The 144,179-nt window shown below is 41.2% G+C and overlaps 2 protein-coding genes across 5 annotated transcripts; one reads left to right on the forward strand and one right to left on the reverse strand.

The window, feature by feature from the left end:
• The first annotated feature begins 21,739 nt into the window (after positions 1-21,739).
• On the forward strand, positions 21,740-74,676 carry LOC140724947 (uncharacterized). 4 transcript variants are annotated; one of them, XM_073039799.1, is made up of 6 exons: positions 21,740-21,853; positions 30,960-31,982; positions 48,998-49,149; positions 52,913-53,039; positions 63,929-64,051; positions 73,053-74,676. In XM_073039799.1, exons 2-6 carry the CDS (start codon positions 31,140-31,142, stop codon positions 73,188-73,190), a joined length of 1,383 nt encoding a protein of 460 aa, XP_072895900.1. In that variant the 5' UTR covers positions 21,740-21,853; positions 30,960-31,139; the 3' UTR covers positions 73,191-74,676. The 4 variants fall into 4 exon arrangements, with proteins under 4 accessions (XP_072895900.1, XP_072895903.1, XP_072895902.1 ...); XM_073039802.1 differs by lacking the exon at positions 21,740-21,853 and adding an exon at positions 21,958-21,979; XM_073039801.1 differs by lacking the exon at positions 21,740-21,853 and adding an exon at positions 21,971-21,993.
• Positions 74,677-82,286: 7,610 nt separating this feature from the next.
• On the reverse strand, positions 82,287-141,902 carry LOC140724537 (uncharacterized). Its single transcript, XM_073038979.1, has 4 exons — positions 141,784-141,902; positions 136,737-137,567; positions 124,912-125,099; positions 82,287-86,819 (listed from the first exon to the last, which is right to left on the reverse strand). Exons 2-4 carry the CDS (start codon positions 137,559-137,561, stop codon positions 85,979-85,981), a joined length of 1,854 nt encoding a protein of 617 aa, XP_072895080.1. The 5' UTR covers positions 137,562-137,567; positions 141,784-141,902; the 3' UTR covers positions 82,287-85,978.
• Between the last annotated feature and the right edge of the window lie 2,277 nt (positions 141,903-144,179).

Here is a 144,179-nt window from a genome sequence, read left to right on the forward strand (position 1 = left end):
ACTCAAAGAGTTGAACTGCATGTGCATGTAACGAGAGCTGTATAACTCATCGCCTACCTTAGGCCACAAACTTATCAATCACCACTTGTAATTCTCTAATTCAGAGAAGGATTTCCCAATCTTGGAGTTAAGGCAACTCGAAGTACAGCACAATGATGCAATTAAAGTCAAGTTGGTAGAACTTGATCGGTATGCAAATTTTTGTAGAGGTTGCAGAACTAAGGCAGGGGCAAAGCTTCGGAGAGATTTGAAAACAAGGATGAGTGTTTAATAGTTACTGAACTAGCTCAGTAAATGGAAAGTTTGATGAGTAATATGTGATGTAAATCAGGTGTAATTGCATGAACTTGTGAGACAGCAGTAAAAAACAGGAGACAGTCAAAGATGTAGCAACGGTCAAGGCTAGAGATAAGGACTTTGATAAAGGCTAATAAAATGAGGTAAAATTGAAATCAGCAGCCTTATGGAGACATGTGTTAACAACATGGTGCAGAAATAGGATTAAAGTTCATCATTGGAACAGTATCTCCAAAACTGTGAACAAAATGGGTCAGCATTTGACAGTGACTGGAGCAAAGGGAACTACGGAGGTTTGAGGAAGGACTTGGCCAAAATTGATTGGAAGAGGACACGAGCAGGGATGACGGCAGAACGGCAGTGACAGGGAGTTTTGGGGGAGCAGTTTAGAAAGTGCAGGTTAGATTTTGTCGTGGTTTCTTGTGCCCCACAAACGACCAGGAGACGCAGAAGATTCTTCAAGAAGTGTTAAACTTTAATTTGCAAATCAAAGCTGAGACAGTCATTGAGCTAGTCGCCGATTGCCCACCGATCTTTGTACATAGCATTTTTTATAGCAATCTCCTGGTTTAGTTGCATTAGCATATCCAATCGGTCTACAGTTCCATATCACAAGCACATCCGCCACTATTGTTTCTACCTATTGACTTAATCATGTTCTAATCTACATCTTAGCTACCTCTCATTAACACACCATTATCTTCTACATTCTTAAGATTCTCCTACTAAATTGGATACATGCATAGCAAATAGTAAGCTCAAAGCTGACTACATAGTTTTGGTTACGCAGCAAACAATGCAACTTTTATACTCCAATATATCCCCCCTTTAGGGTCTCACACAGAGAAGGAAGACTAAGAGTCCACGCACAAAAGCCCCAATAAACTCAAGCACTTATTCCCAAATCTCGGGTTAAACTATAATTTTCTACGCCAAGACCTCAAAGTATTCTCTCCCTGTTACCCTGGGCCGCTGAGCCAAAAACCTGTCCCTTTGTACCTGAGACAGGGAAAAAAACTCAGAAGCCCTTACAATCTACTCCCACACTGTCTTCTGTTCTTGTTCATCCTGCAGGTGTTGTAGGCTGTAACAATACATTTTCGGTGTTTCTTTCTCCACTAAGCTTGCTTCAGTAATTGCCACGAGCATCGGAAATTGTTTGGTTGCAGTACGCACTACAAGAGACTTGAGACAAGGAAGAAAACAGCACAGCACAAGCGCACAGCTCAGCAATACAATACTGACAGTTATTGCCATTTTAGTCAGCCATGCTCCCCATCCTCCAAGTCTACTTTCTAACCAGTCAAATAACTGATGTCCGGACCCTGCATTCTGTGTGCATACCTCACACTGTGACAAGACAAAGTCCACTGAAGCCTGTAAATATGGTGACCAAAAACCATCCTTCTTTATTTTCTTTATCACTTCCCCCCTTGCACAGTGGTCAATCCCATGCGCTTCTGAAATCAGAATCGTCAGTAGAGGGGTGGGCGCTACCAACAAACCGTCTTCCATGCTCCACAAGCCTTCCGGGGTTCTGCTTGGCCCCCCTTCGCCTCCACATTGTCTGTTCTGCCAAAGTTGCCTTACCTTGTATTTCAATTAGGTCCTCTGCCACAGGTTCTGGAGCTAGGCTTACCTGGGGGGCAATGACAGCTGATGTACATCCAGACGCTTCTCTGGCTGCCTCGTCCGCAGCTTGATTTCCCTTTGTTATTACATCATTTCCCTTTTTATGTGCCTGGCATTTTACTATAGCCAATGATTTAGGTTTCATGATGGCTTTTATTAAGTCTAGAATTTGCTGACTATGTTGTATGGGATCTCCACTGCTTTTTTTAAAACCTCTCTGCTTCCACACTGCTCCGAACAAATGGCATACTCCATGAGCATATGCTGAATCAGTATAGATGTCTACTTACTCATCTTCCATCATTTCACACGCAGCTGTCAGGGCTTTGATTTCCGCTAGTTGGGCGGAACACGGTTGGGGACAGGACTCCATCCTAATAATCTTATTGCTCGACTGATCCTGCTGCACTACTGAGAACCCTGCGTGATTTCCATCATGATCCCTATAACAAGAGCCATCAACGAACAGAACCTTTTTATCTGCATCCTCTAGTGGTTCTGACCATAAATCTGCTCTCAATTTGGCAAATGCCATCGTCTTCCCTACACAATCATGGGGTTCTCCTTCATAGTCTAAAGGGACAAAATCGGCTATATTACTGGTAGTGCATCTCTGTATAGTTATGTCAGGAAATGTCAATAGCATCTGATACGCTGCTATCCTGGCTGGCGTCAGCACAAATTTCCCTCTTTCCAGCAATTCTGCTACTTTGTGATGTGTGTACAGAGTCACAGGATAGCCCAGGGTTGGGGGACATCACGTGATGACGTAGGATCGAGACGCAGGGACCCAGCTCTCCCGTAAAAAGTTAATAAATTAATGTTTAAATGAAGAAAAGTTAGTCAATACTTTCTAAAAGTTACTTATAAACTACTCCGGATTGTGTCAAGCTATGCCTCAAGGAAGGAAGATGAAGAAAACTAATACCGGGAAGACTACGCAAGTTGGAACAAGAACAAGGCCCACGTTTACCGAGGAACTGCGGTCTCAGGTACATTATATCACCGGCGATACGGAACAGGAGACTGTGGCAACATTGGCCACAGGAAAAGACCATTGTGAGCTGCGCAAACGCGAAGGATGGAGCATGCGCAAACGGGAGCAACAAGAACTACAAAGCCCAGCTACCACTGCAACTGAAAGTGATAGCGAATCGGAGGGAGAGTCAAATCTCTCGGAAGGATCAGCTGAAGAAGGAGATAAAAGTCCTTCTAGAAATATAGAAAAGACTTTGAGGCAAATAATGCGTAAATTAGACACATTAAAAGTAATTAAAAATAATCAAAAAACACAGGATAGCCCAGGGTTACAGATGATGCCTTTTCATATGCATAGTACAGCGCCGCCAATCCCTGATAACAGGGTGGGTACCCCTGAGCCACCTCATCTAGTCTCGTACTGTAGTCTGCTATCGGCTGCTTTGCTTTTCCTGTGCCTGTCTCTTGTGTTAGAACCGCTGTGACATAACCCTCCTGTTGGTTGGATACATACAAACGAAAAACCTTCTCGTAGTCAGGCAAAGCTAATGCTGGTGCTGACTGCAATTCCTGCTTAATAGTATTGAAAGCTATCTCCGCCTCTCCATTCCACTGTAAGCCGTTCTTCAAATTTGTATGTCCTGCTTCTTTCATTATCTTTCTCAAAGGTGCCACAATCTCAGCATATTCTCCTATCCAATCTGAGCTGTACCCTGAAAATTCCCAAAAACGTCATCATCTGCCCTACAGTCTGGGGTTTTGGGGCCTTAGTTATTGCCTCAATCTGATCTGGTGCTATCGCCTACACTCCCTTGGATATTACCCTGCCTAAGTACTCCACTTGCTGCGTGCAAAATTGCAGTTTCTTTTTGGATACTTTATGTCCTCCGTGCGCTAGCTTCTCTAACAGAGTTATAGTGTGCTGCTCACGCTGTTCCTCGCTGTGGGAGCAAATCAACAGGTCATCCACATACTGTAACAATGTACTTTCCAATGGCATGCCCTCTAGGTCTGCCTTCAATACCTGATTAAAAATGTGTGGTGAATGTTTAAACCCTTGCAGCATTCTGGTATAGGTATACTGAGCACCTCTGTAAGTAAATGCAAACAAATACTGACACTGATCGGCTAGAGGAACGCTGAAGAAAGCCGAACACAAATCGATCACTGAAAAGTAACTTGCTTCTGGTGGAACATTAGTCAAAAGCGTGTGTGGGTTAGGGACTACTGCTGGCCAGTCCTCTACCACATCATTTACCGCTCGCAAATCATGCACCAATCTCCACTTAGATTTATCTGCTTTTGAGACCGGCAGCAACGGGGTATGCATGGACTGTTTGTTCTTTTAAGCACTCCTATTTCAAGCAACCCCTGCACTGTTGATGCTATTCCCTCTTCTGCTTCTGATCTTAAAGGGTATTGTGGTCTCCTGGGTGGAATTGCTCCTTTTTTCAGCCTTATTTCCACCGAACTAGCTGTTTTTATTTTCCCTACGTCCGTGTCATGCTGTGACCACAGAATAGATGGCAACTCATCTAACCCTCTATCTTTCTGCTGGCCTCTTTCCTTTCCCAGCAATGGCATGTGTGGTTGGGGAGTTATTTCGATCTCTCTCACTGTCCCTACCATATCTACACTTACCATTATTTTAATGCAATTGTAGTCTTCTGATATCCACACCTCTGGCGTGATTTTCCTCCACACTGTTACGGTTTCAGCACTCTTAACTAAGGGTCCTAAGTCTTTAGACTGATATCCCTTGTTTACCAACAACGTTACGTGGGGCGCAGCCTCCGGTATCCTGTACCATTTTTCTAAAAAGGTGTTCCACTTAACTTGTAAAGCTGCCCCTTGCTTTCCAATTATCACAGCCTCCCCTTCCAGGTGCTGTTGGGTACATGCCTCCAGGTGCCATCTCTCCTCTAACTCCCTGTTCTGAGTCTCGTCAAAAATCACTGTACAATGTAGCTCAGATTTGGGCATTACAGCCCTGGGTAATATAGCCTGCACGCCCTTTTTCCATTTTTCCCAGGTTTCCTGAATCTGATCTGCGATGTCTCCTATCCAAAAGACATTAGCCTTCTTGTCTTCTCACACTATCAATTGAGCCCCTGCTCTTTCCACACTCAGCCCATCTCTGGTGCATTCTAATTTTAATTCCAGTTTCAATAAGGCATCTCTGCCTAACAAATTAAACGGAGTTCCTTTAGATACTAGCACCGGCAAAACAATTCCTTTATATCCCATTCTCAACCGCACTAGAGCCGTGCACTGTGTCAACTGTGTTTTCCCCGAGAACCCTACCGTCTTAATAAACTTTCCTGACATGGGAAGGTGAAGGGCATACTGTGGCTGTACAGAAGTGTACGTGGCTCCAGTATCTCTCATCATTGGTGTCAGTTGCCCTTCTAACTTGTCCTGATCCTTTAACTAACAATGGCATCATTCTTCCTCCTTCTTCCCACCTGCCCTGGCTCTCCTCCTCACCTGACTCCCCATCTGTCTCAGGGTATGTCTTTACTTCCTCCCACACAAATATCTCTGGGGTCCTCTTCTTCCCTTGGTCTCCCTGTGGAGTCCTTCCTTTCTGTCCTGATTCAATACTTGGTTGGCCCCTGGAGTATTTTTCGCATCTCCTCTGGCAATCCCCTCTCAGTAACTTATCTAGCTCTCTCTCTACTTCCGAAAGTCGCTTCCCTACTGCCTCCTTCTGCTCTTCTAGGCTTCTGCCTCCTACCTCTTCCCCACAAATTCTCGCATCCTCTCTCTCTCCACTTAACTCTTGCTCCTCCAATGAGTCACCTTCTCTTTCTTCCTGTCCGTGTCTGTACACCTGTGGCAGGGACTCCTCATGATCCTTACTCGTGCTTGATTCCCTTCTCTCTTGTGTTTCTCCAAGACTCTCATCTCCTATCTTTTTTCCACTTCCTCTTGAATGCCTCATCTCTTCCTGCCCTGATGAGCCACTTTCTTTTCTAGTCTGTTTATTTCTATGGTATAACTGATACTCCTCATACTCATTTTCCTCTCTCAAGTATTTCATCCGTTCAATCTCTTCTTTCATTTCTCTCTTTGCCTGTTCCACCTTTATCCTTTCTGCCTGTATCTCCTTCCATATCGCCACTTTTTCCTTCTCGTATTGTCTTTTTTCCTCCTCATTATCCCAAACTTGTACTTCTCCCTGCATGTTTACTGTTCCCGTCAGCAAGGGGCACTGCTTAGGGGTTCCTTCCTCATTATAGGGAGGGAGCTTTTCTGTTTCTTTTGCATCCGGGTACGGAGCCGAAGCCAGCTTCTCACTGTACCTTTCTTTCTCTCTAACAGGCTGTTTCTCCAGCACCTTAGTGTCTTTCTCGCTTGTAATCAATATTCTACCTGTCCTCCTCAGCCTTTCACCCTCCGTTCTGAAGAGTTTTAGCACTTCCATTTCTCATTCTCTTTTTTGCCCTCTTTTCTTAGATTTATCTTTTGGTTTGTAATTTTTAATTAGTGCCTCCATTTCTTCGCACAAGCTTACATCAAACATTCCTTCTCTTGGCCATTTTGTGACCAGGTTTTTTGTTCTCTTTTCCCATTTTTCTGAAGTTTTTGTAATCTCATATTTATTTACCGGGATTTTTTGCTCAGAATCTCTACTGCTGTTCCTTTACCTGTCATGCTGTTCTCTCTTTTTAAGGTATTTCAGAGATTCACAGTTCGTTTACTGGATAATATTATTTACTCTAATTCTATGCCTAGTCTATCGTCTATCTACCAGTGCTTTAAACTATATATTGAACTGTCCTTGTTTCCTATTCTGTTCTGCCCGTACAGACCTCTATTCAGACGGTATCCACAGAACTTTCTCTTTGCACCTCGTCTATTCAGACCCTTATCTCTTAAGGCGGTATCCATGAGGATTTTCTCTATTTTCCTTTCCCTGCCTGTTCAGACCTTTGTTTTATACGAAGCGGTATCCATAGGCACTTACCAACACCATGTGGAATTTTTCTTCACTTAACTTCTTACTAGCTTATTTGTACTTACCCTCACTGCAGTGTTCTTGATCAATCCTCTGAGCCTCCTGTTAACCCCCAATTCTGCCAGATTCTTTGGACCGGAGAGACCCTTCGACAGTGGTTCCACACTTATGAGACTCCAAGGCCTCCCCAAAACCAACAGAATTCTTAGTCCAAATTGTCGCAAAAAGCACTTACCTTTTGTTTGGGTGCACCCTTAATTCTGTTAGCCTTGTGGGGGTCCCTAGAGGACTGGGAAGCGTCCCCAATCTGCCATTTCCTTTCCGCGGGTCTCTTCCCGGTCCTGTCACGGTCGCCAATTTTGTCATAGTTTCTCGTGCCCCACAAACGACCAGGAGACGCAGAAGATTCTTCAAGAAGGGTTAAACTTTAATTTGCAAATCAAAGCTGAGACAGTCATTGAGCTAGTCACTGATTGCCCACCGATCCTTGTACATATAATTTTTTATAGCAATCTCCTGGTTTAGTTGCATTAGCATATCCAATCGGTCTACAGTTGCGTATCACAAGTACATCCGCCACTATTGTTTCTACCCATTGACTTAATCATGTTCTAATCTACATCTCTTAGCTACCTCTTATTAACACACCATTATAATCTACATCTTTTAGCTAGCCTCTCATTAACACACCATTATCTTCTACATTCTTAAGATTTCATTCTCCTACTAAATTGGATACATGCATAGCAAATAGCAAGCTCAAAGCTGACTACATAGTTTTGGTTACACAGCAAACAATGCAACTTTTATACTCCAATACTCCTTGAAGATATCCGGTGTACTTTATAGGCTAGTACCCAAGATGGAGCTGACTAAATTTACAACCCTTTGCAGCTTCTTTCGGTCCTGTGCAGTAGCCTTCCCCGCTATACCAGTCAAAGATGCAGCCTGTCAGAATGCTCTTCAGTGTGCATTTATAGAAGTTTTTGAGTGTATTTGTTGTCATATCAAATCTCTTCAAACTCCTAATGAAGTGTAGCTGCTGTCTTGCCTTCTTTATAACTGCATTGATATGTTGGGACCAGGTTAGATCCTCAGAGATCTTGACACCCAAGAACTAGAAACTGCTCACTCTCTCCACTTCTGATCCCTCTATGAGGATTGGTTTGTGTTCCTTTGCCTTACCCTTCCTGAAGTCCACAATCAGCTCTTTCGTCTTACTGACGTTGAGTGCCAGGTTGTTGCTGTGACTAATTGGCATATTTCGATCCTGTACGCCCTCTCGTCTCCATCTGAGATTCTACCAACAATGGCTGTATCATCAGCAAATTTATAGATGGTATTTGAGATAGGAAATTATAAGCCAGTTTGCTTAACTTCAGTGTCTGGGTAGATGTTGAAGTCCATTATTAAGGATGAGGTTTTGGGGGTACATGGAGACACATCATGAAACAGGCCAAAGTCAGCATGGTTTCCTTAAGGGGAAACCTTGCATTTCAAATCTGTTGGAATTCTTTGAAGAAATCACAGCCAAAGGAGAGTCAATTGATACTGTTTACTTGGATTTTCAGAAGACCTCCAACAAGATGCCAGTCATGAGGCTGCTTAATAAGATAAGAGCCCATGGTATAATGAGAAAGATATCAGCATGGATAGAAAATTGGCTGACTGGCAGGAGACAAAAAGTGGAAATAAAGGGGGCCTTTTCTGGTTGGCTGCCAGTAACTAGTGGTGTTCAACAGGGAACAGTGAGTTGGGACAGCTTCTTTTTCACATTATATGATGGAATTAATGGCTTTCTGGCAAAGTTTGTGAACACTGCAAAGAGAGGTAGAGGGGCAGGTAGTGTTGATGAAGCAGGGAGTCTGCAGAAGGTTTTAGAAATGGTGGGAGAATTGGCAAATAAGTGGCAGATGGAATATAGTGTAGGGTAATGTGTGGTCATGCAAATAGTAGAATGAATAAAGGCATAGAATATTTCTTTCAGAATGGGTGCAAATTCAAAATCACAGGAGCAAAGAGACTTGGGAGTCCTATTGCAGAATACCTTGAAGGTTAACTTGCAGTTTGAGCTGGTGGTGAGGAAGGTAAATGCAATGATAGCATTTATTTTGAAAGGATTAGAATATAAAAGCAAATATGTAATGCTGAGGCTTTATATTGCATTGGTCAAACAATACTAGGATTATTGTGAGCAATTTTGGGTCCAGAGGAGGCTTACAAGAACTACTCCAGGGGTGAAAGGGTTAACATATGAGGAGCATTTGATGGCTCTGGGCTTGTACTCACTGATGTTTTAGAATTTAGAAGAATGAGGAGGATCTCATTGAAACCTACCAAATACTGAAAGGCCCAGATAGAGTGATCATAGAGAGAACGTTTGCTATAGTGGGTGAGTCTAGGACCAGAGAGAACAACCTCAGAATACAAGGACGTGACGAACAGAGACGAGGAGGGATTTCTTTGGTCAGAGGGTAGTGAGTTTGTGGAATTCATTGCCTCAGATGGCTAAGGAGGCAAAGTCATTGGGTATATTTAACGTTGAGGTTGATTGGTTCTTGATTAGTCGGGGTGTCAAAAGTTATTGGAGAAGGCAGGAGAATGGGGTTGAGAGGGATAAAAAAAATCAGCCATGATAGTATGACAGAGCAGACTTGATGGGCCAAATGGCTAATTCTGTTCCTATGTCTTTTGATCCTATGGTCCTATGAACTGGTTCGGGGGGAAGTGTTAGATTGCTGCTTTATGTTAGCAAGCAGTAGATTTTTTAAAATTAAATTGATTTAGCAATAATTTATTGTTTATTTTATGTGTGGATATTGCCCTCTGCAGTTCATCAGTTGTAAAAACAAATTTATATATACTATTAATAAATGTTACCCTGAAATCCAGATCTTTTTGTAAGAGATTATTTTTCACCCTTAATGGGTCTTGGCAACTTCTTTAGTGTTGAATAAATTTTATAAATCTGTTGATGTTACAGTTTAATTGTATCTTCAAGGATAATCTTTGTGCAGTTCGATATACAGAACTGCTGTCTGGCTTTTCTCACTTATAATCAATCATATCCATAAACTTTGAATCAAGTGTGTTTTCAATGGGAAAAGAAAACAAACTACTCTCATTTGGATAATTCAAGTGTACTGTGATTTGACTCTCCATTACTGACGAGACCATCAATTAACAGCCATGCTGAACCCTCTGTAAAAACAAAGAATAAATGTTTACAATCGTAAATGTGAGGTTCACTCCAGGGATTTTTTTAACATTGATTCTACAAATGCTGCATGATTTTCAACATTACATTGGATTAGCAATTTTACTCCAAGATGTAAATTAAATGCAAACACCTTGTAGTGTTTACCAATGGTGTTAAATTATGGAAAAAAATTGCAATCCCGTCTGCAGACATGTTTTTCAACTCATGAAAGTCTTGCGAGTTGCATTCAGGTTCAATGTAACTGGCTGAACACTGCAAAATATTAAATTTATTCAACATTTATGAGTAATAACATCTATTACCATATAAAGCAACACGTCTTGCTTTGATATTTGCTGCTGCCAGTTTCAAATGTGGTTGGAAAGAGTATTTTTAAAGAATTCAAAAATAAGAAGTGATAAAAACATCTGAAACAATTTTCACTTTTTCTCACAAAACTGAACAAAGTGTTCTTCTAACAAAGCACTCTTAGTTACATATTAAGTAGTGTCAACTTCCAGCTTCCAAATTTTTATTAGTTTGCTCAAAGAACACTTAATTTCTTTGTTCAAAAACCCTGTTATTGAAGTCACTTATGACAGCAAACACATATGTATACTGTATATTACTAAGGTAAATATATCCAGAATCATTCTTTTATATGTTTTCGCAGACGTCTCTCTTCAATGTCTCGCCAGCACTGCCTGGCTGAGTGGGATCCCACACGACTGGTTCCATTCTAATCGATCTGGTAATGTCCAGAGAAAAGTGTGCAGTGAATTCTCTTCCTATTCCCACATACTATAGTTACCACTCGTTGTTATCCAAAAATCTATCATTGACCCTTCCTATTCTCCATACCGTTGTAAAAAAAGAATTAATTTCCATCTGTATGCTGATTGCCCACAGTTGTATAATCACCACAGCCACCCCAAACTTTCCATGGTTTCCAATTTGCATTCAGTTTGTCCAACATCCAGCACTGTAGAAATCTGCTACAATTAAGTACTGGAAATGCTAAAACCATTGAGCTGGATTGTGCTGCGCTTGGCCTGTGCCCGCCTCATGGTCACGCTGATCACATCGTCCTCTCAGCCCCCTGTCCCGACAGCCGCACTAGCCCGCTAAGCTCCTGAGATCCCTCAGTCATTCTGCAGGGGAAACTGGAGCCGATACTTTGGCCTTGCCCACAAAACCATGCTGCCTGAAGGCATCATTACCCTTTCCAAATATCTCTGATCGGGGCAATTAGAAATAGTTGAAAAAACACAATAATGCCTACTTCCTTATCATTTACATCAGGCAGTTCCATGCATCCTCCAGCTTATCTACCATAAAAAATATTCATATACTTCCATTATCTCTCAAATTAGTTATTCCAGTCCTGGATGGCTTCACACTGTTTAGCTTCTATAAAGTTAAGATAATGCTAAACTCAATGTCCTTAGTCTTAACTTGCTTCCAGCTCCATCAACCTTGCAAGTCTAAGTAATACTGGGTCTCACTTAGTCAATGCTGCATCCTCAGATTTCTGTCCTTGCTTTAAAATCTCTGGATCACCGCTCCCTGTTCTCTTTTTAGTTTCCATCCCTAAGCTGCCAAGACCTAAGCTTTGGAATTCCTTCTCAGTACTTTACCTCTCCATCTCGCTTTTAGACAATAGACAATAGACAGTAGGTGCAGGAGTAGGCCATTCGGCCCTTCTAGCCAGCACTGCCATTCACTGTGATCATGGCTGATCATACCCAATCAGTACCCCGTTCCTGCCCTCTCCCCATATCCCTTGACCCCGCTACCTATAAGAGCTCTATCTAACTCTCTCTTGAAAGCATCCAGAGACTTGGCTTCCACTACCTTCTGGGGCAGAGCATTCCACATATCAACCGCTCTCTGGGTGAAAAAGTTTTTCCGCATCTCTGTTCTAAATGTCCTACCCCTTTTCTTCTTTTCTCCATGACACTTAAAGCTCCAGGCTATTGCTCCTTTGACTGAATGATTTATTTCATAACTCGGTGCTAAAATTCTCCTGTTAATACTCCTGTGAATTGCATTCGAATAATTTACCATTTTATAGATCTATATATAGAAGTTGTTGAAAAGAGCTTCAGTGCGAGATATCAATTCATACTTGTTCTATTCCTCATCGTGACCTTAAAGAGAATCATAACTGCAGTGTTATTTTCTAAACGTGTTTTTGAGTTGGTATTTCTTGTCTGTCCCAAACTCCCCCTAGGAATGTGAATTCTCAGGTGAGGTAGAAGAAGGGAGTGGCGTGTGACATGCTTGAAACCTTAAAGTGACGTAGGTTTCTAAGTGCTTTTCAGTTCAGCTGCTTATTACTGTGTCCTTATCAGATTTCCCAGTGATTGCCAAGAATGGGAGTGGTGGCAACCTGTTCAAGACATTTCAGACTCTGGAATGTTTAAGTCAGAAGGCATACTTGGTTTGAGATGATGGCATTTAAAATGCCATAGCCCTTATCTTCCATAATTCCTTCAAACTGGGAAGGATTCACTTAGATGGGAAGAAAGCGCATGTCACTCTACTTGTTAAAAATAATTGCTTGCCAAAGAAAGCTAGAGATCTGCAGAAAGGTGTTCATTACGTTATTGCTAACAGAGAAATATTAATTTTATTTATTTATTGAGATACAGTGTGGAGTAGGCCCTTCCAGCCCCTCAGGCTGGAGTGCCCAGAAATCCCCCAATTTAATCCCAGCCTAATCATGGACAATTTACAATGACCAATTTACCTACCAACTGACCAGTAGGTCTTTGGGAGGAAACCGGAGCACCTGGAGGAAACCCACATGGCCACAGGGAGAATGTACAAACCCCTTACAGGCAGTGGTGGGAATTGAACCTGGGTCACTGGTAACGTAATGCGTTGTGCCTTATAGTACCATGCTGCCCAACATGGGTGTGTCAGCAGATGATGGCTAAAGGGGAAATGGAAGAAGGAGCTACAGTCCATTTCTCACCATTTTTCCAAAGCACAGCCCTTACACAGCACTCCATATCTCATGGCCAGCTCTCTCCTTGCACAGGTGAAGTTGGGATCCATTACAATGGGAATTTAAATTCCATAACTGTCTTGGTAAGGTTTGTACTCAGAGCTCCGGATTGTTACTTCATAGATACTCATCTAGCAGCTTAATGTTTGTGCACCACAGTTGAATATAATATATGATTGTCAATATCGTGCAAGTATCTGCTTTCAGAGACAAAGAGGCTGAAATGGTGACTTTCATAACTATTAGTAAAAACATGGCAATTGGGCCTTGTTCCAGTTTTCTGTGAATCTCAGCATCACTTGACCAAAATCCTTATTTGGAAGAATCTGAATTCCATTTGATCGTGTTGAAGAAGCATAGATTTTTTTTACTCTCAAGGGTAGTGAATCTCTGGAAATCTCTGTCTCAGAGAATGGCGGAGGTTAGATATATGGTTGACTCTCTGGGTCCAAGGAAGACTACGTTGTGCAGAGTGACAGTGTTTTTTATGAGGCCAAGTTGTGAGCCCGATATCAACCCGTCACGGATGGAGAGCGCGCCTGGGGGCAGCCTGTCACTGGATTGAACTCGGGAACCTCTGTTCTCGAGCCCGGCGCTGATCTCGCTGCGCCACCAGCCGACCCTCACAATGTAACCAGTGCGTGAAAGGTATTAAAGTGGAAAAGCCTTGCACCGAGACGATCCCACTCTCTCGGCCTCAGAAGTCAGGATCCAGTGGCACGAAGAATCGCTAAGTCTGGCAACTTCCTTGGCTGCATTGGATGGCCGCGTCTTCTTAAGAGCTCGGCCGCGCCCTATGCACTCCACAATGCGCTGCTGCAACACCTTCTGAGGCGTTTAACCCCCAAAGTTTCCTCCGCCTGATGCAACGAAGCAGTTTTCACATGCTGGGATGAGCAAATTCCTATCTCACTGAGGGTTTCAGACCCATCGGCTACCTTCACCTGGTTTAGCCGGTCTGTCGAAGCCGTTGCCCGGGGTGCGGCCGCTGTCGCATGCAAACAGCTACGAGGAGCCACAGGTGAAAGCTGGGCATTGGTGGGGACCAATAGATGACGAGCCACTCCAAGGAGTGCAACAAGCCCCCCATCTAAAGGTGCTACTCCTCCCAAGCACCCCAGAGGTCAGATAAATATAAATAAAAGTAAAGATTGAGGAATGTTGATCATATTGAATGGCAGGGCAGACCTGTTTCTACTTTATGTTCTTGTGTTCATAAAATACTATTTGCCTCTTCATCCTCCACTGGTTCACTCCTTCCCATGGAGCTGAGGATGTGTGAAATTAGTAGCCTGACATTATTGTTGTGGTTTCTCTTTCTACCACTGCTACTTCCATTGTTTTTCGTCTTGCTTTTCATCTGAGGCCCACAGTAAAGCAGTATATGCAACAACTGTGCAGCTTTGTTAGATGACGAGACTAAACAGGAGTCAGATCTGCAACCTTGTGAAACTGTCAAAGTAACCTCCAAAGTTGCCAAATTAGTTTCCCCTCTTTCACCATTCCCCATCCCCTTTTCCCTCGCTAACCTTATCTCATTGCCTGCCCATTGCCTCCCTCTGGCGCCCTCTTTTTCTTTCTTCCATGGCCTTCTGTTCTCTCCTATCAGACTCCCCACTTCTCCAGCCACATATCTCTTTCACCAATCAACTTCCCAGCTCCTTATTTCATCCCTCCCCCTCCCAGTTTCACCTTTCACCTGGTGTTCCTACCTTTCCTTCCCCCCAGCACCTTTTAAATCTCCTCCCCATCTTTTTTTCTCCAGTCCTGTGGAAGAGTCTTGGCCTGAAACATTGTGGGTTTTTTCCATAGATGCTGCCTGGCCTGCTGAGTTCCTCCAGTATTTTGTGTGTGTTGCTTGGATTTCCAGCATCTGCAGATTTTCAAAGGAATTTCTCAGCAAAAGTATTGTGCACAAATCAAGAAAACTACTTTACGTGTTTGACTACTTGTTGGTTTATTTCCCTATCATATCTTAAGTTGCTACAGTATCCTCGCTTTGCTTTTCTTGGCAAGCTCCGGAAAAACGGAGAAATCCAAAGACCTTGAGAATTTGCAAAACTGTTGTTAATGTAGTTCTGATGTATTGGAATTTGAAACAAGATTCCCTGAACAGGTTCACCCTCCAAGTCATTCGAGTTTTAATTAAATGGTTTGGTTCCCAAGTCTCCATTTCAACATTATGAACCCATCTCTCTCTCTTGGATTTCTCTCTGTATTTCACACTAACTGCTGATGGAAGATGCCCCTCCCTGAAGGATATTAGTGAGTCAGTTTGTTTTTTTTGACAACCCAGCTGTTTCAATGACTATTTTATCTGGTGAAAGCCAGAACATTACCAGCTTTAGTTAGTTCAGCTCCTAAAGTTGCCATGATGCAATTTGAGTTGAAACCTTGGACAGAGTCCTCATATATTCCTATATATTACACTGAAAAATCTATAAAAAAATTATTAAGGTGGATGCGTAGTTTAATATTGTCTGTTAAACAAAACCAGGAAGCATGAAAGCAGAAGCATTTAAAAGATAGGAGTTACTCTCCTCCTATTGAAACAGCATCACACCCTGTCTATCGTCAATGTTCCACCTGGGTATTGGAAAAAGAAGAGATTTACTCAAAATAGCAGCTGGCAACCACAGGGGTAAAGAGCCTGTTTTGACATTGACCTCCAGTCTCGCAGCCTACTTGCTTTTCATTCCTGGAGTACGCTCTAAGGCCATGTGAACATACAGCAGTACAGCACAGGAACAGGCCCTTCAGCTGATTACGTATGCCAAACTAATTAAGCTAATGACACCCAATCCCTTCTGCCTACACTTGGTCCATATTCCTCCATTCTCTGCATATTCATGTGCCTAGCTAAGCGCCCTTCAATGCCTCTATCTATTTGCCTGCAGCACATTCTAGTAGCCAGCACTCTGTGTTTAAAAAAAAACTTGCCCCACACATCTCCATTTAAATTTCTCCCTCTCACCTAAATGAATATCGATCCTGGGGAAAAGATACTGGCTGTCTGCTCTATCTATGCCTCTCATAATTTAATAAACTTTTAGCAAGTCTCCTTTTGACCCTAGTTTGTGCCATCTCTCCTTATAGTTTCTCTCCATATCTCCTTGTGCCATCTGTGCTTATAGAGTGCACAGGCTCTCTAATCCAGACAGCATCCTTGTAAACCATTTCTGAGCACTCAACAGAGCATCCACATCCTTCCTACAATGGGGTGACCAGACATACAAAAATCCAGAGTTTTATAAAGCTGTAACATAATTTACTACTTTTGAACTCAGCTAATAAATACAAACATGCATGTACCTTCTTTACCCCCTATCGACACACGCAGCCTCTTCAGGGAGCTCTGACTTGGATACCCCCATCTCTCTGTAAGGTGAGGGTGTGACTGTGAGGTGAAGAAATTTTTCTGTGCTAGAACTTTAGAATAGAAAATTGAATGCTATGATTATAATTGTAGAAACCTTTTTAATAATTGGCTAATCACAGATATCTTTTATTAATGTAGAGTTTCCAGAAGTAAAATCAAGACTCTTGGACTTGTACTTTCATTTGATTTTGGTTTCTATGACTCAGGTTCTTGGACATCCTCTTGAAGAAATGTGTATCCCACGTCGTTTATATCTTTCTGGGTAAATGTTGCGTTTAACCGTTTCATGTTAGATGTTTTCCTATCACAACTGGTTCAACTGATTTTTAAAAATTGCCGTAAGCCAGGATAGCTGGAAGAGAGAATAGTAAATTATAGGTCAGGTAGTCTGACCTCAGTGGTTAGGAAGATGTTGGAGTCGATTGTTAAGGAAGTGCTTTTGGCATACATGGAGGCACTTGATAGAATAGGCCATAGTCAGCATGGTTTCCTCAAGGGAAAATATTACCTGACAAATCTGTTGGAATTCTTTTGAAGAAATAACAAGCAGGATAGACAAAGGAGAATCAGTGGATGTTGTGTGCTTGGATTTTCAGAAGGCCTTTGACAAGGTGCTACACATGAGGCTGCTTAACAAGTTATGAGCCCATGGTATTACAGGAAAGATTCTACCATGGATAAAGCAGTGGCTGATTGGCAGGAGGCAAAGACTGGGAATAAAGGGAGCCTTTTCTGGCTGACTACCAGTGACTAGTGGTGTCCCACTGGGATCACTGTTGGGACTGCTTGTTTTAATGTGACATGTCAATGATTTGGATGACAGAATTGATGGCTTTGTAGCCATGTTTGTGGATGATATGAAGAGAGGTGGAAAGGCAGGTAGTTTTGAGGAAGCAGAAAAGCTACAGAAGTGTAGGAGATTAGAAGAATGAGTAAAGAAGTGGCAGTTGGCATAGAGTGTTGGGAAATGTATGGCCATGTACTTTGTTAGAAGAAATAAAAGGGTAGACTATTTTATAAATGGAGAGAAAATTCAAAACTCTGAGGTGCAAAGGGACTTAGGAGTCCTTGTGCAGGATTCCATAAAGGTTCATTTGCAGGTTGAGTCTGTGGTGAGGAAGGCAAATGCAATGTTAGCATTCATTTCAAGAGGACTAGAATATAAAAGCAAGGATGTAATGTTCAATCACAAACAAGAGAAAATCTGTAGATGCTGGAAATCCAGGCAACACACACAAAATGCTGGAGGAACGCAGCAGGCCAGGCAGCATCGATGGAAAAGAGTACAGTCAACGTTTCAGACCAAGACCCTTCAGCAGGACTGGAGAAAATAAGATGTGGAGGCAGAGTTAGAAGGTGGGGGAGGGGAGGAAGAAACACAAGGTGATTGGTGAAACTGGGAGGGGTAAAGTAATAAGCTGGGAAGTTGATTGGTGAAAGAGAAACAGGGCTAGAGAAGGGAGAGTCTGATAGGACAGAAGGCCATGGAAGGAAGAAGCAGGGAAGGGGCACCAGAGGGAGGTGATGGGCAGTTAAGGTTAGAGAGGGAAATTGAAATGGAGAATGGTCGGGGAAGAGGGCATTACCAGAAATTCAAGAAATCAATGTTAATGCCACCAGGTTGGAGGCTACCCAGATGGAATATAAGGAGTTGAGCGTGGCCTTATCACGACTGTAGAGGAGGCCATGGACTGACATGTCAGAATATGAATGGGAAGTGGAATTAGAATGGGTGGCCACTGAGAGATCCTGCTCTTCCTGGCGGACAGAGCGTAGGTGCTCGGCGCAGCAGTCTCCCAATCTAATTCCATTTTAATTCCACTTCCCATTCCCATTCCGACGTGTCAGTCCAGGCCTCCTGTAGTGTCGCAAAGAGGCCACACTCAGGTTGGAGGAGCAACACTTTATATTTCCAGTCATGTCCTTCCCCCCACCTCCTTAACAATTCCCCTTTCCCTTTTCCCTCTCTCACTTATCACCTTGTGGTTCCCCCTCTCTTTCCCCCACCTTCTAACTCTGATTCTTCACCTTCTTTTCTCCAGTCCTGATGAAGCGTCTCGACCCGAAATGTCAACAATACTCTTTTCCATAGATGCTGCCTGGCCTTGCTGAGTTCCTCCAGCATGTTGAGAATGTAATGCTAAGGCTTTATAAAGCTCTGGTGAAGCCTCACTTGGAGGATTGTGATTGGTTTTCAGGCCGTTATCTAAGAAAGGATGAGCTGACGTTGGAGAAGGTTCAAAGGAGGTTCACGAAGATGATTCCGGGTTTGAAAGGTTTGTCGTAAAGTGAGTATTTAATGGCTCTGGGTCTGAACTTACTGGAATTCAGAAGAATGATGGGCAGGCCTCATTGAAACATCAAATTTTGAAAGGCCCTGACAGAGTGGATGTGGAGAGGATGTTTCCTATGTTGAGGAAGTCTAATACCAGAGGACACAACCTCAGAATAGAAGGATGTCCATTTAGAACAGAGATGAGGAGGAATTTCTTTAGACAGAGAATAGTGAATCTGTGGAATTCATTGCCAGAGATGGCTGTAAGGTCAATTAATTGGGTATATTTAAGACAGGCTGATAGATTCTTGATTAGTCAGGATTCTTGATTAGAAGGGATATGAGAAGAAGGCAGGAGTTTGGGGCTGAGAGGGAAATTGGATCAGCCATGATGAAATGGCGGAGGAGACTCAATGGACCAAATGGCCTAATTCCGCTTCTATCTCTTATGGTCTTACAAACCTGCAGGGGTTGCATGGGATATTTCATTTGAAGGAATATAACCTATTGGCTAAATTGCCTTTTTCCCCGTTGTAATTTGAATGAAAGATCATTTAATATCAAGGTTGTTGTACCTTTTTCACCACACAGCCGGTATGTACAGATCCTCGGTGATGTGTATGCTAAGGAATTTAAAGCTGTTCACGCTCTCATCCCCAGATCCATTGTTGTCAATAGGGGTTAGCCTGTCTTCATTCCTCCTGTAGTCTACAACTAGCTCCTTTGTTTTTGCGACATTGAGGGAGAGATTGTTTTCGTGACACCGCTGTCTCAGGGTGGTGACTTCTTCTCTGTAGGCTGCCTCAATATTTTTTGAGATTAGGCTGATCAATGTAGTATCATCAGCAAATTTAATTGGCAAATTGGAGCTGTGGGTGGCAACACAGTCATGGGTGTACACAGAGTAAAGGAGGAGGCTTAGGACACAGCCCTGAGGGGCACCTGTGTTGAGGGTCAGAGGGGCAGAGGTGAGGGAACCCACTCTTACCACCTGCTGGCGATCTGACAAAAAATCCAGGATATTGTTAATAAAGGAATAGCTTAGTGTGCTGGCTATGCTGCTTAGTTTTTACTCTATTTGAGAAGAAATTGAGAAATAAATCATTTTGTGTTGACTAAGTTACTTTCTTGAACAAGGCAGAGATCAAACATATCAGACCTTTTTTATGGGTGATATTGTTATTGTTAATGGTGGGATCTCTTTCGCTGGTTATTCAACTTACTTGGCACAGATTAGTTAAGCTTGTTACCCTAATTAATTGCAAAACTTGATGGGTAATTGATATCCTGATGATAACTTGGAATTAGACGTGTGATGAAGAGACATGCAGGGTCAATGGTTCGCTGCAGTCTTTTTGACAGGCATATTGCAAAATTTGGACCTTATTCATCTGTGTACCAGAGAGCATACTAAATTGTGATGTGACAATAATATATTAACATATAAACACTTCTAAGCTTTAACATGTGTTGGAGAGGCACTAAAGGAGCTGAAAATGCATCGTTAATATCTGGATGATAATCATTTGGAGCCTTGGCCTTGTGGAAACAGACTTTCAGCAAGGTGGTCAAATGGTGGATATCGGGATTAGAGCAGCAGCCGTGCAGATAACGGATCGTTTTCAGCTGGTGATTTCCTACCCACGTACACTCAGTGGCCATTTCATTAGGTACACCGATACGCCTGCTTGATAATGCAAATCAGCCCATCGTGTGGCAGCAACTCAATGCATAAAAGCACACAGACATGGTGAAAAAGTTCAGTTGTTGTTCAGACCAAATATCAGAATGGGAAAGAAGTGTGATCTAAGTGACCTTGACCATGGTGTCAGACAGGATGGTCTGAGTACCTTGGGAACTGCTGATCTCCTGGGATTTTCATGCACAACACTCACTAGAGTTTACAGAAAGTGGTGCAAGAAAACAAAACAAGGAAGATTCCATGAGCATCAGTTCTGGAAGTGAAATGCCTTGTTAATGAGAGAGGTCAGACTGGTTGAAACTGGCAGGAAGGCGATAATGACTCAAATAACCACAGGTTACAACATTGGTATACAGAAGGGCATCTCTGAATGCACAACCCATTGAGCCTTGATATGGAGCAGCAACAGCAGCAGATCAACACTGAACAGTCTGTGGCCACTTTGTTAGGTACATTTTCAAAGCTTTTAGTTCCCAGATGGAGTTGAAAGTATGATGCTATCTGCAGTTTTCATGCAATATAGTAGATGCTTCAGATTGCAGTCAGGTGCTGATGTAGTGCATCACTGTCAGGTATATAATGCCAGGGACAGATTGGAAAATTTAGAACTTAATCGTTCATCTTTTCTTTTTGCACCTGCTGATAAACTTGTATCTAGCCTGTGCATGGGAGTGTGGTATTGCTTTGCTACATGTTTGTTGAATGTAAATACACATCAGGAGCCACTCGCAAAGCCTCAGAATGTGCCACAAATCTGATAGTAATGAGGTAGTAAATCCGTGTAATTAGAAGAAGAAATGCTGGAAATAATTCAGTTATTCAAATAGCACGCTTGTTGACTGGGAAATTATGTTAATGTTTTAGACTAATGCCTTTTCAATAGTACTTGCGAATCACTTTGCTATCTATAAGCAATCTGTTCTAACAGAATAAGTGGTGTTCTTGCTAAATCATCAAGTTGAACAGTCAACCCACTCCCCTCTCCCTCCCCTCCCTCTCCCCTTCCTTCTTCCCCTCCTCCCTGGATACTGTCTAATCTGCTGTGTATTTCCATTGTCTGGCGTAATCTCATATTTCAAACTTCCACATTATTTGATTCGATTGTTCTGATTAGACTCGCGCAGAAAGATAAATGTGATACAACGAGATTGGACACATTTCTGAACGTGGCTAGAATCATTCACCACGATTCGTTGGGCGTTTCAAATGCTGGGACCTTGGACAGGATCACCCAGTGGAATTGTAACAATTGCGGCGCTCCGCTAGGCGGGGCTGGGCAGAGGCCACCCCAGGCTCAGCCGTGGAACGGAGGGCAGAGGCGGAGGAGGGGCATAACAGCAGCGAGGAGTCAGTGGTGGAGGCAGCTGAGAGGGCAGAAGCGGCGGCGGCGACCGACGGATCGCTTGGTCAGCCTCGGGTACGGTAGCACTGTCTGGTTGTGATGGGGCACTTGCTTCCCCGCCGTCGCGGCGCCAGGTCACTGATGATGACGATTTTTTTTTCCAGGTTAAATTGTTACCTCACCGCACGTTCCATACTGGAGGTAACTCGGAGTCGGTGAGGATTACAGTGAGAGTTGTGCGGGTTTAGGATGAATGTAACACCACCCCCCCCCCCCCCCCCCGACGGTTCGCAAACAGTAGGTTTTAAAATGGACATTGGAAAAGTTTAATTACAGAGCCCCCACAGCCTTGACTTCAATCAAAAAGGTTACAAATCCATTCAGTGTTTCGGGAGTGATATGTATCTGCATGTCTTATTTTATCTGAAATACCTTATTTTCTTCCTACTCTGTAAAAGCTGCCGGGCAAGTGGCAAATAGTGGTTGGAAAAGAAACATTATAGATCTCGACATGGGTTAGCCGAGTTGAGCGAACAAGTGTAAAGGGGATCTGCTTGGCCAGGGCAGTTCCTAGCGGAATGATGTCTGTTTTCGACCATCATCATTTTAATTTCACATTCGTGCAATTGCATGAAATTGCATCGTCAGCCGTCTCACTTCCGGGTGTTAAGTAATTCCATACCGCGATCGATCGCGTTTGCCGTGCGTACGCTTGTTCACAGCTTTAAACGATTGGTAACAATCCTTTAGTAGATCAAGATCTAAGGATTTCTGTTTACTGTAGAATACGCGGTTGAAGAGTATGTCACTACGCTGACTTTATTTAGCAACTGGTCAGGTTTTTTGGTGCATGCAGGTAAGTGGGTAAATGTAATTATTTTTGTAACAAATTCGGGTTTAGGTTTAAGGCAAAATAATGGTCCGTTTAATTGAGCATTTTGTGTGTCTGGCTGGGCATAAATAATCTCAACGCTCAAGCCCAGTGATCGAAGGTCTTTATTTTTGAAAAGAGCTGCAGATGGAGGAATGGACAAATATTTTAAAATCACTTTAAGATCAGTTTTCTTTTGCCGAGAGAGCGAGCTGAACTAAAACCAAGAAAACGTTGTATGGTAGCCTTACGAAGGTAGGCCGTTCGGCCCTGTTGGTCCATGCTAACCCAGATGCTCCATCCAGGGTAATTCCATTTCCTGGCTCCTGGCCCATGACCTTCTGAACTTTTCCTATCCATGTACCTGCCCAATTGTCTTTTAAAATTTGTTATTGTACCTGTTTCAACCACTTAACTCTAGCACCTCATTCAACATACAAATTGCCCTTTCCCTGCTCACCTATAGTTCGTTGGGAAATGCTTATTGAATGTGTTTGGGTTCTAAGTTAGAAATCTGGTGCCAGGTTAACTGGAATGCTCTTTGTAAATATTGTGTATGAGCCAGCCAATGTGTGATGTAAAGCATAACGTGCAGATGGTGGTGGTGTTTCTGTATATAGGTGGTAGGACAAGCACTGGATCGCAACAAATCCACTTCTAAGCACATTTACTGGCTATGGATTGTTTAACTGTTGGATAGTGGTTAAATAAGCCAATCAAAGTTAATTTCTTTGCTGGAGGATTGTGAGTGGCTGTTCTTGTCTCGCCTGGACAAGTAAGGAGAATACCATTATACCTCAGTTTGTGCTTTTTACAGATAGGAATGTAGTCGAGGTGTGTCACTTACTGTAGGATATTTATTAACTAACCTGCTTCTGTCCAAGCAGTTAAATTTCTGGTTAAAGGCAGTGAATGGTGTTGATGCTGTAGGTCTGGCTTTGAAGTACAAAGTGCCAAAAAAGTATGAGTAGATCCTCTTAGAAATATGGCTTTTAAGATACATAGAAATTGACCAATAATAGAAAATATTTTGGGTTATTGAAGAGGATTAAGAATTTTAACCAAAATAAAGTCTTGCGCAAATTCTGCATGGGAGATCCTGTCTCGTGAATTTGAGTATTTTGAAGAAGTAACGATAAAGGTCATCGAGGGAAAGGTAGCAGATGTGGTCTGTAACAGATTTCAGCAGGGCCTTTGGTAGGGCTCTATATTGTAGGTTACTCTGGGAGGTTAGATTGCAGGGAGAACCAGCTAACTGGGTACAAGATTGGCTTGATGGTAGGAAGCAAAAGAAGATGGTAAGTTCCAATTTTTGGACCGGAGGCCTGTGATTAGTGGTGTTCCTCGGGGATTCATGCTGAGCACATTATTGTTTGTCGTATCACCAACTCGATTGAGAATATAAAGGTGCGGTTAGTAAATTTGTCGATGACAATAAAACAGGTGGTATTGTAGGTATTGAAGAAGGTTTTCAGGACTTACAAAGAAAGTCAGCCAGGGAACCGGCAAATTGAGTTTAATAAATGGTGTTGCATTTTGGGAAGTCAAACAAGTGGGGCCCTAGGGAGTGATGTAGAAAAGAGAGACCTCGGAGAACGAGTACATAATTCCATGGAAATTGTGTCATAGGTGGACAGGGAGGTGTAGAAGGCTTTTGGCACAATGATTTTCAACAGTCAGAACACTGAGTAGAGGAGCGAGGCTGTTATGTTGTAGAACAAGACATTTTTGATGCCGGACTTCGGGTCGTGTGTTCAGTTCTGCTCACCCTACTATAGGAAAGATGCCATTACGAAGGAAAGAATGCAGAAAGATTTGAGGATGTTGCCAAGACTGGGTTATAGTGATAGTTTGAGCGGGCTAGGGCTTTACTTTTTAAAAACATGGGAGAATGAGATGGTGCATAGGTAAGGTGAATGGTCAGTCTTTTTCTTAGGATGGAGGAACCCGAGACTAGAGGGCCTGGATATAAGGTGAACCTAAGGGGCGGGTTTTGCCATACAGAGGGTGTGGAATGAGCTGCTCGATGCAGACAAGTTGTTGACAGAGGTAAAATAACGTTTAGAAGACATTTGAGCAGGTACAGTACATGGATAGGAATGGTTTGGGTCAAACCAAACCATATTTGCCTATATGGGTCAAATATAGGCAAATTGGACTAGAACAGTTGCACATCTTGATCAACATTGTAAGTTTTCTATCCTGTTCAACTCCGTAAATATTGGTGCGTCTGTCTCAAAATTGCATATATTCGAATAGTCTCCACATCCCTCTAGAGCAGAGAACTGCAAATATTCACAACCTTTGAAAGAAGAAATTCCTCCTTGCTCTAGCTAAAACAGATGAATTTCCAGGTTATCCTATGAGGAGAAATGTCTTTCTCTTTTAAGCCTCTTTGGGATTTCTGACTCCACATTACATCGGGGGCACTGCTAGCGGAGACCGCTCCAGTAGCCAATGTTCAGCCCTGACCCCTGCATATGTGTGGAGTTTACATATTCTCCCTGTGTCCACATGGACTTCCTCCAAGTGCTCTGGTTTCTACCAACTTTGCAAATCTACGTTATTATGAGGGTTTCTAGATTAGTTAGCACTGTAAATTTCTGTGTGTGTAATTATAAGAATGCGGTGAAGGTAAAATAGGTTAGTGTAGGATTAGTGTACAACTGGGTGCCCAATGGTCCTTGTAATGCAAAGGGCAGTTTCCATGCTTTCTTTCTGCTCAACTCTCCCTAAATCCAGTTTCTGTTTGACTCTTATGGCTAAGTTCATGTGGTCAATTTATTTGGGGCACAATCTGTCTTTATAGTTGAACAGCTGGAAAGGTTTGACCAATTTTGGTTTGCATTACACTCAGACCTGAGATCTAGCATTCGATTTCACCAAAAGCAAATTATTGCTGGCATTCCTAATCTCACTAGTTACAGTGGTTCTAAAATTGATCTTGAACAGCTCAAAGGTGTCATGAGTATAAACATGAGCACAAGAGATTCTTTGGATGTTGGAAATCCCGATAAACAGGCACATACAATGCTGGAGGAACTCAGCAGGTCAGACAGCATCTGGAAATGAATGAACAGTCGACGTTTCAGGCTGTGAGCTGTGGTCAGGATTGGAAAGAAAGGGGGAAGAAGCCAGAAAAATGGGGAGGGGGCAGGGGGAGGAGTTCAAGCTGGAAGGGGATAGGTGGAAATGTTAAGGGCTGGAGAAAGAAGAGAGGAGAGTTATCATGGCAGAAAGGGAAGGAGGAGGGATACCAGGGAAAGATGAGGAGAAGAGGTGAGAGAAAGGCCAGAGAGGGGAATTGAAGGGAAGGGGGGTGAAATTACCGGACGCTGGAGAAATTAATGCCCATGCCATCAAGTTGGAGGCTACCCAGACGGAATGTTGCTCATCCATCCTTGTGGAAGAAGATGAGGCCACGGACCAATGTGTTGGAATGAGGATAGGAATTAAAATGACTGGCTGCCAGAAAATTCCGCTCCGTCCACAAAGAGCAAAGGTGCTCCCAGGTTTGCAGGTGAAGTGTTGTCTTATAAGACCATAAGATATAGGAGCTGAAGTGGGCCACTTGGCCCATCGAGTCTGCTCCGTCATTCAGTCCAGTCATCCCCATTCCCCTGCCTTCACCCCATACCTTTTGATACCCTGGCTAATCAAGAACCTGTCTATCTCTGTCTTAAATGCACCCAATAACTTGGCCTCCACAGCCGCTCGTGGCAAGAAATTCGACAGATTTACCACCCTCTGACTAAAGTAATTTCTCTGCATCTCTGTTCTAAATGGACATCCTCCAATCCTGAAGTCGTGCCCTCTTGACCTAGAGTCCCTACCATGGGAAATAACTTTGCCATATCTAATCTGTTCAGGCCTTTTAACATTCGGAATGTTTCTGCAAGATCCCCTCCTCATTCTCCTGAACTCCAGGGAATACAGCCCAAGAGCTGCCAGACATTCCCCGTATGGTAACCCTTTCATTCCTGCAATCATTCTCGAGAATCTTCTCTGAACCCTCTCCATCTGGAAGGTCTGTTTGGTGCCCTGAATGGAGGAGTGGGAGGTGGTGAATGGGCAATTGTAGCACTTCTTCCGTTTGCTGAGGTAAGTGGCGGGAGGGAGATTAGTGGTTAGGGCTGAATGGATAAGGGGATCACGAAGGGAGCGATCCCTGCAGAAGGTGAGGAGAGTGGGGGCTGAGAAAGATAAAGATGTGTTTGGTGGCAGGGTGCTTTTGAACATAGTGGAAGTTACAGAGAATGTGTTGGGTGCAGAGACTCATGGGGTGGTAGGTGAGGACAAGAGGAACTCTATCCCTGTTAAAGCGGCAGGATAATGGGATAAACACGGATTTCCAGGAAATGGGGGGAGATGGAGGTGAGGGCAGCAACAATAGCAGAGGAAGGTAAGCTCTCTCTCTGAAAAAGGAGGACATTTCTGATGTCCTGTAAAGGAAATCCCCATCCTGGGAACAAATATGGCAGAAATGAAGAGTGGGGAGGGGGGTAAGAGAAAAGGGAATGGCAGTTTTACTGGAGACAAGATAGGAAGAGGTCCAGTCATGATTCCCTTGTACATTTGCCCCTCCCCCAATCTCCCTCCTGACATTTATCCCTGAAAGTGGAAGAAGTGCTACATCTTCTCATGTGCCTCTTCCCTCGCCTCCACTCATGGCCCGAAATATTCCTTCCAGGTGAGGCAAAACTTCACCTGCAAATCTTTTTGGGTTGTCTACTCTATCCAGTGCTCCTAATGTAGCCTCCTCCGCACTGGTGAGTCCTGATGGAGGTTGGGGGGCTGCTTTATGGGGCACCTTTAATCCATCCACAAAAAGCAGGATTTCCCGGTGGCTAACCATTTTAATTCCATTCCCCATTCCCATTCCATTATGTGAGTCCATAGCCCTCTCTTCTGCCACTCTCAGATTTGAGGAGCAACACCTCATATTCTGTCCAGGTAGCCTCCAACCTCATAGCATGACCACTGATTTCTCCTGGTAAAATTTCCCCCCTCCCCCTTCTTCAATTCCCCACTCTGTCGTCCCCCCCCCCCCCACTGCTCCTCACCCACCTATCACTTCCCCCTGGTGCCGCTCCACCATCTCTTTCTCCCATACGCCACTCCCTTCTTGTATCAAATTCCTTCTTCTCCAGCCCTTTCCTTTTCCACCTGTCACCTCCCAGTTTCTTGCCTCATCGCTCCTCCACTCACCTATCACCTACTAGCTTGTGCTCCTTCTCCTCTCCCCAGTTACCCCTCAAAACTAAACAATAAGCTTCAAGACCCCGGCCTCAGTGCCTTCTTGAGCCACTGGATCTTCAACTTCCTCTCTTGCAGACCCCATTCAGTTTGGATTGGCAGCTTCACTTCCACAGTCAACATCAGCACTGGTGCAGCACAAGACTGTGCTTAGTTCCTGCTCTATTCAATATTGACTATGAGGCTAAGCACAACTCCAATGCCATATTTAAGTTTTCAAATGACACCACTGTCATTGTCCTTATCAATGGTGGTGATGAATCAGCATATAGGAGGGGGATTGAAAATATGGCTGAGTGGTGCTACAACAACAACCTCTCCTGCAAAGCTGATTATTGACTACAGGAGGTCTATTTGGGGGATCAGAGGTGGAGAGGGTCATCAACTTTAAATTCCTCGGTGTTGTCATTTTCAATGATCTGTCCTGGGTCCCTCACACAAGTACCATCACGAAGAAAGTACAGCAGTGCCTCTACTTTCTCAAAAGTTGATGAAGGTTCCAGGTGTCATCCAAAACTTTGACAGACTTCTATAGATTTGTGGTGGAGAGTATCCTAGCCTGGTATGAAAACACCAATGCCCTTGAATAGAAAACCCTACAGAACGTAGTGGCTATGGCCCAGTCCATCATGGGTAAAGCCCTTCCCACCACTGAGTACATCTGTGTGGAGCACTGTTGAAAGAAAACATCATCCATTATCACGGACCTCCACCATCCAGGCCATGCTCTTTTCTCACTGCTTCCATCAGGAAGGAGGTACAGGAGCCTCAGGATCAGCACCACCAGGTTCAGGAATACTTATTACCCCTCAATCATTAGCTCATGAACCAGAGAGGGTAACTTCACACACCCCATCACTGAACAGTTCCCACAAATACTTCACTGACTTTCAAGGACTCTTTATCTAGTGTTCTCGATTTTTTTTTTTGCTTTTTGTATTGGCACAGTTTGTTCTCTTTTACTTGTTGGTTGTTTGTCTTTCTAGTTGGGTATGATCTTTCATTAATTTGATTTCTCTAACTTCCATTAATGCCCTCCTCCCCTTTGTACCCCATCCCTTATCTATCTATCTATTTATTTATTTATTATCTATCTATCTAGTTATTCCCTTTTTTCTCTCTCTCCCCCTCTCACAATCACTCCTTGCCTGTTCTCCATCTCCCTCTGGTGCTCCCCTCCCCCTTTCTTTCTCCCTGGGCCTCCCGTCCCATGATCCGCTCCCTCTCCAGCTGTGTATCTCTTTTGCCAATCAACTTTACAGCTCTTAGCTTCATCCCTCCCCTTCCTGTCTTCTCCTATCATTTTGGATCTCCCCTTCCCCCTCCCACTTTCAAATCTCTTACTATCTCTTCTTTCAGTTAGTCCTGACGAAAGGTCTCAACCCGAAACGACGACTGTACTTCTTCCTATAGATGCTGCCTGGTCTGCTGTGATCCACCAGCATTTTGTGTTTGTCGCTTTCATTAATTCTATTGTTTCTTGCTATTTACTGTCCATGCCCATAAGAAAGTGAATCTCTGGGTTGTGGTGACAAATATGTACATTGATAATGAATTTACTTTGAATTTTGAAGTTTATTCTGGCATCTTTCCCCTTCCTTTCCAGTCCCGATCAAGGGTCTCAGCCTGAATCCTTGACTGTTTATTCATTTCCATAGATGCTGCCCATGTATAGCCTGAATTTCTTACTCATATTTTTCCAAAGATAAATAATACTTTTCTTTTGAATTCAATTCCATTCATTTGTAATTCCCTTGGTCTTTAAAGCAGAAAATCATATGTTAAAACTTTTTGTTGTCTTACTAAGAGTTGCTGCATTGTCAGAGGTGTTGTCTATTAAATGAAATAGCAAACAAGGCTTTATTTTTATGCAAATATGGGGAAATGGTGCAATGGCCGCATTATGAATACTAAATGTACAATATTTTTATTGTGCTGATTAACATTCTTCCTTTCAAAAGCACCATCAATAACAGATTATTCACTTATAAGTCTACTTATTTTGGTATCAGTGTAAGAAAAATCACACTAAACAGTTCAATGCTAAAATAGAGTAGAAATTATTGATCTGAGGTACTCTGGGGATCTTGCTGGTACAGCTTATCTCTGGCAAGGGTTTCGACTCCCTCCGGCTTTATCAGTGGCTGCCATTGAGAATGTTGAGCTTGATTGTGCTGTTGTGTAAAGCATAGGCAGTATCTTGCCCATCCTGAGTCCTTAAAGGTGGTGGAAAGCTTTTCAAATAGACCATTGGAAGATAGCTATTGTGCTCACTGGAATTTAGAAACTCACTGGAATTTAGAAGATTGAGGGGAGATCTTAATGAAACGTATAAAATTCTAAAGGGATTAGACAGGCTAGATGCAGGAAGATTGTTTCTGATGTTGGGGAAGTCTAGAATGAGGGGTCACAGTTTAAGGATAAAGGGGAAGCCTTTTAGGACCGAGATGAGGAAAAACTTCTTCACACAGAGAGTTGTGAATCTGTGGAATTCTCTGCCACAGGGAACAGTTGAGGCCGGTTCATTGGCTATATTTAAGAGGAAGTTAGATATGGCCCTTGTGGCTAAAGGGATCAGGGGGTATGGAGAGAAAGCAGGTACAGGGTTCTGAGTTGGATGATCAGCCATGATCATACTGAATGGTGGTGCAGGCTCGAAGGGCCGAATGGCCTACTCCTGCACCTATTTTCTATGTTTCTATGTGCCAGAATTGATATTAGCCTGGTTAGAATAGCCCTTTGCTTGCTTTTTAAATTCAGTATCTGATATTACAACAACCTTTCACTTCCTAATGTTTATATTTTTAACAGATGAAGCTAACTACAGTATTAGCATAAATCCTGAAGGTCATGCGAAAGCAATACAATTAGAGACTATTCTATTTAATAATTTAATGTGACTAATCTATAATTGCGAAGTAATATCTATGTTGTGCAAATCCTGTTTTCAAATCATTAATTTTCATAAAGTTACATTATTTTTTACCTCTAAACTAATCTTAGCTGTAAACTTAAAAATAAAATACTGAAAATCATTTTCCATTTTTTCTTCAGAGCAGTTAAGTCCTTCGTGAACCACTTTCAATTTCTGAATGTGTTAAAACTCCAAACTATTATTTTTGAAGACAATGTCCCACCAACATAACTGCTTTTATACTGTGTCGAGAAAGATTACCAGCAGCAATTTTCCAACAAGATGAAGAAAATTAGAATGCAGATATTCTTTCCTGGATCATGGCAGGACACTCCATGAAACTAAAAGAAATAAATGGAAATGTGGAAATTTCTGTTCCATTGGATGACTGTGGATTAGATGTCAGAAATCCATTAGCAAATCACAATTATCTTAAGCCTAAGGGAGCCTTCAAAGGAGAGACAATAAAATTAGATACTAATATATCTTTTGATTCTGAAGCATTGGATTCTCAGGAGTCAAATGTTGCTGGTCATGTAATCTTCATGGAGGATGCTGTTTCAGACGAGAAGCACATCTTAACCGGGGCTGATTCGGTGGAGGACAAACAGAAAAATGTTTTGCCAGAGGAATTACCGAGTGCATTGATGGAGGAAGGAAGTAATGATATATGGAGTGACTTTGCAAGTTATTGTAAACCGTCTCTTGTTCTACATCAGGGTGTTGGTACTTGTGGGTTTCCCGTGATAGAAGAGAATAATTCTGGGGAAGAGCATTCCCTGCAACAGAGCAGCAATGTTTTTAATGACAACTTCAGGAGCCATCATCCTTTTCCCAGCCAGGACCATAAATCTCATACGAGGGATGAATTTGACAATGAATCCAAACTCTCTGTATCAGCAGCCAATGCTTATGCACAATCGGTCAGCACTTCAAAGTTAAACATTTCTAGGGATGCTAACGACAATCCAGGCCAATGCGTTGGTTTTGCAGACTCCACTCTAAAGTGGGCACCATTTGAGAGTAATGGCTGGTTAGTGGAAAGCACCTTTCAGAGTGACTGCAGAGAAACTTCAACTTCGGACTTCGGTGGTGTTCTGTGCCCTACTACCTCGTCACTTTTGCAAATCCAGGAGATTCTCTCTGCAAATTCTGCTTTGAAGGTCAGAATGGCAACTTCTTTTATAAATACTGATTGTCATTGAAATTGGTAAAATGTAATCACAAAAATACTGAAAATGCAATATATCAGGGTAAATGTGTATAAGTTGGAAAACACTCCGATTTTTGAGTGTACCAGCATTTTCTGTATTTTTACCTTATTTCAGGCATCTGCAAAAGGTGTATTTTTGCTGGTAATCCCTGCACTGACTAGGCATCTTCTTTCTCCAAAATTCTTTTAACAGTTTTTAAAATCTTCAGAACTTGTTCTTTCATTATAAGTAAATTAATGATAGCAACAAGGTGTTTCAGTGGAAGTTAAAAATGGAAAATTGCTAATTGAGATTTTGTGACCTACTAGGTGGGAAGTATTAGGAACTGAGTTACAAGGCTGTAAATTCTGGATTACTGGGAATGTCAGGTTAAATTACAAAGCTTATTTGTTAATAACTTGTACTGATGGATTTGCTGTAATCATGCAAAAATGCCCCCAGTAGTCAGGAACAAATTAAATCGTTGCTAGTTTTCAATCTAGTAACTCTTTTCTGTGGATATTAAATCTAGTATCATCACTGAGCAAGAGTGTTATGCCCTTTGGGTATCTAAGTTGTGGATCACAGAATAACCAAATTAAAATTGGCAAATAGTAAGAAATTGGCTGGATGAATAGAAGAGAAACTACTGCCAGATGTCATTGGATAGCATCTGTCTGAAAATGTATTTATAAGACTAATAAGTCCTGTCCATTGAGCCAAGTTCAAGGAGCTAAAAGGAGAATAGAAATTAAACAATGGAATCTATTGAACAAGTTATAGCATTCAAGATTGCAATGGAGAGGAAACCAAGTCTACATCAAAGTGGGAAGTTATACCAAAGTCACTTAAGAGAGAGATTCTGCCTTGAACTACAACCTACATTTCAACACTGACCACCACCAGACCACCCTTCTTCCCCAGACATTGCAGCTAGGAGAGAGCATTCTCTAACCCGGCTACCTTTTTGATTTAATCACTTTAGAGGCTTTTTCCTATCAAATTTGTTTTACTATTGGTCATACTTGTGATTGGCCATGGTTGGTTCAAAACTACTATGGGGTCATAATTGCATGTCGGAGTTTAATAGACGTCCTCTCAGTTCCTCCCATTCACTCCATGACAACCCACAATTAGAAACTGTTTCTGTCTGCTGACTGTGAATATTAATATCCCTTCCATTCACTCTTATCTCAAAATGGTTTTATCATTAGTTTCCAGAACCACCATTGTTCCTCTTTTCAGTTATAGCTTGTTTTGTAATTGGCACCATTTAAAACCAATGTTCCCTCCACAGGGAAGTGGAACTCTGATGGACAGGTGGTGAAGGGGTTGGACTTGAAATCCAGTAGGCATTCCCCGTGCTGGCTTGAACCCTGCTCACAGCGCTAATGCTTTAGGCATCTACTGATGATTTCTGTAAGACGTGCTGCGACACCCCTGCGTACATGGGCTTGTGTCTCCCCCCCCGGGGCCCCGCGCACGTGGGCTTGCGTCTATCCCCTCCTGGCCCCACCCACAAGGGTTTGCGTCTCCCCCCCCCACACCCCCGCCCACGTGGGCTTGCGTCTATCCCTCCCCCCCGGCCCCACGCATGTGGGCTTGCGTCTCTCCCCAACACCCCCGCGCACGTGGGCTTGCATATATGATGTTAAACTGGTCGGCTTAGCCAATGATGGTGATGATGTGCTGTTTTTTGGGGAATGGAAGGAAGGTATTGATAAAAGATTGTATTTACCATGTCAGAGATACCAAGGGTTATATGGGTTATAGAGCAGTTATAGAAACCATCTGTGATTTCTGGTTGGAGTTATTTCGGTGTCTGATTTGAAAGATCCGGAGGTAATGGAATGGAAATGGGTGATAGTTTAGGACAGAGTGGTTCTCTTTAAGTGGAGGGTACCAATGTCGCAAGAGACCCATCTCCTGACTAAGTTGAACTGCATTTGAGTGTGAAAGAAGATGGATAAGAAATTGCAATGAACTGAAGGTTAACTTGGCTTGTTAGCAAGGGGAAGAGCCAACTGACTGGTGTGTCAAATATTCATAGGAGTTATCTGAAGTGTGTGTAATTGACAGAGGAAAGCAAGGTCTAAAATGGTGCTAAATGTGAACACTGGCGCAGTGAAGTCTGCATTGTGGTCTTTAAGCACTGAAGTAAAACCTGTGAGGGCTAGGTATGGGAGAAATAATTCATTTTATGAATTATTTGTGGGGAGCAAAGGGCAAAAACATTAAAGATGCAAGTGATATCAAATAAAAACAAACAATTCTTAACACTCAACAGGTCAGACAGCATCTCAAATTCAAGTTCTAGTTGCTTTTATTGTCATTTCGACCATAAGCTGCTGGTACAGTACACAGTAAAAATGAAACAACGTTCCTCCAGGACCATGGTGCTACATGAAACAACACAAAAACTACACTAGACTATGTGAGACAGCACAAGGCTACACTAGACTATGTAAAACAACATTAAAAACTGCACTGGATTACAGACCTGCACAGGACTACATAAAGTGCACAAAATAGTGCAGGGCAGTACAATAATTAATAAACAAGATAATAGGCACAGTAGAGGGCAAATTACAATGTTAGTCTAGACTCTGAGTATTGAGGAGTCTGATGGCTTGGGGGAAGAAACTATTGCACAGTCTGGTCATGAGAGCCCGAATGCTTCGGTACCTTTTGCCAGACAGCAGGAAGGAGAAGAGTTTGTGTGAGGGGCGCATGGGGTCCTTCACAATGCTGTTAGCTTTGCGGGTGCAGCGTGTGGTGTAAATGTCTGTAATAGTGGGAAGAGAGACCCTGATGATCTTCTCAGCTGACCTCACTATCCGCTGCAGGGTCTTGAGATCTGAGACTGTGCAGTTCTTGAACCAGGCAGTGATGCAGCTGCTCAGGATGCTCTCGATACATCCTCTGTAGAAGGTGGTGACGATGGGGAGTGGGGGACGGACTTTCCTCAGCCTTCACAGTAGAGATGCTGCTGGGCTTTCTTTGCTATGGAGCTGGTGTTGAGGGACCAGGTGAGATTCTCTACCAGGTGAACACCAAGAAATCTGGTGCTCTTAACAATCTCAACGGAGGAGCCGTCAATGTTCAGTGGAGAGTGGTCGCTCCGTGCTCTCCTGAAGTCAACAACCATCTCTTTTATTTTGTTCACGTTTAGAGACAGGGTGTTGGCTCTGCACCAGTCTGTTAGCCGCTGCGCCTCCTCTCTGTAAGCTGACTTGTCGTTCTTGCTGATGAGACCCACCATGGTCGTGTCATCTGTAGCTAGAGAAGTAATTAATGTTTCAGGTCAAATGGGTTTTCAGTCTGAAACATTTCGGTTTCTTTTTCTGCAGATGCAGCTCACCATTATCTTTGCAACATTTTGTTTTTATTTCAGATTTCCAGCATGTGTAGTTTAATTCACTGGATAACTTGCAGTGCCTTGTAAAAGTATTCTACCCCAATCCTTTGTTCACATAAATGAGTGTTAAAACCAAGGATTTTGATCAATGTAACTGAGAATTTTTATTTGTGAATCGCATGCTCCTTTCTCATAATAGAGCCCCAAAATAAGCAGGAAAAATTGTAAAGCATGAAAAATTCAAAATTCAAAAACTAAAATGCCAACAGTTCAAAAGTATTCATTCCGTTGAACCACACCTCATAGCTATTAAAGTCTTTTTGGATAAATCTCTAGTAGCTTTCCACAATGCGATGGAGCAAGATTTGCCCATTACTCCTTACAAATTTGCTCAAGCTGTGCCAGGTTATTCAGGAGCAGCAGTGGACAATAATCTTGTGGTCTTGACAAACGTTCGATTGTGTTAGGGTCGGGACTCTGACTGGGCCAGTCAGGACATCAATTTTCTTCAATTGAGCCACTCAGTGGTTGCTCTGGCAGTGTGGGGACCAACTTCCTCCCCAATTTTAGCTTTCTGGCAGAGGCTAGCAGGTTTTCATCCAGGATTTGAAAGGGGCAGTCTGACCTAGGCAGCATAGCTGTGGTTTCATATTTTTTCCCACATTTTCACAATGGACTGCACTGAACTATGAGGTATGTTCAGTGCCTTTGAGATGGTCTTTGAGAAGCACCCAGATTTGTGCTTCTCTGTCACTTCCCTGACCTGCTTTGAATGCTCGCTCTTTTGTCTTCATTTTGGTTTGGTCTCTTGAAAATCTACCATAATGTTGGACCTTACAGAGGAAAAGGGTATTTATTCAGGTGGAAAATAGCGATTTTCAACATCAACAAATTGGGAGAGTTGTTGAGGTAATATACAGTACTGCACCTGAATAAAGTTAATGTAGTGATTACAGAGGGGAAGAATACTTCTCCAGCCTCCCAATTTTGTCTTTTTTCTTTTTAATAGATTGACAGGTGTTGGAATTTTTCTTTTGATTTGACATGATAAACAATATTTTGTAGATCAGCTCAAAAATCCTAGTTCAATACATTTTAAATTTAGAAAAAGAGATCCTAAATTGTGAAAATAGTTGTGGGGGCTGAATACTTTTTCAAGGCAGTGCGGATCGTCCAGTCAATGCAACTGGACACCATTAGTTCAGTCCATTTTGGGTGTCACTGGCAAAGCCAGTGTTTGTTGCCTGTCTCTGCTCTTGAGAAGGTGGTGATGGGCATCTTCCTTGAACTGAAGGTACTCTCTCTGACCCATTGGGTTGGAAGTACTAGGATTTTCACCCACTGATATTTGAGTAGGGGCAGTGTGTGACTTGGGGGAGCAATGCAATGATGCTTTGAGACACCTCCAAACGCTGTCGTTCATGATTGAAGAGGTTGCAGGGGAAGTGTTGTGAAAGTAGCCAAGCTGAGCGATAGCTTGAGGCTGGTGCACACTGCGGCTACTATAGGTTAATGGTGGAGAGAATTGATGGGTAGTGACTGGGGTTCTAATCATCAGGACTGCTCTGTCCTGAATGGTGCTGAGTTTCTTGGAAGGTGTTGGCCATATGTTCATGAAGAATATTTCACTATACTTCTGACTTGTGTCAAATGCAGTAAAATTCCAGTAATCTAGTTCAGTAGTGCTGGATGACTGGGTGTTACTCCTATTAATGCACAGGCTTCATTTTCATTCTTTTACCTTAATCAGTGAATTTAAAGGGGACAGAGAATCTAGAAATACTCTGGACCCTGCTTCAGCTGAAAACCCACCCGTGTTTCAGAGCTATGAGTCCGAGTTGATAACAGATGACCTGTATGCTTTTATGTTTTCTCTGTTTGAAAATGGCAATGATGGCATTTGCTAAACCATTTGAAGGCACTTAACAGCGAAACACAAGGCACCAGACTGGGTGCAGATGGCAGATTTGTATTCCAGAAGGGTGCCGCTGAACCAGATGTAGCAGTCCTATAACAGTCATTATTACCGGAGTTCTTGTCTTCCCAAGTTCCAGATTATTGACAGTTGGAATTTGAAGTTGGGTCTGTGAATTAACGTCTGGTCACTTTACCACTGTATCCATGTCACTCCTACAACTGTACTATACCGCGGAGAGCATTCTGACTGGCTGCATCACCGCCTGGTATGCGGGGGGGGGGGGGGGCTACTGCACAAGATCGAAATAAGTTGCAGAAAGTTGTAAAATTAGTCATCTCTAGCATGGGCATCAGCCTCTGTAGTATCCAAGACATCTTCAAGGAGCGGTGCCTTAGGAAGGTGACATCCATCATTAAGGATCCCCCCCCCCCAGGACAGAAACCTGAAGGCACACGCTCGGTGATTCAGGGACAGCTTCTTCCCCTCTGCCATCTGATTCCTAAATGGGCATGATCACTACCTCACTACTTTTAATTTTTTTGCACTACTTATTTTGACTTAACTATTAATAGACATATATATATATATATACATACATACACACACACACACCTAAGGTAACTCAGTTTTTCTCTATTTATTATGTATTTCATTGTACTGCTGCCGTAAAGTTAACAAATTTCACGAAATTTGCTGGTGATATTAAATCCGATTCTGATCTTCGTCTGATTGTGAGCTGAAGGAGCTTCATGTTTTCGCTTTGCTTTGCCCAGTTGAACCGTGCCGTATCTATGTAAACTGTGCCTTTCTAATCTGCTCCATTGCATTAACGTTGTATCAAGATCTACATCTCTCCCGATCACAGGAAACACTGTTACACACCTCTGAAAAATGAAACTGTTTTTAGATTGGATCTGACGTGCTTATCCCAAGATTGCACCCATCACTTTGTGAAAATTGGTGCAGGATTAGATCACTCAGCTCATCAATCCATCTCTGCCATTCAGTAAGATCATGATTACAAATTTAAAAACTACACAGCAAACTTGCACAAACTTATTTATAATTATCTATCTACCTCTGCCTTAGAAGCTGTGCTCCCACCCCCTTTGAGGAATCAATCGTCACAGACTTGAAATTCTCTGAATGGGAAAAACAAAACTGCCTCATTCTACCATAATTGAGCAACCCTTTTTTAAATGGAGACCTTTTAGGATCTAGTACGCTTCATAAGAAGATATTTTCACTCTTCAAGCCTAACCTAACCATCTTTTACTCATAAAAGTGGCCAAAAGTTAAGAACAGCACCCTCTGTTATGTTTGGCCAGAATAGTCTTCAGAGATCAACATAGAATTCTATGACTTGGGATGACGTGTTTTCCTCGGTCTACATCAGAACTGGCCAAACTATGTGTGATATATTCAACCGTCTTGGATTTTGAAACTTTAACATTCCTGTAATTGTAAACAATTCTCCTTTTTATTGACTTTATATTTGTTCATGATCTGTCTTGTAACTGTCCGCATTGGCCAGATGAACTCACTTGGTTCACTAACGAATGTATAAACTAGTCTAGTCAGAAATACTCCCTGCATCATATCTATGCCTCTCCCATCCTCCCCAACTTTAACGTGTTTTCTCTTTCACTTTCTGACAAAGGGTCTGTGACCTAAAACATTAATTTTGTTTCCATAAATGCTGTCAGTCTCTGAGTAACCAATTCTTACATATTTCCATTCCAGAAGAAGCCCCTATTTGGCAGTTAGCCAGTCAGTCTTCTATCCACAACAAAATTCTACCTCCTACACTGAGTTACTCTTTCATCCAAAAACTTTACTTTAAATGTCATTGTGCATTTCTCCTCTTCAGCGTCAAGTGAAACTTTAGTCCCTGCAAGTTGAAGTTTGATATTAAATGCTTGGCTGTTAAATATTGAATAGCCACCCTAATTATATTTTCTGTCTCACTGGCTATGTTAGGTTCTTGACGTTGACTGGACTTTTGATAATGGAAGGGTAAACATTCTGGTTGGGTGTTTAGAAAGTGCATAGCTCACTGCTCTGCTCTACACAGCCAAATGCCAGCTATGAATTTGTCAATGACACCACTTGATGGTAGAATCTGATTTTGACGAGAAGGTGTACAGGAGTGAGACATCTTTACTGGCTGAGTACTGTCACAACAGCAGCCTCACACTCAACGGCAGCAAGGCCAATGAATTGATTGGGCATTTCAGGAAGGGGAAGTTGGGAGAACAGTCCTCATTGGGTCAGTGGTGGAAAGGAAAAGTCTGTTTCAAGTTCCTGAGCATCAGTGTCTCAGAGGATCTGTCTTGGGCTGAACATACCAATGCAGTCATGAAGAAGGCACACCAGCTGCTTAACTTTATTAGGAGTTTGAGGAGATTTGATATGACACCAAAAACTCTTTCAAATTTCTTCAGATGTATGGCAAAGAGCTGACTGGTTGTATCACTGCCTGATATGGAGCTTCCAATGCAAAAGATTGCAAGAGGCTGCAGAGAGCTATAGGTGCATTCAGCTTCATCACAAGCACAACCCTCCCTACCAGCAAAGGCATCTTCAAGAGGCAGCGTCCATCATTTAAAACCCTCACCTTCTGGCGCATGTCCTCTTTGTATTACTACTATCAGAGAGGAGGTACAGGAGCCTGAAGACCCACGCTCAAAGTCTTAAGAACAGCTTCTTCCCCTCCACCATCAGATTCCTGAAGAGTCCATGAACACTACCTTGTTATTTGTCTTTTGAGCTATTTATTTATTTTGTAATTTATAGTAATTATTGTTTTGCATTGCACTGCTTCCAGAGAACAACATATTTCATGACATGCGTCACTGGAAAATTTCTAAAAGCTCCGTCTCAAATTGTCTGCTTAGTCCTCAAAATGTAAATGTTGCTGTTTACACCTAATCTGATAAATTCCGGCATGCAGGCTAGATGACTCATTCTTCCTGCTTGAAGAACTGAGTTAAGATGCTCAAAATACACCAATATTTCACTGGTCCGTTCACAGAATTCCCTCAGTCTGTCTTCCAGCGGGGTCATTAACTTAGTTAACATGTACATGCCCCAAACATGGGAATCAAAATGTTTGCACAGTTCATATTTATCCGACTTCCAGACCCTTAAGATACTTGGACAGATAACAGTACAAGTTGTAATCAGGAAATGCTTCTGCTGGGATTAACCCTGATGGCCTTAATGGTCACGGAAGTCTTCTGGACTTTAAATGCAAGAACAAAGCAGCCACTATCTCATAAATCTGTCAGCAATTTTATTGTGGAGATGTACTTGACTCCCTATAGTTATGAGTTTGTCTTGACGTATCTATGCTGTAGATAAAAGTATATATTTTTTAAAATTGCTAGCACACCTTGCCTCTTTTTGGCTTCTGGTTCATCTTTTCAGTAGGTACAGGATAAAGTACAACTGCCTCAGTAATCGCAGATCAGTTCTGCCCTCTTGTTCTGTGTCTGTCTGGGTTTTCCCCTCAGAGTACTTCGTTCCCCTCCCATGTCACAAAGTCCTGCTAGTTTATAGCTGGTTATTGTAAATTACTCATGGTGTAAACCAGCAGCAGGGGAATTCAGAATCAAGTTTATTATCACCGGCATATGTCGTGAAATTTGCTAACTTAGCGGCAGCAGTACAGTACAATGCAATATACGATGATATAGAAAAATAGATTCGTAGGACAATTACAGTATGTGTGTGTGTGTATAGTATATAGTGCAAAAACAAATAATAAGAAAGTGAGGTAGCATTTACGGGTTCAATGTCCGTTTAGGAATCGGATGGCAGAGGGGAAGAAACTGTTCCTGAATCTGAGGGTGTACCTTCCGGCTTCTGTACCTCCTTCCTGATGGTAATACTGAGAAGAGGGCATGTACTGGGTGATGAGGGTCATTAATGATGGGCACCGCCTTTCCGGGAAACCACGCCTTGCAGATGTCTTGGATACCACGGAGACTGGTACCCAAGATGGAGCAGACTAATTTTGCAACTTTCTATAGCTTCTTTCGATCCTGTGAAGTTGCCCCCCACCCCCCACCCACCCTCAAGACAGTGTTGCAGCCTGTCAGAATGCTCTCCACTGTACATCTGTGGAAGCTTTTGAGTGTTTTACATAACAAACCAAATCTCCTCAAACTCCTAATGAAATATAGCTGCTGTCTTGACTTCTTTATAGCAGCATCAATATATTGGGTCCAGGTTAGACCCTCAGATCTTGACATCTAAGAACTTGTAATTGCTCACTCTCTCCAGTCTGAAGATTGGTTAAAGTTCACTTGTCCTACCCTTTTTGAAATCCACAATCAGCTCTTTGGGCTTACTTACGTTGAGTGCAAGGTTGTTGCTGCGACACCACGCAACTAGCTGGGATATCTCCGCTCCCTGGCCTTTAACATTATCGTGGAAAAGGATAGAATCAGAGAGGACAGGAAAATTTTTAATTGGGGAAGGGCAAATTATGAGGTTATAAGGCTAGAATTTGCGGGTGTGAATTGGAATGATGTTTTTGCAGGGAAATGTACTATGGACATGTGGTCGATATTTAGGGATCTCTTGCAGGATGTTAGGAATAAATTTGTCCTGGTAAGGAAGATAAAGAATGGTAGGGTGAAGGAACCATCGGTGACAAGTGAGGTGGAGAATCTAGTCAGATGGAAGAAGGCAGCATACATGAGGTTTAGGAAGCAAGGATCAGATGAGTCTATTGAGGAATATAGGGTAGCAAGAAAGGAGCTTAAGACAGGGCTGAGGAGAGCAAGAAGGGGGCATGAGAAGGCCTTGGTGAGTAGGGTGAAGGAAAACCCCAAGGTGTTCTTCAATTACGTGAAGAACAGAAGGTTGACAGGACCGATTAGAGATAAAGGTGGGAAGATGTGCCTGGAGGCTGTAAAAGTGAGTGAGGTCCTCAATGAATACTTCTCTTCGGTATTCACCAATGAGAGGGAACTTGATGACAGTGAGGACAATATGAGTGAGGTTGATGTTCTGGAGCACGTTGATATTAAGGGAGAAGAATGTTGGAGTTGTTAAAATACATTAGGACGGATATGACCTTGAGGCCTGACGGAATATTCCCCAGGCTGCTCCACGAGGCGAGGGAAAAGATTGCTGAGCCTCTGACTAGGATCTTTATGTCCTCATTGTCCATGGGAATGGTACCAGAGGATTGGAGGGAGGTGAATGTTGTCCCCTTGTTCAAAAAAGGTAGTAGGGATAGTCTGGGTAATATAGACCAGTGAGCCTTATGTCTGTAGTGGGAAAGCTGTTGGAAAAGATTCTTAGAGGTAGAATCTATGGGCATTTAGAGAATCATGGTCTGATCAGGGACAGTCAGCATGGCTTTGTGAAGGGAAGATCATGTCTAACAAGCCTGATAGAGTTCTTTGAGGAGGTGACCAGGCATATAGATGAGGGTAGTGCAGTGGATGCGATCTACATGGATTTTTGTAAGGCATTTGACAAGGTACCACATGGTAGGCTTATTCAGAAAGTCAGAAGGCATGGGATCCAGGGAAGTTTGGCCAGGTGGATTCAGAATTGGCTTGCCTGCAGAAAGCAGAGGGTCGTGGTGAAGGGAGTACATTCAGATTGGAGGGTTGTGACTAGTGGTGTCCCACAAGGATCGGTTCTGGGACCTCTGCTTTTCATGATTTTAATTAATGACCTGGATGTGGGGATAGAAGGGTGGGTTGGCAAGTTTGCAGACGACACAAAGGTTGGTGGTGTTGTGGATAGTGTAGAAGATTGTCAAAGATTGCAGAGAGACATTGATAAGATGCAGAAGTGGGCTGACAAGTGGCAGATGGAGTTCAATCCGGAGAAGCGTGAGGTGATGCATTTTGGAAGGACAAACTCCAAGGCAGAGTACAAAGTAAATGGCAGGATACTTGGGAGTGTGGAGGAGCAGAGAGATCTGGGGGTACATGTCCACTGATCCCTGAAAGTTGCCTCACAGGTAGATAGGGTAGTTAAGAAAGCTTATGGAGTATTAGCTTTCATAAGTCAAGGGATAGAGTTTAAGAGTCACGGGGTAATGATGCAGCTCTATAAAACTCTAATTAGGCCACACTTGGAGTACTGTGTCCAGTTCTAGTCGCCTCACTATAGGAAGGATGTGGAAGCATTGGAAAGGGTACAGAGGAGATTTACCAGGAATGCTGCCTGGTTTAGAGAGTATGCATTATGGTTAGAGATTAAGGGAGCTAGGGCTTTACTCTCTGGAGAGGAGAATGAGAGGAGACATGATAGAGGTGTACAAGATAATAAGAGGAATAGACAGAGTGGACAGCCAGCGCCTCTTCCCCAGGGCACCACTGCTCAGTACAAGAGGACATGGCTTTAAGGTAAGGGGAGGGAAGTTCAAGGGGGATATTAGAGGAAGGTTCCTGACTCAGTGGTGGAAGCAGATACACTAGTGAAATTTAAGAGACTACTAGATAGGTATATGGAGGAATTTAAGGTGGAGGGTTATATGGGAGGCAGGGTTTAAGGGTCGGCACAACATTGTTGGCCGAAGGGCCTGTACTGTGCTGTATTGTTCTGTGTTTTATATCTTGCTCCTGTATGCCTCTTCCTCTTCAAATGCGATTCTGTCAGTGAGGAGGAGATGATATTACCAGCCCACACAGTGTGTGTCCTTCTGTTTAGGAAGTCGAGGATCCAGTTGCAGAGGGAGGTAGAGAGACCCAGGTTCTGTAGCTTGTTGATCAGGACTGTGGGAATGATGGGGTTAAACACTGAGCTGTAGTAAACAAACAGCATCCTGAGATAGGTGTTTGTGTTGTCCAGGTGATCTAAGGCCATATGAAGAGCCATTGAGATTGCATCTGCCGTAGACCTATTGTGATAGTCATACTGCAGTGGGTCCAAGTCCTTGCTGAGACAGGAGTTGATTCTAGTCATGACCAATCTCTCAAAGCATTTCATCACTGTCGATGTGAGTGCTTCTGGGTGATGGTCATTAAGGCAGCTCACACTACTCTTCTTGGGCACTGGTGTAATTGTTGCCCTTTTGAAGTAGGTGGGAACTTCCAACTGTAGCAGTGAGAGGCTGAAAATGTTCTTGAATCCACTAGTTGGTTGGCATAAGTTTTCAGAGCCTTATCAGGTACTCCGTTAGGGCCTGTCACCTTGCGAGGATTCACCCTCCTGAAAGACGGCCTGGCATCGGCCTCTGAGACAGAGATCACAGGGTCACTGGGTGCAGCAGGGATCTTCACAGCTGTAGTTGTGTTCTCCCCTTCAAAGCGGGCATAGAAGGCATTGAGCTCATCTGGTAGTGAAGCATCACTCCCATTCATGCTATTGGGTTTTGTTTTGTAGAAAGTAATGTCTTGTAAACCTTGCCAGAGTTGACACGTATCCGACGTCACCTCCAATCTCACTTAAATTGTTTCTTCACTCTCGAAATAGCCCTCCGCAAGTCTTACCTTGTTTTCCTGTACAGACCTGGGTCACCAGACATAAATGCCACAGATCTAGCCCTCAGCAGATGATGAACCTCCTGGTTTTTGTGGGCACACACTCATCCACACAGGTTCTAATGAAGTCAGTAACAACTGTGGCATACTCATCACGATTTGAATCCCTGAATATAGTCCACTGATTCCAGGCAGTCCTATAAGTGCTCCTGTGCTTCCCTTGTCCGTACCTTCTTGGTCCTCACTACTGGTGCTGCAGTCTTCAGGCTGTGCCTATATTCGGTGTAGAAGTACAGCCAGGTGATCAGACTTCCTGAAGTGAGGGTGTGGGATAGCACGGTAGGCATTCTTGATGGTGGTGTAACAATGGTGCGGTGTGTTATTTCCACTGGTACTACAAATGATTTGTTGATGGTAATTATATTGTGACTTTTTCAAGATGGCCTGGTTAAAATCCACCCCCCCCCCCCCCAAAATGATGGAGAAGGCATTAGGGTGCGCTGTTTCGTACATGTTGACCCATTGCTCAGATCATCTAAAACCTGTTTGACTCTGGCCTGAGGTGGAATGTTTACCACGACCAAAATGATCACAGAAATCTCCCACAGCAGGTAAAATGGACGCACTTAACTGTTAGATATTCTTGGTCTGGTCAGCAGAATTAGGACAACACTGATACACTTGTGCACCAAGAGGAGTTGATCATGAGGCATACACCTCCAGCTCTGCTTTTGAGAGACTCGACAGTCCTATCCTGACGGTGTATAGTGAACCAGTCAATCTAAATTGCTGTGTCTGGTGTGGAAGGGGTTAAACAGGATTTTTAACCTTCAAGCAGTTCTTAACGTCCCTCTGATACAGCGCCTTAGCTCTGAAATTGTCAATTTTATTTACCAGAGACTGCACATTTGCCAGCAATACAGTTGGTATCAGGAGTCAAAAACCTTTTTTTTAATGCACTTGTAGCCCCAAGCAACAGCCACATTTCTTACGAGAAGTGTGACAAGTACGGCCACAATCGGCAATATTTCTGTCAGTTTTGAGCAGTGATAGATAATTCAATTCCGTTGAAACACCTTTACTAACTGCAGATCTTGGATGGAGTTGCAATTCTCAGCTGAGGCAAGCTGAAATGGGAATATTTAGTCGTATCCATTGAGCTGCCCCACATCATGTTTGCCCAGATGATAGACCAAAAAGTGAATTGATGGGTATATGAAAGGGAATCAAAAGAATTACTGGGAATAGAAACATAGAAAACCTACAGCACAATACAGGCCCTTCGGCCCACAAAGCTGTGCCGAACATGTCCTTACCTGAGAAATTACCTAGGGTTACCCATAGCCCTCTATTTTTATGAACTCCATATACCTGTCCAGGAGTCTCTTAAAAGACCCTATTGTATCCGCCTCCATCACTGCCGCTGGCAGCCCATTCAACCCACTCACCACTCTCTGCGTAAAAAAGAAAAACAACTTACCCCTGATATCTCCTCTGTACCTACTTCCAAGCACCTTAAAACTATGCCCTCTAGTGCTAGCCATTTCAGCCCTGGGAAAAAGCATCTGAGTGTCCACATGATCAATGCCTCTCATCATCTAATATACCTCTTATCAGGTCACCTCTCATCCTCCATCACTTCAAGGAGAAAAGGCTAAGTTCACTCAACCTATTCTCATAAGGCGTGCTCCCCAATCCAGGCAACATCCTTGTAAATGTCCTCTGCACCCTTTCAATGGCTTCCACATCCTTCCTGTAGTGAGGCAACCAGAACTGAGCACAGTACTCCAAGTGGGGTCTGATCAGGGTCCTATATAGCTGCAACATTACCCCTCAGCTCCTAAACTCAATCTCACAGTTGATGAAGGCCAATGCACTGTATGCTTTCTTAAGCACAGAGTCAGCCTGTGTAGCAGCTTTGAGTGTCCTATGGACTTGGATCCCAAGACCCTCTGATCCTACACACTGCCAAAAGTCTTACCATTAATACTATATTCTGTCATCATATTTGACCTACCAAAATGAACCACCTCACACTTATCTGGGTTGAACTCCATCTGCCACTTCTCAGCCTAGTTTTGCATCCTATCAGTGTCCCGCTGTAACCTCTGACAGCCCTCCACACTATCCACAACACCCCCAACCTTTGTGTCATCAGCAAATTTATTAACCCATCCCTCCACTTCCTCATCTAAGTCATCGTCATCACGGGCATGAATGTGTGGAAAGAATGAAATCCTGCTCATTTCCATTCCAATTAGCCCTTAACATATAACAAGTCTTGGATAAGAGTGCTGGAAATATGGAGGAACTTGACCAGGCAGGGATATCTGGGTTTAATTCTAAAGGGCTTGGATCAAATATATCTGGAATATCATGTCATCCTCTGAGCACAGAAAGCTATACTTGTGAGAGGAGGAATGCAGTGATTCTTGTGATGGTAGGTTTGAGCGAGAGTTTGCACCTCTGGGCCTGATCCGTGCTCTCTAGGGGGAATATGAGAGGTTATCTCTTAATGGATACAATTCCTAAATGCCGTGACAGAGTAGATGCAGGAATGATGTTTTCCTTGATTGGACCGTCTCAGACTAGGTGTCAGTCTCCAAGTAAGAGCTGACCATTTAGAACTGAGAAAAAAGAGAATTTCTTCACCTGCAGTGAAGAATGTGAGTCTACCCTAAGAAGGCACCTCAGTCTGTAAGTGAATTTAGCAGGACAGACGTTGATCTTGTTTTTGAATATTAAGGTAGTCAAGGAATTTGGGAACAGTGCAGGAAAGTGGCACTGAAAGAAAAGATTAACTTTGATCTTATTATGGTAAGACAAGTACAAGGGCTCAAAGTCCTATTCCTTCAATTTCTCAAGTTCTGAGATATAATTAGTGCAAAAACCTGCATTCATCTTTCTAAGTATGATCTGGCCATGCTCTTTAGATGCGCATTGAGATTGACTGCTTTGAAGGGGGGAGTTGAGAGGAATATAGGGCCAAAAAGATTTTGAGAGGGATCACAGTAATTTTTTTTTCTCAAGGTGTTTGAAAGGGAAGAAGGAAACTAAAGCACTTATGAAGTGAATTAAGTGAAAAATCTGAACATTGTCTTTCTGAGGTTGCATCTTCAGTAAGATGCAATAATAACGGTGGTCCTGGGATGACAGTGTGTAGACTTGCATGCAGAATAGCATGTGGGCAGCAGAGTTTTGGATGAGCTAACGTTCCTACAGGATGCTTGATGACTGAGTGAGTGGAGGTCGTCAGAGGACAGCTAAAGGCAAGATAGGAATAATGACTCCAGCAGTACTCGGGCTCAGTTCGAGATGCAGGTGGACGTTTATAGGCAGGTTTTATGGCCAAGAGGGTCTGAATCCTGACATTGCACTGGGTTGATCAAGGTACTGAAGTTAGAAGTTCATTCAGATCGCAGCATGATCATATATTTTCCATCCTTCATGTAAAAGGCATTGGTCTGAAATTGGAAGTTGTGGTGGTTGTATCGTATTAAATATTCAGTGTCATAATCAAATAAAATTGACAACAGCTTCAATCATCTGAATAAGCCCAGGTAAACCTACTCAGTAATACTTGCATTAGCTCAGGGTGTGCATTGCCTTTTCCAACTGCCGCATGCAACGTGATTTGGCAAATTTTACTTGCATACTATTCTTGCTTTAAGTTGCTGAATGAAGATAGTACCTTTAACCCCAAATGTATAATCCACTCTTTGTAAAATGGTTAAAATATTAATTTAGAAAAAGAATTTCTTCTATCCCAAGCCGATAGAAATGGAGTAATTTCAGGTTGATCTTTGATCAGAAAAGACTCGAAAAATTAACTTTTTTTCCCTCTCTGCTCAGATGTTGCCTGACTTACTAAACATTACGAGTGGTTCATTTTTTTTACTTCAAATTTCCTGAACCTGTTTTTATTTTTTCTCTCTGGTTTGGTATCCTGTGATTCTGCAATCTAATTTGATCTTGGTGCACTGCCTTACTTGAGATTAATGGTTATTATGCATATTTGTTCATGGCTTAAAATCGGGGCCACTGCAGCTTTTCATAGACCATATCTCAGATAAGCAGAATGATACCATAAAGGGTTGAAAGGCTCTTTTGATAGAATACTTGAAGTGAAATCCTTGAAGTGATTCGAATTTTGCAAACTAGTGACTTCAGGATCCTCAAATGAATTAACATGGCACCCTTGGTAATGATGATATTTTAAGTGAATACAGAGTGCCCAATATTGTTATTCCCTTAGGTTGATACAAGGAATCTCATCGAAAACATTTTCCAAAACTCTTTTCCTTCTCAACCTATAAAACATGCATTTGAAGATTTTCCTGCGCTGGAGAAGTCTCTTGAGATGAACGGGGAAGGAAGTGATCCAATTAAAGCAATGGAATCAACAAGGTAATTTCTAATTTTAATGAGCTCTCTCACACCTAACACGTGTGTTCGAAGTAGAAGTTAATACTACTGCATTGATTTTTTTTTCATTAAAGGCCAAACAAATTTTTGTGAGCTGAACTACAAAACTCGGGCACATTTTCGGGCAGGGATTAGCTGCCTGCTATTGCATTTCAAACACAAAATAGATAATAGACATAGGAACAGAATTAGGCCATTCAGCCTATCAAGTCTGTTCCAACATCCGATTATGCCACATTTATTTTCTCTCTCAACTTCATTCTCCTGCCTCCTCCCTGTAACCTTTGACCTCCAAACCTATCAACCTCCACAGCCGTCTGTGGTAATGAATTCCACAGGTTCACCAACTTCTAACAATATTTCTCCTTTTTTCTGTTCTAAAGGATTGTGTTTTTATTCTGAATCTGTGCTCTCTGGTCCTAGACTCACCAACTATTGAAAACATACTTTCCAAATCTGCTCTATCTTAGGCCTTTCAATATTTGGTAGGTTTCAGTGAAACCCTCTCATTCTTCTGAACTCATTTGAACACAGAGCCGTCAAATGCTCACCTTCCAGTCCTGGGATCACTGGATCAAAATGGTGATCATCAAGTCACTGCACTAGTGTAGCTAACAAAGGCCAAGATAACAATTATTACCCAACCTCCTTCAAACCAAAGTCTTAACGGACTGAATGAAGTGTTCAACAGGCCGAGTGGTGCTCTTTGGTCACTCCAAAATCCCTTTCCAACAATTGGAGATTTTGAAGGTTGAAGTTTCTTCTTCACAATCCAAAAGCAAAGTGTAGCTAACCCAGATTAACTCACTGGTTAAGGAAAGTATAGTGCAGTATCATAATGTAGCTCCTGTCAGAGCTTTCATCGGTCAAACTGACAATTAATGCAGAACTGCTTGAGGACACGATAAAATAGAGCATGTTAAGCCCTCTGTTTAATTGTATTAGGTAACTGCATGGCTCACTCAATCCAGGACAGCTTGTCACCCAAAGCTACAAATGCAAACCTACTCTAGTTAAGAGAAAAATTCCTCCATAATCTTTCTGTTTTAATTTTCTAAATTCTAAATGTCGTTAGTATTACTATTTATGAAAAATCTGGTTCAGCTGATTTTGAAACGTGTAAAATCCAGCCCCTCAGTGTTCTAAAAGCGGAACTTACTCAGAATAGGCAATAGAATGTCTTTGAGCTCTTGATGGTTTTTTTTAACATTATATTTCTCTGCTATGATGTGTCAACTTCAAACCATTCATGAAGTGAGCAGGGTGGGAGTGATGGACTAAGAAATGGGGGGGGGGGGAGAAAGCAAGTTTATGTTGATTCGGATAAGGGAATGGTGAAGTGAATTCTGAGACAACAGCAACGTCACAGTCCTCGTCAGAAGTTCCAGCACTTTCGGGCAGCACAAAGAAAAGGCTGTGTGCAGTTCTTGGACTTTGTATCTTCCAAGAGATTGTCTGTCTTTCCTGTGTGCAAAATTGGGGATCATGTTGCAGAAATGCATAAAGTAGGTTCATGTAATGGATATAAATGAATTGGCTGTTGTTTCCTAGTCATTTTTTCCACACGCTTGCATCTAAACTGCTCCTAGTTTATTTTTAGGCATATTTTGGAAAATAGCTCTCTGTAGAAAGCCTTGCAAACAAAGCTGGAATGTGATTTGTATCCAAAGGGTAGGTAGTCTGGATGTAACAGTGATTATGTACGTATGTATTTAGTTCAATCGGTAACCTCCCTGACGAGCCAGGGCCTGAAAGAGGGTGGAGAAATACCTTGGAGAAGAGAAGACAAACCAGAATGGGGAGATAGTGCCTCATGTCTAAATCCCTTAAAATCTTGGCAGAGAGAAGAGCGCAGTAGCAAAGTTCTTTCAGTTTCATTGTCCCTCACATAAGTTTGACAAAAATAAAGAGCCTAGGGAGTGTCCTGAATGTCAGGCACCAGTGTAGCTGCTGTGATCCCAGGGAAGCAGTTATGACCTTAAAGTACAAAATGCAATGTGAAAAAGAAAAATAGAGAAAATGAGGGATGCAAACACAAAGTTAAGGGAGAAGCAGTGAGGATGGATGGGGTTAGTGCAGGTAGGAAATGCAAAATTTTACTGACCTGTTTGGCCAAAGGGAAGTTGAGGGAGGGGCTGGCAGCTTTTCTTTGTTGGGATCCTGCTCGCTAAAGCTTGAAAATTACCAATTTTATTTTGGAAAAACTGTTCAAACAGCATTTGGTTGGAGTGAATTGGAAACCAGGACACTTGTTGCCCGTGTCACATCTTCCCTATGACATACCGGTAGTTGTGATTGTAACTTGCACTAAAGGCTAAGGTTTTGCTATTGTTGTTTAAAATTGCATCGCTATTCTTGTGTCAGAAAGATCCTGAAGTTATTCTGTGACACCTCCCCACCCCTGATCTGTGTGGTAAAATTCAAATCATCTTGGCCCCTGAGTGAAAGTATTTCCTTCTGCTCTCTAACATTCTAACCTTTAACAAAATCCTCAGCTACTGGCGTTAAGTAATATATTTATGCTCTATGTAAATTTTCTGAAATGCTAGCTCCGTTGGTATCAGTGGAAAGAAAAACAGGATCCGAGTGCAATGCCCTGCAATTTATACATGGATAGTCGAAGAGGCGACAGATGAAATCGTACCTCTCGATTTCTTTTTCCTTGTAATTATAGAAGGGCTCTTCCTGTTCCATACATGAAAAGCACTTTCAGTGAAACAAAATAGGATTGATAGTTATACTTAATCTACCCGAGTGCTGAAATGTGCACTGAAATCACACTGTGTTGATCTAAGCTGTGCATATTATAGAATAGCATTGCCAATCCAAATGTGACATGTATACATTGGCCAGTTCGGAACACCACATGGTGCAGCCCATCAGCAGTCCAGTCTGTTGTCATAACTATAAGGACAATAGCCTGTTGTTTTTTTTAAAGGGTTGGGGGTTGTGGAACGTTTTTCACAATTACACTTAAGTTTGATTTTCAGTCCATTTTTTTAGTCTGGCTGTCAATGCTGCTAATGCCCTTTCATTGCCATTCCAAGAAGCTGGTTTTGGGCTGCTTTGAGTTGTTGCATCTTGGGAAATCCAGAATTTTGACCTTTCTGACAGGATGTTGGCAAAACTTTGAGCTGTGAAAAGGAAGCTTGTGTTGTTAAGGTTAAAGAAGCAATGCTGTCATCAGTTGGATGTGAAATTATTTGCCTACAGATTTCTCACATCTTTGGAATGTATCCATGCTCTGCTTGTGTCTGGTTTCTACTAATTTCTAGCCCTGTTTCAGCCTTGGCCTTTTTCCTTGATCCTGCTGTGTTGTTAATAATTCATTTCTCAATAGGTATTCCTAACCTGTGGAGATTTTTATAATAGCACATTGCGACATCTAACACCAAAGACTGACGATCCCATTTGCTCTACAGTAGGCCACTACTCACAGTTAGATACTATACAATGCTTCTTCCACAGGCTCTTTGTGGACATGCTGTCTCCAGATCGCTGGTATACTTGGGAAATATGCAGCATCATGTTTCATCTCTCATGATTTTTGTACAGCAAATTTAATTGAGGAGGATTTTTAAAACAGCCAGCCTTGGATCTAAATCATTAGCTGCACAAACTGAGTATTAAACATTCACATCTGTTATTCATTAATGGAAGTTTTAATTATGCCATTGCTGTACAATAGATTTTGTGTGCAAGCTATTTGTGTACCTCTTGTTTTTAATTTCTTGTTTTCCTTCAGTTATGAATTTGCCAATGCATTGGAAGAACTTCAAGATCTAAACAAAGTCTGCTTAAAATCATCCTGGAAAGTATCACATTCTCGGAAGAAGCTGTTATCTGCACTGGGAATTGATCAAAATCAAAAGGCAAGGCATATTGTACATGCTATTTATACAGTATATTGTACCATTACTTTCGGTTGACAACTTAATTATCAGATCACCTTTGGATGGATGTAAATGTGGAGTGAAATCTGAAAAGAACTCATTACACATTTAAAATCATGGTACAATATGGTGATCCAAAATGATTGGTGATGTTTAATTTCAAAATGGCTGCAAGAATTATTACATCAGAGGTTTTCAAAGTGACAACCAGAGGGAAAGGTTGATTTGTGTCTGTTTATAATATAAGCTCTATTTGTGTAAGAAGGTTCATTGAAATCAGTACGGTACTTTTATTCGATGTAACATGCACTTTTATCATCATGACTTTGCAAAGTAATCAATAGGAATGTCATTGCAATAGCAATGTGGGAAAATATACAATTTAGCTTTTACATTAAATATTGAGATAAATGGCCAGATAATCAACAACATTAACTTTGATTAAGAGGCGCATTATTGGCTACCAAACCAGGAGATGCCCCACGCTAACTGAGATCTTTTGTCTCCACAAGAACTTCTATTTAATGTAATTTAATCTAAAAACAGTGAGTCTTAATACAGAGTGTATACTGGTGCCTCTGGAGTACTTGAAAGCACAACATTGAATTTGAGTAAGGCTTCTACTATTGAAAACAAGTTCTGGTTATTGAAAAGCAATGTGTTCCCACTTTTTCATTCCATGTACTTGGCTTTTATAATGGATTTCAAACCTTGTCACTTGCAAAGCTACATGTACTTCTCAACAGCTAATTATTAAATACATTGTTGGCGCTATATACTGCCAATCTGAAAGGTGAAAAATCAGTTACGTAAGAAATTAAAAGGGCATGCTGTTGTACACAGCCAGAAGACTGGATATCAAAGTAAATGGGAGATACAATCTTACTGATTCTTAAAGGTATATACACTAGAGCGGAACATGAAAGTTGATGTTGGGTGTATCAGTGTGAGAGCTTATTGAGATTTAACTATCATTATTACTTTTGCAAGAACAACTTTATTTTACAAAATGGCACAATGTTTTTTTTTTCTTTTGGGTCATTTGCAGTGTCCTGGAGCAGGTAGGACACTCCTGAAGCTGCAAGTTAAAGAAACCTTAAACATCTGGAGGCTTACACACGGGGAGTTGTGTAGCTATTCCATTGTCTTTTCCTGTTTTGGAATAAGATTTATTACACTTAACCAATTTGAGCAATAAAGACAAAGCATAGAAAGGCTGGACAGGATAGGAGCAGTTTTTCTGTTCAGCCATTTGCATATATGAACTTGAATTATTTGTATTTGTTTCCCTCAGTATGCTAGCTTTGCAAACAAACTTGGTCATTTGAAGATGCCTTTGAACTAAGGTAAAAATAATATAATTCTGAACAAGGTTTAAATATTTAAATTAAAGATTGGTAGGAAGAATAAAGGTGTAGACAGTTTTCTAGATGCAGGAGAAGAATGAGAAATTGGAGGTGCCAGGGGACTTGATGAAGGGTCTTGGTCCAAAACAACTGGTCTTTATTCTCCTTGTGCTGCTTGACCTGCCGAGTTCTTCCAGCATTGTGCGGGGCCTATCGGCAGCTCGACGAAGGACTGCTTTTCGTAGGTCAGAGGCGGTTATTTAAAACAAGAGCTTCACGAGTGTTAGTCCATTGTGCGGGGCCTATCAACGGCGGCAACTCAGCTCGATGAACTAAGTAAAACTACAGAAGGGATAAGCGGAACGGCCATTGCTGGGAGTAGGCCGGTGGCGAGAGTTGAAACGACAGGCTTTGGCTAAAGTGGGCTTCGGCGAGGTAAGTGGGTAGGTGGACATTGTTTTTGGTTTTTCTTTGCATTTTTTTTGAGGAATAGAGAGCATGTTGGTAGGGTTAGTATTTTGCTCTGGGTGTCAGATATGGGAATCCTGGGAATCTTCCCGTCTCCCAGATGGCCATTTCTGCACTGAGATGCAGCTCCTGAGAGAGCATGTTAGGGAGCTGGAGCTGCAGCTCGATGACCTACAGCTTATTAACGGGACTGAACAGGAGGTAGAGAGGAGCTACAGGGAGTTAATCACCCCGAGGCTGCAGGAGTTAAATAAGTGGGTGATGGTCAGGGAAGTGAGGGAAAGATCTCAGAGAGCACCTCTGTGGCCATCCCCCTCAATAATCGTTATTTCATTTTGGTTGCAGTTAACCTCCAGGTTGAGTCAGTTGTGAAGAAGGTGACTGTAATGTTGGCATTCATTTCTAGAGGTATCAAATATAAGAGCAGGGATGTGATGTTGAGGCTCTATAAGGCACTCGTGAGACCACACGGAGTATTGTGTGCAGCTTTGGGCTCCTTATTTTAGAAAGGATATACTGATATTGGAGAGGGTTCAGAGAAGATTCATGAGAATGATTCCAGGAATGAAAGGGTTTCCGTATGAGGACCGTCTGACAGCTCTTGGCTGTATTCCCTGGAGTCCAGGAGAGTGAGGGAGGATCTCATAGAATCATTCCAAATGTTAAAAGGCCTGAACAGATTAGATATCAAAATGTTGTTTCCCATGGTTGGGGATTCTAGGACAAGAGGGCACGACTTCAGGATTGAAGGGTGTCCTTTTAGAACAGGGATGCAGAGAAATTACTTTAGTCAGAGGCTGGTAAATCTGTGGAATTTGTTGCTACGAGTGCTGTGGGAGTCCTGTACGAGGACTCCCAAGTCCCGTTGCATCTCAGAACTTTGAATTCTCTCCCCATTTAAATAATAGTCTGACCGTTTATTTCTTCTACTAAAGTGCATGACCATATACTTTCCAACATTTTATTTCATTTGCCACTTCTTTGCCCATTCTCCCAATCTGTCCAAGTCTCTCTGCAGACTCTCTGTTTCCTCAGCACTACCGGCCCCTCCACCTATCTTTGTATCATCAGCAAACTTAGCCACAAAGACATCTATTCCATAATCCAAATCATTGATATACAACGTAAAAAGAAGCTGCCCCAACACGGAACCCTGTGGAACACCACTGGTAACCGGCAGCCAACCAGAATGGGATCCCTTTATTCTCACTCTCTGTTTCCTGCCAATCAGCCAACGCTCTGTCCATGTATGTAATTTTCCCGTAATTCCATGGGCTTTTGTTTAGCAGCCTCATGTGTGGCACCTTGTCAAAGGCCTTCTGAAAATCCAAATACACAACATCCACTGCATCTCCCTTGTCTAGCCTACTTGTAATTACCACAAAAAATTGCAATAGGTTTGTCAGGCAGGATTTTCCTTTAAGGAAACCATGTTGAGTTCTGCCTATCCTGTCATATGCCTCCGGGTACTCCGTAACCTCATCCTTGACAATCGACTCCCAACAACTTCCCAACCACCGATGTCGAGCTAACAGGTTTATAATTTCCTTTTTGCTTCCTTGCCCCTTTCTTAAATAGCAGAGTGACGTTTGCAATCTTCCACTCCTCTGGAGCCATGTCAGAATATATTGACTTTTGAAAGATCATTGCTAATGCCTCTGCAATCTCCATAGCTACTTCCTTCAGAACATGAGGGTGCATTCCATCTGGTCCGGGAGATTTATCTACCCTTAGACTATTCAGCTTCCTGAGTGTTTTCTCTGTCATAATTGTGACTGTGCACACTTCTCTTCCCTGACACCCTTGAGTGTCCGGTATACTGCTGATGTCTTCCTCAGTGAAGACTGATGTAAAATACTCGTTCAGTTCCTCCACCATCTCCTTATCTCCCATTACAATTTCTCCAGCATCATTTTCTATCAGTCCTATATCTACTCTCAACTGTCTTTTACTCTTTATATACTTGAAAAAGCTTTTAGTATCCTCTGATATTATTTGCTAGCTTCCTTTCATAGTTCACCTTTTCTCTCTTAATGACCTTCTTAGTTTCCTTTTGTAAGCTTTTAAAAACTTCCCAATCCTCTGACTTTCCACTAATTTTTGCTTCCCTGTATGCCCTCTGCTTTGCTTTTACTTTGGCTTTGACTTCTCTTGTCAGCCACAGTTGCATCCTTTTTCCATTTGAAAATTTTTTCTTCTTTGGAATATATCTGTCTTGCACCTTCCTCACTTCTCGCATAAACTCCAGCCACTGCTGCTCTGCCGTCCTTCCCGCTAGTGTCCCTTTCCAGTCAAATTTGGCCAGTTCCTCTCTCGTGCCACTGTAATTTCTTTTACTCCACTGAAACACCGACACATCGGATTTCAGCTTCTCTTTCTCAAGTTTCACAGTGAACTCAATCATGTTGTGATCACTGCCTCCTAAGGGCTCCTTCACTTCCATCTCTCTAATCACCTCTGGGTCATTACACAATACCCAATCCAGTACAGCCGATCCCCTCGTGGGCTCAACAACAAGCTGTTCTAAAAAGCCATCTCGTAGACGTTCTACAAATTCTCTCTCTTGAGATCCAGTGCCGACCTGATTTTTCCAATCCACTCGCATGTTAAAATCCCCCATAATTATCACAACACTGCCCTTCTGGCAAGCCTTTTCTATTTCCTGTTGTAATTTGTAGTCCACATCACTGCAGCTGTTAGGAGGCCTGTATATAACTGTCATCAGGGTCCTTTTACCCATGCAATTTCTTAGCTCAACCCATAAAGATTCTGCACCTTCTGATCCTATGTCACCTCTTTCTAATGATTTAATATCATTTCTTACCAATAAAGCCACGCCACCCCCTCAGCCTACATGCCTATCCTTCCGATACACCATGTATCCTTGGATGTTCAGCTCCCAGAGACATCCATCCTTTAGTCACGTCTCAGTGATGGCCACAGTATCATACCTGCCAATCTGTAACTGTACAACAAGATCATCCACATTATTCCTTATGCTGCGTGCATTTAAGTATAACACCTTAAGTCCAGTATTTGGTACTTTTTGCTTTGATTGCACTGCAACTCATCCCAATGACTGCAAATTCACCCCATCACCTGCCTGTCCTTCCTGACATCTTTACTGCTCACTACCTTAGATTTATTTCTGTTTTCCCCCTCCTCCGCTCTAACATTCCGGTTCTCATCCCCTACCAAATTAGTTTAAACCCTCCCTAACAGCTCTATTAAACTTTTCTGCCAGGATTCTGGTCCCCTTCAGGTTTAGGTGTAACCCGTCCTTTCTGAACAGGTCATACTTCCCCCAGAAGAGATCCCAATGATCCAAGAATCTGAAGCCCTGCCCCCTGCACCAGTCTTTCAGCCACCCATTCATCTTCCTGATCCTACTATTCTTGCCCTTGCTAGCACGTGGCACAGGTAGCAATCCTGAGATTACTACCCTGGAGGTCCTGCTTCTCAGCTTCATTCCTAACTCCCGGAAATCTCTCTTCAGGACTTCCTCCCTTTTCCTATCTATGTCATTGGTGCCATCATGTACCAAGACAGCTGGCTGCTCGCCCTCTCCCTTCAGAATATTCTGGACCCGATCCGAGACATCCTGTACCCTGGCACCTGGGAGACAACACACCATGTGGGTATCTCTATCAAGCTCACAGAATCTCCTGTCTGTTCCCCTGACTATGGAATCCCCTATGACTACTGCATTTCTCTTCTCCCTCCTTCCCTCCTGCACAACAGCGCCAGGCTCAGTGCCAGAGACCCGGTCACCATGGCCGTCCCCTGTCAGGTCATCCCCCTCAACAGCATCCAAAACGATATACTTGTTGCCGAGGGGGCAGCCACAGAGATGCTCTCCACTATCTGGGCATTTCCCTTCCCTCTCCTGACGGTCACCCAGTTTTCTGACCCCTGTAGCCTAGGGATGACTACCTCCCTGTAGCTCCTGTCTATCACCTCTTCACTTTCCCTAACAAGCAGTAGGTCATCAAACTGCAGCTCCAGAACCCTAACACGGTCTCTGAGGAGCTCCATCTCGGTGCACCAGGCGCAGATGTGGCCATCAGGGAGACTGGAGTCTCCCAGGATTCCCACATCTGACACCCTGAACAAAGCACTAACCCTGCAGACATGCTACCTAATTCTACAGGACTGAAACAAGGAAAAATAAGTCTGCTCACCCACTTACCTCACCAAACACATGAACTTTTTAAACCATTAGCTCATACGGTTAGCTGTGTGAGCCCTGCTGTTCCTCCGTCTGTCCGGGCCGATTCGCCAAGGGAAAAAAAGAGTTGGTGCCTCGCTCTCACCTCTTCCCATTATCGCCCAAGCCCGTTGAGCCAAAGCCCTACACTCTGCTGCCACTCACTCCGCTGCCCGCTGTATAGGGTGGTCTTTTTAAACTCTCCGCACTATCCTGTCTACGTCACATGCCTGCGCAGTCTCGCCCTTCTTGTACTCGAAGTTTTTTTAAAAACTGCCTTCCTTCAGAATTTAGCTCTCACACCGCCCTTCTTGTCCCGATCCCAAAAAAGGCAGGGGAGTGGGGATGACTGGAGGAATTGGATCAGCCCATGATTGAATGGCAGAGCACTCGATGGGCCGAACGGCCTACTTCTGCTCCTATATCTTACGGTCTTGTGTATGTGTGTTACTTGGGATTTCCAGCATCTGCAGAAGCTCTTGCTTTTGGAAGTCCTAGTTCAGGGTTCCTCAATTTACAGGCTGAGCTGGTAGTGAGGAAGGCAAATTATTTGAAACAACTGGAACATTAAAGCAAGGAGGCTTAAGGCATTGGTCAGACCACATTTGGAATATTGTAAGCAATTCTGGGCCCCATATCAAAGGAAAAATATCCTGAAGAGATTCACAAGAATAGGAATGAAAAACTTAATGTATCGGTAATGTTTGACGTCTCTGGGTCTGTGCTTGATGGTTCAGAAGACTGAGGGAAGGATCTCATTGCATCATACAGAATACTGAAAGCCTGGATATAGAGGACAAGGAAAAGATGTTTCTGTTAGTCTGGGATCCAAGGGCACAGCCTTGGAATGAAGCGACGTTAGAGGATGGTGAAGCTGCGAAATTTGTTTCCACAGGCAGCTGTGGAGGTTGAATCACTGGGTGTGTTTAAGACAGATTGATAGGTTCTTGATTAATAAAGGGGTTAAGGGCTACAAGGAGAAACCAGGATAATAGAATTGAAATGAATAAAAAGAAACATAATTGTCTGACCAGACTTGTTGGGCCAAAGGGCCTGGTTCTGATCCTCTACCTTATGGTCTTACAATCAGCAATTAGTACTTGTACTTTTATAAGCCTTAGTATGAGCATAGATTGAAAGGATAATGCTGAGTCTAAAAACAGAGAATTAAAACATCTCTCAGAGGTGACTTTTGAACTGAGCTTTAGAGTGAGTTTGAGAGGGTGGGAGGCCTGAAGTTAGAAGAATGGAAGAGGCCAGCTGGAGGACAGTAGAATTAATAATAATCCTTATGTTAGTTTTGGTGCAAGGTGGTTGTGAAAGTGAATAATGATGAAAGTCAAAAGTTTTTGTCCAATCCCCTCTCCTGTCAGATCCCTTCTTTTCTCCAGTCCTTAACCTTTCTCAGCCACCTGGCTTCACCTATCATTTTCTAGCTTGTCCTCCTTTCCCCCTCCACTTTTTATTCTGGCATTTCCAGTTCTGAAGAAGGGTCTTAGTCTGAAACATCAACTGTTTATTCATTTCTATAGATGTTGTCTGACCTACAGAGTTCCTCCGGAGGAGGGAGGGAGGGAGTGAGTGAGGGAGTGAGTGAGTGTGAGTGTGAGTGTGAGTGTGAGTGTGAGTGTGAGTGTGAGTGTGTGTGTGTGTGTGTGTGTGTGTGTGTGTGTGTGTGTGTGTGTGTGTGTGTGTGTGTGTGTGTGTGTGTGTGTGTGTGGCTCATGAATACTGTGTGCTGTAATATAGATATTTCCACAAGGTGGCGCAGTTCAACAGTAAAACTGCAGATTTGGTATTGATTTATTGCTGTCACATGTACAGTGAAAAGCTGACCGTGCGCACTGTTCACTCGGATCAAATAAGTGCACAGTGCATTGAGGTCGTACAAGGTAAGACAGTAACAAAATGCAGAATAATGAGTACAACTACAGTGAAAGTGTGGTGCAGGTAGACACTGAAGTAGAAGATCAAAATGAGTTAAATTGTGATGTCAAGAGTTAATCAAGATGTGATAGTGTGCATCTACAAATAATCCCAATGGTTTATTGACCATTAGAGGGAATGAATAAAGTAATAAAATATTTTAAGTTCGCAATGCTGAAATGCAGCTATTTCAAGTGATTTTGATTTGCTTGTCATAGGTGCCTTCTAATATTTTGGTGTAAGTCCTAATCGCAAATGACCAATGGTTGGCTATTTGTCTTAAGCTTAAATTCATAGTGTTATGCAATGGGAACATGACCTTTGGCCTATATCCCTCTAAAACTTTCCATGCACTTGTCCAAATGTCTTTTAGACACTGTAATTGTTGCCACATCTACAACTTCCTCTGGTAGATCATTGCACATACCACACGGAAAAACTCGACCCTCGGGATCCTTTTAAATCTTTCTCTTTCCATCTTGAACCTTTGCACCCCTGGTTTTAGACTGTCCTACCAGGGGAAAAAGTCTGAACATTCATCTTTTCCATGCCCTCAAGATTTTGTAAAGCTCTATAAGGTCTCCTTCACTTCAGGTAAACAGTCCCAGCTTATCCAGTGTCTCCTTACAACTCGAGCCTTCCAATCCCTGCAACATGAAGGCAAGTGTACCATACACCACCTTCTCTATGTTGCTTCAAACGTATCCTAGGTACCTTTTTCCTGAAGTGGAATCAGTGGGTTTGTAATCTGACAGCCTTCTTCCCTTTATGCTTGCTTCCCAGTGGTCATCTGTAACTTGGGGGCCTTACTCTGTCATGATAGACTCTTCTGCATTGGCTGCAGCAGAGGGCAATGCGTGGAGAAGCTCTAGGATCTGCTGGTCTCTTTATTACTGTGGATCAGCTGAACAATCTGCTTCTCTCCCCAAACGCCTCCTGGGTATGCAATTTCTGAAAGTCCCTGCGATCACAATGTGCTGTGTCAAACAGCTTTTTGAAAAACGAGGCCATCCCCTAATCTGCATTCCCCGCTGGACTTTTGTACAAAACTGTATTTCTCCTTGATGCATTCACACTCATTTACTATTGATGTCTCAAGATCTCATTTGGCAGTCACTTTAAAAACTATGACACTTCTCAGTCAGACAATACAGTATGCTGATAATTATAATTCTTGAATTTAAGTCGTTGAGCAGATGTAGTTACTTTGATGACCAACAGAGGGCATCGTATCATAGGAGTGACCCACTGTCAGGCACCCCATGGAAACCTCTTTGGCAAATGGAAGCCTGTTGAATGGCTCATGCTATTTTGTTTCCTGCTGATCGTAAAATACGACCCAATAAACGTAATCGTGACTATTTTGCCTCCTGTTACTTGGCCATAGCCCCACCACGTGGGGAGACGGTCAGCGGCGCGCTCTATTATAATGCTGATCAGAGTCACTGAGTGTAGTGAATCTACAGGAACTCCTTAAGGTAGATCAGCGTCACCTTATCAAGGCCACAAAGAGATGGGCGATAAACGCTGGCCTCTCTAATGGTACCTGAAAAAAAATGAGTTCAGCATAAATTTCCCTTTTGTGTTGGTCAGCTGTTATAACTCTGCTGACAGCCTTTTGTTCATGTGCCTTCTTAGATTTTTATAAGGGTTGTGATGATAACCCACTTCGGGACAGTGTTGCTGAGACTTCACAACACGACTCAAATGTTGTGATGATGTGTCAGAGGAGACCTGGCGTTTTGTTGTGAAAACAGTCACAAGAACTTTGTATTGAAACTTGGAAACGATTGACTTTGAAATAGTTAAATAATGCCAATAATTTGGGTACTTGATGAAAAGAAGATTGAGAGTAAATGTAAGCAGTATTTCTATAAATGCATGCAAAGCTAAAAAACTTGAATCTGTGTACAAAATCTTTGAAAGTGGCCAGACAAATTGATATGGCTGTTTATTTAGAAAGTACCTGGGGTCCTTGCATTTATGCTCCATTAATTAAAATCAAACAACTTAATCTAAACTTTCATAAAATATTGGTTAGATCTAAGCTGCACGAATGTTTCCCCTTCTACAGGGACTGGAGACTTTAGGCTAGAGTAGGTTCAGGGATGTGCGGTTTCTGATGTACAAGTGAAAATTGACACCTGACTTGTCCTCCCCTAAGCAGGGGGTTAATGAAAAATTTAAGTGTACAAAATTAATGAAGGCTTTTGATGAGAGTGAGGAAGGATATTTGTTCACTGTGGCAGAAATCTCAGCCCCAAAGGGAAAATGGATTGAAGTGATTGGCACAGCAGTCAGAGAAGGAAAGAACTACATGTATTTAAGTAGAAATTTCTCAGTGGAGACACAGGAGGCTGCAGATGATGGAATCTAGAACAATGTGTTCTTTGGCTCTTCGACCACGTTCTTCCCAAGACCCATGGTCGTCCAAAATTTTCTCAGCCGCTGGACGTTCCTAGGGTGATATCAAAGCATGATTGATCAACTGGCCTTGTTTTTTTTAAAACCATGATTTTATTCTCCCAGCATTTTGCATTAATTTTGAGAGAATATTTTGGTGTGGTTTGAAGAGAAAATTCATATTGCCAGTAGTACTTCAGTTTTCAAATGCTTCAGGGGTTGACCTTAATTTGTTAAACGGACTTTTCTCTCACTCGGTATAATTGAAAATTACTGTCAAAAATGCATTCCACGTTATTAATTGCAACATTATATATTGCAATGTGACTAAAAGAATGTTGTAATTTATTAATTTCTCCAAAATATATTGCAGAAAATATTTCTTGTAAGGATTGTATAACATTTTATGTAATTCTAGTCCTAAATACGATTTGACAGTCTGCCATTCCCACTGAGTTTGAGCATTAATTACTTTTGTACAGAAAATTTACACTTTTTTCATTGTTTATGCCTCATAGGGTAATGGACAAGCTGATGTAAAGGATGCCATGGCTTCATATTCAGACCTGGAGAAGACTGGAGTATTTGCAGGAGTTGCAGCCTTACCCCACAATGGCACTAGGACCCTCATCCAGACCAGGGTACATGAAAATCTTGGCCTGATAGCTCGATTGGAAAGAGTAATTGTTTGAGACTAGGAAGTGCTTTGGGGCAAGTGTATAACTGCAGAGGGAAGTGGGATTGGAATGAGGTTGGTGGATGTAGATGGTGATTTGTACACACCCAACTTTTTAACTACATGGGTAGAAGTGTGTTTCTGCAACGCTCCCTAGAACTGATATGCTAGCCTTTGAACTATATACATGTGCACAATGGGGTCAACAGTTGGATGAAGCAAAGAAAGCAGAGAGGTTAAAATAGTAGGAACTCAGTTCTGTAGATAAAGAAAGGATGGAATTATGGTGGAAAATTTGAGTGAGGGTGAACTGTGCAAAAGGATATGCTGTACCACTTGTTGATTCTTTTAGAAAACAAGTTGGACACTTCAAAGAGAGAAGCAGGGGTGGGGAGGGTCGCTGATGAGAGTTTAGATAGGCTGGTGCTATATTGCTTGGTGAATACAAAGCTTTAGTAGATGGAAACATGATGATGTCTATGAATGAGGTTTCGGGAAGGTTAAATTTAACTGCCTGCTAAGGCTTGTGAGCTAATATCAGATAAGGTTTCTTGCACAATTCAGACAGTTTAAATACAGAACATCTAACTTTCTTTCCACCACTTAGCTAGTGTAATTATGTCAAGTGATCTTCATACCAATTATTATCACACAGGTATTGTAAGGGCAATCTACCCAATTTCAAACTTGTTTGTGAATAGTCACTGAAAAATTTGCTGGAAGTTATTTGTTTTGGGAAATATCTAGGAGAGTATTTTTCAGTTTTTCTCTGATCTTAGAAAGTTGATGAATGGAGCATTTCGATACTTCCATTATTTTGGTCCCCAGAGATGCACTCTCATGAGGACCCCAATTCTAATTGTGGCCTCAGTTGCCTTCAATGATATCATTAAGCTGAAGCATGTACTCTGACTTCTGATAATGTTGCACTTTTAACATGTTAGGTTAGGGCTTGTAACTTTTGTAAGTTATGACACACTTTGAAATGTAATGCTGACTGTTTACTTTTGTTTTGATATAATCATTAAGGAATCTGAGACAGATTGCACCATTTCTGCTCAGCTGTCAATTAATTTGACAGAAAATTTTAACTTTGGATATATAAACCATTCAGTTTTTATTATTCTGGAACTTGGACATCACAGGGAAGGCCAGCACTTATTTGCCCATCCCTAATTCTTCTCAAATGATGTTGGTGAGGCTCCCTCTGTGAAGGTACTCCCATAATGCTGCTGGGCAGGGATCAGAACCAGCAGCAGTGATCCATTTCCAACTCAAGACCCGAGAATCAGGTCCAATATCACTGACATTACCTCATGGAATTTGTTGTTTTACCGTAGCTGTGCAATACTGCCAGTGGAAGGGGCAGGTGTGGATTTGATTTCAAAATTTAAGAGAAATTTGGATAAGTACACAGATGGGTGGCGTACGGAGGTTTATTGTCCAAGTGTGGGTCAATGGGACTAGGCAGAATGGGACTAGTTCAGCATGGGCTAAATGGGGTGGTGCCTGTTTCTGTGCTGCAGTCTACTATGACTCTTAATATATTAAAAAAATTGCTCTAAGCTGCGATAAGAATAAATAGTGCAAAAAGAGAGCAAAGTAGTTCAAAGTCTGGATAGGGAGGAAGAAACTGTTCCTAAAAATGTTGAGTCTTCAGGCTCCAGTACCACCTCCCTGATGATATTGATAAAAAGAGAGCATATCCTGGATAGAACCTTCTTGTGACATTGCTTTTTAAAGATGCCCTTGATGATGGGAGGCTGGTGCCCACGATGGTGCTAGCTTGAGTGTACGACCCTCTGCAGCCTTTTCTGACTGTGTTGGTGGCTTCATACAGACGGTGATGCATGGTACATCTGTCGAATTTTGCTGGAGACTTTTGTGATATACCAAATCTCCTCAAACTCCTATGAAGTATAGCAGTCGCTGTGCCGCCTTCATGAATGCAGCAATATCTTGGGCCCAGGATAGATCCACTGAGATGTTGACGCTCAGGAATTTGAAACTGCTCACGCTTATTTCTGCTGGCCCTTGACGAGGACGAGTGGTGAGCAACCCACCGCTGGCAGTGTCATGATGCACCTGCTGCCCCGCCCTTGCCCGTCTTGTGTTTGGAAGGTGCTTTCGGAACGGCCTGAGTGAGTAAGAGTGGCATGCTTCAAGGAATAGCATTTGCTGAGGTCGGTGTGCTCTGGTATTGATGGAAGTTAATGTTGAGGTGCTTAATGGGGCGGCCATTTCTCCGAAATTCCCCGGTAGCCACTTCTCCCACATTCCCATCATTCCTACCACATATTTACACAGTGCAATCTGCATTGGCCGGTTGACCTGCAGACCTTTGGGATGAGGATGGAGCAAGTCCACTCTGTCGTGGAAAACGTGCATGACAGCACCAAAGGACAGCATTGAACTGAGGTGGTTGTAACTCGGCTAGCTGCAGCGTTGTGCTATCCTGGATCCTGCTGAGCTGGCGATGCACTTGCCCAGACAGCTGAAGGATATTCAATCTTTCTCCTTGATGTTGTGTCTTATAGATGATGGACAGCCTTCTGGGGTGGGGGGCAAGCTGTGCTCTGGTTTACACCACCCCTGAAACCTCACTGATCCAGTCGCTGGGGGGGAGGGTGAACTCTGACGGTCAAATGTCAAGGGAGGATGCTCCAGTTCTCTCTTGTTACAACTGATACAGTTGAAGATTCCTGAGAGAGTTGGTTCCAACAAGAAAACTGTTGCCCCCCTTTGATGCTAAGCTCAGCCCCTTGATGCCTTAATGTCAATGGTATTCGTCACCACCTTGTCTCCAGAATTCAGCTCGTTGATTCATGTTTGCACCGTGGCTGTAAGCCAAGTGGATCTGGAGAAACCAAATTATGAATATGCACCACTTGATAGCACTGTCGGAAATACCACTTTGAGAGCAGACTAGTGGGATGGTAATTGGCCTGACTGGATTTGTGCTGTCATGTGTGAAAGGACACGCTGGCCATTTTTCCATATTATCGGGTAGATTGCCCTGTAAGTGTACTGGAACAGCTTGGCTGTGGGCACTGATAGTAGTGGAGTATGGGTCTTCACTGCTTTCTCTAGGGCGCTGTACAGTCTCATGCCTTATGCTATATCCATTTGCTGGTACTACATGAACTGAACTGAGCTGATTGGAGACTGCCTTTTCTGATGGTGGGGATCTCGGGGGAAAACCTACAAGGGTTCATTGTTCCCTATTTCTGGCTGAATTTGCTTCAGCCTTTTCTTTAGCTCTCAAATGATTGTTGAGGATGGGTGTGCTTTTGGAAACACCTTTTCCAGCTAGCTGTTCACCTCTCTAACAGCATTGACAACTAGAGATGCTGGGAAGAGTTTAATCTAATTGACAGGGGGATGGGAATTGGAGTGATAGGACTGAGGATGAGACAATTGGTATACTCTTTGATCTGAAAATTAGACCATAAAACCATAACACATAGGAACAGTATTAGGCCATTTGGCCCATCGAGTCTGCTCTGCCATTCTAGTTTTTTCAAAATGAATGCTAACATTGCATTTGCCTTCCTTACCATTACTTGCCAACCTGCAAGTTAGCCTTGAGGGAATACTGCACAAGGACATCCAAGCCCCTTTGCATCTTTGAATTTTGAATTTTCTCCCCATTTAGAAAATAGTCCATGCCTTTATTCTTTCTACCAAAGTGCAAGAGTGTACACTTTCCTACACTGTATTCTATCTGCCACTTCTTTGCATCTTCTCCTAGTCTGTCTGTCCTGCATACTTCTTGCTTCCTCAACTGTACCTGCCCTCCACTTACCTTTGTATTACCTGACAACCTGGCCACAAAGCCATCAACTCTATCATCCAAATTGTTAACATATAACGTGAACAACAGTCTCAATACCAGCCCCTGTGGAACACCACTTGTCACTGGCTGCCAATCAGAATAGGCCCCCTTTAATCCGACCGTCTCTCTCTCTCTCCTGCCAGTCAGCCAATCTCCTAGCCACACTACCATGGACTCTTGTTTAGCAGTCGCGTTTGTGGCACCTCGTGAAGGGCCTTCTAAAAAGTGAACAACATCATCCACTGACTCTCCTTTGTCTATCATGCCTGTATCCTCAACAGATTCGTCAGGCAAGATTTCCCCTTGATGCTGCCTTTAGCCTATTTTATCAAACGCCTCCAAGTACTCCAAAACCTCATCCTTAACAATGCAATCCATCATCTTCCCAACTCTTGAAGTCAGGCTAACTAGCATATCATTTCCTTTCTTCCTCCTCTCTCCCTTCTTAAAGAGTAGAGTGACATTTTCAAATTTTCATTCCTCTGGAAACATTCCAGAATCTAGTGATTTTTGAAAGATCGTTATTAATCCTTCCACAACGTCTTAAGCTACCTCATTCAGATCCCTTCAGCTTCTAAAGCACTTTTTCCTTGGTAATAGCAAATACTCACTTCTGCCCCCTGACACTCTAGAATTTCTGGCATAGTGCTGGTGTCTTGCGCAGTGAAGACTGATGCAAAATACTTAATAAGTTCACCCATTATTTCTTCGTCCCCCATTACTACTTCTCCAGCATCATTTTCCAGTGGTCTCTTTAATATAGTCTTTAAATGTCTGAAAATTTTTTGATATTGTTGGTTAGCTTACCTTCACACGTCACCTTTTCTCTCCTTATGTCATTTTAGTTGCCTTCTGTTGGTTTTTAAAAGCTTCCCACTCCTCAGACTTTCCACTAACTTTTGCTATATTATATACTGTAGCTTCTTTTTAGTTTTAATGCTGTCTTTGACTTTTCTTATCGTCCTCCCTTTAGAATACTTTCACTTCTTTAGGATGTATCTATCCTGCACCCTCAGAATTGCTCCCAGAAGTTCCAGCCATCATCCCTGCTAGGGTCCCCTTCCCATCAGCTTTGGCCAGCTCCTCTCTCATGTCTCTGTCATTGCCTTTTCTCCATTATAATACTGTTAATCTGATTTTAGTTCTTCCTCTCAAACTGCAGCGTGAATTCTAACATGTCTTCTAGGAGTTTCTTTACCTTAAACTCCCCAATCAAATTTGGCTTGTTGCACAATACCCCATCTAGAATTGCCTTTTCCCTGGTGGGCTGAACCACATACTGCTCTGAAAAGCCATCTCATAAGGATTCCACAAATTTCCTCACTTGGGATACTGGACCAACTTGATTTTCCCAGGATTTTGCACGTTGAAATCCCCCATGACTATCATAATGTTGCCTTTTTTTACATGCCTTTTCTATCTTCTATTGTAATTTCTTCCCCACCTCTTGGTTACTATTCAGAGGCCTAATTTTTACCCTTGCAGTTCCTTAACTCTACCCACGGGACCATAAGATATAGGAGCAGAAGTAGGCCATTCGGCCTGTCGAGTCTGCTCCTCCATTCAATTATGGGCTGATCCAATTCTTCCAGTCATCATCACTCCCCTGCCTTCACTCCATACCCTTTGATGCTCTGGCTAATCAAGTACCTATCTATCTCTGCCTTAAATATACCCAATGACTTGGCCTCCATGGCCACTCGTGGCAATAAATTCCACAGATTTACCACCCTCTGACTAATTTCTCCGCATCTCAGTTCTAAAAGGATGCCTTTCAATCCTCAAGTCGTGCCCACTTGTCCTAGAATCCCTAATCATGGGAAGTAACATTGCCATATCTAATTTGTTCAGGCCTTTTAACATTCAGAATGTTTCTATGAGATCCCCCTCATTCTCCTGAACTCCAGGGAATACAGCCCAAGAGCTGCCAGACGTTCCTCATACGGTAACCCTCTCATTCTCATGAATCTTCCCTGAACCCTCTCCAATGTCAGTATATCCTTTCTAAAATAAGGAGCCCAAAACTGCACACAATACTCCGTGTGGTCTCACGAGTGCCTTATAGAGCCTCAACATCACATCCCTGCTCTTATATTCTGTACATCTATACTAAATGAATGCTAACATTGCATTCACCTTCTTCACAACCGACTTGACCTGCAGATTAACCTTTAGGGTATCTTGCACAAGGTCTCTCAAGTCTCTCTGCATCTCTGCATTTTGAATTCTCTCCCCTTCTAAGTAATAGTCTGCCAGTTTATTTCCTCCACCAAAGTGCACGGCCATACACTTTCCAACATTGTATTTCATTTTCCACTTCTTTGCCCATTCCCCTAAACTATCTAAGTCTCTCTGTTTCCTCAACACTACCTGCTCCTCCAGCTATCTTTGCATCATCGGCAAATTTAGCCACAAATCCCTCAATACCATAGTCCAAATCATTGACATACATCGTAAAAAGTAACGGTCCCAACACCGACCCCTGTGGAACTCCAGTAGTAACTGGCAGGCTCTCGCTGTTTTCTGCCGACCAGCCAATGCTCGACCCACACTAGTAACTTCCCTGTAATTCCATGGGCTTTTATCTTGCTCAGCAGCCTCTTGTGCGGCATTTTGTCAAATGCCTTCTGAAAATCCAAGTACACCACACCTACTGCATCTCCTTTGTCTACCCTGCTTGTAATTTCCTCAAAGAATTGCAGTAGGTTTGTCAGGCAGGATCTTCCTTTCAGGAAACCATGCTGGCTTTGGCCTATCTTGTCATGTACCTCCAGGTTATCCATAATCTCATCCCTAACAATAGATTCCAACAACTTCCCAACCACAGATGTCAGGCTAACAGGTCTATAGTTTCCTTTCTGCTGCCTCCCACCCTTCTTAAATAGCAGAGAAACATTTGCAATTTTCCGGTCATCCAGTACGATGCCAGAATCTATCGATTCTTGAAAGATCATCGTTAACACCTCCGCAATCTCTCCAGCTACTTCCTTCAGAACCTGAGGGTGCATTCCATCAGGTCCAGGAGATTTATCCACCATCAGATCATTAAGCTTCCTGAGCACCTTCTCAGTCATAATTTTCACTGCACAAACTTCACTTCCCTGACACTCTTGAATGTCCGGTATACTGCAGACGTCTTCCACTGTGAGGACTGATGCAAAATACGCATTCAGTTCCTCTACCATCTCTGCATCTCTCAATACAATATCTCCAGCATAATTTTGTATTGGTCCTGTATCTACCTTCGACTCTCTTTTACCTTTTATATACTTAAAAAAGATATTAGTATCTTCTTTGATATTAGTCACCAGCTTCCTCTCATAATTCATCTTTTCCTTCCGAATGTCCTTCTTAGTTTCCTTCTGCAAGTTTTTAAAAGCTTCCCAAACCTCTATCAGCAAGGATTCTACTTATTCCTATCTTATGTCACTTTTTTCTGCATCATCTGCAAAACAAAGTTGCTCCTACACACCTAAGGTTTTTATTCATTTCAAATCCAGTAAGTATGCTTGCTCATTTGAGATTTTCCATTAGCGGAAACATTTCAATATTTGCCCTTTCATGCAAATATGTTTCAATAAGCTCATACATCTCTATCTTCGATTTCTCTAACGTCTGATGATTTTCCCTCTCACCCTTCCCTCCTCTTCAATTCCCCACTCTGGCTTCCCTCTTAACTCTTTTTTCCTCACCTGCCTATATTTCCTCATCCTGGTGCCTTTCCCTTTCTCCTATGGTCCACTCTCCTCTCCTATCAGATTCCTTCATCTCCAGCCTTTTACCTTTTCTACCCATCACCTCTGAGCTTCTTATTTCATCCCCACCCACCTGGCTTCATCTATCACCTTTGGGCTTCTATTCCTTCCTCACTCCTCATCCTCTTATTCTGGCTTCTCTCCCCTTCCTTTCCTGGCCTGTTGAAGGGTCTCAGCCCAGAACGTTGACTGTTTATTCATTTCCATAGATGCTGGCTGACCTGCTGAGTTCCTCCAGCATTTTGTGTCTGTTACTCTGGATCTCCAGAATCTCTTGTTTATGATTAATCTTTGGCTGAGTCTATGGCAGCAATGATGCCGTAAATTGAATTCCTAATGCAAGCTTTGTTGCACATTTGGTCACAAAGAGACTTAACCTGTTGCCCAATCCAGTTATGACAAGAGGTGAGAGTCTGGCTTATTGTTGTCACCTGTACTCAGGTACAGAGAAAAACTTTGTTTTGTTTGTCACATAAATACATCAAAGTGCAATGCAGAAAGAAGAACATAGTGTTACAGAGAAAGTGCGATGGGGGTACACCGTGAGGTGCAAGGCAGATTGCGAGGTCAGGAATCTATCTTAATGAAGGAGGTCTGTTCAATAGTCTTTCAACAGCAAGATAAAAGCTCTCCTTGAGCCTGTGTTTGTTTTAAAATGCGAAGTAGAAATTCCTGTGTAATTTTAGTAAGGTTCAGCGAGTAATTGCTTGCATGGTAGCTGGTACTATGAGATGAAGCAAAAGATTCAAGTAGTGAAACACTACACAACCTGGAATCTGAAAAAAGAAGCTAAATGCTAGAAATAATTCAGTGAATCTGACAGCCTCTGCAGCAGGAGAGCAGATAATGTTTCAGATTGGGAATCTTTACTCAGAAGGGGATTCCTAACACGGAAAGAATCTGGTGTCTGTTCCCACCTACCTTATTCAGCTTGCTATTTTGAGTATACAAATGTTAACAGTTGCTTCACTGCTTTATGGACTGTTTAGCAATCTGTACTGAATGATTTTAAATGGATCAGGGTCTGCATTCTGGTAAGATTAAAGTTGGCAGATTTCTTTTAGTTTATTTCTTGACAATTGATATAATAAATGCTTTCCACAAGTTATAAATCCTTATATTTTGCTACCGTGTGGAAAGATGAAATCTTACCCATTAAGAGGGAAACATCCCTTCATGAGAAGGTGAATTGGTGATTTTTAATTTGGAAAGAGGTAATAAGTGTTTACTTGAGAAATTCACCCTGTTTCACACATGAATTGCCATATCTGATCAAATTTTTAATTCAGTATTTTGTTAAAGCCAGTGCTTCAGTAATGTACTTTGTAATCCCTTCATCTAAAAATCCTACCAGTTTCTATTCTGTTTGATTACAGATTTCTGTAATGCCGCCCCAAAGAGTCAGCCATGGTTTCGGTCATCAGTTGGAGACTGCGTTTGTGCAGTGGATGCAGATGAATGGAAATCGAGCCTTAAAAATCCCAAAGATCAAAAGACATTCATGGTTTATGTGATAAAATATTTAAATCAAGTGTGCTTTGATTTTTTTTTCTAGTTGCTCAGTTTCATTTCAAATGTTTACCAACATTTGTCATTTTTTCATATAAAGCTTCATATTTTAGTTAAATATTTCAAAGTAACTGTTGGAATTCAGTTATAGCACATGTTTTAAAGCAAATATTTAGCAGATTGTTGATAATTATATTTAATCTTTTTAAAACACTCATTCTCAGAATTTGGATTACACAAACACAGTCATCCTTTTTTTCCCCCATTCCCTGCTTTGCTGAAAGATGCAAACATTGATTTTACTGCTGACTGATCTACTAGGCCTCTGCTAAGGGTATTTTGGCAATGCCGTGCAAACTACAACCCTCACCACAGCCACTCCGCCTTCAAATAACTCTTGAGCTCATTAGGAGCATGCGTGTGTGTGTGTGTGTGTGTGTGTGTGTGTGTGTGTGTGTGTGTGTGTGTGTGTGTGTGTGTGTGTGTGTGTGTGTGTGTGTGTGTGTGTGTGTGTGTGTGTGTGTGTGTGTGTCTATGTTTGTGTCTCTGCGTATAGTGCACCTGTTTAAAGTGCCTCTCCAAAAACAATCTGATATAAATTCTTCTGCTTGCCAGTGCCATTGACCAAACACCATTCCCTGAAGTCTGTGTCTAAACTAGTCAGATTTCCCCATATTCAGCGGCTGATTGGCCAGTTAAAGTTGTGCTGATTTCCAGGTTTTTAACCGCTGGATTTAACAGCCATCGATGGGATTTGAATGTGAGTTTGCTGTGTTCCAAATTGATCTTCTGAACTTCTAATCTAATGGCATATCTACTATACCCCCTTGTGTTTTGGGGCTTAAGTTAATGTATGACTATTACTACAGTTTTAACATGGAGATGTATAGTTGTTCAGCTTCAATACAAAACTAGCAATATTACTCAGGAAAATACCAAACACAAAACTGTGAATTATGTGGTTCCTTATTGGATGTGGGAATTGGGAGTTGTTAGAAGTTGGTATGATTGTTGTGGAGTTACCATGTGGTATAATACCATCCTTAATAGACTCAAGCGGAAGTTTATTCTTTTATCATGTTATATATTTGTAAATGCTCAAAATAAAAAGACCAAATAGTGGTGTTACTTCACACAAACAGTTTGTAAATATAATGTGATGTCATTGTACAACAGTCTGGTAGGCTTTACTGTATGTGCATTGTTGGATGCCACAATTTTGGTTGGCATCTCTTGCTATATTACAATAATTATTATTTCTGTGTTATTGTTAATATAAGTGATGATGGAATATTTTTGATTCTAGCTACGTTTATTTAAATTTCATCCTCACTTTAAAAACTTTAGCTGTATTCAGAACTTGATGGGCTGAAAGGCCTAATCCTGCTCCTGTGTCTTATGGTCTAATACTTGCTGTCCACACATTTTAATTATCAACTTATTAAGTTTCTATGCTAGAAATTTAATAAAATCTTGATTATTTTTGTATAATATCTCAGGTCTTTTCTGTAATTGTATTTTTTTTCACATTTCTAGCACAGTGTTGGAGGTTCTAGCACTCTAGCACTGTTGGAGGTTTTTGGTACAGAGACACAAGACAGCAGATGCTGAAATCTGAAGCAACCAATAATGTGCTGGAAGAACTCAACTGATCAGGCAGCATCTGCTAGGGGGAATAGGAGGGGCATTGGTAATTCCATCATCTCCCATCTCCTCCACTCCACAGAGATGCTATTCGATCTGCAGATTATTTGTTACTTGGTTTTTAATATTCATTCAAGGGACTTGGCTTTTACAGTGTGAGCCAGCTTTTTGTTGCCCTAGAGGAGATAGTGGTGAGCTGTCACCTTGAGGCGTGGTATACCCACAATGAGTTCCAAGAATTCCACTCCGCAACAGTGAAGGAACAGTGATGCACTTCAAAGTCAGGATGGGTTGTTGCCTGCAGGACAGCTTCCAAATGGTGGCATTCACACGCTTTTGCTGTCCTGGTCCTAGCTGGTAGAGGTCATGCGTCTGGAAGGTGAGGTCCAAGGTGTGATGGTGAGTTGCTGCAGATGGGACAGATCGATGCCAACTCTGTGTTGATGGAGTGAACAAATGGTTCTGGATGAGGTGTCTATGTGCTGGCTGCTCTCGAGTTCCTTGAGTGTCATTGAAGCTGCACTCATCCAGACAAATAGGAAGTATTCCATCACACTCCTGACTTGAGCTTTGTAGATGTTGGACAGGCTTTGGGGAACTAGCTGCAGGACTGCAAAACTCTGACCTGCTTATGAAGCCAATTATGTGTAATGTATTCCAGTTCAGTTCTATGTCAATGGTAACTCAACCCCACCAGGTTTTAGTGATATGGGATGATAGCTGGATTTTCTCTTCTTGAATGTTGTCGTTTCAAAAATACTTTTTTTCTGCATATGTGCACATACTGGTAAATAGGAAATTAATAACCACAGAAGCTTCTGCAGATGCTGGAAATCCAGAGCACCACACACAAAATGGGAGAACTGAGCAGGTGAGGCAGCTATGGAAATGAATAAGCCAGTGTTTAAGGCCAGGACCCCTCCTCAGGACTGGAAAGGAGGTGGGAAGATGTCAGAGGGGAACGGAGGAAGACTAGCTAGAAGGTGATAGGTGAAGCCAGATGGGGGAGGGGGTCGAGTTGTTAGGTGGAAAAGGTACTGAGCTGGAGAAGAAGAAATGTGATAGGAGAGGTGAATGGACTGAAGGAGGAGAGGCACCATGGGGAAATGATAGGCAGGTGAAGAGAAGAGGTAAGTGGAGAATAGAAGAAGAGGGAAGGGGGAGGGTAAAAATCTTTTACCAGAAGGAGGAATTGATGTTCATGCATCAGGTTGGAGGTTACCTAGATGGAATGAGATGTCGCTCCTCTATCCTGGGAGTGGCCTCATCGTGGCTGAAGAGGAAGTCGTGGACCAACATTTCAGAGCAGGAATTTAAATGGTTGGCAACCAGGAAATTCCATTTTTTGTGGCATTTAGAGGTCAGTCCACCACACTAGCATCTCCTTTGTCTTCTGCGGGTTTGATAGTGAGGCTGAGATTGGTGCAGAGAGAGTGGAGTGCAGTACTTGCAGAGGGTATAAGAAGAACTTGGTGTCATAATGATCATAAACTTGCTGAGCTGTGGACAAAGGTAACGCTCTTACTGGGGACAGAACATTCCACCTCAGAGGGAGTGGAGAAGACACAGCAGGAATTAAAGCTGAGATCATAGGGGGGAGGAGAGTTGGTGGCGTCAGAGGAGGGGGGAGTGTTGGGGTATTCAGGGAAGATAAGGTGGGAGGAAGATGGAGCTGCTGAGGATCCAGAAGGTGGTGGTGGGGAGCCTGAGGTACCTGGTGTTTGGGGTGTAGTGGTAGGGGAATTGGAGCACAGGGACGCTGCAGCAGCAAGCTCTTGGCTGGAGCTGGAGGCTGCATAATTCACAGTCTGAAGGCGTCCGGGGTTATTTGACTCCTTCAGACCACAAAATTAACTTTCAGACTGGAAAGTCGTAAGCTCATGACTTTGAGCAAGGTAAGGTGCTGTGCGGCCACTGCCAGCGACAGCAGGCTGACTCTGTTCTGTCGTCCAACCGTTGTGTCATCTGACTTGGGGATGTGGCCTGCAGCAGAGCGGAGTTGACGGAGTAGGGTTGCATGATGTTGGTCACATCCCACTGCCACTGTATAATATTTCCAAGCTTTAATGTTGCAGATGGTTTCAAAAGCATATCTTTTCAACATGAGCATACATTTGTGCCTCTATCCTCTCAGATTCCAGAAATCTATACTGATAGAGATTGTCAGGTGTGCATTGCCCCACAACAAGGGGAAATGAAGGTGGAATCTCATGTGGATAGGGTAGTGAAGAAAGCTTTTGGTATGCTGGCCTTTATAAATCAGAGCATTGAGTATAGGAGTTGGGATGTAATGTTAAAATTGTACAAGGCATTGGTAAGGCCAAATTTGGAGTGTTGTGTATAGTTCTGGTCACCGAATTATAGGAAAGATATCAACAAAATAGAAAGAGTACAGAGAAGATTTACTAGAACGTTACCTGGGTTTCAGCACCTAAGTTACAGAGAAAGGTTGAACAAGTTAGGGTCTTTATTCTTTGGAGTGTAGAAGGTTGAGGGGGGAATTGATAGAGGTATTTAAAATTATGAGGGGGATAGATAGAGTTGACGTGGATAGGCTTTTTCCATTGAGAGTAGGGGAGATTCAAACAAGAGGACATGAGTTGAGAGTTAGGGGGCAAAAGTTTAAGGGTAACACGAGGGGGAATTTCTAGAGAGTGGTAGCTGTATGGAACGAGCTTCCAGTAGAAGTGGTAGAAGCAGGTTTGGTATTGTCATTTAAAGTAAAATTGGATAGGTATATAGACAGGAAAGGAATGGAGGGATATGGGTTGAGTGCGGGCCAGTGGGACTAGGTGAGAGTAAGCGTTTGGCACGGACAAGAAGGGCCGAGATGACCTGTTTCCATGCTGTAATTATGTGGTTATATGCAATGACTCCGAGGACAAATCACTCCTTTGCTTTCACAATGAAAGCAGTTGGCTTCTGGGAATTAGTTTTCCATTAATATCAGGATGTGTGTAATAACAGCAAGGTTGCATATATTGCTTGGGAGTAGATACAAAGGAGATATTGGGTAAATTTTTTACGCAGAGAGTGGTGAGGGTGTGGAATGGGCTGCCAGCGACAGTGGTGGAAGCGGATATTATAGGGTCTTTTAAGAGACTTTTGGACAGGTACATGGAGCTTAGAAAACTAGAGGGCTATGGGTAAGCCTAGTAATTTCTAAGGTAGGGACATGTTTGGCACAACTTAGTGGGTGGAAGGGCCTGTGTTGTGCTGTAGGCTTTCTGTGTTTCTATGTTTATAGTGGCCATTTCCATTTGGAAAAAAAGCAGATGATGATGTAGAAAGCTACCTTAAATATCTGGGTCTTTCTAGTTATGACAGTCAGGAGATAGAACTAGATAATCTTCTTAGTTCTACAAGGATGTCGAATGCCCATGTATGGGGTGGAAATTTTGAAAAGATGTAGGCATTGCAGAGGAGATGACTGTTTCTTATCCCTAATTACTCAGGACTTGTCCTCCTCAGTAGAAGTCATATGTTTGGAAAATGCTGTTTAAATAGCCTAGGTAACATTGGCGGGCACTTACTGTTCAGTGTGAACGTGACGAGGAGGTACAAGTGTGCTGGCCAACTTACCTTTTAATCTACTCAAAGATCAATCTAACCCTTTTGTTCTCATTCGTTCATTCAGTGCCGTGTTGTATGACATGGGCCATCATGGTCTTTCCATGACCATGGTTGTTCTTGGCAAATTCTGCAGAAGAGGTTTGCCATTGCCTCCTGCTGGGCAGTGTCTTTACAAGACGAGTGACCCCAGCCGTTATCAATACTCTTCAAAGATTGCCTGCCGTCAGTGGTCGCATAACTAGGACTTGTGATATGCACCAGCTGCTCATACAGCCATCCACCACCTGCTCCCATGGCTTTATATGATCCTGATCCGGTGGGGGTGGGCTAAGCAGGTATTACACCTTGTCCAAAGGTGACCTGCAGGCTAGCGGAGGGAAGGAGCGTCTTACACCTCCATTAGTAGAATCGTATCTCCAACCCTCCACTTCTTTTACAAACATGAGCCTCGCAAAAAGTCTCTTAAATGTCCCCAATGTATCTGCCTCACCCACCACTCGCTGCTGTAAAATAACCTCCCTCTGTTATCACCCCAAAATATTCCTCTACTAATTGACCACTCTCTGTATAGAACATTGAACTCTACAGCCCACAACACAGTAGCATAGTGGTTAGCACAATGCCTTACACCTTGTGCGTTCTCCCCGTGACTGCACGGGTTTCCTCCGGGTGCTCTGGCTGCCTCCCGCGGTCTAGGGACATACCGGTTGGTGGGCTTGGTTGGTCATTGTAAATTGTCCTGTATTTAGGCTAGAATTGGGTCGGAGGTTGCTGGGTCGAAGGGCCTGTCCCACGCAGTATCTCAGAAATAACAATTGGGCTGATCTTTTAACCTACTGAGATCTAAATCTCCCTTTGCTCCCCACTTTTATTTTATTGCTTGTTGTGTTCTGCACTGTCCTGCCAAGCATTATGGGCATCCTATGTTGGTGCCGGAAGGTGTGGCTGTTAACACAAACTCTTTGTGATTTTTATAAATGACCTGGATGAGGAAGTGGAGGGATGGGTTAGTAAGTTTGCTGATGACACAAAGGTTGGGGGTGTTGTGGATAGTGTGGAGGGCAGTCAGAGGTTACAGCGGGACATTGATAGGATGCAAAACTGGGCTGAGAAGTGGCAGATGGAGTTCAACCCAGATAAGTGTGAAGGGGTTCATTTTGGTAGGTCAAATATGATGACAGAATATAGTATTAATGGTAAGACTCTTGACAGTGTGGAGGATCAGAGGGATCTTGAGGTCCGAATCCATAGGACGCTCAAAGCTGCTGCACAGGTTGATTCTGTAGTTAGGAGGGCATACGGTGCATTGGCCTTCATGAATCGTGGGATTGAGTTTAAGAGCCGAGAGGTAATGTTGCAGCTATATAGGACCCTGGTCAGACCCCACTTGGAGTACTCTGCTCAGTTCTGGTTGCCTCACTACAGGAAGGATGTGGAAGCCATTGAAAGGGTGCAGAGGAAATTTACAAGGATGTTGCCTGGATTGGGGAGCATGCCTTATGAGAATAGGTTGAGTGAACACAGCCTTTTCTCCTTGGAGCAACGGAGGATGAGAAGTGACCAAGATAATGAGAGGCATTGATCGTGTGGATAGTCAGAGGCTATTTCCAAGGGCTGAAATGGGTAGCATGAGCGGGCATATTTTAAGGTGCTTGGAAGTAGGTACAGAGGAGATGGCAGGGGTAAGTTTTTTTACGCAGAGAGTGGTGAGTGCATGGAATGGGCTGGCTGTGGCAGTGGAGGCGGAAACGATCGGGTCTTTTAAGAGACTTCTGGTTGGATACATGGAGCTTAGAAAAATAGAGGGCTATGGGTAAGCCTAAGTAGTTCTATGGTAAGGACATGTTCGGCACAACTTTGTGGGCCAAAGGGACTGTATTGTGCTGTAGGTTTTTTATGTTTGTATGTAAATAACTTTAGTGTGTTGTACATGTCACACAATGTAGCCAGAGGATGCAAGCGGTGAAGGGAATAATTGCCCAGGAGATGGATGAGGTGACAATCAAGTGATTGCTTTGTCTTGGAATATTGTTGAGCTCTTGTGAGTGTTGTTGGAACTGTACTTACCTTGACAACTGGAGCATCTGCTATCATGCTCCTGCTTCGCAAATGGTGGAAAGTGAGTGGCAGGAGTTTAAGTCACTTGCAGGATACCTGGTTTACTTCCTGCTTTTACCAGAATATTTGCGTGACTGATCCAACTGATGTTGTGATTAACTTCCTGCACGTTGATGGTAGGAAGGTTGTGATTGAAGATGTGTTTGAATGTCGTCAGGGTCTTGGATGCCTCATTTTCTAAGGAAGTACTTTGTGCAAAAGCAAATCTATCACTCCAGATGTTATGTTTATTAACAGTACTGTTGACAAGACTGCAGAGCTCAACCTCCAGTGTGGTGGAATTGCTTTGGTCTGATTGTTGATGTTTACTGTTATATGCTAGGTTATTGCCATTGCAGGCTGGCACCTCATTTGTTTAGACATGCCCGCTGGTGCTTTTGATATGTCATTGTGTAGTCCTCTTACATCTACAGTTGATGTGCTGTCTTGATGGTGATAGATCTTCTGGGCAAAGAGGTTGTATTTACAGCTGGTGCAGTATTAAGCAACTGTGATGTGTAGTATGAACATCTCAGACAAAAGGATGGATTAACATTAAAAGTAAATTGTTTTATCAAAGTGTATACATATATGTCACCGGAAACCACCCTGAGATTCATTTTCTTGTGGGCATACTCAGCAAATCTATAGAATCGTAACTGTTAACAGGGCCAATGAAAGATCAACCAGAGTGCAGAAGACAACAAACTGTTTGATCACTACTGTAGATTAAAAACTGTCTCAAGGGTTGGATAGTTGTACTCCTTCCGCTATTTAGTTGAAGGAAATTTATTTTCATCCAGTTTTCTACTAAACAAGCAAATTGGTAAATGAACCAGTGCCAGGGTTGGGAAAAAGCTCAGGTATAGTTTGTCCTGTACGTACATGTATAACCTGCCATATTCAAATATGACCAATGCACAGATAAGATTATGAAATTGCAAATACTGTTAATTTGTAAGAATATTAATCGGACGTTCTATGCCCGTCTGAGAAAGTGTATTGGAGATTAGATTGAAAAAACAACTAGGGCTGGGCAAGATTCATGGGCACCTAAAGAGAACCAATTGTGAAGTTCAGATGGTAAAAACTTTATAGACCTGTTCAGAATTTGTTCTAACTAACAAGTTAAACATATCTTTCACACTTTCTACTCAAGGGTAATATCTATGCTCATAACGTAACTGAGAACCGTGTGTGGACTTGCGGTAAAGCAAGCAGCATGAGCTGGCCCCAAAACGTACCTGGAGCTGTCAGCCACTATTACAGCACAGAGCCAGCCTGACAAGGCTTTGAAGGAATACGTATCAACCTTACGGCATGATACAGAACCAGGTCATCTCACAAGAGCAAGCTGCAGGAGATGCTGAGCCTTTCAAGCAGGATTCTGCATGTCCCAAGTAAGGCAGCTTTGAAAACAGTTTGTCTGAGCAAAACATAGCTAGCCTAGATCTCACCCTTCTGTGATAATCGTACCTGTTAATCAGTCCCCACAGTTGTAGGTTTGCCACAGTAGGTAGTTTCCTTTCACAGGGCAGTTTAGCAATGCAAGATCTAGATCTATGTACAGTGTCTAACTCATTGTTCACTCTTTAGCCTGTGCCTGAGCTGTACAGTCTTTGCATTGCAAGTGTGGGCTTGTTTGTGGATACTTGTACTGGGCCCGAGGAAATGGATCTTGTGAACTCATTATTACATTCAGAACTGGATGTTGCTCCTTACTAAATGTATAAAATGTTGGTGGATTAAACTTAATCTTTTCTTTTTCAATAAACGTACAACCACTATTTAATGATTTACCTGAACTTTATTCTCAACATGGAAAGAAAATGTAAATGTTTAAATATAACCGACTTGTTACAAACATACTGCAATAGTAGTAAATAGAGACATCACTTTGAAATTTCTAAATCATTCAAAATTACTTATTTTAAAAATAGAAATAGAATACTAAGTATACTATGCATGTTTGAGAAAATAAATTCTATTATACCATGGTTAATCTCAGTGCTGAAATGAGTATTAACCAACTAAAACAATACCAACTGAAATTCAAGTTGCATTAGTTATAGAATTGGCCTTGTCCTTTTAAATTCAAGATTTGTTATGAAATATAGTATCTTTAATAGTGAAAATATAAATAGCAAATTTGTCTCCTTCATAGATAACTTGACAGATGCTGTTAATTTAATCAAAACATTACTGATAATATTTCACCAAAACAATGGTTGGAACTTTCTGTTGAATATGCACAAAATCAGAGGGAGATAGTACCATACAAGGTCAGTTGTGGAGGTTGTTTCAAGTACCTCAGGAAATTGAAAGTTGTCACTTCCTGAGGATGTATTGTCAGAACTCCTACAGACTTCCTTTCAATAGAAAATTCATTAATGGATTATAACTGTTACAAGTTAGATAGCTGAGCATTGATCAGTTTCCCTTTTCCAAAAGCTTGATTTAAGTTAAAACTTTACTTCTGGGGGGGAAAAAAAATTAAATGTTGCTGTGCATTAAAACATTGATCAAAATCTAAGTTAATAAGGGACCAAAAAGTGACTGTTCCCTAAACTCACTAAAAATAGATCTTAGTGGTTTCACAATCTAATACAAACTAATTTTTCCACAGGTCTTAGATTTAAATATTTGGGATTAAGTGTTGAAACCAACTATAGAATGGGTAACTAATGAAAATAGAATAATTCCAAAAATCAAATACAATGCAACTAGCATACACTTAGTACCAAAGTGCATTACTAAAATTTGTGTCTAGAAACTTAACCAAATGAACCGTATAGGAAGCACATTTCATTCAACAATATACAAGAAATTAAACAATTTATTGCACACCCAAACATTCTATGAGTGGAGATTTCATAATGCACTTGGCAGGAATAGGCCATTGAGGTTTTGGCCTACATATTAATAGGGATTTGTGCACAATTTCACAACTTGCACATAAACTCAATTTCTAAATTTCTATTCCAGCCCCATAAAGATCAATTGTAGTATAAAGTGGAATTAGGGATGGGGGGGGGGGGGGGGGAAGCAAAAAAAAGTGTTTCTCAATTAAATTACAAACTTTGTAAATTACATCAAGGAATTGTATATACACTGTACAAGATCACATGTCCTCAATACTGAGAGGAACAAATGTGCATCTAAACGAAATGAAAAACAGACAGGTGCTTAACAGCCAAATATACAATTTAATGGACTAGCAATTCTGTCGGAAAATAAAGAAAAAAAAACAGGCTACACTAAATAGTTATAGAAGATTGAAATAAAATGTTTAACAATTCCAATTGCAGGTGATCGTCTAAACCTCATGCAGGAAGGGTTGACTTACAGCCTAGTCTGACATGCCAGTGCAAGATCACAATTGCCTTCCACTAAATATTCTTGCACAAATGACATTTCCGATTATCTAAACATCAACAGCCACTTACCACATAACATAATGCAACTTAAATGTTATCAGCAATATGCCACTCATTTCATATAGAACTTTAGAAAGCACCTGTGGCATTGAAACATTGGGGCCCTTCCCATCTCACCTAAATTCACTATTGCTCTCATTCCATTAACAGTGCAAGAGAAGGTTATCCAGAATGCATGAGATAGGACATACTAACAAAATTGTAAAATTATAGTATTGAAGGAATAATAGAATCACATCTCAAATGCTCTCCTTGAGAAAGAAGCTCCCAATTTCTCTGCAACTAAGAAACTTGAATTTATAGAGTGCCTTTCTCACAAACTTGAAGCATGTATTTCAAAAATGTAGGGTAGCTTTGCATTAGTAATTGTACAAAAGATACAATAGCACAGCTGATTTATGCTGAGCAAGAGATGAGCAAGTTTTTAAAAACTAATTTGGGTCTGAAGATATGGCAGTCAGAATACTAGCATAACTGTCCTGTCAGCTTTTGGGGAGGATCAAGTTGATTGAGAAGGGTAGATAAGATGAAGAACAGACAAAGTGAAAAATGACAGTATTTTAGTATTCAACGGAAAACACTACTTTCATTGAATGAATTTGAGAAATGCACGCACAATCATATACAAATTATGTTTTGCATAATTCAGTAGTTTTGTGCTTTGCACTATACCTCAGTCCATGTGGCAAGAATAAACAATTCCAATCCATTTGCTTAAGTTGCTTAACAAAAGATAACAACAAGACCTGGCATTTTGTCCAAATGCTACATGCTGTTCATAGCCTAGATTTACATTTTACCCGAAAAACAGAAACTGCTAATGAAGCAGTCCCTCCATTATAACAGCAAACTGTAAACCTAGATTGTGCTCAACTCTGTAAAAATTTGGATTTTTCCACAATATAATCATTTCATATATTAAATTATAAGGCCACTACTTCCAACTTATACATGTTATTACTAAACAATGCAATGTAAATGTGGTAACGTTTTCTGGAAATGTTTAGTTGCTTAAGGGTATGAATAACTTGATACATTTCAAACTTTATTTTATATTAACTATCATCTTCTTCCCAGTTATTGGAGCATGGCAGTGAGTCCAAATCATGAACGTGTTCATATCAATGGTACAAATCATTAGAAGGCATTAGTTTAAAAGCAGATACAAGATTAACAAGTATTCAACATGATCAGTTATGTAGTTGCATTGCTCTGGATAAATTAAAAAAGCTTTTCTCACAAACATTTTAAAATTAAAAATCCAAAAGGTCTACCTGCTCATGTACAGCATATTTATCTTTAACAAAGCTTTATTGTTAGATCTTGGAAGAGGTAGTGTAAACCAAATCCAACAGCAAAGCATGTCAGACTCGAAATAAAGACCAAACAAGACACACGAACACTGATATTTAGAGTACAAAATTCTAAAAAAATAAATAGCTTAGATGTCATATAAAACATTCCTGTAACCTTTTGATAAAGGTGCCTTTGTTGGTATAGTAATACCCTATTTAAAAAACCTTCAGGGAAGTAACAAGTTATGTGCTCCAGTTGATAGAATAAATATGCTCATCAAAATGATTTCAGAGTATTAGTTCCTCCCACACTTTGGATATAGACAGAAAACTGCCAGTAGGTGGGCAGAAACAAAACATTTGTCCCCATTTAAAACTTATTGAATTAATATTCTGTCTTATGGAAATACATTAATTTCATAAAAACAATCTTATTCCTTTAAAAAATAACCCAAGTGGTTATGTTATGGCCACATTTCTGGATTGCAAATCAGAAGTTGTCAACAGTAGCATACATTTCGCCTTCCAAAGTTCCATATGCTAATTGCTTAGGTGTTCCCTGTAGTCTTTTGTTTACAAGGTTTTTATGTCAAAGTAATTGAAGTTTGTACTATTTACACTTTAAGATGAAAAGACTGAATTGTAGTTTGCTAAGATGGTGGCTTTTTTCATTAATATTGATGCAGATAAAGCCATTTTAAATAATAAGGAAGACAAGCACCCAAAATTCTGAAGCATCCCTATGAGTTAAGATCCCACAAGAATCTCCATGATGTGGTCCAGATCACTCAAGTCTACTCGACAGATCTGAATGGTATTCACTGACGTTGAGTTACATAACTGAAAGGGTTTTGGAACATCATCCACGATAGCTGGTGGCGATCTAACAGATGTCGAAGGGAGCAAACACAAATCAGAGTCGTACATCGATGTGTCAATGTCTTCAAATATGTCATCAAAAGCAAGATCTGTTAGATAACTCGTTGAATTGCTGATTTCAAAAGAGCCAAATACAGTTTCCACAGGCCTAGTTTCTTGCGTACGGTCTTCAAAAGGCAAGTGTACATATGCATCACTCTCATCTGCAGGTATTGGACAAGGAGATGGACTGATGTCTTCCATGAAATCCAAGTCTTTGAGGATTGATGAAATGGCAGATGACATGTCATTATCTGAAACCAACACTAAAGAATTCTCTAACTGGCTCTCTGAAAAATCTGAGGAACCATTCAAATCTGGAGAGGTATTGAGTACAGATGATCCAGTTAATTCAATACCTCCGTGACATGGTATGCTTGTGTCTGGAATTGGATTTGGTCCATTGCAACTGCTAGAGCCTTCGTGACTACCCTCTTGTCTCATTTCTTCCTGAATTTGTCGTACAGTATTTGCTATGAGAACAGAACGATGCAAGTTTGGTTCTACCAGCATTCTACAGCTCTGCAGTTTGATGAGGCACATGTTAAGTACTAGCTGTCTCTGCAAGGTATATGGCAGCCCTGGATTAGAATCAAAGGCACCAGGAAGACCAGCCATGTTTTCTTCGTAATCACTAAGTTTGCGCTTCAGTCCTTTAGCCAACATGAATCTGGAATAAAGAGGAAAAAGGAAAAATTGAATATTTTAATAGTTTGGCTATTTCACAGCTCTGAAAGAAAACCAATACCAATATTGAACACATTTGATATTTAAAAACTGAAACAATGAAGCTCAAGCTGGCCACAGACTCAGATTCACTTACCTTCCTTAATTCATAACCCTTAATTCACCTAGTATGCAAAATCTATCTGCGTCTTAAAAGTATTTAATGAGGTAGTCACCATTGCTTCCCTGGGAAGAGAATTCCATAGATTCATTACCTTCTGGAAAAAGCAGCTTATCCTCAATTATGTCCTAGATCTATTTCCTGAATCTTGAGGCTACACGCCCTTGTTCTAGTCTCACTCCCCAGAGGCCACAAATTTCCTGCTTCATCTTTCTATCCCGGACACTGAGACAGGACATTGTTATGGGAAAGATCCTCAGTGTTGCTGAGCAGATACTGTTAGATAGTTCCTTATTCTTAGCTCCTTGAAGGTGGCTACACAGGTTAATAAGGTGGTTAAGAAGGCTTATGGAATGCTTACTTTTATTAGTTGAGGCATGGAGTTCAAAAGTCAAGAGGTTATGTTGCAACTTTATAAAACTCTGGTCAGGCCATATCTGGAGTATTGCATACAGTTCAGGTCTATAGGAAGGATGTGGAGGCTTTGGGAAGGCTGCAGAAAAGGTTCACCAGGATATTGTCAGGTTTAGAGGGCATGTATTATCATGAGAGGCTGGATAAACTTGGGTCATTTTCTCTGCGTAGCGGAGGCCAAGGGGAAATCTGATGGAGGTTTATAAGATTAGGAGAGGCATAGATAGAGTGACAGAGAGTATCTGTGTCCCAGAGTTGAAATGTCTATACTAGAGGGCTAGCATTACAGGTGGGGGAGTTCAAGGTGGATTTGGGGTAAGTTTTTACTCAGAGTGGTGGATGCCTGGAATGCACTGCCTGGTATGATGCTAGAGGCAAACACAGAGGTTTTTAAAGAGACATTTGAATAGACACATGGATGCAAGGTACTGAGAATAGATAGAGAACAACAGTAGGGAAGATAGCCCAGTCACAGCCTCCAACAACAACTCTTCTTTAATTGTGATGAAATTTGGCTACTTACAGGAAAGATATCAATAAGACTGAAAGAATACAGAGAAAATTTACAAAGGTGTTGCTGTGACTTGGAGGGGTAGAAGGTAGGAGGGATTAGTGCTTGGGTGTTTTTGATTTGCTGTTTAGCTGGTTCAGCACTACACTGTGGGACAAATGGCCTGTTCTTGTGCTGTACTGTTCTATAGTCCAAGTCATCCCACAGCCTCTGCTGTTCCAATGAGAAACAAATCCAGTTTGTTTAAATCACTTATGACAACAGCCTTCCATTCCTAGCAACATCCTGGTTAATCTCTTCTGTATTCTAACTATTGCTTTCACTGTACTACATGTAGTGTAGTGACTGGAACTATACATAATACTCTAAGAATGGTCTAAGTAATGTTTTGTACAGCTGCAACATTATGTCCCAATTCTGTTACGTAGTGCTTTGGTCTATGAAAGCAAGTCCTCATTACTCATCACCCTATCTTGCCATTTTCCATGCCCTTTGAATTTGTACCCCAAGATCCCTCTCTAAATCAATGCTCCCAAGGTACCAGTCATTTACTTTGTCCTCTAAACCTGGCAATATCCTAGTAAAACTTTTCTGCAGCCTCTCCAAAGCTCAACATCTTTCCTATAGTGGGGCAACCAGAACTGTATGCAATACTCCAGATGTGGCCTAGCCACAGTTTTATAAAGTTTCAACATAACCTCTTAACTTTTGAACTCAATGCCTCAGAATCTGACCTCCCAATGTTTATTGCCTCACACTCATCTGGATTTAATTTAATCTCCACCACTCCACAAAACATTCCTGTGTTGTATCCTTGGACAACACTCCTTGCTATCCAAGACTCCTTCAATTTTCATATCATCTATAAACAACTAATCATACCCCTTCCATTTTCATCCTCTTTCTATAACATGACGAAGGTCTTGCGCTGATCCCAAATATATTCTACAAATTTCTCAAATGAGATTGTATCAACCAAATGTTTCACTAGTGAAACAGAGGCACAAGCAATAAATTAACCTATTGCATTGATCAATTTGTGATAAAGTCTGTTTTATATACAAAAACTATATTTGGATCATTCAACTGAAATTCTTAATTGGGTATGATTTCACACTTGCTTAGGTGGCAGTTCAAGAAAGTGTTCTAACCAAGGTGAGCAACAACTAGCTGAAACGATTTACAATCAAGATGCAAAATGCACTCAAAATGGAGCTGGCCTCTCAGAATTGAAACTTATGGTGAACTTTCCATTTAATTGAATTTCCATGTTACTAAATGCAAATTGTTTCTAAGCCAATTCTCATCACAGAACATATTTTTATCATCTATTATGTAGCATCACAGAATTTTTTGCATTGGAGATATTCCTTTAGAGTAGGAACCTAATAAAGTTTTATTCACATTAGTTATCACAAATAAAGTTGTTTAAAACAATAATCCCCACATAAACAAAACTTTAAAGTGCAGTATCCAACTGCCTGCTGGATTCATAAAGTCTATACCAATTAATTTCACAGAAACTTGAAAGAAGATTTAAATGGTGTCTATTAGGACCTTCTGTATGTATATATTATATTTATTTATTTTTATTTATTTTATTAAATGATTTGGAGTCCATAAATAGGTACAGTTAACTGAGGCTCACCATGGTGATTAATTTGCTCTAGGGACCTGGCCAGTTCTGTGAACTAAGCTAGCTTTCAGCCTGATGATTTTGTTTTATAAAATCAATTTGCACTTAAATTATTCAAATCATTTACATTAGTTTGGCTGCCTTTGAGTCGATGGTGTTAGAGGAAAATTAGCAGAAAGCCTGGGAATATTAATGGCACACTTAGAATGATGACATTAGTTCAACTCCCCATCAATACAGCATTTGAAACATAGCTGAATCTAAAAGATTACTAGATGGATTCTAAACGGAACATGTGGTATTGGCACTGCTGTACAAAGGTGCACCCAGCACCTCAAAGACCCACTCAAAGCCACCCATACAAAATCCTTCTAAATGGGGATTTTGATAATCTGGGAAAGGCATCCCAGAATTCCGGAGATCATACATTTCACGTAATGTCCCAGGCTGCACTATGAACATGCCAATCCTTCCAGCAGCAGGGCAGATTGTCAGAGGTAGCTGCACAGCAGTACAGTTGGGAGAGAATGCAGAAGTACCTAGGTATGTTATATCCCAAAGCAGAAACAAATCCAACATGCCACTTAGCACTCTATCAACCCATTCTCAAATTTCTGCTGAGTAATGCAAGATCATTGACAGTGCTAGGCATTTACTTGAATAATAACCTCAGCAATTTCATTTCTACTAAAACACTGTATTTTAGTCCTTATTGTGGCCATTGAAAAAAAATGACCAATTTCCTCATGAGTGATTTAACAGCCTCTGCATTTAACCAAATATGCCCTAAAGGAAATCTCATCAAATTGTATAATTATGATTGTTGATGCCATTCAGGCCAGACCTAGGACACATACAAAATGCTGTATGCCATAGCCATCCTTGGCTGAATCAAGGACCTTCTCTCTGAGAATGAAAAATGGGTAAATGAGTCTCCATTGGAGAGGGTGATGCACCATCAATAACTCTCGGAGATGTGAGACAAGATATAGGCTTTTATTGGCTGGAACAAAGAACAAGCAGCAAATGACCACCACACAGCATCCTGGAGACTGAGGCCGGGGCTGTGTCTCCAATCGCCTTTATACCGGGGTCTGTGGGAGGAGCCACAGGAGCAGTCAGCGGGGGGGGGGGGGGGTGGGGGGGGGCCTGGGCCTGTCCAGACAGGTATATGTAGTTCACCACATTCACTCCCTCTTTGTTTTAAAAGAGAGTCCCCATGGGGCGAAGCTTCTTACAAGTATATTTACAGGTTAAGTCTATCAGGTGGTCGAACCTGTCGCTGCGATCTACGTAGCACTGGCTGTGATTGGAGGCACAGACCCTTCCTCAGTCTCCAGGATGTTGTGTGGTGGTCACTTGCTGCTTGTTCTTTCTTCCAGCCAATAAAAGCCTACATCTCGCCTCACGTCTCCGACAGTTATTGATGGTGCCTCAATTTTATTGGCTGGAAGAAAGAACAAGCAGCAATTGACCACCACACAACATCCTGGAGACTGAGGCCGGGGCTGTGTCTCCAATCGCCTTTATACCGGGGTCTGTGGGAGGAACCACAGGAGCAGTCAGCGGGGGGGGGGGGGGGGTGTCCAGACAGGTATATGTAGCTTACCACAGAGGGTCCAGAGGAGATTCCAGGGAATGATTCTGTCAATGAAAGGGTTTACATATGAGGAGCGTTTAATGGCTCTAGGCCTGTATTTACTGGAGTTTAGAAGAATGAGAGGAGATCTCATTGAAACCTTCGGAATATTGAAATGCCTAGATACAGTGGGTGTAGGGTGGATATTTCCTACACTGGGCGAGTCTTTGATCAGAAGGGACAGCCTCAGAATAGAGGGACATCCATTTAAAACAGAGATAAGGAGTTTCTTTAGGCAAAAGGTGGTGCATCTGTGGACTGCATTGCCACAGACAGCTGTGGAGGCCATCATTGTGTGTATTTCAAGTGTAGGTTGATAAGCTTTTGTTTAGTCAGAGCAAAGGTTACAGGGAAAAGGCCAAGGAATGAGGTTGAGAGGACTAATAAGTCAGCCATGATGGAATGCTGGAGCAGACGCAATGGGCCAAATGGTTTGATTCTGCTCCTGTGTCTTATGGTGTCATGGTCTTGTATTCACTGATGATTCAGTGTTCCGTTCTCAACACTTCCATGAAAGAGTTTGTATCAGCAAGCAGCACAACTCCAATATTCAGACTTGAGCTGGGACACAGTTTAGATATGTTATTTGCTGCAGAAATGTCAGACACTGACCATTTCCAGTGACAGGCTACCACTATTCCTTGACATCAATCACATAACTAACACTGGATGCTCCATCAGTAACTTCCAAGCATCAGTGCCGATAAGGAGCTTATCCAGAGCCAACCGCGTTAGAATTACAGTTATACTCCCAAATCTACATTCTGATATGTAAAGGCAAATATTCAAATAGCTAGGATGAGTGCAACTCCAACAACAATAATTTCAACATCCTCCATGCCAAATATTTCTACTAAACAGAATCCTCATCTGTCAACTGAACAAATAGTTCACTTCTACCATATTAGAGGGCAGTGAGAAATCTCCAAAATACATCGATCATACCAACAATTTCCGATCCAATGAAATAATGAAAAAAGATACATTATACAGATCAGTGGGAAAATATGGGCAGAAAAAAAATGGCAGATGGAGTTGGAGGGTTATAGATAGACCATATGCCGGCAGATGGGATTAGTTTAAATTGGCATCAGAGTCCACACAGACATTATGGGCCAAAGGCCTGTTCCTATACTGTCCTGTGATCTATGTTCAAATGCTTCTCTGATAATACGCTGATGATTTTAGCAATTTTCCTATACTAATAACCACCCTACAAGTTGATAAAAGTTGACTTCAGACCCAGTAACATAAATAGCACATGCAACTCTTCCCATGGTGCTGCATCGTTCTCTCTGGTCTATTTGACTGTGGACTCTGATTAATGGTTCACATTGGGAAGATGTGAACCTTTTGGCCCAGTTAAGCGTCTGCCCTGATTAGCCAAAATTTCATGGAAGCAGTTAAAATGTAGTTTGTCTTTTTTTTTTAAAAAAAAATACCTTTTTAACTGAGTAACAAATTATGTATTTAAGATGTATGTAAGTATTTATGTATTTAAGTAAGATGTATGTATTTAAGATCCACTGCTCAGTCTTAAATTTGAAACAATCTTTTTATGATATCTGGGGACCTTTCCTAAATTACTTTTCCAATTTATAAAGTTTAACAGTGCACAGACTTTTATGTATATTTTTATCTTCTCTTCTTAAGCGAATATGTTTTCTTTTCTAATTTATCCATTATCATCCATCAGCTTTTTTCTTTGGTAGCTGGTAGAGGGTTGACTTTTTTTTTATATAAAAAATTTCTTTTATGATGTATGACCTATCTTTAAATTTTTGATTACAGAGCGGTATACCTTTATGAGTTATGCTATAACATTTTGATCAATTTTATCACAATATATGAATGTACACAAGTTATGTTGAGATGTATCTATGTGTTGCACTCTGTAAATCTTGGTTTTTTCTTCTGAATAAAAAATATTGTAAGAAGAAAGAAAGATGAAATACAGAACAAATTTGAACACAATACTATTACAGTACTACAAAACACCATTAATTCCCAATAGCTATCAATGGAAGATCTGCACTGCATGCTCTTCCAGCTGTAAATGAACAAAATCAGCATAGACACCTAGTGTAGATAATGGACTGCCTTCATACAATTTTCAACACTGCATCCTCCAAATCTTCATTTTCATTGTAACATTTAAGATGATTATCAATACCTTCAAATTCTTTGCAGTTCTTAACTTGAAGTAGTGAAATCATTTCACTTTCACACAGCTGTTTCTGGCATCTCCAAGCCCGAATACTGGAACCTGCACTGAGCAAAACTTTCTCATTTCTCAACTATCAGTGACAAAAATCACTGCTTTTTGCACACTAGCACATGCAACGCGCTATTTAAAAACTGTTCACTCTAAGCACAGTGTAGTGTCTAACAGCCACACAAGTGCACGCTAGTTAGAAACTTCGGCAAGTCTCTTGTCCCAACTAAGTGACATAGTGTCCCAAATAAATGAAGGGAATCCCGTCTATTTTCTCAATTAGTTTTTGTTCCATTTTTGTTGTCGATATGAGACTGCCCGATTAACTGATGGCCTAATTAACCGGAATCCACTGTATATATTTCACACCTCAGTGTTAAATCTATATTGGTTAGTAGAGTCTCTGAATTTAAAATTTTTTAACTTTTAAATTTAAAATTTCATTCTCTTTATTGCAAGTATTGCAACTTGGACAAAGCACCTGAACAAGAGTGGTTGCTGGACTTTCTGAACACAACCTCAGAATATTTTCACAACATTTCTGTGTATCTTTTAAGTTAATTCCAATTCAAAATGAGTAACTTCTAACTTCATAGGGTACTAATTATACAAATTATTTGTTCTGTACATAAAAATCAAGGCAGACACTTGTTAGACAACTTGATATTATTTCATCAGTATCAGAGGTTACTTTTTTTGCCTTTCTAAATTTACAAATATCATTTTATTCAAGTCAACACAGCTTTTTCCTCAAAAGCTCCCGCTTCTTGTGTTTATCACGTCACGTCATTTTGTAATACCCAGGCAGGACAATTGCTACTCAGATTACTGTATGCCATCACATCCACACAGAGCATACAGTAAACAAAGAGGTCTGCCTGGCTGAGCCCTTTTTAAAAGGTAAACCAGAATTTGCATTAATCTTGCTATCACTACTCTCTCCTTTTGGGTCGCTTCACTCTGTTTTTGCACAAAGTAACAATACAACAAAAGGAAGTTTTTATTTTGCAGTCATTAAAAATGTTACACAATAAAAGCTTACCTTGTTTCCAAAGTACCACAATTTTTATTTTCAAATCTGTAGAGTTAGGAGGACAGTACATTCTGAGCATTTCAGATGTAAATGGATTAGTCCTTAGTTGGTCTTTAAGATCAGTTTTTGTCTGCGAGCTGGAATTCTCACTTGCACAAACTGCCATGCAGCTGTCCAGCTTCCCTCAGACAGCTGACAAACAGCAACTGCATAAGCACAATGACGCACAACACTAAGCTGCCGTGGAAAGGAGTGGAGCTTGAACAAAGTGGGTGGAGCTTTGTGGCTTGCAGTAGTGTCCATCCCCAGCTTGGCGAACAGTCAAAGAACTGCCCAACAAGCACACGGGGCCCCAACTGTGCTATTCCAGAAATGCTGACTGTGCCTCTACCATGTCCGCTTACGGCAGTTTGTTGAAGCATTGTACGAGGCAATCCAATTGAATACTGTAAAAATATCACTAAAATAAAAGCACAAATCTAAGCTACAGGGATTTAACAACTTATTTTGCAAGTGCTTCCCATTAAGGATGTTTCTATATTAGTTGAAAGCTTGAAGGCCTTTAAATATAGAGGGGGAGAAATTGGATAGTGTATTAAAAACTGTGCAGCATTCGTACTATACAATTAATCCATGCTTGTTTGATTCAATACAAAAGAATCTGTGCCCCAACCTCATAGCCATGATAGCAGAATTCAGTCAATGTCTGTCACACCGCTTATTGCATTAGCACTTATTCACAGACAGCAGTCCTGGAAGTAACCCCCAGCCTCCTCTAGATCGTGCAGAATGAGGCCATTCAGTCCATCTAAAGAGTGGGCGTTTGTTGAAATTAGTTTCAAGTGAGTTTGGAGCGAGAACTTTGTGAAGACTGCTGCAGGCCATAATCGCAGTACAAACAAGACTGCAGGTACACAATTTTTCAGCTGAAGTTTTGACATCTCGATAGATGAGAAAGGCAGATTACTCTTTCAGTTAGGACCAAGAGTGAAGCTCCCAGAATAGGGATATACTAGAAAAATGTTTTAAATGACCTCACACATATAGTTTGGAACAGTAAAGGCATTAATAAATCCCAATTCTTTACAATCATAACTAATCTCAAAGCTGTTCCAAGCAGTGGCCATGGAGCAGTGCATGAGGTTAGAGATATAATTAAGCCCTCTCACCCAACAATCTCTACCATTAAATCATACCTTCATTCATACTCCATCATACCCTCAGTTACATATATCCCACCCCTATCTCACAAAACATTCAGAAAGGACAAAGATATCATTCAGAATATTGTAATGTACAATACACACAAATTCATAGCACTTCCTGAATGATCCGGTAGTATTCACTGACAGCATCAGTTGACAACTAGTAGTCAATTCCACCTCCATCAATTCTAACTGATGGAGATATGGTCATCACCAAAGTAGCCACCCTAAAGTTAGTGATAGCTCAAACATCACAGAAGATGATTAAAAGGCTAATTCCAATCCATCTTTTTGATCCACTTCTTTTCTGATTTATGACATTCAAATGGCATGAGAACACACTCCTTAGTGTCTCATTTCATCTCATCTAGACTCTACAGCATTGCCGTATATCTCGGTAACATTTGCTGGTTACCGAGTCACAAGATAGTCAAACAACAAATTTAATCTCCAAAAGTCTTATTGCTTTAAGAGCTGGGATCTGCACAGTGAGGAACTGGCACAGGTAGACTGCTGCCAGAATAGGAAACCATGATGCAGCTCCTCATCATTGAGAAGAGGGAATGGAGAAGTCCAACAAGCTTTCTTACATTGAGTTTGACAAATCCATCCTTTCCACCAGAAATGCTAACATGCTACCCTCCATGAAATGTTACCGGTTGACTGATGTTCCAACTCCCACTACAGCAACACTCAGGCTGCCAAGATTATAGATCTGGGTGCTAGTCTTCAAGTCAGTTTTCATGGTGTCGCTCAGCAGAAGCTGAAACTCTGATGAAATCTATCTGAATTTTGACTATCTAGGCCCAGAGTGATTACCTGCTCTTCACGCCAATCTGCCACAAGCTCCACAGCATGGGGAGCACTATTCCCATGCACCAGGACAAGCAAAGGCACGTGGAAGGCGGCACCAAGGACATACAGAAGAGTAACTGGAATAAAACCAACAGATCCTGGAAAAACTAAAACCAAAGAGCAAATCCTGGAAGCACTCAAAAGGTCAAGGAAGGTAAACAGAACTTGTAACAGTTTTTCTGCAAACTCCATTCCTTCCACCTTCTGAAACAAAAACTTACTACTTTTCTCACTTTTCCCATTCTCAGGAAGGGCCCCGGACCTGAACTCCACGTATGTAATTAAAGCCATTTGCTACACTGGCTCCTACTGTCCATCCAAGAGGAAGGCAATAATTCTCTCTCCCCCAGAGTAACGTGCTGGCAATCAAACAAGAGGACGTACCTAAAACCTCCTACAGCTGCCTGAAAGGAACCTAAGGTCAAGTAGTGGAGATCCACTGACCTTTACTGCCACAATCTGAACAATCCTGGCACAACTATGGCTAAAGCTGTCGGCATCATTGTACAGGATTTGCACTACCAGCCACCTGCTCTCCGTGCCAGGCCATGTGCTTGCAACGGAATTCTGTACTATATAATTTGCAAGGTTCCCTACAAATATGCACTCAAATCCACAAAGATCATCCACAGAGCTGAAAAAGAAAATATCTCAACCCAATAAATCTCACCATATGCTCTGCTTGACATATCAAAAAGCAAGTGAATCACAAAGAAACTGATTTTATGCCATCACTTTCAGGGATCTTGCTTCTCATTCAACAGGCACTTATTGATCTATTGGGATTTTACATACTACTACTTCAAACCCAATAAATGAGCTGAACCAATTTGTACAGTCAAAAACGAGAGTGATTCAATATCAACCGCATCTATCAGTCGAAACACTAACTGATATATGTATGCTTACCTATAGAAAACAGAGCTCAGTAAATCGACCAAGCCACTTCCCTCACTTAAAACATCAGCAGTTGCCGTTTGCATGTGCTGTGCACGTTACATGCATTTTGAATTATATTTTATTAACTTATTTGTGATAAATATTTATATTATGTTCTGTGTGCAATACATGTATTGTGGGTGCACTGTGGTCCAGAGGAATATTGTTTCATGTCCATGAACACTACCATGTCCATGAACAGTAGGATGACAATAAACTTAACTTACAAAATGTAAATAATACAAAATAGTAACAAAAAGGTATTAACATTTTCATTAATTATATAGGAACATTCAGTTGAAACTAAACTTTTAAATGCATTTAGAAAGATTTGCACATACCACAAAGCTAATCAAATAGACAATAGACAGTAGGTGCAGGAGTAGGCCATTCGGCCCTTCTAGCCAGCACCACCATTCACTGTGATCATGGCTGATCATACACAATCAGTACCCCGTTCCTGCCTTCTCCCTATGTCCCTTGACCTCGCTATCTATAAAAGCTCTATCTAACTCTCTCTTGAATGCATCCAGAGACTTGGCCTCCACTGCCTTCTGGGGCAGAGCATTCCACATATCCACCTCTCTCTGGGTGAAAAAGTTTTTCCGCATCTCTGTTCTAAATGGCCTACCCCTTATTCTTAAACTGTGGCCTCTAGTTCTGGACTCACCCATCAGCGGGAACATGCTTCCTGCCTCCAGTGTGTCCAATCCCTTAATAATCTTATATGTTTCAATCAGATCCCCTCTCATCCTTCTAAATTCCAGTGTATACAAGCCCAGTCGCTCCAATCTTTCAACATATGACAGTCCCACCATTCCGGGAATTAACCTTGTGAACCTACGCTGCACTCCTTCAATAGCAAGAATGTCCTTCCTCAAATTTGGAGACTAAAACTGCACACAATACTCCAGGTAGGGTCTCACCAGGGCCCTGTACAGCTGCAGAAGGACCTCTTTACTCCTATACTCAATTCCTCTTGTTATAAAAGCCAGCATGCCATTAGCTTTCTTCATATTTTCTGCTGCCTCATAGAAGATTTGTGAACTAATAATGGAGTTTTCCATTTCTACAAATATATCTTTGAAGAAATTATGATAAACCACACAACTAAAGGCATTTTACTGCAGTTATCCTGGACTAAAGGGACTTCTAGCCATACTTGTCTGGAATAGTAATGTAGCTCTGCAGGTCACCTGAAGTAAATTACTACTCCAGACAGAAAATGACAAATATTCTTTTGTTATTTTACTGATTTCCAAGTGTCCCTTTCTGGCAAATAGACATCAGAAAGCTACCTACCAATTTGAAATAAATTATCTCAATGCTCCAACAATTTTTAAAATTAGCAATGTTTACAATTACCAAAACATACATACATACTTACAAATTCTAACACAAAACTTTAACCCGAGTACACATAGTAGAAAATAAAACTTTTAATCATGCAGAAAGCTTACAGAGCACACAGGTGACATCCATCCACATACAACACCCAACTTGTGTTAGTTTGTGAAATCAACTACAGTGGATTCTGATTAATTAGGCTATCGGTTAATCAGGGCAGCCACTTATTTGGGACTATTCTTAAGAAGCAAAAACTAATGGAGAAAATAGCCAGGATTTGCTTCATTGGTTTGGGACACTATGCCACTTAATTGGGACACAAGACTGTTGCCAAACATTTTCTAACCAGCACCAGTTGCGTACCCTCACTGTGCTTAAGGTGAACAGCTTTTAAAGAGGTTCAGTTGTGGGTGTTTGTGTTCAAAGAGCAGTGAATTTTGTCACTGATAGTTGGAGAGAAACAAGCAGCAAGACATTGCATAACTACTTTCCCCTCATTGCTGCTCCAATCATTCAGGTTTGGAGATGTCAAAAATGGCTGAGAGTGAGAAATGAAACAATTTTGCTACTTCAACAAGTTAGGAACTATGAAGAATAAAAGGTTTCGACAATCAATTTGAATATTAAAATGAAAATGAACATTTGAAGGATGCAATCATTGAAAGCATTGTATGAAGGCAGTCCATTATCTCCACTAGACGTCTGCACTGATTTTGTTCATTTACAGATAAAGAACATGATAGCACACATTGGATGAATTCCTCCGTCAATAACTAATACAGTTTTATAGTACTGCAGGAGCATTGGTAGTGTTCTAATTAGTACTGTATTTTATTTAAATGCCTAATTTGTTACTCAGTTGAACAGAAGTTTGTCTTTTTATACCTTTTTGACCATTTCCATGAAACTTTGGTTAATTAGGGCAGCTGTTTAATTGGGCCAAAATGTATTGGTGTCAATGTATTTCAATTAACCAGAATCCACTGTGATGGATTTATAATATTTTTTTTCCAGGAAACCAGTTACTAGTAGTTTTCTGTACAAAGTTCATGTGGGGGTGGAGTTCTAAAGCTACAATTTAAAATGTGTCACTGATTACAGGCACAGAATTGGAGCAAAGCTGAAATTTATTGGGGCTGAAGATCTTAGTTTGAAATTTTCCTCAGAATTTTGCCAAGGAATTAGCACATGCTAGACTTTGCTTGTTGTCTAAATATGAATGTTTTAATACTTCAACCCACTGGGTCAGTGGCAGGTGTACAAGTAGAGAAACTGGGGGGTGGGGGAAGCAGGGAGGCAGAGCCAGATCATCAGATGAAAGTAAATGGGGTACTACATGAGGTATCGTAGGTTCATCCTTAATGTGTGTGTATACAATGCCATACATTTAGATTATGGAAGCTTATGGTGGTACCTCTGTTTTTATTCCCCCCAACATCTAGCACCTGTATCAGAGTCACAGCAGGCTGCTTGTCTAATGAGATTCAGTAACCAAGTAACATCAGCAACCAACTTGCAATTTTGAAATTCCATACTCATCCAGCAAAGGCTGACTTGATCCAAGAGCTCTTAGATACCCCGGAAAATCCTGGAGAAACTACATGACAGACATTAACTGAGCCATAAATCTGAGGCTCAGAGCAAGAATGGTAGGGCACAGAAATGCATTTTTTGGCCTACCATGTCCATGTAAACCTCTCTGCCTATCTGCACTGATCTCATTGCCAGCAATAGGGCAGTATTCTTCGCAAACACGAGGAAATCTGCAGATGCTGGAAATTCAAGCAACACACACAAAATGCTGGTGGAACGCAGCAGGCCAGCCAGCATCTATAGGAAGAAGTACAGTCGACGTACAGTTGCCAGGAATAGTCCTGACGAAGGGTCTTGGCCTGAAACGTCGACTGTACTTCTTCCTATAGATGCTGCCTGGTCTGCTGTGTTCCACCAGCATTTTGTGTGTGGGGCAGCATCCTTCTATACTCTAAGTGAAGTTCAGGTGGAGAAGGTGTACCAACCAGTAGAACACATGAGAACAGCAAGGCCTATTCTCCAAACATTTCACTTAAATTCCCAGCTGAAATACTGCTACATGTGACAACAAACAATTCACCCTTTTCCCTCATTATCTGTAGAGTGTACAATTCACAAATCATAGCCTGTAAACAAAGATTGTTTAGTTAGTCTCTCCCTGAAGCATGTAAAGCTACTTTTTGCATACTTCTGTACTTCAGAAACCTTATCCAGCCCCATCTGAACATGGAAGTGAGAGTTGGCCCTCTTCTCTTGCTATCAATGGTGTGGTGCTCACAGATGAAAATCTATTATTTTAGTCTTCATAAGGAAATGTATCACAGAGAGGCTGTACAGAGAAGATTCACTAGGTCAATTCCTGGAAAGAATTAATTGTCATGCTAAGAAAGATTAATAAGTTTGGTCATATATTCAAAGCTAATCTTATTGAAAGATACAGGATTCTAAGGGAGTTGGCAGGATGAATGGTGATGTGATGGTTTCCCCTTATACAATTATCTAGATTTACAGGACAGGCTTCAAAATAAGAGGTCACCCACTTACAGTAGAGATGTGGAGAAATTTCTTCTGAGGTTTGTGTGAATTTCTCCACAAACCTCCAAAGAGCTCTGGAGATAGGATCATTAAATATATTCAAGAGGTGGGAAGGCAAAGAGTGGATAAAGTAATGCTGAGCCCAAGACAAGCATACATAATCTTATCAGGAGAAAGGGAATACTTGGACAACTTGGATCTACTTCAAGACCTGCATACCACCACAACTGATCAACAGCAGATGCCATTTCTCTGGCTCTTCACTCTGTTCTGAACCATCTAGACAACAGGAACTTGTACAATAGGCTTCTGTTCATCCGACTCCAACTTGGCATTCAGCACAATCATTCCACACAAATTCATCATCCAGCTTCAAGGCTTCCTCATCGGTAGACCTCAAACAAACGAGGATGGGTAACATCTCCTCCTCACAGGTACACCTGAAGTTTACGTGCTTAGCCCTCTGCACTACTCTCTATACATACAACTGTGTAGCTATACACAGCTCAAAATGCCATATACAAATTCACGGACTACACCACTCTTGGTGGACGAAGTACAAATGGTGATTGGGTCAGCTTACTGGAGCGAGATAAAACACTCAGTCAAGTGGTCCCACAGCAACAATTAACTGTTGACTTCAAGAAGCAGGAGGATGGCAAACATACGTTTGTATATCATTCTACATTGGGAAATTGGCAGTGGAGAGTCAACAGCTTTAAATCCCTGGGCATTAATATATTGGATGACCTGTCATGGGCACAGCACATAAACACAATCACAAGTAAGGCGCCCCAGGGTCTGCTTAAAAACGTTTACTTGTTACCAAACACTAACAAACGTATAGAATTACCATTGAAAATTGCTTTGCATAATGTTTTGGTACAGTCATTCAAATGTGTAGGAATTCAAGAAGCTAGAGTAGTGGACTCAACCCAATGCATCATGAGCACATCCCTCACCACCACTGTTAGCATCTACAGGAGGAACTCCCTCAAGAAAGAAACACTCAAAGATTCCCAACACTTGGGCCGTGTCACCTTCCCAGAGTTAATATCAGGCAGGAAGTAAAGAAGCCTATATTTCCACACCACCAGATTTTAGAACAGTTACTTCCCTTCAGCCATTTGATTCTTGAACCAACCAGCACTAATCTCTAGAGTTTAGCAACGTAATGACTGCTCTGATATTTGTACTAAAATGTACTTTTGTTCCAACTGTATTATTTCTTGTAAAAACTAAACATATCGAACACATTTATGTTTTACTTGTGAATGTTGCTTACAATATGCTATGATGGTAATCATGCAAGGAAGATTGTCATTACACTTGTTCATGCATGTACTGATACGTATCATAATAAACTCTACTTTAACTCCAAAGGCCCAACTGCTACTAATATGCTGTGCCTCATCTTTTTCCTCTCACGACATGCAACACACAAAATGCTGGAGGAACTCAGCAGGCCAGGCAGCATCAATGGAAAAGAGTACAGTCGATGTTTCGGGCCAAGATCCTTCAGGAGGACTTCAAAGGGTCACAGCCCAAAACATCAGCTGTACTCTTTTTCATAAATACTGCCTGGCCTGCGGAGATCCCCCAGCATTTTGTGTGTGTTGCTTAGATTTCCAGCATCTGCAGATTTTCACTTGTTTGAGGTTGAATTTCCAATCAGACCATGCCTTGCTTCTTTGTAAAGTTCTTCAGGCAGAAGCAGAGAAGTAGTTTCCCAGCATGGAACAGCTGAAGCCATTTTATGACTTCCTTTCTATCAAACTTTTATTTTGTGACAGAGAAGATGTAGGAATAAAATACTCACTGAAATCTAACTGCTGTGAAGGCCAGATTTAAATTTGAAAATTGTCAGAAATAAGGACTCTATAGATGTCCTTGGCAACTCCTGATGGGACCCTGTGCAAACAAGCTATTACAGCTGGAGTCTGAATGTCTAACTGTAACTCTTATTATTGGTCTCAGCAACAACACAAGTATACCACAAAGCACAAAAGGCAGCTTTTAAAAATAATTAGCACAGAATAAATTATGCAATATCTCAATTATTTCAGGGCAGATTAGGGCAGATTATCTTCTCCAAACATGCACATTGCAATGAATAGTAACATGTATAAGAAAATGCACCAAAACTTTAGGCTTCATATATGGAAATCTCAGAGAAAATAAAAGTGCTGCATTTTGTAGTGTAATCAATATTTAAGTAATACGTAAATATAAAGTTTGATTTAGCATTCTTTGTTGCTTACATAATTCATTATGGGTTATATGTAAAAGTACGTGAATGGCCTATGCCATTACATCACCACATCATGTGTGAGTGCTTCACTAAAGAAAAAGTAGAGCTGGACCATCAACCCAGCTCCCAGCTCCTGTATTTTTCTTTTGTTTAATTTCTGGAGTTACAAAACAGTAGAGTAAGTTTTTAAATGAACCTGTGAAAACTACCCACCTGTAGCACAGCATGTGTTTCCTCAGAAGGGAAGGAAGATGGTTGAGTTTAAAAAAAAAGACAGAAATTGGACAGAAGCTAAGGACCAGGTTGCCCAGGCTCTCAGTGTTACCAGTATGACATGATTGTTAACGGTAAGGATGACAAGAAGCATCTCCAAAATGTCAAGACAATGTTAAAAAGATGAGAAGATTATAGGCTATGACCTCTAGTTCTTGTCTCACCTAACCTGAGGAAGAAAAAAAACCCCTGCATCACCCATCTATACCCATCATCCTATCATTACCCTCATAAATGTGTGTGCCTCAGTAAGATCTCCCTCATCCTCCTGCACTCCAGGGAATAAAGTTCTAACCTATTCAACATTTCCCTATAACTCAGGTAGTCAAGTCCCAGCAACATCTCTGTAAATTTCTTCTGCACTCTTTAAAGCTAATTGATGTCCTTCCTATAAGTAGCGACCAGACTGCACAAAAAAAACTCCAAATTCCACCTCACTAACATCGACTGTTTATTCCCCTCAATAGATCCTGCCTGACTTGCCAAGTTCCCTCTCGTGTCTTGCTCAAGATTTCCAGCATCAGCAGCATCTTGTGTTTCTGAATTTAGTTACCCTTCACTGTCAATTATACTTCTAACTTCGAAGGCATAGTACTTTGTCCTTTCAAGATATTTGACTGAGGTTTCGGTCTTCTACACAAATATCCCATTATATACTTTGGTAGCCAACCTCGTTGTTAATAAACACACAGTTAATAAATAGTCACTGAAGAACCTTGGAGTGTTTATATTATATTAAAATACTACACAAATTCAAATTGTTATTTAATTGTAAAAATATACTCAAATTATGCTATCTGCTTTGTCAAATTTTTCACAAGCATCTAACATACTGTACTGAAAAACTTGGTCTTAAATCCCCATAACTAATAACTTGGCAGATGACCTACTTATTTCTAATAATCCTACATCATTTACTTTTCATTCTTCAAGTTATTATACCACATCAGTGTGCAGCTAATGATATGCAACGACTGCTCAAAACAGTAAAATTAAAACTTTTAATTTGCAATATTAAAAAGTTCTAAAGATGGAAAATTATTTGATCCATATAAAATTTCCATCTACTTAGAAAATACATGTCTGGGCAGAGTCTGATGCAGAGACCATTAGAAACAACGAGTACCCAGTAGCATCAGATGTCCTCAAGTTTAGTTGCTTTTAATGCCCAGTTACACATCAAATAATTAACAAAAAAAATTGTTTAATACCAAACCATGTAAAAGAGCATTCAAGAACAACTCTTCAAATTAGATGTTTCTAATGGCATCTCAGTTTTTCAGTTATATATACTAATAGTGTAAAATATCAGATTGACTTTACCAACTTGTATAGTAAAGAGTATCAAGTTATGGGCTAGGGAATTTCATTTGTGCAGAGGTGTCATAGTAAAACAAAGATAATCTAAAATTTAATGCATGGTTTCCTGTTCTCCCTCTTGCAGCTGAGATCTTTGCATTTCTGGTCATTAATATCCAAGTGTTATTTTACAACAAGCTATGGTTAGTCAATTTATTAAACAGGATAAACCTTATAGACCTTTATCTTAGAAGACCATAAGATATAAGAGCAGAATTAAGCTATTTGGCCCATCAAGTCTACCCCCACCATTTCATCATGACTGATCCAATTTTCCACTCAGCCCCAACTCCTGGTTTTACCCCGTATCCCTTCATGCCCTGACCAATCAAGAATCTATCAATCTCTGCCTTAAATATACATAAAGACTAGGTCTACACAGCTGCCCATGACAAAGAATTCCACCGATTCACCATCTGGCTAAAGAAATTCCCTCTCATCTCTGTTCTAAAAGGACCCCTCTCTATTCTGAGGCTGTGTCCTCTGGTCTAAGACTCTCCCACCATAGCAACATCCTTTCCACATCCACTCTATCAAGGCCTTTCAATATTCAATAGGTTTCAGTGAGGTCACCCCTCATTCTTCTGAATTCCAGTGAATACAGGCCCAGAGCCATCAAATGCTCTTCATATAACAAGTTATTCAATTGTAAAATCATTTTCTTGAATCTCCTTTGAACCCTCTCCAGTTTCAGCACATCCTTTCCAAGATGAGGAAACTGATACAGGACTTTGTGATATGGTGCAACTCAAACTACCTGCGTCTCAATGTCACCAAGACCAAGGAGATGGTGGTGGACTTTAGGAGATCTAGGCCTCATATGGAGCCAGTGATCATTAATGGAGAATGTGTGGAGCAGGTTAAGACCTACAAGTATCTGGGAGTACAGTTGGACGAGAAGCTAGACTGGACTGCCAACACAGATGCCTTGTGCAGGAAGGCACAGAGTCGACTGTACTTCCTTAGAAGGTTGGCGTCATTCAATGTCTGCAGTGAGATGCTGATGATGTTCTATAGGTCAGTTGTTGAGAGCGCCCTCTTCTTTGTGGTGGCGTGTTGGGGAGGAAGCATTAAGAAGAAGGACGCCTCACGTCTTAATAAGCTGATAAGGAAGGCGGGCTCTGTCGTGGGCAAAGTACTGGAGAGTTTATCATCGGTAGCTGAGCGAAGGGCGCTGAGTAGGCTACGGTCAATTATGGAAAACCCTGAACATCCTCTACATAGCACCATCCAGAGACAGAGAAGCAGTTTCAGCGACAGGTTACTGTCGATGCAATGCTCCTCAGACAGGATGAAGAGGTCAATACTCCCCAATGCCATTAGGCTTTACAATTCAACTGCCAGGACTTAAGAACTTTTTTAAAGCTATTATTAATGCTTTTTGAGTTAGTGATTTAGATGCATATCATATTATTACTGAGTTAAGTATTGTATGTAATGAGTTTTTGCTACAACAAGTGTATGGGACATTGGAAAAAATGTTGAATTTCCCCATGGGGATGAATAAAGTATCTATCTATCTATCTATCTATCAAAACTGCTCATAGTACTCCAAGTGTGGCCTTACCAGTGCTTTATAAAGCCTCAACATTACATCTTTCCTTTTATATTTTAGTCCTTTCAAAATGAATGCTAATGTTGCATTTGCCTTCCTCACCACAGACTCAACCTGCAAGTTAACCTTTAGGATATATTCCCAAGTCCCTTTGCGCCTCAGTTATTTTTGTATTTTCTCTCCATTTAGAAAATAGTCAACCCTTTCCGACACTTTCTAACACTATTCCATCAACCACTTCTTTGCCCATTATCCTAATCTGTCTGTCCTTCTGTCACCTCTCTACTTCCTCAAAACTACCAGCCCCTCCACTTATCTTCAAATTCTCTGCAAACTTTGCAACAAAGCCATCAATTCCATCATCTAAATCGCTGGCATGTAATGTAAAAAGAATCAGTCCCAACACAGACCTCTGTGGAAAACCATTAGCCACCAGTAGCCAGTCAGAAAAGGCTCCCTTTATTCCCACTCTTTGCCTCCTGCCAATCAGCCACTGCTTTATCCATGATAGGATCTTTCCTGTAATACTATGGGCTCATAGCTTGATAAAGCAGTGTCATGTGTGCGGCACCTTGTCAAAGGCGTTCTGAAAATCCAAGTACACAACATCAACAGATTCTCCTCTGTCTATTCTGCTTGACACTTTTTCCAAAGAATTCCAACAGATCTGTCAGGCAAGATTTTCCCTTAAGGAAACCATGCTGACTACGGTCTATCACGTGCCTCCAAGTACCCCGAGAATTTATCCTTAATAATTGTCTCCAACATCTTCCCGACCACTGACGTCAGACTACTTTTCTGGAACCATTCCAGAATCTATTGATTCTTGCAAGATCATTACTCATGCCTCCACGATCTCTTCAGCCACATCTTTCAGAGGTGTACACCGTCTGGTCCAGGTGACTTATCTACCTTCAGATCTTTCAGGTTCCCCAAGAACCTTGTCTCTAGTTATGGTAACTTCACTCACTTCATGCCCCCTGACACCTGGAACTTCCACCATACTGCTCATGTCTTTCACAGTGAAGACTGATGCAAAGTACTTATTCAGTTCAGCTGCTATTCTGTTGTCCCCATTACTACCTCTCCAGCATCATTTTCCAGCAGTCTGATATCCACTCTCACCTCTCTTTTACTCTTTATGTATCTGAAGAAACTTTTGGTATCCTCTTTAATATTATTGGCTAGCTTACTTTTGTATTTTATCTCTATCTTCATAACAACTTTTTTTAGTTGCCTTCTGTTGGTTTTTAAAAACTTCCCACTATTTTGCTCTATTATATGCCCTCTCTTTGGCTTTGATGTTGGCTTTGACTTGTCTTGTTAGTCATGGTTGTGTCATTTTTCCTTTAGAATACTTCTTCCTCTTTGGAATGTATATATCCTGTGCATTCAAACTGTTTCCAGAAATTCCAGCCATTGCTACTCTGCTGTCATCCCTGCCAGTGTTCTTTTCCAATCAATTCTGACCAATGTCTCTCTCATGCCTCTGTACTTCCCTTTACTCCACTGTAATACTGATACATCTGACATTAGCTTCTTCTCAAATTTCAGGATGAATTTGATCATTTATGGCCACTTGCCCTCAAGGGTACTTTGACCTGAAGTTCTCTCATTAATTCTGGTTCATTGCACAGCATCCAATCCGGAATAGCGGATCCTCTAGTGGGCTCAACTTCCACCAGCTCGAAAAAGCCATCTCATAGGCGCTCTAGAAATTCCACTTCCTGTAATCCAGCACCATCCTGATTTTCCCCAATCTACTTGCATACTGAAGTCCCCCGTGACTATTGTAACACTGCCCTTTTGGCATCCATTTTCTATCTTCTATATAAAAGGCCACATCCTTACTACTGTTTGGGGATCTGTATAAAACTCCCATTAGGGACTTTTTACCCTTGCAGTTCCTTAGCTCTGTCCACAATGATTTAACATCTTCTGACCTTATGTCACCTCTTTCTAATTATTTTATTTAATTTTTTACCAACAGGGCAATGCCGCCCCCCTGCCTTTCTGCCTATCCTTTCGATACAATGTGTATCCTTGGACATTAAGCTCCCAGATATAATCCTTCAGTGATGCCTATAACATCATACCTGCCAATCTGCAACTGTGCTGCAAGTTCATCCACATATTCCATACACAGTGCGCTTTCAGATTCAATCCCTTCAGTCCTGTATTCATCCTTTTCCATTCTGTCCGCCTTTTACGTTACAACTCATCCTGTTGGCTACAGTTTTGCCGTATCAACAGCCTCTCTTCACTACACATTGCCTCTTTTTGTACACCAGCTACTTCATCTTCTGCAGTATTATCCGCCTTTCCTACGATACTTCTTGCATTGAAATATACACAGCTCAGGACACTAGTCACACCATGCTCAACCTTTCGATTCCTAACTTTGTCTGAGGTCTTACCAGGATCTGCCTCCACAAACTCTCCACTAACTGTTCTGGCACTCTGGTTCCCATCCCCCTGCAACGCTAATTTAAACTCTAATTGATCTTTGAATCCTCTTTGGCTGCAGGGGAAGTGCCAGAGGACTGGAGAATGGCAAATGTAGTTCCCTTGTTTAAAAAAGGTAATAGGGAGAAACCTGGGAACTATAGAGCGGTGAGTCTTACATCGGTGGTATGCAAACTACTGGAAAGGATTCTTAAGGATAGGATCTACGAGCATTTGGAGAGGTACAGTCTACTCATGGATAGTCAACATAGCTAATCCCATCCTCACTGAGAACACACATGCACTTTTACTAGAAAAGGGGATCACACAAAAGTGATCCGGAGCAGAAAATCTGAATACTTTTTTTTTAAAAAAGCTTTTAATGCAGAGAACAGAAATCACTGTCCTAATAATTCAGTAAAGAAGCTTGTATTCATTGATCATTATTGCTGACTAATTTTTTTTCCAAACTGTCAGGAAAGCAGCATCACTGTTGCAAATCTGAATGTCCACATGTAGACTCGTCACATAAACTATGGAGCTCAGTTGGGAGTCTTTGAGTGGTACCCAAAGATAAATTTAGCCTTTTAAAAATGATCAAACAATTTAGATGATTGTTCAAATCAGTAAGCATAGTTACACTCAATAAAAATTATCCACAAAGATATGTATAATCTATTTCCAATTATTATTTACCCCCTAAGTTTAGTATATCTGCAGTATTTTTTTAAAACATATCGTTAGTGGCTTTGACTGGCAAATCTAAAATAAAAATTTCTCCAGCTTTTTTAAAGAAAAATTAAAATTCAGCATCAAGGTTTCCTATTGTGCATTAATTACAACAACTTTATTAACATTTTGCTGGTTTAGTTCAGTTACCGAGCATGCAAAGTTGTTAGTCGTGACTCAGTAGCGGCAAGGAGTAGGCGTTTAGCAGTCTGACTCCCACACATTACACACAAGACAGGAACACGAGCTGCTTCTCACTAGCTGCAGTCTGACAAAGAAGTGAACCAATGGCAGGAAACAAATACGACGAGATGGCTGATGACAACAGCCGTATAGAAAGATTGAGTGGGCTGCACTTCAGACCAGACCAATCACCAGGCACCTTCCTCATTAGGACTATTTCACCATTAAAGGATAGCCATGAGCTGAAAGACATTGCTGTACATAATCAGTAGGTGAAACAGCTGCCTATTATGACTCAACTGCAAATATCACCATGTTAGTCACCAGTTTCAAATTCTTTTGTAGTTGAAAAAATTATGACTCAACCACACACTTTATAGAACTCAGCACTGTAGTTTAATTTGTTTTCTGGTAGCACAAGTGCCACTAAGTTATTTACATAAGCATTACTTTGCTCATGCTTTCCGAAAAGGTATACACAAAATTACAATTTTAAGTATGGCCCTACCTGTTTTTATTCATAATACTTAGCAAAACTAATCCTAACCCAAGATGCCTGCTCTCATCCCACATCCCTTTCAACTACCTATCTTCCAATCCCGTTTCCATTATCAATTCCAGTGACACATTGAATAGTTGCTTAACTTTCTATGAAATTGACTTGATCATCTACTGTGTAATAAATGTTCTGTTGAGAAAGTTCTGCTTCAATTTCTAATAATCTGCGTGGTGAGAATACTCTTTCCTCAGTGATCCTTCACTGATGATCATTTCCTAATGGCTGCTTGTCACCCTCAGGAAGAGTAGAAGGCTGGCCAGGGTTCAAGAAGCTGAACATGAAACTAGTGATCCCACAAAGCAACATAGAACTTAGAAAAGACATTATGCAGGTTGGAGAACCTGTAGTGTCCTGGCGCCATTCCCCAAAGCGTAAAGTATGTGTGAGGGTCATGATCAACAAAAAGATGTACACAAAGCAAAATGAGTCAGTGGGAAGTGTGACATCTCCAGGAAAGCATGCAAAACCATGCTGCAGTTGACATGGGCAGATATTGAGAAGGAGCTCCAAGTTAAAAGCCAGCAAGCCTAGTTTTCTGAGCAGTTTCCATCCGTTCTCCAAGAGTATCATCCAATCTGGAACCCATTCCTTGCAACGGGACGTGGCTTTTTCTTGCTTTCAGTTCCTCTACCCAAAATTTCACTCAGAGAATCCTGATCTGTAACCTTAAGGAAGAAGATAGCTCAGCAAAATCCTGACAGCCTCAAATATGCAAATCCTTAATGCCAGGCTATATGGTTTCAATTTCTTGTCTACTATTTGGGAGATTTCAGGTGACAACAAGCAGGATGGTCTGGACTACCCCTTAAAACTGGGCATTCTGACACAGCTCACCTGTTCACAACAAGTACAATTTCCAGAAGTGGTGGCTCAGTATCTGAAGTACTAGGTCGGTCCAGAGCTGTGGGAAGTGCACAGCATCATTCATCCATTTGGCAGCACATCAGAATCCATTCTGGTTGACATTATCATCAAAAACTGAGGCAGAAGGACATCAAAAATTGGCAATGCACTTCACTGTTTAATGTCAAAAGATTTGGTCCACGGTCTTTGCCAATTAAGCCAAACTTATTCTAGCCTGGTTGGCCACACTCAACAAGAGAAATTTTTACCACTTTGTATGGCTCAAGGGTATGATCACCCTTAGGGAGGTCTGGGCTTTGCTGGTAATGAGAAGGGCCCTTGTGTTGGAGCCTTCATGAACTGCCAGACTTGCAGCACTTCCAAACACAGACTTTGACGTGGCTGCAATGAGCTTCATCCATCCGCCTGTTAAAAGTGTGTTTGCCAAGAAGGGTCTTTCTGGAGGTTCATTCAGTACTGTGCACAACAAAACCCTACGGGCTGTTTCCAGGGACTCGTGCTGAGGAAAACAACCAGACATTGCAGAAAGATTATCAAGTGAAAGATGCCCTCAGGTCTGATCAGAACTTACTGGTCTCCTATTGCAAGAGCTATGCATAATTAATTTTTTTAGACCCAGACTCTGTGGAAAGATTTACACTGAACCTTGGTACAGCCATTTCAATAAGATGAGATCCACCATTCCACGCTGAAGCCCCAGAAAACCTCTCAGACTCATGCATCTCATGTGAAAGGAAAATGTTTGTGCTAATGTATCACAAATCTTGTCAGCCAATAAAATAATAAACTTGTACTGCAAACGGTGACATACAACTGTATAAATATTTGCAAATTTTACAAACAAAGTATATTTTTGGGGAGAAAATCCTTCCTCTGAAAGATCCCACTGTACAGCCATTCCTTTCTAACAAATCTGCAAAATAATGTTATTTTGGATGATGTTCATTTTTAAAAAATATTTCTTTAGCTTTCTTAGTCATATCTTAATGTTTTATTTTTTCAAATTCCTTAAGATGTTTTATTATTCTTGTAGTCCTTATAATCCACATCTTCAATTCTTATTTCCAAGGGACAAATCTTATTTCAAAGATTTGTTTTCTAAATCTAATACATTTGTTCTGCATCTCTGTAATCTCTTTTAAGGTAATACTATCTTGTTTCCATATTATTTTTCCTTTTACTTTACTTCAGTTAGCCCATTCATCTTCCTAACATCTACCTAATCCAATATGAAGTCCTAGTTTTGTTTTTAATTCTTCCCCCCCCCCCCCCATTTACTGTTGGGTTTTAAACCTCTTCATATTAGTGTCACTCCTCTGAACATGTTCACGCACATTTAACTGATCCACTCTATCAGTTTTATTATTTGTTCTTTAAGTGTCTACAGTACATCCTCATAGGTCTACGAGGATACCTTTCACAAAAGGATTGATGGTGCAAGTGTTGGGAATTTCATTTCAGATGAAAGAATCTTCAGTGTTCATACAGAGCCTTGAAAAAAATACTCAGCCCCCACAACTATTTTCACATTTTACGACCTCATTTTCCAAATTTAAAATATTGAAGTAGGATTTTTGAGTTAATCTACAACACTTGTTGTAATCTACGATACAACACATCATGTCAAATCAAAAGAAAAATTCCAAAACATGTCAACAATTTACTAAAAATTAAAAACCAAAATTGAGAGGCTGGGAAAAAAGTAATCTTCCCCTCTAATTACTACATTAATTTTATTCAGGTACAGTACCGTACATTACCTTACCAACTCACCCAATTTATTAATGTAGAAAATTGGAAGATCACCTGTTTTCAATGAATTCACAATAAATACTCCCTCTCTGTAGGGTGCAACAGTATGGTAGATGTTCAACAGACCAAACTAAAATAAAGACAAAAGAGTGTTCAAGGTAAGTCAGGGAAACGATAACAGAGGAGCACAGATCTGGGGATGAGCACAAGACCATTGCAAATGCACTGAGCATACCTTGGAGCTCAGTGCAATCCACTGTGAGTGGAAAAAACATGAAACCAGGGCCACAATACCTACATTACACCTCCCCTCTAAACTTAGTTGCTAAATAATAACACTTGTAAGAGGCCTCTGTGACACTCTGAGTGAGCAAAAGTCAGTGGCTGCAACTGGAGACGAAATTTACGGCTCCGCAATCTCCAAAGCCTTGCACAAAATGGGTATTTAGGGAAGACTGGCAAGAAAGCCCTGGCTAAGAAAGAGCATATCCTTGCACATAAAGACTTTGCAAAGCTTCACTTAGAAGATACTGTAAAGATGTTGAAGAAGGTCCTGCAGTCGGATGAGACTAAAGTGGAACTTTTTGGCCTCAACACTAAGTAGTACATGTGGCGTAAATCTAATACTATGCATTAGTCAGGTAACACCCTATCTTTACTGTAAAGTATCATGCTATGTGGATGCTTTTCAGCAGCAGGGAGAGAAATCTGGTTAAGACTGATGGTAAGATGAATACTGTTAAAACAGAGATCCTGGATATAAAACCTGCTAGCCTCTGCTAGAAAGCTTAAATTGGGAAGAAGTTCGTCTTTCAGCAGAACAATGACCCACAGCACACTGCCAGAGCAACCATGGAGTGGATTTGAATGAAGAAAATTTAAGTCTTTGAGTGGCCCAAAGTCCTGACCTTATCCTGATCGAACATCAGCCGGTTGAATGGTGTTGCAAAAGTAATTTCACACAGTGTCAGCAAAATCAAAGAATTTTTATGGGGTTCAGGAAGGGGGAAGTTGAGAGACCATGCAGCAGTCATTATAGAGCGGTCAGCGGTGAGAACATGAGACCTTTCAAGTCCCTGGGTGGCAACATCTGAGGATCTGTCCTAGTCCCAACACATAGATGCAATCACAAACCAGGCATGCCAGCTGCTCTACTTCATTAGGAGTCTGAGGAGATCTGGTAAATTTCTACAAATGTACAGTGGAGAACATTCTGATTGCTGCATCACACTTAATATGGAGGCTCTGATGCACAGAGGGTCTTACACTCAGCCACTCCATCATGGGCACAACCCCCTCCATCACCAAGGACATCATCAAGAGGTGGTGCCTCAAGAGGTCCGTGTTCAATCGTAAGGACCCTCACCACGCAGGACATGCCCTCTTATTACCGCTATTAGGGAGGAGGTACAAGAACCTGAAGACCCACACTCAATAACTTAGAAGCAGCTTTTCCCCACCATTGTCAGATTTATGAATGGTCCATGAACATTACCCCATTATTCTCTTTCCTTGCACTATTTTGTAATTTATAATCATTTTGTCTTTACGTTTTACTGCTTCTGCAAAACAAATCTCGTCATATAACATTGATAATAAACCTGATTCTAACCTTTAAGTTTTCAATAAACTACATACAATAACTAATGTATCCCAACTCACTTTAAAAATAAAAGGGGCAATCACCTCTCTTTAGTGGCTTTACTGCAGCATTTAGTTACCAAATTAAAATTTTCATTCTCATTTACAAATCCTGCAACCTCTTCCCTTTCATCTTCAACTCCCTCTGGTCTTTCTCCTTCTGCAATATTCGCTTTCCTCCATTTCTGGCCTTCTGCAACTCCCAGCAATCACCCAGTTGAGGTCTCCATTGATTTAAAATGTCTCAATAAGGTTGCCTCTCATTCTTCTGAACACTAGAAAATAAAGCCTAGAACAACTAAACAGGAACCATCCCCGAAACTCTTCATTCCACTCCCACTACTATATATCTATATATCTATACTCTGCATCAGATAACGAGGTAAAATTGTACGCAATACTAGAGGAATTATGTAATTAAACTAGAGCGATTACTGAGAATATTTACAGAGATGTTACTAGGACTGCCAGGCTTGAGATTAAGACTAGATTGGAGAGGCTGGAATTGTTTGTCCTGAAGTTGAGGACTCTGTGGGGTGCGCTTAAGGAGGCTTATAAAATCATGAGGGTCATAAATAAGGTGGATGGTTGCACTCTTTTCTCCCCCCCCCCCCCCAAAAATAGGGAAATCTAAAACTTGATAATTTTAGGGTGAGAGGGGTTAGATTTAAAGGGGAACCAAGGGGTAAGCTTCTCCACACATAGCTTGGTGACAGTGGAATGAGCTACCAGAAAAAACTGTCATTGTATTGGCTTTTCTACAGATGTTCAAAAGACATTTACAGGTCCACAGATGAGAAAGATTAAAGGATGTGAGTCAAATACAGACAAATGGGATTAGTTTGGAAAGGCACTGTCGCATGGGCAACTTGAGCCAAAGGGACTATTTTAGAGCCATAGAGCACCAGAGCACAGAAACAGGCCTGTTAGCCCATCTAGACCATGCTGAACGGTTACTCTCCCTAGTCACATCAACACACACCTGGCCATAGCCCTCCACACCCCTTCAGTCCATGTACCTATTCAAACTTCTCTTAAATGTTCCAATCAAACCCGCATCCCCCACTTCTCTTGGCAGCTCCTTCCACACTTGCGCTACTCTCCAAGTAAAGAAGTTCCACTTCAGGTTTCCCTTAAATATTTCACCTTTCACCTGCAACCTATGACCTCTAGTTCTAGTCTCACCCAACCTCAGTGGAAAAATCCTGCTAACACTTACCCTATCTATATCTCTCAATTTTTTTTTTTAAATACCCCTATCAAAACTGCCCTCATTCTCCTACAAACCAGGGAACAACATTTTAGCCTGTTCAACATTTTTCTATAACTCAAGTCCTCAAGCCCCAACACCAACCTTGTAAATTTTCTCTGTACTCTTTCAATCTTATCAATGTCTTTCCTGTTGGTAGGTGACCAGAACTGCACACAATTTTGGTCTCAGTCTTATGCAATTTCATCAAAACTTTTGTCTTCATAAATTAAAGTATTAAGGACTCAGTGCTTTGATTTATGAAAGTTAATGTGTCAAAAACTCTCTCAATGAGCCTATCTACATGTGATGCCACTTTTAATGAATTATGGATCTGCATTCCCAATCCCTCTGTTCTACTCCACTTCTTAGTGCATTACTGTTCTCTGCACAAGTCTTACCCTGGTTTGTCCTTGCAAAGTGCAACAACTCACACTTTCTTGGTAACCTCCTTAAAAAGCTATAATATTAATTAAACATCACCTACTAGGATCAGATTTGATATCACTGGCATATATCATGAAATCCGTTGTTATGCGGCAGCAGTACATTTGATACACAATAAAAACTGTAAATTAAAGAGTTAAATTAACTGTAAATTACAGTTTTATATTTTAAAAACTTAAATAAGTAGTTCAAAAAGAGAGAAAGAAAAGTAAGGTATTAGTGTTCATGGGTTCATTGTCCATTCAGAAATGCAGAGGGGAAGCAGCTGTTCCTGAAACATTGAGTGTGTGTCTTCAGGCTCCTGTATCTCCTCCCTGAGGGTAGCAATGAGAAGAGGGCATGTCCTGAGTGATGGGGGTTCTTAATGATGGATGCCACCTTTTTGAGGCATCACTTCTTGAAGATGTCCTGGGTGCCGGGGAGGCTAGTGCCTATGACGGAGTGGACTGAGCTTACAACTTTCTGCAGCTTACTTTGATCCTGTGCAATGCCCCACCACACACCCCATCCCCATACCCATACCAGTGATGCACTCCACAGTACAGCTGTAGAAACTTGCTAGCAGCATTGGTGACATACCAATTCCCCTCAAACTCCTAATGAAAAATAGCCATGGTTGAGGCTTCTTTGGAACTACATCAATATCCTGGGCCCAGGATAGATCCTCAGAGATGTTGGCACCCAGGAACTTGAAATTGCTCACCCTTTCCCCTTCAGATCCCTCGATGAGGACTGGTGTGTGTTTCCTTATCTAACCCTTTCTTAAGTCTACAATCAATTCTTTTGTTTTTTTTTTAAAGTTGAGTGCAAGGTTTTTGCTGCAACAACACTCAACCAGCTGATCTACCTCACTCCTGTATGCCTTATCGTCTGAAATTCTGCCTGCAATAGTTGTGTCATCAGCAAATTTATAGATGGCATTTGAGCTGTGCCTGGCCACACAGTCATGGGTGTAGAGAGAGTAGAGCAGTGGGATAAGCACACATCCTTAAGGTACGTCAGTACTGATGATCAGCGAGGTGGAGATGTTATTTCCGATCCTCACAGACTTGGGTCGTCTGGTTAAGAAGTCAAGGATCCAGTTGCAGAGGGAGGTACAGAGGCCAAGGTTCTGGAGCTTTTTGATCAGAACTGTGGGTGATTGCATTAAACTCTGAAATGTAGTCAATAAATGATAACCTGAGGCAAGTATGAGTATTGTCCAGGTGATCTAAGGCAGTGTGAAGAGCCAATGAGATCACATCTGCTGTGGACCTATTGCGGTGAACAGCAAATTGCAGAGGATCCAGGTACTTGCTTAGGCAGGAGTTGGTTCTAAATCATGACCAACCTCTCAAAGCACTTCATCACTGCAAACGTGAGTGCTACTGGGCAATGGTCGTTAAGACAGCTCACACTGATCTGCTTGGGCAGTGGTGTTCCCTTTTGAAGTAGGTGGGAATTTTTGAATGTAACAATGAGATTGAAAATGTCTTTGAACACACCTGCCAGTTGGTTGACACGGGTATTCAGAGCCTTACCAGGGACACCATCAGGCTGCCTTGCGAGGGTTCGCCTCTTGAAAGACGTTCTGACATCAGCCTCTGAGTCAGAGATCACAGGATCACCAGATGCTGTACAATGGGCACATCATGTTGATTACCCCTAATAATGAACCTGCCTATCCAAATACAGTGCATTCTGGTTAACTGGGACACATCGGGACCAGAACATTTTGGCCCAATTAAGTGGCTGCCCCATTTGTCAAAGTTTCATGGAAAATAAAAAAGGTATAAAAAAAAAGGCAAACTACGGTTTAACCAGGGAACAATTTATGAAATGAAATACAGAATAATTCAGAACACTATCAATGCTACCACAGTACTATAAAACTGCAATAGTTATCGATGGACAAATTACACTGTCATGCTCTTTTCATTGTAAATAAACAAAATCAGCAGATAACTAATGTAGATAATGGACAGACTTCATACAATGATTTTGATGATTGCATCCTCCAAAGCTTCATTTACATCGTAACATTCAAGATGACTGTTGATATCCTTGAATTCTTTGTAGCTTCTAACTTAGTGAAGTAGTGAAAATCATTTAGTTTTGCATTCACGGCCATTTCTGGCATCTCCAAGCCTGAAGGCTTGAAACTGCTGTGAGGAAAACAGTTCTGAATTGTCTTACTACTTATTTCCCACCAACTATCAGTGACAAAAACCACTGCTTTTTGAACACAAACACATGCAACTGATGCTATTTAAAAACTGATTGCTCTAAACACAGCGTAGAGCCTAACCACCACACAAGTGCACACAACTGACGTTAATTAGAAACTGTTCAGCAACAGTCTCCAGCCCCAATTAATCAGCATTGCAGCCCAAATAAATGAAGGGAATCCCAACTATTTTCTCAATTTAGTTTTTGTTCTTTAAGCACTGTCCCAAATAAACAGCTGCCCGATTAACCAGTGGCCCAAAAAACCAGAATCTACTGTACATATATATCTTGTCCCTTAGAATACCTTCAAATAATTTACCCACTACTGATGTCAGGCTAAGGGTGTTTTAAATACCTCTGTCAGGGCACTTCAATTTCTATGCTAGCCTCCCACGAGGTCTGAGGGGACATGCTGTCATGCCCTGGAGACCAATCCACCCCAATTATCTGCAAGACAGCAAGAATTTCCTCTTCTGCAATTCAGATATGATTCATGACCTCACTACTGTTTTACACTAGTTTCATAGTCTCTGTGTCTAACTCCTGAGTTAATACATACACAAAGAATCCATTTAAGATCTCCCCCATCTCTTCTGGCTCCATGTATTGATGACTGTGCTGAATGTCAAGTAGACTAATTTTGTCTCTTGCTATCCTTAATATATCTGTAGAAGTCCTTAAGATTCTCCTTCACCTTGTCTGCCAGAACAATCTCATGCTTTCTTTTAGCCTTCTTGATTTCCATCTTAAGTGTTCTCTTGCATTACTTAAACTCAAGTGCCTCATTTGTTCCTTACAGTTTACATCTGCCATACACCTCCTCCTTCTTAAACAGGGCCTCAATATTCTTGGGAACCAATGTTCCCCAAGCCTGTTAGCATCGCCTTTTATTCTGAAAGGAATATACAAAGTTTGTTCACTCAATATTTCACTTTTGAGGGTCTCCCATTTACCAAGCATCCTTTTGCTGGAAATCAACCCATCCCACAAGACATAGGAGCAGAATTAATCCACTAGGCCCATTGAGTCTGCTCCGCCATCCAACCATTGGTTATTTATTATCCCTCTCAACCTCATTTTTCTGTCTTTCACGGTAACCTTTGACTCCCTGACTAACCAAAAACCTATCAGTAACAGAATCAGAATCAAGTTTAGCATCACCGACATATGTCGTGAAATTTGTTAACTTTACAGCAGCAGTACAATGATAGATAAATATAGAGAAAAAATCTGGAGTTACATTATACAAGCGCAGTTTGACTAATGCATTGTAAAGCCTCCGCATTATATCCTTGCTGTTATATTCTAGTCCTCTCAAAATAAATGCTAACATTGCAGTTGCCTTCCTCACTCCAAATCAAGTTAACCTTTACAGAGTCTTGCACAAGGTCTCCCAGGTCCCTTTACAACTCTGATTTTTGAATTTTCTCCTTGTTTAGAAAATAGCCCACGACTTAGTTTCTTCTACCAAAGTGCATGACCATATAATTCCTTATACTACATTCTATCTGCCCATTCTACCAAATTGTCTAGGTCCTTCTGCAGACTCCTTGCTTCTTCAACATTACCTGGAGCTCTACCCATCTTCATATATTCTGAAAACTTAGCCACAAGCCATCAATTCCATCACCCAAATCATTGACATATAATGCAGGGAAAAGAAAGCAGTCCCAATACTAATCCCTGCAGAACACCACTTGTCACCAGGAAAGGCCTCCCTTATTCCCCACTCTCTGCCTCCTGCCTTCTACCCATCTTTCCTGTGATACTATGGGCTCTTATCTTGTTAAGCAGCCTTGCCTAAGACCTTTTGTAAATCCAAGTAACCAACATCCACTGACTCTGCTTTGTCTATCCTGCCTGTTGTTTCCTTGAAGAATTCCAACAAATTAGTCAGGCAAGGTTTTCCCTTCAGGAAACCATGCTGACTTTAGCCTAACTTATCATGCACCTCCACATACCTTGAAACCTCATCCTTCATAATGGATTCCAACATCTTCCCAACCATTGAAATCAGGCTAACTGGACTAAAATTTCCTTTCTTTTGCCTCCTTCCCTTCATATTTCACCTTCTCTCTCCTTATGGCTTTAGTTGTCCTGCTGGTTTTTAAAAAGTTTCACAATCTTCTAAATTCCCACTAATTTTTGCTAAATTAAATGCCCCCCCTTTTGCTTTTATGCTGTCTTTGACTTCCCTCGTCAATCACAGTTGCCTCATCTTACCTTTAGAATACTACATCATCTTTGGGATGATTCTATCCTGTGCCTTCTGAATTGCCCCCAGGAGCTCCAGCCATTGCTGTTCCACCATCAACCCTGCTAGTGTCACCTTGCACCTTCCGCTGTGTACGGAAGAAAAGGCACCACGAGCGCATCAGCTCGGTTTAGGACCCATTATAAGAATACACAGGGAAGACACCGAAGTGCGTACACTCAGCACAATGACACCAGAATGACATGGCAATGTTCATGTGTGTGCGTCAGGAGTGTATATACCAAGTGCTCTCTGTCACACCTCTCTTTTATACTTCATATATCTGAAGAACCCTTTGGTATTCTCTTCATTATTATTGGCTAGCTTACATTCGTATTTCAGCCTTTCCTTTCCTTCTTTATCACTTTTTTTTTAAAAAAGTTACCTTCTGTTGGTTTTTAAAAGCTTCCCAATCCTCAAACTCCCCACTAACTCTTGCTCTATAATATGCTCTCTGAGTTTTATGTTGGCTTTCACTTCTTGTGTCATCTTGCCTTTAAAATACTTCAAAAACACGATAAAATCTGCAGATGCTGGAAATCTAAGCAAGATACACAAAATGCTGGAGGAACTCAGCAGGCCAGGCAGCATCTATGGAAAAGAGTAAACAGTCGACTTTTCGGGCTGAGACCCTTCATCAGATGAGGACTGTTCCCTCAGATCAATAGTCCCACTATGCTCAACCTTTTGGTTCTTGACTTTGTATGCAGGCTTAACATCTACTTCCATCACAACCACTCCGTTAGCTGCATTGCAAGGGAACCAGAGTGTCAGGGCACATAGTGGATTTCCTTTCTGTATAACTGACTCCAAGGATGGTCTCACCAACACCCTATATAGTTATATTAAACAGCTTTGCTCCTGGACATGTCTACTTACACTACAGACTAAAAATACCATTTGCCTTTCCAATTGCCTGCTTCTCCTGCATATTAGTTTTCAATGACTTGTATACAAGGACACTTATAACATCGACATTTCCAAACCTTATATCATTTCAACAAGTCCCAGCTTTTCTTCACAACTGAAAGAGACCCTTTTGCATTTTTCCTGCCAGACTGTTGCCCATTCACTAACGTTGCTGACCTTGTCTTGAAACCTTTTTGCCCTCACTCTCATGCTTACTTTTGTGATATCAGCTAACGTAGAACATTTGGTCCACACATTGAAATTATTGATATAAATTGTGAATAGTTTGAACCTTGTTGTTTTGCATGGCAGGTGGGTTTTTTTTTCTTTTCACACTTCTGACAAAGTGTGGCCCAGGAAGGGCAGACATGAGTCTGTCCATTTGGGAACCGGGGGATCTCTATAACAAACCACCATTCACAGCTTTCTAACCCAAGAAGGACCTGTTTATTTCTACTCTTATTTATTACAAGTTAACTAGTTCTCAATCAACAGCAATAAGCTAGCTACAGTATTTTTGCTGTTCTTAACTAAATAAGAGGACTGATGACCGATCAGGTAACTTATATCAGGCAAGAAAATTAAATTTCTCAGAATATTTTAAGACACTTTATGTCAAATACAGTACTTTAAAGTACAGTGATTTCATTTGTGAATGAAATACTGGAATGATGTAGGAAATGCCTTCAAATGTCTACAGTATGCTCTGTGCTCTTACATTCCCTCCACAAATCTCTGACTCTTCATGCTTCCTTGAGATTTGCTTAACAATCAGCCTTTTACCAAGATTTTAGTCAACAACTGTCATTTTTTTTTTGGTTTGGAGTCAATTTCTGACAATACACCTTTGAAGCATTTGGGGATATTTTTTGCTACATAAGAAGCAATACTTATAGAGCAAATAGATGAAACTTTATATGGTACTTGATTACCAGACACTTAAAAAAAGTATTGTGCATCTTAATTCATTGACTCAGAATTCTAAATGCCACAGCATATATCATCTTTTAAACAAAGAATCAGTGGATAAACTGAAAAGATGCTTACTTGAGTTGTTTAAAAAGGATATCATATTACCACCATGCAATTTTGTATTTATGAATCCAAATTGTAAAACTACTGTTTCAACCAGATTTTGACCTAGCAGTGTGGATACATGTTGTATAACATACTGCTGGACCATGTAGGTTAAACTAGCCTCTAAAATGTCTAAATATTAAATGTGATATTAAAAGGTGTTCTTAAAAAAACTTCCAAAGTTTTAAAGATTTCTCACATGACGTCTGACTCCAAATTATTGCTTTATTGCTTCTTCACTTCATTCCTCATTATAATGCTCTTCAAAACTAAAAGATGCTAGAAATACTGAAAGCCCTCATCTGCAGAGAAAGAGCTCAAAAGATTAATGTTTTCAGGACAACCCTTCCTCAGAATACATTCCTGCAAACCACAGAAAATATCCCAAACATTTTTAGTTTTTATTTTGGATCTTCAACATCCATATAGAACTTTAATCCTATCAAAACAATTGATTAAAGCAAAAAATAACATTTGGCTTAAAGCAAATGACATTAACCAAGAAGCTCATAGTTATCACTTTGTCCCTAGTGTAAGATCCATTGCAATGAAACCAATAATGTAACATTACTTTCAGCAAAAAAACGTTAACAGATACCAAAAAGACAATACGAAATTAATTTGATTTTCATTCATTGCCATTACTAAATATTATTATAACATGATAAAAGGTGTTTGATTGGGTGTTTTTGATTCCCCCCATCCCAAGGCTGTTTCTTGATTTCTCCCTTCCTACTTTCCAAATCCCTCCCAATCCTCTGTTGAACCAATGGCACTAAATGAATTCTGGCTCCCAAGTCAGTCTCCACCCCACAAGGAATCTGTCAGCCTCCTTGTTCAGATAGAGCTTCTGTCACGTTCAGTGAAAGAGTCGTCCCACTGGCAATAAGTGTGAGCAATCACTGGAACGCCAAATGATCTGTCATTGGCTTCAGGTCACAGATTCTGATATTCCATCTGAAAACTAATTAATATTTATAAATTCCCTAAAGAACATCTTACAAGTTTTCCTTCTCCACGTTCCCAGGGACACGACAGACATCGAGTAGAAAGTTTCAGTAGCACTCTGAGATTAGTCTGCACAAAACAGGGATCTTAAAAAGATATGATCTTTGTCGCTACAAATGGTCACGTGATTAATAAGATTCCTCAGAAATCGTCGATCCTTTTCAATTTAATTTAATAATCTGCCGGGAAAATCTCACGAATCCACCTCTTCCCAGTTCTTTAGCTGCTCTTTAATTGGGTGCAAAATTACATTTTTTAAATTGGAACATTATCTGCCAAAGCGTCGTTCTGGTGAAGTCGTCTGACAGACCGAGCGGAACAACCAGTTCTCCCGAAGTACGTACTTGGAAGTCGAATGGGCTGGAAGAACAACATACTAAAACGCACCAGACTGTAACTAAAGAAATCCTGTAACCAAATATTATAAACCGTAGGCGGTTTTTTTTTACATTCGCGTTTCAAATGCAAGAATTCAGTTAAACAGATGCCTATTAAAACCCCTTTGCCTATACAAAATCCCTTTACATATTTAAAACATATCGGGCACTTTTTTTTCATATACTAGATAGCACTGAAGATTCTACAAAATCAGCTTCTCAATAAACTCTTCACGACAACCATTAAGGTCCTGGAGCTTCGAAAGGCAGTCCTGGTTATTCAATGGCTTGTATAATATTACAAATACGACGCTGATTGTATAAGAAGATTTTTACTTTACTCTGCCATAATTGTGTAAAATGCTTATCCACCACAAAATAAACCGAATGTCCAATACGCCTCCAACACCCACCTTAATGCAGAGGGGACTTTTGTAACTTCCTTCTGTCGACTAGCAAAGGGCACCGTAGGTAACAGATTAATCAGTAATGTTAGTGGGACCGTAGTCTCTCGGAGCCATTTACGCCAATATATCTTGGATCTACATCGCAGGTCGCTTCCAAAGCCGGTACATTTCCCACAGGACCGACGTTCCGAAATCTTTCACTCTCGTCGCTTGCTCAAAAGCGACTCTAAAGCTCAGACCGTCGAAACTACGCGAAAGATACTCGGTGATTGACAGTTCGTCAGGTGCGCGCTCCGTCATTGGAGGAAGGCATCGTCCGGGCCACAAAGGGCGATTTCTTATTGGTCTATGGCTTGCCTCACTAGTTACGGCCGCCCTAATTTTGACCAATCAAGGCTGTGTGGGTGCGCGCGCGCTCGTGTGTATGTATCGGAGCAAAGCGGGTGCCCGCACAGCGAGCGGAAACGTGGGATGTGCTTTAACCCGTGAGAGAGCGCACTATATATTAATTATGTGTCAGTAATAGAGGTATGGCGTTAAAAGTGTATATCTTCACTAGCTTCTTATACAATAACGAGTCAGTGGTGAATTTGCAGTAACCTAATTCTAGATTTTGTGCATGGTTAAACACGTTCAAGGCATAGAATAGTTAAATCCCCAGCAGTCAGTGGTGACAGAGTTAAAGTGCGCTGGAGGCAGCTTTTACTATAGCTCCTTGGCGTTAGCAGAGGTGCGATATTTCTATTGAGCAACCACTGGCCAATCTTTGACAGACCATTTATCGTCGTTGCGTGAACAGTACCGAAACATAGTTCCTTACAAATCAATTATTTCTGCAGAAAATATTCCCTGTTGTTTTCGATTAATCCGCATTTTGCTGGAATTCGTCCGTGTAGCTAATCCGTTTACTGTATTGGCATTTGTTTTCCGGCCGAAGAAGACCCACTTTATCTTCTCTGACATATACTTGGTAACATGACGATACAAATCATTGTAACTGCGTCTTATGTAATCGTGAGATAAATATTATCTGGGGGTGAATTGTAGGCTAGTCAGAAAAAAAGTTAAGAATTGAATACTGGCTAACTGAAAATGTATGTTAAGAGTTTAGCACAAAGTTGCAAATGCAGAAAAAAAGTTAAAATTACTTTGATATTGCATAGCTAAGTATTGCTCTTTAAAGATTACTACAGTATTTCTCCAGACATTTCCTGTCGCACATACTTGTAATTTGTAGTTTGCACAGAGGAGACGGAAAAAAATATTGTGCGAAGTTTTGGTAGGATTTACAAATTGGGTTAAGAAATGTCTGAAAAAGAGGAGGAGCTGAATGTCTTCCTTTTCTAAAAACTCTCCGTGAATGTGATTAATTGTTTTGATTGAAAGGATCATTGACTTGGCCAAACCATTTAACAAACTTCTGCTTTCATCTTTTCTCTCTTCCCACAATCACGTTAGGATTCATTTTTTCCTTCACCTTTCAGCCCACCGCTTTCCACACACAGCATATCATTCTCTGCCATTGGCAGTGTTTTGCCTCCGTCCCTACACCTCCCATTTCAGCCTTCTGATGGTACCATTCTCTGCACAACACAGGTCCACTACTCTGTTATTATAAGTTTCATCCGGAGCTACAACACCCTTCCGAGCACAGGATAAAGAGTTCTGCCTTTATACCTCCTCCTTCCGTCTCACATTCTAATGCCACAGCACTCCTTCCAGATAAAACAGAAAGTTAGTTGTACTTTCACTTTAATATACTGTTTCCATTACTTTAAATGCAATTGTAAAATCAAAAGGTGATTTGGTGGCCATTCTGCAATTCATTCTGCAAACTTGTGTTACTTTAATTCTCAACCCATTCCCATGTTGTTCTTTCTGCTCTGGTCTCCCAGTATTCCAATGGAATGGAAGTTCACTTTTTGATTAGGAACTTCACTATTTTCCAAGTTAACTACTGAGTTCAGCAACATCAAATCATAACCACTGCCCCACTGTGTCATAGAGCATATGTACAGTAGGTAAGGGTGCTAGTGTTCCCACGGATCAATCTCTCCACTGAGTCCTGTGCAGGTGTAGCATGGAAATGGCCCCTTAGGCACACAGAATCCAGATCTAACCATTTGTATCCTAATCCGTTTTATTCCGCCACATTCCCATCAACTCTCCCCAGCCCAGATTCTACCACTCGGCCACACGCTGGAGACAATTTACAGAGACCACGTAAACGACCAAACCCCCCCCCCCCCCAGAGGAAACCTACACAATCACAGGGAGAAGATGCAAATTCTGCAAAGCTAACCAGGTTGCAGGAACTGGTCAGCAGCACTACTGGATATGCTGGCACAGCTAGGTACCTGTCAGAGCGTAGCAGTTTGTGTAATGCTTTACCGTACCCGCAATCTGGGTTCATTTCTGCTGCTGTCTGTAAGAAGTTTATACGTTCTCTTGGTGACAGTTTGGGCTCCCTCCAGGTGCGTTGGTCTTCTCTCACATTCTAAAGACATAAAATCTTTATGTAAGTTGTGGGCGTGCTACGTTGGCGCCAGAAGCATGGTGACACTTGTGGGTTACCCCTGGCACATCGATGGACTGTGTTGGTCATTGACACAAGCAACAATTTCACTGTATGGTTCAGTGTAAGTTGACAAATAAAGCTAATTTTAATCATTAGATATATCACAGTGTTGTGACGTTTTAACTCTCTTTTGCCTTGTACAATGATAATTTATCTTAATCCCTTTCTTTTCATCTGCTGCAGCATTTTATATTCTCTCCCCCCAAGCTTTTCCTCATTCCTGCAATTCAAAAGTATTTTGGCTATCAAACATTTTAACCCTTTAATCTTCATTCTTGTTGTGGAATAACTGCAGTGTATCGATAATATACATGCAAAAATGACCCAGTTTCTGTAATAACGCTAAGGAAATAGAGGGAAAGTGTTTTCCCATTGAAATGTAGGGTTGAAATATACATAGGCAATTTCTGAAAATTTAATTATGCCTTATAAGCTAAAAGTATACAGTGCCTTGAAAAAGTATTCAGCCCCCAAACCTTTGTTCACATAAATGAGTATTACAACCAGGGATTTTGATTAATTTAACCGAGAACTTTTACTTGTGAATGACATGGTCCTTTATTCATTGTAAGGCCCAAAAAATAGGGACAATGGTAAAGCATGAAAAACTAAAAACTGAAATGTTAGCAGTTCGAAAGTATTTGTTCCCCTTTGCTCAGTACTTAGTTGAACCAGCTATTATAGCCAGTAGTCTTTTTGGGAAAGTCTCTATTAGCTTTGCACCAAGCTGTGCCAGGTGAGTTGGGGAGCGGCAGTGGACAGCAAACTTGAAGTCTTGCCAGAGGCGTTCGATTCGGATAAGGTCAGGACTCTGACTGGGCCACTCAAGGGCATTAACTGTTCTCATTTGAAGCCACTTCATGGTTGCTCCAGTAGTGTGCTTTGGGTTGTTGTCCTGCTGAAGAATGAACTTCCTCCCCAGTGTAAGCTTTCTAGCAGATACTGTAACCATTAGTAAGACTTGATTGCAGGAGGGGCAGGACTGGGTGCTCAACATTCCAGGGTTCCGTTATTTTTATATGCAACAGAGCAAAGGGGATTAAAGAGGGAGAGGTGGCATTACTAGCCAGGGAAAATGCCATGGCAGTGCTGGGTCAGAACAGACTGGAGAACTCATCTATTGAGGCTTCATGGGTGGAAATGAGGAATAAGAAAGGTATGACCATGTATCACTAAAGAGATAGTGCTGAGCAAACTTGTGGGCCTGAAGTTAGGAAGTCCCTTGGTCCTGATGGGATGTATCCCAGGGTACTAAAAGAAATGGCAAAAGTTATAATAGAGGTTTTTGTGATAATTTACCAAAATTCTCTGGACTCTGGAAAGGTCCTGATGGATTGGAAGACAGCAAATGTCATGCCACTGTTCAAAAAATGATGTAGGCAAAAGGCAGGTAACTATATGCCAGTTAGTTTAACATCTGTAGTTGGGAAAATGCTTGAAGTTATCATTTAAGAAGAAATAGTGAGGCAGCTGGAAAGAAATGGATCCATCAGGCAGACACAGCATTGATTCAGCAAAGACAGGTCCTGTTTGGCAAACTTACTGGAGTTCTTTGAGGATATAATGAGTGCTGTGGATAGAGGGGAACAGATGGATGTTAGTTACTTGGATTTCTAGAAGGCATTCAATAAGGTGCCAGATAAAAGATGTATCCATAAGATAAGGATGCAGAGAGTTGGATGGATGGATAGAGGATTGGTTAACTAATAGAAAGCAGACAGTTGGGATACATGGGTGTTTCTCTGGTTGGCAATCAGTGGTGAGTGGTGTGCCACAGGGGTCAGTGCTGGGCTCACAACTGTTCATGATAGACATTAACAATCTGGAAGAGGGGACCAAATGTAGTATATCTAAGTTTGCTGATGATACTAAATTGAGTGGAAAAGCAAATTGTGCAGAATATATGGAGAGTCTGCAGAGAGATATAGATAGGTTAAGTGAGTGGGCAAGGGTCTGGCAGATGGAGTACAATGTTGGTAAATGTGAGGTCATCCACTTTGGAAGGAAAATAGAAGAGCAGATTATTATTTAAATGGTAAAAAATGGTGGCATGCTGCTGTACTGATGGACTTGGGAGTGCTTGTGCATGAATCACAAAAGGTTGGTTTGCAGGTGTAACAAGCTATCAAGAAAGCAAATGAAATGTTGGCCATCACTAGAGGGATTACATTTAAGAGCAGGGAGGTTATGCTGCAACTATACAGGGTACTGATGAGGCTGCACCTGGAGTACTGCATGCAGTTCTGGTCTCCTTGAGGAAGGATATACTGGCTTTGGAGGTGGTGCAGAGGAGGTTCACTAGGTTGATTCCAGAGATGAGGGGGTTATGCGGAGAGATTGAGTCACCTGGGACGGTACTTGCTGGAATTCAGAAGAATGAGAGGAGACAAGGTGAAGGGGAATCCTCAGGGATTCCACAGATATGTTAAGAGCAAAAGGATTGCAAGGGACAAAATTGGTCCTCTGGAAGATCAGAATGGTAATCCATATGTGGAGATAAAAAAGATGGGGGAGATCTTAAATGAATTTTTTTGCATCTGTATTTACTTGGGAGATGGACACAGCCTGTAGAAGTAAGGTGAAGTAGCAGTGAGGTAGAGGAGGACTGGAGAATAGCTAATGTTCTGCTGTTTCAGACAGGCTCTAAGAATAAACCATGAAATTATAGGCCAGTGGGACTGACATCAGCTGTGGTGAAGTTATTGGAAGGTATTCTAAGGGACAGGATATATGAGTATTTGGATAGACAGGGACTGATTATGGGTAGTTCACATGACTTTGTGTATGGCAGGTCTTGTCTAACAATCTTCTAGAGTTTTTTGGGGAAGTAACTGGAAAGTGGATGAAGGAAAGGCAATGGATGTTGTCTACATGGACTTTAGCAAGGCATTTGACAAGATCCCAGATGGGAGGTTGGTCAAGAAGGTTCAGCCACTTGGCATTCAAGATGAGGTAGTAAATTTGATTAGACATTGGCTTTGTAGAAGAAGCCAGAGAGTGATAGTAGATAGTCGCCTCTCTGATTGGAGGTGTAGTGGAGTGCCAAGCGGATCGGTGCTTGGTCAATTGTTGTTTGTCATCTGTATCAATGATCTAGATGATAATGTGGTTAACTGGATCAGCAAGTGTGCAGATGACACCAAGATTGGGGGTGTAGTGGACAGTGAAGACGACCATCAGAGCCTGCAGTGGGATCTGTATCAGCTGGAAAAATGGCAGGTGGAATTTAACACGGACAAGTGTGAGGTTTTGTACTTCAGTCAGACCAACCAGGCTAGGTCTTACACAAAGAGCAGTAGGGCACTGAGCATTGTGGTAGAACAAAGGGACCTGGGAATAGAGTTCCATAATTCATAGGAAGTGGCGGCACAGGTAGATAGGGTTGTAAAGAAAACGTTTATCACATTGGTCTTTATAAATCAATGTATTGAACACAGGAGATGGGATGTTATGTTGAAAGTTTTGGTTTCCTACCTGCAGCAAAGATGTAAATAAGATTGATAAAAAGAGTACAGAGGAAATTTACAAGGAAGTTGCCAGGACTGGAGAACCTGAGTTATAAGATTGATTAAGTTACAACTTTATCACCTGGAACGTAAAAGATTGAGGGGAGATTTGATAGAAGTATACAAAATTGCGAGGGATTTAAATAGGATAAATGCAAACAGGCTTTTTCCACTAATTGGGTGTGACTACAATTAAGAGGTCATGAGCTGAGGTTGAAAGGTGAGATGTTTAAGGGGAACATGAGGGGAAACTTTGTCACTCAGATAGCTGTGAGAGTGTGGAACAAGCTGCCAGCATAAGTGGTGCATGAGCTCTATTTCAACACTTAAGGTAAGTTTGGATAGGTACATGGATGGGAGGGGTATGGAGGCCAATGGTTTTTATTAGACAGTTCAGATGGACTAGATGGGCTGAATGAAGGGCCTGTCACTCAGCTGTACTTTTCTATTTCTCCATTGGAAGAAGGTCTTGTTGTTGGTTGAATCTAAAGTGTAACTTTTTGGCCTGAATACTAAGCAGTATGTGTGGCGTAAATCTAATACAACGCATCTTCCAGATAACACCATCTTTACTGTAAGGTATGGTGGATACAGCATCACGTTATGATGATGCTTTTCAGCAGCAGGGATTGGAAATCTGGCCATGATTGATGGGCAGATAAACATTGCTAAATAGAGATCCTGGATAAAAACCTGCTTTCCTCTGCCAGGAAGTTGAAACTGGGAGGAAGTTCATTTTTAGGTGGGACAAAGGCCCATAGCACACTGTCCTTAAGCGGTCCAGTCAGAGTCCTGACCTTAACCTGATTGAGCATCTCTGGCGATGCTTAGATTGCTGTCCACTGCCTCTCTCCAACTAACCTTGTACAGTTTGAACAATTTTGCAAGGAGAAATGGACAAATCTTGCTCCATCACGTTGTGTCAGGCTGATAGACTTATCCAAAAATACTGGCTGCTACAGTTGTGAGGAGGTTCAACCAAGAACAGGAAAGGGGGATGAATACTTTTGAACTGCTGATATTCCAGTTTTTGAATTTTTAGTTTTTCATACCTTTCAATTTTTCCTGTCTTTGGGGCACTGTGAAAAAAGGAGCATGTTATTCACAAATAAAAAATCTCGCTTAAATTGATCAAAATCCCTGATTTTGTAAACTAATTTATGCTAACAAAGGGTTGGAGGCTAAATACTTTTTCAAGGCTCTATAAGCAATTATTTGTGGAATGGAAGATATATTTAGCTGTTGGATAATTTGGAATCAGTCGATTATATTCACACATTATGTAAATATAACAACAAATTGGGTACATGATTGGAAGAATTAATGATTTATTACTGCTGACACAAATAACAAGTAATATCTCCACTAAATATGTGGAGTGGATATGGATTAATATTTTTATTGCATTCTCTTTGGGGTGTCACAATCAAAGTGCAGTATTTATATTCCAATTTATTCTGTTGCCATAGTAGCTTCGAACAATTAGGTATAAAGCAGAATGTCACACATCTGAAAAGCTGTGCAGGTTGATCACAGAATGTAGTTTAGACAATAAAAAGATTGCAGGATCTTCAGCAAGAATGCACAGGAGCCAGTCAAATCAATCCTTAACTGTGATAAATTTTATAGATGGTACATACTGTGGTCACTGTGCATGTGTGCTGGATGAGATACCAATCAAGCGAATGAACAAGGTTCCATCACACTCCTGGCTTGTGCCATATAGGTGATGGAAACCCTTTGGGGGGTTGGCCAAAAGGTGAGTTATTGACTGCAGAAAATCCATCATCCTGCTTTTCGTGTAGCTAAAATACTATGTGGCAGGTCCAGTTGTCTTTCTGGTCAATAGTGACTCTCAAGATGATGTTGGTGAACTCAGCAATAATATCATTGGATTAGACTCCTTTTTGCCAGAGGTGATTGCTATCTGACACCTTTGTGGACTTACTACTTGTCAGCCCACAACTGAATGGGATCTAACTCCTGCTGCATACAAGCTTGAAGCGTGTCATTTGTTGAGCTGAACGTTATGCAACCACCAGTAAATATCTCCATTTCCAATACAATGATGAATGGAAGTTTACTGATGTTGCAGCTGAAGATGGCAAGGCCTAGGACACTGCCTGAAGAATTCCTGTAGAGATACCCTGAGGCTGGATGATTAATTTCTATCACACTATAACCTTCCTTTTTGTGAGGTATGATATCAGCTTTGGACTTTTTACTCCTTGTTGCCCTGTAATAACAGGGCATAATTACTGCCTGATCTTAGATCTCAAATTAGTCATGATCCAGTGTGGCCTTATTTAATGTTCTTTTGCATATGAGGTAGTAGTTGGAACTCCTGAACTCTGAGGAATAGCAGTATCACAAGCTCGTTAAGTCAGTCAACACTAGCTATCTTGTAGTGAATCGGTTGGGGTCATCTACTGTATCCGGTGCTCCCTATGTGGCCTCCTATACATTAGTGAGACCTGACGTAGATTTGGGACTACTTTGTTTAGCACCTTCGCCCCATCTGCAAAAGCTGGGTTTTCCCGGTGGCCAAACATTGTAATTCCTATCCCCACTGCTGTTCAGACATGTTGGTCCATGGCCTCCTCTTTTGCCATGAGGAGCAACACCTCATTCTGTTCGGGTAGCCTCCAATCTGATGGCATGAACATCGATTTTTCCTGTTAACTTCCACCCCCCCCCCCCCTTCCCCTTCAATTTCTTACTCTGGTTCCCCCCCACCCTTACCTATGGTCCTCATCTGTCTATCACCTCCCCCAGTGCCCCTCCTCCTTCCCTTTCTCCCATGGTCATTTTCAAATTAAAAAATTTATCCGTGTTTTTACATCCTACTGTCTCTTCCCTTTCAGCACACACAAGATGCTGGAGGAACTCAGCAGGCCAGACAGCATCTATGGAAGAGTATAGTCATCATCCTGATGAAGGGTCTTGGCCCGAAATGTTGACCACTCTTTCCATAGATGTTGCCTGACCTGTTGATTTTCTCCATCATTTTGTGTGTGTTTCTTGGATTTCCAGCATCTAAATTTGCTCTTGTTTGTGATTGGTCTCTTCCCTTTCATCTTGTAACTGCCCTGGTCCTCTTCCCCGGTTTCCAACATTTCTGGCCTCCTGCACATCCCAAATTTTAGTCAATCTACCAGATACAATCTTCTACTCCTCCTCTCTCCCTCCAAGATGCTACATAAAACTGCCCTTCAGAACAAAGTTTTGGTTACTGTTCTCTCAAGATCTCCTTTCTTTCTGTAGCAAAGTTTTGTTTTATTATGTGCATGTATTTTCGTACACATTAAGAGATATATAAATAAGTACACAAGAAACAGGAGTAGAAATAGTCAACTCAGGTTTCAAATTGCAAGGGATAAAGAACTGAAGAAACACAAAGGGCTAAAGGAGGACAAGTCAGCGGGATCTGATGGAATCCACCATGGGATTTTGAAGTGCCTGCAGAGGGTAGACTTATTGATAGAAATTTTCATTACTGTCTATATTATGAGAGGATACCAGAATGTTGGAAAACTTCCTTCTTCAAAAAAGCAGGAAGTGAGGAACTAGTTCAAGTTATTGTCAGCAAGATACTGGAGCCAATAATCAAAGAAATAGTTAATCATTTAGGAAAGCTGACTATAATTAAATTCAGTCAATTCGGCTTTATGAAAGGTATTTTGTGTTTTGACAAATTTGTCTGAATTTTTTGACGATCTAACAGGAAGAGGTGAATAGAGGGGAATTTGTAGCTGCAATGTATTTAATTTACAAAATGTATTTGACAAGATACCACATAAAAGATTCCAGTGCATAAATTAAAAGCCTATGTTATTGGAAGAGTGTGAATAGGTGCAAGGGCATGTTTTGATAAGGATAATGTGATTCTGCAACAAGATGAAGATATATTGAGAGGGCAAAAGACTCGCTAATGTAATGTGAAGAATTGTTAGGTCATTCAGTTAAGTTAGATAAATCAACTGGCAGATGGAAAGAGATTGTGAATAAAGTACACAGGAATCTAGCTGCTCTAGGACATGAATCACAGAAAGCTAACAGGCAGGTTCAACAATTAGTTAAGAAAGCAAAAGGCATTTTGGTCTTCATAGCAAAGGAGTATGGAATTTAAGGAAGAATGTAGAACCTCCACACATACATCATCAGAAGTCACAAAGAACTAAATGCTTTTCTCAATCCAAAACACCTTTATAACACCTTGATAATGGCTCCAACACCTATGAGATGTAATGCAATGCAGTCTTCTGCAAATGATTTACTTTGACTCAAAGTAGGATTTTAAGGAATCAGGAAGAATATCCTATTTCTATAATATTAACTCTGCTGAGCCTAGAATACACAGTTCAATACAAAAAGAAAGCTTAATTCACAGGATGGAGGAAAACACTTCTTAAGCTTACAAGTTTAATATAGTAAATAATTAATCAAAAATAGATGTGAAATTTTTTTATTTAAGATAATATAATTACGTAAAAAATCTAGCATACATTTACAAATGTTAAAAGTATACATTAATGTTTCAGTTTCTATGTTATTGCTTAAGACTAATAAATGTACTTTATTCATGGATAATACAAAATAGATTAATTTTAACAAGTTTAATAAAACCTAACCTAATTTTTTTTCCTGGGACTTATAAGTTGATAGATTGAGCTATTTATATATTGAAAATGTTTCTAATGTTTTTATTTAAAGAGAGTAACTCTATTATAATACTGTTAAAAATAATTCTGATTCTTTTAAAGTAGTTCCTACAATGCTTACAAACTGGCCTAAAAATTGCCTTTCATATCAGGATTCATAATTATAATCAGTTCTGTGCTACAACACAAATGTATCATATTCACTTAAATAAATAAATAACACTTTTAATAACTTAGATCAACAGTCCCAATTAGAATTCAGCTTGTGCTAACTATCTAACCATCAGAAAATATGGCTTTTGAAATTGTAAAAAAATGGCTTAATTTGAAATAATATGCACCATAAAACATAAATCATAAGCGCTTATTTTTTTAAATATTGGGAATAAACCTTTAAATTTACACAATTTTCAATCTTTAGTCAGCGTGGTCTTCTGTGCCCAGATTCACAGTACTGTTGCGATTACACAGAACAAAGTGGAACATTTTCATGTCAAGTCCACAGAGCATCTAGCAAGGAAACAATTCAATACCATTATAGCATGTACAACTATTAACACATTGAATTTCAAGATTATAATTAAGAACTTTGTAAGACAGCAATGTAAGAACATTTTCCCCTCATTTTATAGTGACAATTCCCTTATTATTTTTTCTGAATTACCACATAGAATTGATAGAGTTCCATTTGAGTGGTAATTCTGAAAATGTAAGAAGAAATAGAAGTTATCTTTACTTGGCACAGCTAAGGAAGACATTTCATAAAATTTCTTTGAATCATATTGTTCTGATACAAAAGATTTTAAACTATGAGAAGTAAAAAATCATACAGGTAAGTTTTAAAACTGTAAAAAAGCTAATTGGTATTAATATATATATATTTGTGTATGAAAATATGTACCATTTAAATTTTAACAATTCTGACAGAGAACAAATGCAATGAAAGCACCGCAAGCAAAAAGCATCACCTGAGCACTGGTGGTGACATTGTTCTTTTTAAAAATTGGTCAGAAAACTTTACAAGAGAGATTCAAAAAATGTACAGGTATCCTAAAATGAAGAAAATTCTAAAACTTAGGACCCAACAATAATCTCCATGATGTGATCAAGCTCAGTTAAATCTGTTTTACAGTTCTGGGCAGAATTTATGGGTGTTGATGTGTGTGATGGCAAGCCATTTAGTAATTCAAATATGACTGGTGTCGTTTTTGGACTGGTCATCAACCCAGACATAACTGAGTCAAGCTCGTGCCAGGAGGTATCAATATCCGCAAACAAATCATCTATTGTCATGTCTGTGAGAGGGCTAGAGTAATTTGCAATTTCAAAACTCCCGAATACTTGATCCAAGGGCTTTGGACACTCCTTTAGATCCACTTGCTGCTCCTCAGATTCCAACATATTCAGATCATTTTCAAAATGCACTTGAACCAGATCTTTTACAGTACTGGCGTCTTTAACAGAAGCAGCAGCTGCAGAACAAGTAATATTCTCACAAGATGAACAGTTTACCTTGCTTTTAGTAATATTGCTGGTATTACTTGCGGAGGCAGTGGAGCTTTCCACATGTTGCTCTTTTATTGGAGTACATAAGAAGTCTGTGGCAACTAGACTATCGGAGGAAGTATGACCTACGTAGAGATCACTTCCTGTGAAAGCAGTTTGTCCCTGCCAGCTGCAATCTTGTATCATTTCCTCCTGAATCTGTCGCACTGTGTTTGCTATAAGCACCGAGCGACAAAGATTTGGTTCCACCAGCATTTTGCACAGCTGAAGTTTGAACAATGAGATATTTAGAAGTGACTGGCGTTGCAAGTTGTATGGCAAACTAACACTACTGCCAACTGGATCAAGACAGGCATCCACAGCTTGTTCTTCAGAAAATTTTCGCTTTATCCCTTTTGTCAACATGTTGACCTAAAAAAACAAAACAATTAAAACTCATTCTTCAGAACCAAGTTAAAAACTAACCATAACTTATAGAAGATTCAACTACATTGATATATTTTAATCAATACAATTAGAGAATGGGAAGTATGGTGAGAGCATCACTGAGTAGTGTCTAAAAGAAAATTATAGATGGGAGTTTAACATCCAAGGATACACACTGTATTGAAAGCACAGGCAGGTAGGCAGAGGGGATGTGGTGGCTCTGTTGGTAAAAAAAAAGAAATCATATCCTTAGAAGGAGATGATATAGGATCAGAAAATGTTAGAAACTGCATGGGTAGATTTAAGAAACTACAAGGGTAAAAAGACTCTGATGGGAGTTGTATACAGGCCTCTGAATAGTAGCTAGATGGGATACAAATTACAACAGGAGATAGAAAAGGCATGTAAAAAGGGCAACACTGTGATAATCATGGAGAATTTAAATATGAAGGTAGATCGGAAAAATCAGATTGATGCTGGATCCCAAGAGATGGATTTAGTAGAATGTCTTTTTTTTTAAAAGAAGCTTATGGTTGAGCCATTAGGGAAAAGGCAATTCTGGATTGGGTGTTGTGTATTGAACCAACTACGATTAAGGAGTTTAAGGTAAGGGAACCTTTTAGAGGCAGTGATCATAATATGATAGAATTCACTCTGCAGTTTGAAAGGAAGCAGCTAAAATCAAATCTATCAGTAATACAGTAAAGTAAAGGGAATTACAGAGGCATGAGAGAGGAACTGGCCAAAGTTGATTGGAAAGCGACACCCGCAGGTATGACAGCAGATCAGCAATGGTTGTCATTTCTGGGAGCTGTTTGGAAGGCGCATGATTTTTCCCCAAGAAAAATGTGTATTCTAAAGAGAGGATGAGACAACCATGGCTGACAAGGGGAAGTCAAAGACAGCATAAAAGCAAAGAACAGAATATAATATAGAAAAAAAAGTGGAAAGTTAGAAGATTGGGAATCTTTTAAAAGCAAACAGAACACAACTAAAAAAGCAGTAAGGAGAAAAAAGATGAAATATGAAAGTAAGCTAGTCAATAATATAAGAGGATACAAAATTTTTTTCAGATATGTAAAGAGTGAAAGAGAAGGGAGAGTGTATATTAGACTGGTGGAAAATGATGCTGGATAAGTAATGTTGGACCAAGAAATGGCAGACTAACAATACATATTTTGCATTAGTCTTCACTGTGGAAGATGCCAACAGTAGACCAGAAATTCAAAAATGTCAGAGAGCAAAACTGGGTGTAGTTGCTATCCTCTAAGGAGATGCTTGGAAAGCTTGAAAGGTCTGAAAGCAGTTAAGTCACCTGGGCCAGATGTATTATAACCCAGAGTTCTGAAAGGGGCAGCTGAAGAGTTTGTGGAGGTATTAGTAATGATCTTCCATGAATTACTAGATTCTGGAATGGTTCCTGAGGATTGGAAAATTACGAATGTCATTCCACTCTTTAAGGAGGGAGGGATGCAAAAGAAAGAAAATTATAGGCCAGTTAGCCTGATGTCAGTAGTTGGGAAGATGCTGGAGTTCATTATTAAGGATGAGTAATGGATTCCCAACATCTTGGAGGTACTTGGAGGCACATGATAAAGTAGGTCAAAGTCAGCATGGTTTCCTTAAGGGGAAATCTTGACAGACAAATCTTTTGGAATTCTTTAAAGAAATATCTGGCAATTTAGGCAAAGGAGGGTCAGTGGATGTTATTTACTTGGATTTTCAGAAGGCTTTTTACAAGGAGCCGCACATGAGGCTGCTAAACAAGAGCTCATGATAATACCAGAAAGATTACTAGTATTGATAGATTGGCTGACTGGCAGAACAAGAATGGGAATAAAGGGGCCTTTTCTGGTTGGCTCCTGGTGTTTCAAACGGGTCTGTGTTGGAACCACTTCTATTCACATTATGTGTCAATGATTCTGATGATGGAATTGATGGCTCTGTTTGGAGGGCCGGGTAGTGTTGAGGAAGCAGGGAGTCTGCAGAAAGATTTGTACTGATTAGGAGAATGGGCAAAGAAGTGACAGTGGAATATAGTGCAGGGAAGTCAGACCACAGTTGAGTATTGAGTTTTGGACCTCTTATTGAAGAAAGGATGTGCTGGCATTGGAGAGAGTGCATAGGATGTTTATGAGAATGATTCCAGGAATGAAAGGGTTAATGTATGAGGAGCATTTGATGGCTCTGGGCATATACTTGCTGGAGTTTAAAAGAATGAGGGGGGAAATCTCATTGAAACCTATAGAATATTGAAAGGCTTAGACAGAGTGGACTTGAAAGTCACTGACATGTCCATGGGATCTATTGAATACAAGTGTGCTGAAGAACTGTCAACATTTCAAAAAAAAAGACAGAACCAATGGTGATTACAGGTCAGTTACTTATCATTGTGGTAGAATGGGATAAGATGTGAATTTACTATAAAGCTGAAGTAAATTAAAGTTTTTTTCAGTGTAACCCTGCATGCTTTCAATTTGGCTTTTTAACATTTCTCCAACTCTACCATTAGATAACATAATTACAGCTGCAATCCTAGAATCATCTTCATTTACTTCTCATTGTTACTTTCTCAAAGCACTCCTCATTGAGCAAACTTTTAGATACCTGCTTATACAGGGGTGCTCTTGTGAAGTACCCTGCAATGTTTAGCTATCCTAGAGGGACGAATTTAACATCTTATTAATGGAACTAAATGGAAGTGAAACTGATTTCAGCAAGAGCCAACTGTGTATTGTAAACTGGAAATAATTAGTGAGGATGATCAAAAATGGCACGTATTGAAAGCAGGTAGTTTAAATTAGTCTTCAACATGATACCATGGGAGAAATAATCAGATATTAGCTGTTTAGAATGCAGAGAAGACTGTAAAAATTGTTTATATTCTAGGGACAAAGGGATTACTTTTAACAAACTTCTCAATGTTTGATACTAAAAGTTAAAGCTTAGTCTTGTATGTAATTTATTTGGATGCATGAAGTGGTGTTCAATCTGTAGTCATGTTGACTTTTTAAGATTATTCTTTGAAATAGTCAGAGTAAACTGATAATGAACAATAAAAAGCAGAATTAAGTGTCAGAAATGAGACAAAATGTTTTGGGTAAATATGTGCCATGAATGGAATTAAGTTTGTAGAATATTAAAGCCAATAGTTCAGTTTTAGAGAGCATTTAGAAAAAAAAGAGCTGAAACCTTGGATTTTATATCAAGAGTATGGATATAGAAAACCCAAACGAGTGTCACTTGTTTAATTCAGAGATGAAAGAAAATGAGCTTTATCTGAATGAACGGTAGTGATGCAGGGATTGAGTGTTATTATCCCACAAATATCCCTCATTCTCCATTCCCTCACAAATCCCTCGCCTCCTCAGCTGACTCCCGCCCTTACCACTCCTCTCCCCCACCCTTACATTTTCTTTTGCCCTCAAGTCGACTTCTCAGCATCTCCAACTTCTCCTTCCCAAAAACATTCCAACTATTTTCTTCAAAATTAACTCTCCACCCTCCCCCAGCAAAGCTCATTTCACCTTCTCTTCCCCCCCCCCCCAACATCCAAGCCCGCTGTTTTCCCTCCGCTACACGTACAACTTTCCGCGATTCATTTACATAGGATGAAAGTTATCGTTTGCGACTTTACTTTTGAAAAGTTAGACAAATGGCAGCAATATGAGGGAAGGGGGGGCGAGAGGAGAAGCTGCAACAGGACTGATGAGTGAGTTTAATATCTGAGCGTGGGGACAGATGGATTTTTCGCCGAGGCCGGATGTTGCTTCTTTAAAACACTGGCGCCGAGTCCAGTCCAAATTCATGACGTCGCTGATAGTACCCACGTGACCGCCGGCCTACGTGGGCAGGCTTCAGGCGGCCTACGAGCGATGCAATTTACCGCGAGAAAAGTTTAAATAAAAGTGAATTTTAAACATGTCGTCAGTGCCAACCGCTTCAAGAATCGAAGCGGTGGCAATGTGATCTGTTTCTGACCACGCTACTGCGTACTTCCTTTAAAAATATCCCCGAAAATATTTGACTTTTAACTCTCCGTTAACGACCGCCATTTTAGATTAACTCACACCTTCCTCACCGAATGACCGTCGAAATAGAAACCCTAACAAAATGATTACTACATGTTGCGCCCCTCCTCGCCTGCATCTAATGGGGAGAACAAAATGAATGGGTCTATAAAGTGGGTGAGATTTCAAACCTGTAAATGATGGAAACGGACCACAATCTTCGCCGCCGCGGCAGGAAGCAATGTTCTTTGATTGACAGCTGTGGGAGGCCGGTTGATCAGGTTGCTATGGTTTCCGCGGTGGTTTGATTGACATGTGCGGAGGGTTCTAGCTCCGCCCCTGGAGTCAATGTTCCTGTTCGGTCCAATTCGGTGACGTCAGTTCGGGAAGTTGACCGGCCTGTTATATTGCAGTTGCGTGATCCCTCTTGTGTCTGCACCGGGGAGGTGACAGAGAAAATCTCCGAACAGCAGGAAAATCGTCAAGAACACCAGGTAATTCTCCAAAAGCCGGCATGTACTCAGTCGGGAGCACCATATAAATAAATGGTTTCAAAAAACATCGAAAAGGGTACGCTTCACCTTCATAAGCAATGTCATCATCAATAATTACACATGTATCTTACAATGCGCATTGATTCATAAAATCATGAAGCAAGCCAATAAATGAATTCATTTCGGAGTTATCCTGTACCTTTGGCCTGGTTGCATTGCTGTGAGTCTCAACCCCATCCCCATCCTAAACCCATGTGCATGGAGCTGGACAGTCTCCCATAATTCATTAGGAAGAGTTAGATTAAAGCTAATGCAAAATTGTGGACCACTCATTGACCCTCAGAGAGCTGGCAAAGTTGGCCCATCGAGGCAAATGAGAAGGCTTGCCGTTGGAGTTCAGTTTGGCTCTGTGGTATCAGATAGATCCATATCTACTGAATCTGAATCAGGTTTACTATCACTGACGTATGTTGATTTTCTGCAGCAGTGCAGTACATAAAATATACTACCGTATATGAATTACATTACTCTGTGTGTATATATGTAAATAAGTGCAGAAATGGTGAGGTAGTGTTCATGAGTTCATTTTACATTCAGAAATCTGATGGTGGAGAGGAAGAAGCCATTCTAAGACATTGAGTGTGTGTCTTCAAGCTTCTGTACCTCCTCCTGATGGTAATAATGAGAAGAGAGCATGTCCTCGGTGTTCAGGTCCTTAATGGGTACCACCTTTTCATGGCATCCCCTATGGAAGATATCCTCAATGGTGGCAGTGCACATAATTATGTTCCTAGTAGGCGACATGTCAGCACCAGAATAATCGTTCTCATCTCTGTGCAGAAGAAGAACAGAGAGGAAGTGAGAGACTGGCACCCAATCGCACTGCTCAGTGGGGGTTTCAAGATTCTCTGGAAGCTCATGACCAATCAAGTTTAAGCCTGTGCTGGACCTGATGGTCATTTCCATCTCTTCACGGCCTTTTACTACTCAGGGATATGGTAATCCATGTATAGGACTGGAGGACTGAATGGTAGTGTAGTGGTTAATATAATGCTGCTATATATCATCAGCTGTAAGATTGGGGTTCAATTCCCGCCACCGCCTGTAAGGAGTTTGTACATTCTCCCCACGGGTTTCCTTTGGGTGCTCCGGTTTCCTCCCACGTTCTAAAGAATTAGGGTTAGTAAGTTGTGGGCCTGCTATGTTGGCACTGGAAGTGTGGCAACACTTGTGGCTGCCCCCAGCATAGCTTGAACTGTGTTGGTCTTTGATGCAAAGCAACACATTTCACTCCATGTTTCAATGTACATGTGACGAATAAAGCAAATCTTAATCTCACCATCAGGTTCAATTATCTGCAGGTGCTGGGAATGTGGCTCTGAGGAGCCAAGAGTTCAGAGAGTAGTTCAAGAAAAAAAGCAGGTATGCAGGCAGTGGTGATCAGTTTCAGACATGGGACAGGACCAGGTCATCAGATCCAAAGTGATCTTGGTGATGCCATACTTAAAGCAAGTGCAATCACAGAAATCCCACCTCTCCCAGAAGTTCTGGGAGTCTCCCACATATTGATAGCGGCTCCCTGATGCCTGCAAATTATATACAATATCCAAGATATCGATTTTTTTTTGAAAGGGAGAGGTAGAGCGAGAGGGAAGGAGCATCCTGATTGGTCTCTCTTCATGCTAGGTAGACCTATCAGTTTTCTCTGTGGGCGGGCTTTATAGCCGACCTCAAAAATAATGACAGTGTTGCTCGCTGCACTGTTTGCAACAGTGACTTTTCTATTGCCCATGGTGGGTTAAAACGTAAAAGACACGTTGAGGTGAGTTTGACAGGTGTCATTCGTTCATTAGCATAGCTAACGTTATTTAACTAGCTGGCTGGCTGCTAAGGAGCTACTCTATTGATGTCCAATGTGATGAGGCCAAACTTCCTGTAGACTTGCTTAAAGTTATTATAGAATAAAAAAACAACTCCATGATAATATAAGTACATATTTTAATGTCACATTTTCCGCATATACCCAACTTGGTTTACAGATTAGACAAAATCACTAAACAAAGTATTGGGCACGGGGGTGCTACCTCCCTGAA

The sequence above is a fragment of the Hemitrygon akajei genome, chromosome 3 (assembly GCF_048418815.1).
Source record: "Hemitrygon akajei chromosome 3, sHemAka1.3, whole genome shotgun sequence".
Classification (NCBI taxonomy): domain Eukaryota; kingdom Metazoa; phylum Chordata; class Chondrichthyes; order Myliobatiformes; family Dasyatidae; genus Hemitrygon; species Hemitrygon akajei.

Excerpts from the sequence above, each read along its gene's own strand:
- LOC140724537 (XM_073038979.1), bottom strand. The coding sequence starts at position 137,561 with ATGTTGACAAAAGGGATAAAGCGAAAATTTTCTGAAGAACAAGCTGTG. Across the intron at positions 125,100-136,736 it reads ATCACATCATGGAGATTATT|ATTTCGGAACGTCGGTCCTG; the intron begins GTTGGGTCCTAA and ends CGAGAGTGAAAG. Across the intron at positions 86,820-124,911 it reads AAAGTCCCCTCTGCATTAAG|ATTCATGTTGGCTAAAGGAC; the intron begins GTGGGTGTTGGA and ends TCTTTATTCCAG.
- LOC140724947 (XM_073039799.1), top strand. The coding sequence starts at position 31,140 with ATGGCAGGACACTCCATGAAACTAAAAGAAATAAATGGAAATGTGGAA. Across the intron at positions 31,983-48,997 it reads CTGCAAATTCTGCTTTGAAG|GTTGATACAAGGAATCTCAT; the intron begins GTCAGAATGGCA and ends TTATTCCCTTAG. Across the intron at positions 49,150-52,912 it reads AAAGCAATGGAATCAACAAG|TTATGAATTTGCCAATGCAT; the intron begins GTAATTTCTAAT and ends GTTTTCCTTCAG.